Source organism: Myzus persicae, unplaced genomic scaffold (assembly GCF_001856785.1).
Source record: "Myzus persicae strain clone G006 unplaced genomic scaffold, MPER_G0061.0, whole genome shotgun sequence".
Taxonomy (NCBI): Eukaryota; Metazoa; Arthropoda; class Insecta; order Hemiptera; family Aphididae; genus Myzus; species Myzus persicae.
Genome location: NW_019103911.1, coordinates 639,105 through 748,922, shown reverse-complemented (window position 1 = coordinate 748,922; position 109,818 = coordinate 639,105). Strand labels below are relative to the sequence as shown.

The window sequence follows — 109,818 nt, the reverse complement described above, 5'->3', positions numbered from 1 at the left end:
TAATTATTTATTCGGGTGTTAAAATATTAATTACAGCGACTTTTAACACTTTTTCCCATTAAAAATATCATTATTATTATAATATTATCTATACATGGTGAAATTTTCAAAATATTTAGACTATTTTTAAGTATTTATGCAATAATACCATGATCCTTTAGACAAATAAACAATATGTAGACACAAACGCAATTCACTGTATAATATGAGATACATGGGCGGATAGGCCAATTTTGGCCTACCGGGAAATTTTACAGAGGAAATGCCCCACACATGAAAAAAAAATTTCAAATCATTTCTATCGTAGGTAATTGCATTTTATTAAAGGGCCCCATTACCAAAGTACAAAGGGGGGCCCACCGGGAAATGTCCGGTTTCCCGGTAGGCCTATCCGCCCATGATGAGATACTACAAGACTACAAACAAAACAACAATACGATTCTTAAATAATTGTAAATTAAATTTTGATTTGTAGGTATCTTAAATTTTCCATACAATTATGTATAAAAATATAAAAATATATTGTTTGAAAATAATTACAAACTACGATTTATCTTACCGCCTGGATAGGTATAATGGGTATGTTACTGAATACTTTTATAATAAATAATAATTAAAAACATATTTATAGATTATATAAACATTTTATAACTTTATGTATTATAGGAATAGTAATTTTCAATTACATAGCATCATGAAATATTCCTTTATTACCCTGGACGGCTGGACCTAGGTATATAATTATTTATGTTCAATTATTAACAATATGCATGCATACAGTATACAGGCTGATTCACCAAGAATGCTCACCCTCACTTTTTCCTTTGATGACACATTTTTGAAATTTTTAAGTACTTATACTTATCTACTAATTTTTAAATACTTTATTATATTATTATACCATTAAAGGAGTGTCCTGGGCAATAAACATCCTTTTCCCCGTAAATTGTTACGTATGAAGGTAAATGATTTTTTTGAAAATGTTTATGCATCCAAATTCGAACGAGTAATTTTATTAAACTTAGTGTACTAAGGATAGGTTTGGGTGATATGGAGGCTACGATGATTAAAATGATTTGAAAATTATAGTTGTTTATAATTTTATAAATACATCAACATTTATATCTTGGAAAATAAAATAACTTTTAATAACTTTTAAGTAGGTACTAGATTATAAAGGTACCTGCTATATCTATTTTATAGTTTTATAAAACCATTATCCTTATTCCTTAGTATATACATTTTCATGACTCAGAAACTACTCGTTCAAATTTTGATTTAGATACATGAGAGTTAAAAAAAAAATGTACAGTAAAAAAGATTGGTTCTCAATTTCTCATAAAAAAACAAGTTTGTATCGCCTCGAGACCACTCCTTAATTAGTATAAAAACATTAAAAACTAAGTACCTACCTATTTCAAAATACAATAGTTCTTAAGTTTACTTAACAATTCGAAAAATCAGAACTGGTGTGAGAATGTATATTGTTAAAGAAAAGTGGGGGTGAGCCATGCTTGGCGAATCACCCTGTATATGTTCCTATAATAAATAAAATGCAAAATATGTATATTTTACACTGGTAATGAATAATGACTAATGACCATTAGGTACATTAATACATTATGTAGCATTATTAGGAGTCTGAATTAGTGGGGATTTCCTGATAAACCTGAATCCATTCCCTACCACGAATACATTTATAAATAATAACACAATAGACATAATATTATGTACCTACGCTGTACGCGTCAAAGAACATTAGTTACAAACACGATTTAACCCATCACACATCGTAATACATGGGTATTAACCATTAATATTTCTCCTTGATATAGAATATCAGTATGATGTTCAAATTGTTAAGTTTCAGTTTATTTGCAACAACAGGTACTCATTAAAATATTATTTTAATCCAACAATTCAACTTACTTATAATAACCAAAAGATGCTTACTATAAGTAAAATCATATTTTATCAGTTTTAGCAGCTCAGAACACAGATTATAAATTCTTAGGATGTTTTTTGGAAGAAAACTTATTAACTCTTGGAGAAGAGAGTCGTATTTTAAATCCAGTAACACCTCAATCTTGTTCAGATTTTTGTTCTGAAAAAAAATATACATTTTTTATTCTTAAACATGAGTATGTCTCTATTGTATAATTATTTATTTTATAATAATATTAATATAATTTTGAAAAATATTTAGTAAAAACATTAATTACATTTATTTAAAAACACAAATTTTCGTATAATTTATTGTTCATTTATTTAATTTTTTTAGCACCTGCTATTGTAGCAAAAATTACATATCAAGACTTATGCGACAACTAGATTTCGAGTGTTCAAAAAAATGTTCAGGAGATAGTTCAGCTTCATGTGGAGGATCTCCAAATTTAGTGTCTTCATACATAACTGATAGTTCAAGTACCTAAGTTAAAATAATTTATTTATAATTAATAATTAATAACCCTATCCCTACCTCTAATCATGGGAATATGGAATCGGCCATCAGTTGCGATTTTAAAGGGTGTGTAATGGTGTGCGATGGAGGAAATCACTTTTGACCAAGCTAGGTTTTTTTTTATAAGAGTTATAATAAATTATGCTTCACCAATCATTGATAAAATAACATTAAAAAATATAAGTAAAATGCCGTTGTCGGATACTTGGAACGTCATGGAAGAATTTAATTAAATTATATAATATGGGCATGGAGCTATTTTTAAATTGTTTTCTGACCGACGACCGTTCTTTCTCATTGACATCAATTATGATGATAATATTACTGAACTATTATGTTAATATATCTTTAAAAAATACAACAGGTTCTCGATTTTATCATAAAATCGTTCTTCTTAATTCGCGTAGTGCCTACCCGTTACTTATTACCTAAAGCCCGATTGAGACCAAGAAATATTTGTCGGAAACACATGTGTCTGACATAATTGTCATTAGTCGACAAATAGGTATTAATGTTACAGCATATGATGGGATATCAGAAACATTGTCGACGACACATTTTTCTTCGGTCTAGACTATGGACAGGACATAGATAACACATTAGATTTGATCGATTTCACTGATTTGGATACTAATAATATTTCCATAAGGCATACACTTAATAATATTATTCTTTATATTTTTGTAAGGTATCTAAAAAAAAAAATAATTTTACGCAAATGCGTTTTGTGGGTCGGAATGACATCCAAGATTTTCAAGAAGAAAAATTTGATACGTATCGATACGTATCACCTCGTATCGAAGTCCGAGTCCGATACGGGTCGGTACGTATCGCTTGTATACTGCACGTGTAACTTCTTGAACGCTCAAAATTGCCTCGATACGTATCGATACACTCCAAATTCTTCCTTGAAAATCTTGATCCTCTCAACCAGAAAAAGTATCTAAGGTAGAGATACTCACTACTCACTAAGGTCTAAGAGTATCTACTTAAGTTTCTTTGAGCATTTAATCATTGTTAAAAAGCAAACTTTTAGGTGGTTTATCTAAGTTTTAAGTATTGCATTTTTATCTTTGAAATGATTCTTTTTGTTGCTTTTCACTTTCATACCTTATTTTTGTTTACAAATATTTTTATTTATACTGTTAACTTTAATGTATTCCTTATTGTAACAACATATATTAAAATAACCAATTTTAAAGCTTATGATTTTTGTTGATTAATAATGTTTAATTCTAAAGATTTTTTTTTAATTTCAGAAGCAAGCAATTTTATGGGACATGGTGGTTACCCAATACCAATTTATCTGGGATGTTATGCTGAAACTCCAAACGATGATGGAAATCGTTTATTGAAAGGTCCAGCTGGGCCGTATACTTATAATACTCCTCAGAAATGCTCAGAAATATGTTTCAAGATGGGATATTTATTTTTTGGAGTTACATATGGGTATTTAAAAAATAACCATATTTTACTATAATTTTAAGTATGATAAATCACAAGGTTATTAAAAGCTTCATAACAATTCTATGCAGCCTATAATCTAAATGTACCAGCTTATGTTAATGTGTTTGTTATTGCCTTATTGGTATATTATAATTATATAGGTACCTACCTATAATATGTAATATGTTTTAAACTATTCCATAGTTTGTAAACACAATTATTTCTAAATAATTACCTACCTACTTATTTAGATAGTTGTATGTGATTGAAGATAAATATTATAATTTAAATTTAAAAAACGTACCTCTTTCCTTATAGATCGGAATGTTGGTGTGGAAATCAAAGACCAGCAAAGTCTGCAAAAGTAGAAGATATTAATTGTGATTCTCCATGTAGTGGTGATAGTAAACAGTTCTGTGGTGGAGGATGGAAAATGGGAATTTATTCAACAGGAATTACAGGTTGTTATTTAAATTTTAAAATCATAACACTTAAACGGTGAATAGTAAATGATATTCTTATTCTTTTTATTATACCTATCCAAGCTGTAAATATGCTTGTCTAACATTATAATTTATAATGTTAACTGTTAAGTTACATTGAAAACATAATGTTTACAGACTATGTACCAAAAAAATATATTGGATGCTTTGATGATGATGGTAAAAAAACAAAAGGAAAATATTTATCATTCTCAATGGATATCAATAATAGTCCTAAACGATGCATGAATCTTTGTAATACTCATAGATTTAAATATGCTGCTCTTAAAGGGTAGGTATATTAATCTTTAATTTCTAAATTAGGCATTTATAATATGTAGTTATTAATTATTTTTTATAGCAATATCTGTGAATGTAAAAATTATGAACCAAGTTTTAATTTAAAAAGAAGTTTTAGTGATTGTAATACTTTATGTACAGAAAACCCATCTGAATATTGTGGTGGTAGTGTTACATTTAGTGTTTACAAAACTTTATACTCAGGTATGACTGTATGAGTATGTAAATAATTGTATAAAAACTCAGAAGGTTATTTACTGAATATTTAAATAATTTAGATCCTCTAGCAAAAGTGTCAGTGACTCCTATTGGATGTTTTACCAATTTAAAGAGACATCCAGTTTTAAATGGGTGGAGAATATCACATGCTCGCCTTACACCCAAACATTGTGTATATAGTTGTCACACAAGAAGATTCCCATATGCTGCACTTATATCTTCGTAAGTAAAACTTTTAGATACCTACTGCAGTAATGGTGAAGAGTTATACATTTTAATTAAACATTTTTTCCATATATTATATTTTCCCTCGATATGATATTACCACAATAATTTTTTTCATGTCTCTTAGTGACTAAATTTCTATTTCGTGAAAGAATAAAACAAATGGGCAAGTGGGTAATCACTTACCCTCTGCTGTACATTATGGGTCTAGAGAACTAATTGGAATGAATGTGTTAAAATTAAATTCAATGATTTAAAATCCTTAAGTATGAAAAACAATCCTGAGAGTCAGCTTTTAATATTAACATGTATACTTTATGATATTATTGTGATTAAAGTAATTTATTTTTCTATTAGTCATTCTAACTACAGTTGGTTAAATCTTTTTCGCCGAAAAAATTGTATTTGAAAGTGTCATGATGTCTATAAGACTAAAAAATATAATAATATATTCCAAAAATTTCAAGTTCCTACCCAAAAATAGTATTTTTTAAATAACTGTGAAATAATTAAAATTGTTATTTTTCGTTTAACTATCTAATTTTATTCAAATTTAAATTAAAAATGTTTATAAAAAAAACTGCTTATACTTATATTTTTTCAAATTTTTTGGTTACAATATGAAATACTTACATGGAATCTTGTCTTAAATGTTCAATTCTTAGCTGTAAAAATGGAACATTTTATATATTTTTAACAGGAAAATAATTAGCAAACTTTTAATTTGATAAATTTTGTCGAAATATGAACTTTAAATGTTTATAAAAAAAAGTTGTGAATTTTATGGATGGCTTTTTGAATAATTAATATTATTAAAACTTCTATATCTTGTCAATTATCATAAGAGTAACTTGTACCTAAGTGCTTTGTGGTCTTACCTCCTATTAATTGTGTCTATCATATTATTTATTATTTCTGATGTCAACATCCTTTTTTCTCAATAAATACTGCACCATATTCAATAATCCTCATACCAAACTGTGCATTATTGCTTCTGCTTCTGACATAATGCTAATGCATTGGTACCCAATAACTAATAAGATAAATTTAAATATAATGCCTACTCGTTACGACGGCACCTTGGTTTAAGGTTTATAAAAAAAAATAAAAGTAGGTAGGTAGGTATTAAACACCTTAGTAAGAAATATAAAAAAAAAAATTAGTATACAATTTTTAGAATACCTATATTCTTTTTGCAGCAAAGAATGCTTATGCACATCTACAAAACCTTCTTATGAAGCTAAGACAGAGGATGCTATGTGTACGATTCCTTGTTCTGGTTCATCTCAACATACATGTGGTGGCAATAATGCTATAAATGTATACACCACTGGACTAGAGTGGAAAACAGATACAATTGGAAATAATTACCTGGGGTGTTACGAGGAAAGTCAAAATAACAGAATATTTAATGGTTATTCAAGATCCTTTACTGTAAATACCCCAGAATTTTGTTCAAATCTTTGTTACAAACTTGGGTACACTTACTCTGGAGTGACGTATAAAACTGAATGTTTTTGTGGAAGCCAATCACCAAATGAACCTAAGTTCCCTAGAGTGGAAGATAAACAATGCAACACTAAGTGTTCAGGTGATGCTAATCAATTCTGTGGCGGTGGTTGGAGAATGGGAGTATTTTCAACTGGATTAAATGGTAATTTTTAAAATAAAAATCAATATAATTTATTAATGTTTGATAGCAACTATTTTTATTTTTAGGTTAAAATACATTTTAATTAGGATAAACACAATTTTGATATACAACAATGAGTTGCATAATCATATTTTATTTATATTTCTACAGATTTTCAAGTTGAAGGTCGGCTTTTAGGTTGTTATGTAATGCAGGAAAACACATTAAACAATATAAAATTTGAACTTATTAATACTAATATGCCTAGTAAATGTTCTGCGATCTGTAATAATGGTGGATATCAATTTTCAGGAGTCTTAGGGTACTAAAATATTATTCATTTTATTTAAGATTTTATTTTAGTAGGTACCTACATTGGCTACATTATATTTATGAATTATTCTTATTTTTAATACATTTTATTGTTGTAGCATTAATTGCTACTGTGGTAATCGTGCTCCAGAAAATGATCAAAAAGTATTTGAATCTGATTGTGATACACCTTGTGCGGGTGATTCAAGTAAAACATGTGGTGGTGAAGACAGAATTCAAATATACGATCTCATGAGTAATATTTACATATTATTTACTAGTTTCGATAAGACGTATTATACATTTTGGTGTATATTTTATAGAAGTGATAAGTATCAATATTCCAAATACAAACAGTTCAAATGATTTGGTGGATGAATTTGATACTTTAAATTTGGAATCAATTTGGAGTCATGATATTTTTATCGCACAAGAACCAGTATGTAAAAAAATACAAAATGAGTAAATTTGAAAATTAAATTTTTGTTTCTACTCAGTTTTACAATACACCCTACACATAAGTATATAACATAGTACACAATTAATATTCCTCGTTAGTTGTTAGTCATTAGTCATTGCCAAATCATTACCTATCAACACAGCTTTGTGCCTTTGTTGTTATATTATTTTAGTTAATTTACCTTCTTATTGGCTATTATCAACCTTCAATAACATATTTTAAAATTGATTTAATTCATCTACTTAGGTGTAACTTATATTTTATTTAAAAGTTATTTAATTGAAAACCCCAACAAAGGAGCAAGCATAATATGATCGTCTTTAAGTTTGATAATGGGTAAACTTAGATAGTATTAAAAACAACAAAAATCTATTGAAAATGCAGAACATACATTTAATATATAATGTGTGTAAGAGATACAATATGTGAGTAGCATACTAGCATTTTATGTTTGAGACATTGTTTTTAAAAATTAAAACGTTTTCTTTTTATTAAGTGTTTTTTTTTTTTTTAATATACTGTTATTTAAACTAGTTCTATGACTCAGTTCATAATTTAATGGATGATGATAGTTGACAGTTGTTAATTTTTATAATAGATGGATGAAAAATATAAAGCAACTAGGTATATAAATACCTATTGGGAAAGTACCTACTGCCAGCATTTGTAAAAATCATAGTTCATAATTAAAATTTAGGTAGTATAATATTATATTCAAGCACAATATATTGAAAGCCGGAATGTATTAGATCAATGGATATATTATTTATAAAATTATATATAAAAATTTATAAAAATTAATGTTAATCATATTAACTATTGACTATAGGATTATGAATTTGTTGTTTACAATAACTCTGAAAAGAACACATTTATCAAAAATGGAGAGTTAGTTATCAAACCTACAATTCTATCAGATAATTACGTCAAGAATGGTTGCTTAGTACTAAAGGGGTAATTCCTATATTATAGTTATTTTAAATTTAAACAAAATGTATCTTTAAAAATACAAACTAATATTTGATGTTCTATATTTTTTGTTTTTCAGGTGTACTAAATATGAAGGATCTTCTGGGTGCTCTATGAATGCTTCATCTTATAATATAATACCTCCTATAGTTTCATCTAGACTTACCACAAAAAATAATATGTTTTTCCTTTACGGACAACTAGAAGTAATAGCTAAAATGCCAACAGGAGATTGGATGATGCCAGGTAAATAATTTTTGTTAACTTCTCCAAGGGAAAATACCTTGAAAATCAAGCCGCTGGACCGGGAATTGAACCCGAGACCCGAGAGTCTCTCACTTGCCGGGTGATTGCTCTACCACTAAGCTACCCAACCGCTCAAACCTTGACGCTATCTACCCCCAAGTTAACAGGAGTTTACAATATTATATGTATTATGCATATTATAATATTAGCTAAATTAACTATTCAAATAGTTTCTTGTCATATTGAAAATGTTTTATTGATTTTTTTTTTAAATTTAATTTTTATAGAAATAGCTTTGGTTAGTAAAACTAATGAACAAAACAAATTAGTATTGGCTACATCATTTGGAAACAATAATTTAAAATGTAATGGTGAAGATGAAAGTATTGCTGTTCTAAAATATGGATTAAAAATTGATGAACAATATCATGTAAAACCAATTATGATGAAATCGATATCAGCAAGTCGCTGGTCTGAAGACTATCATACATTTGGATTGTCTTGGACCCCTGAAAACATTGTATTTAAAATTGACGGAGAAAGTCACCAATTGGACACATCAACTTTACCATTGGATTTAATATTTGATTCTGAAGTATATTAATTAGTTGTTGTGTATTTTTTTTTATAATAATTTGAACTTTGAATTTTGAATTTTTAGTATTATATATCTATTGGTGTGTCAGTTGGTGGTATGACAAATTTCCGTGATGGATGTTTAAGCAATAACCACTTAAAACCATGGAAAAACTTTGATATTAAGGTTTATATTTTTCTTTATTTATTTAGTGTTTATATAATAGATATGTTAAATACATTTTTTTTAAAAAATATTTTAGGCTATGTTAAATTTCTGGAAGGACAGGAATAACTGGGTATCAACATGGAATGATGAAAAATCATCATTAAAAGTTAAAAGAGTAAAGTTCACATTGCTAGATAATGTTAAATATTTATGAACATGTAAAACAGTAAATAAGTATATTAATAAAAAATAGACTTAAACTGTGTTTTTTTTTTTAAATGTCTGAAATTAAACCATTTTTGTTAAATTGTATTTTCATAATCATTCATAATTAACTTCTAATATTTTTATTGAAGTAGGTACCTTATGAGTTATGCCATTGATTATAGATTGTTTTTATGATTAATGGTTATACCTGTTCTATTTCTTTTGTATTTAATAGACATCTTATACCTACTCTTGTGTAAAGATTTTTTTGTTTTCTCAATGTACCGTGCACCCCCGTCTAATACCAGTAAATTTTGTTTAAAAAAATTTGTAATGACTAATCAAATATTAATTTTTTATGAAACAACGTCAGGTAAATTGTATGCATATGATTTGTACCACAAACATACTGGTTATTTTGAAATTGATGCATATGTAAAATGTTTTATTAGAATTTCAAGAAATATCTATAAAATTATTATACTATACTACTTAATACATTATTTTTAAATTATGAACATTGTGTTTTATGAAATAAAAATGAAACAATTATTTACAGTCACTTCGGATTTTGACAAAATATTTTTTAATTTATACTATTATATATATAATGTATATTAAAAAAATAGTTAGAATTATTAGTTAGATGTTCAAAGAAAATTTTTAATCACACCTAGGATTTGAAAATGTAGTACAAAATTTCTCATACATTTTTCTACCTTTAACAAAAAAAATGTTAACCTGATGTTCAAATTAATTTTTTATGAGCGTTTGAACTTCAAATTTTTTTAATATCGAATATTTATGTACCTCGTAAATTAACGAATTTTCATAGAACGATTTTTTTATTTTATCTCATCTTATCTTATGTAATTCCAAAACGAATAACCGTTGATACATACTTGAAATGTATACCAAATGTTTATTTTATAATTGTTCATAATATTTTTATAATTTTTCAAAATATTTTAACTCGGTTACTTCAGCTGTTTACATTCATTTTAAATTAAAAATTTTAGATTCACCTGGCGATGAAAGGATTGAATTTTACAGTCTTGTAAAGAAAATTTTTATTTTGTATTTGGAATACGTTTTTGAAAATATTTTCTGAATACATACTCGAATACTCGAAAAAGTATTCAAATACTATAAGAATATATTTTTTTTATGATATTGTTAATATTGCTAATATTTGTCAGTTTTGGAATGGTCGGAAATTAACGTGCGTCAAACATATTTCATTCGAAGACAACAACTGTTGTTTATAAGTTATAAGTGTTATAACTTATAATATATCTAAGTTTTAGTAGAAAAATTTGTTTTGTCACTAATATAAACTATTTTTCAAATCCAAAAAAAGTATTTTTTAATGAATAAAAAAGTGTATTTGAATACATTTATTTATTTGAATACTCTACAAGACTTTTATTTTAGTAAGTATTTAGTATTTACAATGAAGTGTGTGTGAAATTTTCATTGTTGTCTTCTGTCTGATATCTACATTTGGGGTATTAAAAATGCTTCGATTTTCGACATCATATAGCATCTTTTCTGAAGGAAAAATGATAATTTTTAAGCAAAACCATTTTTGAAAAAATTGATTTTATTTATTTTTTGTGGAACTCCAAAACTAATAGTCAATTGAAATTTTCAGAAATATTTATATATTTTCATATCTGGTCCATGGAAATATTTTCGAAATATTTTGACTCTTTTTGAACTATTTATAGGTAGCTTAAAGACATTTTTCAAATTTAGTAACTTTTTTAAAAATTATTTTCGATAAAAGCTTTTTCAATTAGTAAAAAGCCTGAAAATGTGATGCAGGTTCCTCATAAGTTGCTTTAATATTAGTTAAAAAATATTGATACATTGGCACGATTATTTTTTATATGTATTAAAGTTCAAATGTTGACAAAATTCATCGAAATCTCGAATTATTGCAAACTATTTTTCAGTTACAAATGTATAAGTTTTCTTTTCATGGCTAACATTAGAAATTTTAATATAAGGTTCTCCACTAGTTTTTCTGACTTTAACAGAAAAAAATTACCGGAAAGTATCATTTATATTTTGTGACCTTTTAAAAAAAAAAATTTTAATTTACGATATTTGGTATTCAGTAGTAAATTAACTAATTCCCATTTATCGAATTTTGATATTTTTTCGTAATTTAAAAACTTATGACTGTAGACACTTGAAATTCGTACCAAATGTTTGTATTGACAAAACTATTTTGAAGTTTTTTGGAAAATTTACAGCCATGAGAAATTTTTGAAATTTTGTAAATTATTTTTCAGTTAAAAATTCATATTAGTTTTTCTTTTTATAGCCAACATTAGACATTTTAACAGAATATATCCCACATTGTTCTGCCTTTACAAAAAAAAGTTCATCGGAAAGTTAAGTTATTACCTATACCTAGCCATGAAATATTTTTGATTTTTATCGTTTTTTATTTAAAATTATTAAATTTGATGATTTGTACAATTTATAATTATAGGATGACACGATATAATGTCTCCGCTGAGAACCGAATTCAAATAAAATACATCCATTACATAATGATTAATGACATACTCTACAACTAATGTATAGCTGAGTGGTACCTACCTATTTGTCCATGTTTTAGATTTTACAATGATCTATGTTTTTTTTTTAAACTAATTAATTAAAATTATTATTTTTTTTTGTCTGTCATTACCTTTTGGGGCAGTAAAAATGCTTCCATTTTCTTCAACAGCATCTTTCCGGGTAGGAAAGCGAACCTAATATTGATACTTTGAATGGTCAAAGGTACAAATTTATAATAGTTTTCAAAAGCAACACAAAAAAAAAAAAAACAAAAAATTAAAGAAAAATGGAAATTTTTACACAAATTTTTTTTTCGATTTTGATTTTTTGTAGAACCCACCAAAACAATTTCCGTAGATATATGAAATTTTTACTGAAAATAACCGTGTTTTTTCGATATTATGAATGACATACCTACAGTATTAAATACATGAGATATATTGTTTTAAATTTTCTATCATTAGGTATGAATATGAAAATTGTATAGCTTTTTGACCAACTGATTTTTATTGATAAATGTATAGAACACTTTTTTTTAAAATAGGTAGTCGAAAATGTCTTATGTCTATAAATAACTTGTGAAGATTCAAATTATTTTAGAAACTTAATCATGTTTAGAAAATGTTAGTATAAACATTTGAAAAACATTTTAAGTATCTACTTATGGTTATTAGTTTTTTAGTTTCAGTGCTCCTGCAATAACACTGCAAAGTCGCCGCTTTTGAGGTCATGAAATATAATAGTATGCTAGTAAGTAGTATTATGCTTAAAAATCTGTTATGTATAGGGGTATATATTGTGCCTCCCGAGTTAGCCCTATTTACAACTGATTTATAATATATTTCCTATTACGGCTTACGTGTTATGACTTACACTTACACTAGTTGCAAGGACGCAATTTCAATAAAAAAAAACTGGGGATGCTGAAGCCCCTCTAATATTGTTCATACTATCTTATGGTTATGGATACCAGCATACCTAATGACTATTAATAGGCAAATTAACATGAACAATTTGAAGGTTGCTAAGCACATACCCAAGTCTCGCATAATATAAGCATAGTCCCATTATTAGAGAAACCAATGAAAATGCTGTCCTGCGATTGGCTCTAATCCCAATGAGATAACGACTTTGCTATCAATTATCTGTTATCAGTTATCACATTTTATTCTGAATTTTGAACGTTATATAGACGTTTTAACTTTTAATTGAAATTTTAAAACAAAAACCGAAATTGATGTTTTCAAAGATATATTTATATGTGAAATTAAGAATACTATTAACATCCGGTCAAACTTAACATGTATGGAAGATATTAATAATTGGGGAGTTGAATTTTACTCATTGGAACTATCTCCATTTACTAGACTCATTTACCCATTTATAAAGGTATCTTATTATATATATATATATATATATGTATTTACGAAATAAAGATATCAATTTTAAATTTAATATCAAATTTTTATTTCAGGATACAACATTGTTTCAAACAAAATAGGTATGTTGGTTATGGTAACTAAAAATAATAAATAAAAGAAATAATATAATTTATAATTTTGTATTACGACTGATCGGTCTGTAAAAATAATAAAATAAAAAATATAAATTATGAATTAAAAATTTAAGTTTTTTAGGTGCCTATAGAAAAAATGTATATTAATAATGTAAAATATGTTAATATTAAATATTAAAACTTTTAAAAGGTCCATGACTTTTAGCTTTTGTTTGGCTTAAGTTTTTTTTCTAATAATAGTTTCGGCATCTAAGGTCATTGACTGCAAAAATTTTACAGGTTTACATTATATTATCTTAAAATACGTTGATATTAGTGTAGTAGTTACAAATGATTAATTAAATTAGTCTAAATTATAAATGACATTGTGATATTTATGTTGTCTGGATGGAAGGTTTCAGAGAGAATGTCCGATGCTCTTGCTTCCCGATTATTCGTTTCATAGGAGAGACATTCAGTTATGATGTGTTTGATCGAGAAGGTTGTGCCACAACTGGCACATACAGGCGGGTCTTCCCTTTTCATCAGATACTAGTGGGTAAGGGATGTGCCATGTGCGTCCAATTCGCATTCTGTTGATAGACGTTTCTATTTTTCTTGATATGTCCGGTGGGAAGGGCCATGATAGGATGGAGTTTTTAATTTAATTTAGTTTGATAATCCTCGTGCGCGGTCCAAGCCCGAAACCATAAGTTGTTCGTAATTATATTTGTGTTATAGATTTAGTATCGTGTGAGGTAAAACAATTTAGTTTTCTAGCGTCCGAGGACGTCATTGCTTGGAGTGCTTTTCATTTATGTGTTTTTTTATTTTTATTTTTTTTGGAAATATCATTTTCGGTTCTTTATTTTAAAATTTCAATCAAAAGTTAAAACGTCTTTTGGAACATTCAAAATTCAGAACAGAATCTGTTAATTGATGAGTGATGACAGATAATTGATAGCAAAGTCGTTATTTCATTGAGATTAGAGCTAATCGTAGAATAGAATTTTGATAGGGTTCTCCAACTATGTACACTATGCTTATAATATGCACCTGGGAGCAAGGGCACTTGCCCCACCACCAAAAAAATAAATTGTTGGTATGTATGTGTGTATTATACGGAGAATCCTATATAGTAGCTGGTTAAGTTATATATTTATATAATTAATTGTTATATTGTAAATTTTATATTGCATGATTAATTCATAAAACTGGTGGGTGGGTGCCGGCTGGTAAATTTCTACGTTTGTCTCCCTTTCCCGCTTAAGAAAATATTTGGGCCATTATAACCACGAATGTATTTAAAAACCTAAGCATTTGAATTTTTAAAGATCAGTACAAAATGTACTTAAAAAATAACATATTGGAAACATTTTAATATGTATATAATAACATATTAACATGTAATTTGAACCACCAAGTTCACCTTCAAAATAGCACTATAGGTAATAATTATAAAAGGTTACAATAGCATTAAGTATTTTGGTATTTTTTATCATTAATCATATAATATGTGCAGTGGAAGATATTTCAATAGAGATCTTAGAAAAATATAATTGGTGATAAAATCGAGCCTGTGATCTTCAGGAAATTGTCACTCGGATAAGGCTTAGTTAAGAAGTTAATGGAAAACATAGTGGGTACATCATTTTAAAATCATACATGCCAGTAGTTGCCATGAACTAAGTTACTTAAAAGTTAAAATGTATAGAATTAATAAAAAATTAAACTTAGAATCCGGGTAGATTATGAAAGATAACATTAAACATTATGCTGGTTTTGAATTATTCTTATAACAGTTTTAAATAGGAATAATAAGATTATAAAAAATAAAAACTTATAAACTATATAATAACTGTCTCAAAGACTCGAAAAGTTACCAGTTTTGTTTTAGGAATAGAATAGATTGATTTTTTGGACATCATTTTACATATTTTATCAAACACGATAATTATTAACTATCATTTGGTAGGTACTTAAATAAAATATGTAAGTAGGTGCACACTCTTATTTATTAACAACGGATGTTTATTTAAATATGGATTTATATTTGAGTGATGAGCATCATAAAAAATCAATGTTTAAATATTGCGCCACATAATACATATTACGTAAAATAAAAAACAGCACAAGTGTAAGCATTAGTTTTGGCTGGTAAACTAATCTTAACGTTATCTTACTAGTAAAATATAGTATATATATTATTGTTTGAGTGGTGATCAATTTAACGTAAACACTCTTATTTCAGAAGACACTGATGTTTTTGAAAATATTCATCTAAATCATTTTAAGGAAAAAATTATAACTTACTATTTTGTAATCGTTATAATTTGTTAAGTTGATTACTCTTTTGAACGACAACATACCTATATTTTTAATTTCATATTTCAAAGCAGAATATTATTCGGAGTATTTCGATCTATATAAATTAAATTCGAGGACAGTAATTTATTAGTTATAAGTATTTAAAATTTAGATGAGTATAGTGTAAGAATAAACATTTTTTGGGTTACCCCTATATCTACCATTCTACTCCGTTCATTTAAACTTTAAATAATTAAATACATACCAGTTGACTTATAAACTACTCGTACAAAATTCGAGTTTTATAATATATCGATGTATTGCAAAAAATATTTTACTTTAAAATATGGAATATCAAATGCATTTTGTCATTTAATAAAGTATAACAGTTTAAAAATGACAACGACAAAAAGTATTAAAAATATAATTTTTAGAAAAATGTTGTTTTTAATGACTAAAAATTATGTTAAAGAGATATTTTCAAAAGTGTCTAAAATGGATCTACTGATATATTATTTTATATCAATTTACTTAAGTTTAAAAAAATATGTTATAGTATACCCAATAATGGTATTTTATTTTTTTGGCATTTTTAAATGGTATTCATTCGATAAATTAGAAGGTGGCCAAACAGTTTTTGAAGTCTTTGAACAGTATGAACTGACCAACAAAATCCCATTTAAAAATAAGTACCTACTTTTATTATATAAATATTTATTAATATGTATAAACTATAAATTTAAAGTATATTTAAATTAAACATAAATCATCAATATAATAATGAAGTTCATTGTACTACAAGAACGTTATATTAATATAATAATGTACATAAAATAAAGGTAGGTATAAAATAATATATGGACTTCCTGCTTTCGTGATATTATTAAGATTGTAAATTTAAACCTAAATTGAGGTACCTGTGGTAGGTGATTACATTTGCTTTTCAAATGACCAACTATATTAATTATTATTAGGTACTATTATAAGTAGTAGAAAAATTTAGAAAAAACCTAATCTTAAAATGAAATACATATACTTATGAACCCAATCACAATTGTTACTTTTATGATTTACTTTCTTAATTCTGTAAATAGTTTTAACATAAACACATAAAGATGAATACCGCGATGATAAGGATATTGGATCTACGTTAGCTTTTAAGCGTTTGTTGAATCTGTTATTTTATATTCAGTTATGAGTATATACATCAAACATATTATGGCCAAAATAAATTAAGAAATAGAAAATCATAAAATTAGTCATTGTAATATTTATATAAACTGAAACCAAACGTAAAACAATAGAAAATAAATAAATTTTAATTTGGGCGAAGTCTGGTATATTATCTTTCAGCTATAAAATATACCTACCATATTAAATCAATGACTTAAAATATATGATCCTCGAGATCAATTCATGTGTTGAAAAGTAAAAAGTAGTTGATGACACTCTATGAATTTTTCTGAATCTAATGTTAAATGAAAATTTTATGAAAATTAGTCAAAAACTTTGGATTTGCTTCAGAGGATGCCACACCCGGATGTGTTGTCTCCGTCTTACAAACGTACAGCATAGCAAAAACTGTTATGAAACACAATCACTCAAACTGTAGTCTAAGCTAAGAAACCAAATTTGCACACCATAAACAAGAGAAAAATATGTTCTATGCAACTGTGTTTTTATTTGTTCTCTTAATAGTATGAAAATTTGGTTGCATAGCTTGGACTACAGCTCGAGTGGTTCTTTTTCGCCCAAAATAGTTTTTACTATGTTGCACGTTTGTAAGAAGGAGACAACACATACGGCTGTAGCATCCGCTTAAGGAAATCCAGAGTTTTCGACCAATTTTCTTAAAATTGTCGTCATTAGATTCAGAAAGATCCGTAGGGTGTTGTTTACTACTTTTTACTTTTCATCAAATAAACGTTAAATTTGGATGATTCGTGAAGGACCATCATACCATTTATTTTTATTTATTGTTTACGTAGCATGGTTATAGAAAATAAAAAAGTTATCATGATTGGATATAATTTTAAATCTATATTTTATATTTGGTCAAAATAACTGTGTGCAGCTTACAATTTGCAGCTTACATTTAAAGGAATTCAAAATGGTTAAATCCTCATCCTATAGTATTCCATGAGCATTTAATTTGTCAGTTTGTCACGGAAAACGCTGTGCACGATCAGTTGACAAGGTATATAATAATATAATAGAATATAGACATATAGTTTCTATGAATTGTATTAATCTACTAAACATTATAATTTATTAAATAAAACTGTTTTTTTATTACCTATATAACTATATAAGTAGCAAATATAGATTGTCATATTTTTCAAACTGTAACTTTTAATTCTAAATAAGACGTAGGTAGGTATTTACTAAAGTTAAGTAAGTAGTTGAATTTATATGAAGTTCCTGGTACTTTTCAGTGATCGTCTAAATTATAATATTATATTCAACGCAATCATTAACGGATCTAGAATTCAAACAAGGGAAAGGGGTGCATTTTCAAAATTATATTACCTTTTCTTCGGACCAAAATAAAAATGTAAATACAACTTAAAAACACAGCCCAAGGGAGGGGGGGCGACCGCCGACAGCCCTCTTGACCCTCTTCATCCACCAATGAACGAAGTTAAGAAAAGTTATTTTCATTGGTGGCCGGTGGGGAGGGCTAAAAGTACCGAAGTATAATTAAAATTACATTTTTAAAATTACCTACATAAATTCATAATATTCTGGATTCTGTAATTAATTATGATAGTTTTCCATTTTCAATGAACACAAGTATTCTGTTTGTCAATAATGATAAGCGTCAGCACGTGTACGGCAATCAACCCTGTGATAAGTTTTGACTTATAAATATGACGAAAAAAACTTTTATTGGTGTATTAATTATATAATTATTTGTAGATGGACATCACGAGTTGTGTGCCAACTGGTCTCGGCCACCGGGAGCGGTCACGTCGTCGCCGACCGGATACACGTTTATAATAATATTATTAGCACGACCGTCTGGCGGCGGCCGCAACAGCTGAGTTCCCTCAACCCGACTGTGCTGCACCGCTGCGACTCCGATCGCCGTTCAACCTAAACCGCCGCCACCACCAGCCTGTTCGTGAAACCATCGTTGCCGTCGCTGGCGTCGCACAGTGCGTATCGCTCAGTGCTAAACGTTTATCTCGTCCGGTGGATTCGACAGCCGCCGTCACACCCGTGTCCCTCGCTCCCGTCCCGCCACAATTTAGTTACTGCTCTCCCCCCTGCTCCACGTTAAGACCAAGCCCCACCGACGGAACGCGGGCACCCCGAGCACGAACCGGCGGCGGTGTTAGTGGGGGCCCGCTCCGCTCGTCGCAGACGGCTATTGTGCGAGTTGGCGGGTGGCGGGAGGGCGGCGGCGGGCGAGCGCTCCGCGTGTGTGCGCGTACGTACGAACACGTAGTCGGCACGCACACACAGATACGCACACGTTCGGCAGGACGGCAGCGCCGCCGGTAGTATTGTGCAAGTGTTACACGCACACACACATACGTTAATACGTATTATACACGCACGCACATACGTCCGTGCTCAGATCGCGAGCTGAGCTGACGTCTCCCGAACGAGTGTGATTTTATTTTACATCGTCTCCCTCATCCCGTCGTTCTGTAGAAGCTTTTCGTAGGTATTTTAATTTTTTTTCTCAAAATCCAATAGATTCAAATTCGTTTAAAATCTTTTAAAATCGCACTTGGGCACTTCGTCGTCGGCTGCCATCAGCACGTACGACAAGTGCGGTCCACGACGTCCGCCGCGGGCCCGACATTGAGCTACCACCGTCCACTGGCCGTCGTCTTTTCTGCGAGTACTCGTTCCCCTTTTCGTGCGCTCTCGTCCGCACTCGGGCAACTAAAACCTGCCCGGCGGTCATTTGCGTGGAGAACAGAGTTATCGAACACACTCTGAAAAAAAAATAAAATCAGAAATATAAATAAAAGTAATAGATCGCCACCGTCCGCCGCGCGACCGTAGACGTGAGAGCGGGCGTGCGCGCGCGCGCGCTGGCGCGTGTGCGACACTGACTCACACGGCCGCTCGGTGAGAGCCGAGAAGTGTAGTCGTTGCTCCCACAGCGACGACGGTGGCCGCCGCGGACGTAGTCGGTGACGGAGAGGAAAACGCATTCACCCACGGCGATGGCGGGCATTCAACAGGTCAGACCCGGCGCGGACGATGGTGTACGTTGGACGCCGCCCCCCAGCACCACCACTGCCGCCGTCACACCCGGCATCAAAAGCAAGACACATCCGCCGCCTATACGTACAAGTAAGTCAAAGTTTGATGTTTTTTACGCACTTATCGCGATTACCATTTACAGTTACGTGGTTCCATAAAATATTAAAATAATATTATGTTTCAAATTTCAACTTCGTACACACACGACCGCGTTGATAAGCCGCCACCGATACCACTGATACTATGTTAACCCTGTCCATACGCAACAGGTCGCGGGCGGTGGTGTAACCGGTCGCCGCCGCCGCCGTTGTCGTAACAGTTATTAATATTATTTATTAGTAGTTAGTACAATATTGTATTATGCGTGTTGTCGGTCAACATAACATCGTATAATATTATTTTTTTCGCACCGACATTGGTTTATTAATTATTATTATTTATTGTTGTTATCGTCATTACAATATTATTTGCTACGAATCGACCAAGTATCAACAGTCGACGTCAATAAAAATATTATGTGCACTACGTGTACTTATATACGCATCACGTAGTACATACATATCTTGTAAACCGTCGTTGTCGTATCTCGTTCTCCGCGTTCTCGCATGATGCCACCGTATTAATTATTTACGTAATCGGTTGTTTTTTACTACTTGTCTTGTTTTTCACGCGAATGCACGCCGTCGGTAAGTAGGTACTCGAAACGTGCGAACCGGTAATATATTATTTCGCGGTATAACTTAAAAAAATATTTCAGATTATCTTAAATCCTTACCGAGCTGTCTGTTATCTGGAGCCACTTCGATATCTCCGAATTACAACGCGCCTACCTTCGTATAGAATATAGATATCGGCGTACAGGAATAGGTATAGGTACTTTGTAGAGCGAAAAAGAAAATCGGCTAGTAGAGTGGATAGGTATTTACATTATAGTTATACGTATTACAAAAACAAAACTATCAAAACCATGACCGACCATCCGACTTATCGTGACGATTCACCTTCGAATTTCGAGTGACTCGACCGTATTCTGACATTCTGTGCGGACGTGAGGTTGTGATTCGGATGAAATCTTAAACATCAACCTCTGCAGTTATTTGTATCGTAAACCGTTTCTTCCCTGCCGTTCCCGCCCATTATTTGATATATAGATACCTCACAATCAAGCGGTTGTTGTAACTTGAAATAACGTTACAATCTGCATTATTTAAATATTTAATTCAAGACATGGTACACACATGGCTTGTGCGCCTGCATCGACCTGCATTGACCATTACACGCTCCTGCCTCGTACTCGAGTAAACAAAATGCAACAATCTTCAGGAATCAGGATCGTGTCTGCGACCCCTGACCAATGTGAGTTTACGGTGGTCAATGTGGCTTATTATGTAGCGGTGGCTACAAAATATAATATGTATGTGTAATCTATGATGTTGAGTCAATATGAAGCTTACTATTGTCCGTGTTATCCCGAGTCTATACAGATATCTTGGAAAATATAATCGTTATTCATATTATGCGTCTTATTACATGTACTTATTTGCTTTTGGCATTCAGAGTGTTCAGACGGCAATGTGGCATGTACTGTAGGTACTAGGTAGGTACAGATATAGCCGAAGCACATACGCGATTTGTTGTTATTTTATAATAATACATTTATCGTACCACACTGAGCACCGCATGACATACCTGGCCTCCCATGTGTATAAAATAGGTGCAATACTGCAATATTATTATAAATTATAATATGTCTATGGTGTGCAAACAGTAATTCGGATGTATTCAATTTCTACCAATACTAAACTGTGTGATAATAATTTCTGGGTATTTTTTAGTGTCAGTGTCTATATTAAACAATATAACGTGTCACATTGCGCTCACAATAGGACAATTCATTTTAAAACAATCGACATTCCATGGTGTGTAATGCGGTTGTTTTATACAAGCGAAAACCGTTTTAAAAAGACCATTAGATTCCACCGTAATCGCTAAAGATACGACGCGTGATAATATTATGTAATCTCGTAATTATATTGATCCAAACGAATTATTAACCTTCGACGCCGGACACTGCAGTCATCATTACTCATTTGTCACGGGATGTCTGAACTCGGCAGTCGTCTCGTACCTGCCGTCGACGGACCAAAAATACAAAATATTTGTTTCATTCGGCAATGTTCCGAACGAAAACAACAAATAAAACCTGTGTGAGTGTGGCTGTGTGCAGTATGAGACCGAGAGCTGTTCAACAATGAATACAATACAATAATTGTCTATTATACTATAGCCGTGAGCGCCTTCACCGTGCAGCGTGCAGCTACCTTTACCTATACGCAGAGGAGTTTACAAAATTGGATAGAACCGTATAGGTCGAGCAGACCCTTGCGCCCTTCCGTTTGACTAATTATGCGCTTTCAAGTGACAAAGAATAGATTAATAATTATTTTATACTTTTATAGTATTTTTTTTATACTACTTGCGATAATTAATATGGGCTTAGGGTATATTATTATTTATTTGTTATGTAGTTCTTGTACTCATCTGTTTTTGGCATCAATCTCAAAACCGACTAACTATAAACAATTTAACTTCGGATTTTTTTGATTACGTCGAGAATCAAGAATTGCTTTTAAAAAAAACCATTGAATAATACAATTTTTTTTTTAAATTGATATATAATTATTAATTTAAAAAATATTTTCAATATTTATATCTATTTGAACGAAATAATTAGTTTAAACTTTTATTAAATGCGTTGTTTCCTTATATTCCACTTTCTTTTATAGATCAAGACATATTTTTTTAAGGATTAGTATAAAGATTCTTTATGAAGACTTTTTTGTCTTTTTGGGTAACACTGTGTAATATATTTTATATATAGAGAGATAGAACCGTGGCACATTATCGTAATTCGTAACGTGTTAAGATAATATGTAATATAATGAAGATAGGAAATTATATTTCGTTCATCGCTATATCGTCACCATATAACATATTATTATCATTCAAACGCGTGGTTATGATAGTTAATATAATACCATGCTGGTTTATAAATTTATAAATTTCATTGCGTGTCCTTGAAATGGCCATACTAAGTGGCAGAATTCGTTTGGCTAAATAAAAAAATACAACCTTTTTTGTTAATACGATCTGGAATCATATTTCATATTTTGAAAAAAGTTTTTATTAATTAATAATTATTAATTTAAATATACTAGCTGTATAAACTGACTTCGCCCGTGAAAAAAATGAACTAATTTAAAATACGGCAGTATATAAAAAGGTATCTTAGTTTTAGTGTACCTCAGTACACGGAAAAACCGTTGTCGGTGACTCTTGTAGTATCTCGTTTTGTAAACTAATTCGACCAAGATTGGTTATTATACTTAGTATTTGGTATATTTCGAACGTGGTTCATACTACTCACTGAATCTTGCTGATGTATCTAAGAACATTTTTAATCTTTGTTAAAGTTGGTTCTAGTAGTTTTTGTATGTACGTATTATAAACTACAAACTTTTTTAAAATTTGTTTTTGTGATCAGCAACTATGGTCATTGGCATTTTGCGAGGGGTTACGGTTTTGTTGTGGGTCTGGGGTGTTACAGTTTATTTTGAGCAACATGTGAATATGATGTGGAGCTAGGATTCGTCACTAAAAACCCAGGTAGTCATCCATACGGGAGCTACCAACGCCGAATGATGCTTTACCACACATTAGTGACTTGCAGCCAATCACCGCCCTACACCAGGGCCCAACATTCATATATTCATAAAAAGTCTCTTTTAATTCTGAACCCAATGGCAATAACCCTAGGTATAAACCTAAATACAAATTCAATTTTTGTAAGCCAAAATGAAATGCATGTGTGGCTCACCTTATGGGTACCCTTCAACCTAACCTATAGGGGCTGAAAAACGAAGGTATAGATCTTCCATGATTCTTAGGAATAGGTAGGTACATGTGCAATATCTTGTGCTAATTGGTTCAGTAGTTTTTAAGTCTAGTTGTATAGATTATATTGTACTTATTTATAGCCAATGATATTAGGTAGGTATTTTATCATTAAATATGTGTGGTTGAAATTGGCTGCATTTATTAAAAAGCTTATTTTTCTAATTCACTATTCTCAAATGCCACAATAAAGATCTACAACTCACTTTTGTATATTCCGTTCTTATATTGCTATCCCTTAATTGTGCCATAATTGTTCAGATCAAAGTTATTCATTAAAAAATAGTATATAATGCTTTACTCAAATTGCTAGATTATTAAGTTAAATCCCATTATTTATTGTTTATATGTGATAGATTTTTGTATTTTGGGCCTTGCTTGATAAGCAAAAAAAATAAAAATAAATAGGTACATGCTGGCTGGTAGAATGAACTATTTTTTTAAATTAATTAATGATCAATCATATATTTGTCTAAGTGCGTTGTGGGATTAATCGGCGCGTGCCTGTGTAATGATACTGGTGTAACAATCATATCCTAACATCTTTTCATGTTCATGTTTGACAGAATATCGACAACATTCGGTTTGGTGGCACCGTGATTCAAATGAATAATTATACTAGGTAGAAACATCAACACTTTTGTGCATTACTACAGTTACATTATGTCAAAATACCCAAGAGCCCAACGATAATGCTCGATATTTATATGTTATACATTTTTATGTTATGGCCTCATAGTTACTAGATCTAAAAAGCATCATGCATCTCTCTTTACTTGATTATTTTATCAAGATTTTCATCGGATTTTCTAAACTTATCCACACAGACCATATTTTAACTAAAAGTCGTAACATGCGTGGGAAACCATGTGCAAAAATGTATTTCTACCTAAAAAAACCTGTGAATAATAAGTATATTTAGTGGTCGGAGCTTAAGAGGTGATCATTACTAGCTTCGCTATTGTGCCATAACATTATGATATAATACGGAGATGCGAAAACTGTTGGTTATAGATAATATAGATCAAGATTTGCAGCCGGAGTTTCGTCACACTATAGGTAGCATGTATAATAAAATATACATACAAACTCGTGGACGTACAACACGAAAAAACCCAAAACTATAAAGATATGGCGTAAAAAAAAGTACAGAGAAACAACTTTTTCTTAAGACTAATCAACGGAATATGGAAAACAATGAATATACCAATTCAAAACATATCCATTCATCGCGGTCCTCGAATACCGTAGACGATATTCGTGCTTACTTCGGTCTGAAGTTTTCCTGGATTTTGTGAAGAAATATTTCTGCGGAAACTTTCTGAAACCGTTCTTGAATTCCGCAATGAGGTTCTACATGAATGGTATACACTACTTGACCGCCAACCATATTGTTTACGTCAGCGGTTTCCAAACTGTGAGCGAGAACTTTCCGAGTTCACCATGGCTCATGAAAAATGATTTATGATTTATTTAAATTTTTTGTTAATTTCAAATTAAATCTTGTAAAAAAATGTTCCTATATTTAGTCCGATTCGGACTGCTCGAATCGTAACTTTGTTTCAATGATAACAAGTGTTTTTTGTATATTTGTTTGAGATATTTACAACAGGCCACAGTGGCTAAATTTAGTCCAAAAAAGGGTATCATCGAAAAAAAAGTTTGGGAACCGCTGGTTTTCGTTATTATGTCGCCGACCGGGTAACTGCAGTATTTTGTGTTGGTCATCTGTCTTCTATTCTCTACTTCCGCCCTTCTCTCCTTTTCTCCGCCCTTCAATTCACTCTAAACGACGGTTCCCATCGAAAAAGGTCTTACGAATAAGTAAATTACCAAACAGCTCGAGTATGCAACAAATATTTTTAAGGTTATTGTATTTTGATCGAAGTACAATCTGAGCTCGCACTGCTCGCAGTCATTTTAATACACCTAGCACCAAATCAAAAAAAATAACAGTAGTTCTTTGGAGCCATCATTGATGAATTTTTATCTAATAAAATAAGAATAGATTATATAAACAAACTGTGCCTCAAAAATTTACTTAACGTAAGTTTTTTATATATTTTGATGCTCATTTTTATAGTTTACCTACCATACAAAATTAGAAAATAATACCAATGCATTTAATATTAAATTTTAAACTTATGATTTATAATACGTGCCTATGATTTTGTATACTTACAACTCTAATTTATATAATTTACTAATTAATATAAGTAATATGAAATTTCAAAAAACACCAACACATGTTAACCTTCGACACAGATATAAGTCTGTATAATCTCTGAAGTGGTGAGGAATTTGTGTTGTTAAAAATGGAGCCATTTGGGAATTTACCTTTTTTGTGTGACTGTAGCCGATTGGGCGAAACCAACTATTTAGTAGCTTACTTATAGTATGTATCATTATTTGCCTTCCTTATTTTATTCCTAGTAAATAAGAATGGCTTACTTTAGTTCTAACCAAACCCGGATTAAAGATCAATTGGGCCCCGGGACACCATACACTAGGTGAGTCCCATTTTTAACTTTAATTTAAAAAAAATTGTATCACTACATTTTTACTACTCTATGTAAATGTATGATTTGTACTATATTAGCACTTATAATCAAAAATAATGAAGACTATCATCAATGCGTTCAATGTAGTGCAAATTGCCACATTATAATGTTATCAATTTAATATTTATTATAATTTAGTAATTTTTGTGATATAAAATGAAGAATATTTTCATTTTATAATTACTAACTACTACCTACTAAAATTATTTTATTTTTTAGTAAGTACATTGTTTTGAACGTATTAAAAAAAAAAATGTTGGGGATAAAAATCTGTCCAAAATTAATGGGCCACGGGGCCGTATCCCTTCTACCACGGTCAATCTGGGTTTGGTTCTAACCAGTGGCACTATCATTGATCAGTGATCGCTCATGGCTAAGCACAAAAGTGAAAATAGTTTTTTCACGTAATACGAAAGTAACCGAAATGTTTTTGTATTGTTTTCTATGTGATTTATTAATGATTCTTTATTTTACGACTTTAGCAATCTACCTATAATACATAATAAATTGAATGTGGGGCGATTATGAATATTTGTTTAAAAACTCATGATATTTTTATGAAAAGTTTTCAATACATATAAGTATATTCGTTATTAGTATCGTTCGCCTTGCTTAGTGTGACAGAATGCATAAAACCGTTGTACATCAACGAGTCAACATACAACATAAATGTGGACATAATTTCACATGTATGGTGTTATGCATACGGTTTTGGACGACCTCAGAAAACGTTGAACGTCTGTCATATATATATTACGAGAGTATATAATAAATTAAAATATATAACAATTTCATTATTATTATTATTTTTTAAACGCCCAACGAGCTCTAGGCGAGACCGCATGGCTGGTTAAACTTGGTCATAGACAACCGTGTTACCGTATGCCAACTTTCCTACTGTATAAAGTGGGCGCCACGAGGGCGCCAGCTATTTGTACGTGAAAATATGGCTTATACGATAGTCGTTTTTTATTATTATTATTTTTTTGTTATTTGCTTGAGTACAATTATGTGTAGACCAAGAATTTGGGTTACGCTCTGTGTATACGATCCTTTCACTCATTGATGAATTCGTTATTTACATAATGATTCATAGGTTATACAATATATATATATATATAAGCTTTTTTCTTAGTATTTACCTAAGTACCTCTGCAGTTTTCAGTTGCTATTCAATAACATAATTGTTTTTCCACTTTGTGCTCATCAAATGTGTGTTTTTTCATAATGTGTGTCTTTTTTGTATAATGTGCATATCTTCTTATTATTACTACTTATTGCGTACCTAGTCAGCAGGTTATCAGTCAAGACTTGAGATTAATATATATATATGTAGTATAATGTAGGTACTGTTACATTGTGATTTGTGAATTATATGGTATGTATGCACAATAATAATTATTATTAAAATATTACAATTTGATAATTGCTTTTAAGAGTCCTTAGCCGCTTTATAAAAAATATAAAATTTTTAAAAAAAAAATACTACTAGATAAATTACATTTGAAAAATAATTGGTTTTGTAACAATTATCACAAATAAAAATAGATAGTGGGTAAATATAATTTGAACCTATTTTTTATTTACTATAAATTCAAATTACATGTTGTCCTTAAATGTGTATGGATTCTTTGCTTTAATTTTGAACGATTAAAATACGCTTATTTTGTTAATATTGAAAATAATCAAAACGAAACTAAATGTTTTTATTCTGCTCATTTCGAAGTACAGCTAAGGTAGGTAAATCTCATTAATTGTAATTTTGTAAAATTGGTTATAATATGAAAGATATTTTTTTCAATGTTAGAAATAATCTTGAACTGAAATATCTGTATGCAAATAATATATTATCAATATAAATTTGAGTTTTTTATTTATTGACCTTTTACTACTATTACCTATACTTTTACCTATTTACAATTTATTTTAATAAGGTTAAACTAGTTTAAAAATACTAGACAATGAAAAATTAAAATTTACCTTGTTTAAATATTTTATTTTAAAATTAATTTTGTTTAATAAATTATTTTATCTGAAAACGTTTGTAATTAAATAGTTTTTTTGAGATTTGGTACAAGTAATTTCTCGGACAAAGTGTAATTGATGAATCATTTATAAATATTTTAGTTAATTTTTCAATTTTTCTCGTTAAATTTTTTATCTTAATTCTTAATGTATAGGTAGTCGCCAATGACGTTTGAAACTGTGTTCACCATTAAACATATTTTACTATCGTACTCTGAATTTATTATCCCGGGATGACGTTCTGTACTACGTTATCGAATATGAAGTCGTACAAATGAGTGACACATTCCGTCAACGGTTACTAATTATTATATTGTTAACTCTAGCAGCTATACTCATATGTATATGATTCAATACAACAGCGCATTGTACTGTAACAGTTATCACAATATGACTGCACATTATATACGAATTAAAACAGATATATATTTTTTTTTACTCAATAAATAATAACGAACTTTTCAGAACTCTTATCATTTTTATGACAGGCTATACATGCAGTCATGCAGATTGTTTAACAATACTACTATAGTAAAAATATATTATGATCTAGGCCGTCAGCCATCGCGGGGGTTGTCCACTTTCGTTTTCGCGACGGTCTGTGCAGCAACAACCGGCAGGTATACTTATACACAGGTGACATAATATTATATGTGCTATAATACATAGTAGGTATATTGTTCGTCTAAAACCTTATTTGGATGATAAATTCTAGGAACTTCGTACGTGATGTGATTTTTTAATGTCGTATGTGACGTATACATCGGATGAACGAAATATATTGTATAGTATAACCACACTAAAAATATGCGTGGGTGTGTAGAGACCTTACTGCAGCCGACGACGAGTGTAACAGGGGGTGGTTTTGTGTATTGGTGTATACCTACAGTCTTGTAACATTTATAATTTATAATATGCAATATTATGATGTAGGTATAATGTACAAAATATTTATTGGATGTTCCGTTTATCGTCTAATACAATCTTCGGGGACTTGTTTAGGGGTGGGCCTGATGCCCATATGGCCATGTATGTTATATAAATAGTAAGAGAAAAAGAGACGTGTAAGAAAAATCAGATGGTCTGGGGGCAGGGCAGTCTATTACAATAGCCATATATAATTTATTATATCGTAGTATAGTATATGGGTTGTGGGTCGTAAAATGAAAAAGACTGCGGCCGCGTGGTGGTTTCGGGTAACCATGACCCGCGTGATATGAGGTCGTAGACGGTGTCTATATATATACTTAAATTTATGACGTATAAACGTCACCGCCACGTTATATACCCTGGTCTACGCGCACGACGTAGTTAAACCTTTAAACAATAATGTGCCGATTTTCTGTAGAGAAATTAAACACAATTATTATAATAGTATAATAAATATAAGTACTTATTATATAAGAGGGTCTTCACTTTTTTGTAACACAAGACACCCTTTTCTGTGGTTAATTTATGAAACATATACATTTATACTATTCGGTAGAATTCTTAGTATCTTGTCTATCTTTTTAAATGGCTACATTAAAATTTCATTTCATAGGTAGCCTAAATATTTTGATTTGTACAATTTAACTAGGAACCTATGTATCTATATAGTAATCGAGATAATAATTGTATAACTTAATACTAGTTTGCAGTTTATAAGCATCTAACGTTTGACAAGTGACGTAACCCTGTTACTAAAAATATGGGTGGCCTTTAAAAACATTTGATTATAAAATACATAATTGTAAAATTATTAATTAGTGTAGGTACAATACTGTTTCCCAAAGGGTGCGATAAAGCCACCTTGAGGGTGCTAGAGCTATCCAGGTTGGTAATGGAAGTTACAAGCTTAATTAAGAGGCATTGGCTTACAAAAAAGGAGGCGTGTCAGTTTCAATTTTTTTAAACAACATTATGTATTGTACATACTGTGTATTTTGTATTTTTAGAATAATCGTTTGTCGTCTTTCGACAAATAACCTGTCGTTATGGCAGTATAATATTTTATAATATTTATAATATTTTTGAGTGATCTATATAATAAATAATAATTAAAGTTCAAGAAAGGATACCATGCAAGCTTTATGGCTGCAAAAGCAGATACCTATACTTATCCTGGATTGTGGATTGTTGTACCAACACTTTTTTAATAAATTTACATTAAATAATTTTAATTCAGCATATTATACTTATTTATAAACAATAAATTAATTTTTCATTGCATACTTTTGTACCAATCCTTTTTTCTTTGGGGAGGGAGATATTTTTTTTTTAAATGGGTGTTTAAGTTTAAAAGTTTGGAAACCACTGGTTTACAAGAACGAATCATAAATAATGGTCACAACTCTTAGTGGGTATTCTGAATTCTCTGAAATAATATTGGCTGAGAAAATTAGTAAAAAATATTTAAAAATATCACCCTGTATAATGTATATATAATATTCTGCTGTATGACGTCAATCTGACGGCGAGGACAAAATATATCAATGCCCTTTGTATAAGTTATAATACTATTGAGACGATTTATATCATCATCATCGCCTGTTGTTCTGTCATACACTGCACGAGATAAAATTCGTCGGCACATACATAAATGCATAATACTACTGCGTTCAAATATTATACAAGATCTAACTCATTATATAAGTTTGGCTTTGGATACGTATTTTAAATTTACATAATAATATGTGTACCTATGTATGGCTATATACATATTATGTGCTAATGTACTATGTATATACTTTATAATATAGAGCGTAATTGGATTGTCGACTGACGTAGACATATCGACAAAATACGTGTGACTGGGCAAACAAATTGAAATATTCGCGAAATAGGTATGACAATTAAATATTACATTTATACATCTTATCCTAGACACGTGTTTTCTAGTTATACCATTACCCGTTCGCAATGGGGTTGAGTAAAGTACCAAACGGATACGAACAACAAATGGGCTGCACGCGAATATTATGGTATATTATAAGCTGTGGCTATAAATTAATAAACAGATCATCATAATAATGATAACAACGACAACGATGATGGTAATGATGATGAACGATGATGTACTAATCGCACTAATTCCGTAAAAGCGTATTATAATTGGTTATCACTTATCAGCGCATTAGACATTTGCACTCCATTCGTAAAACGTAGGAATAAACGTCGTAATATAATATTATAATAATATACCTAATTGTGTTTCGAACAATCGTAGGTATAGTTGCTACGTATTTTACATGTGCACACATGCACTACATTATTGTTGGAAAAATAAAATACATCTTAACATCTCAACTGGTTACGTATTTGCACACTAACTTGTGCAGTACCTATCTGAAATATACAAAACAAATTATCACCAACGCGACGGCATCGTGATCTGCATCGCACACGTCATATTATAGTAGGTACGATATTATGTGTTTTCTTTGGATTGTATACACACTCCACCGCGCTGTGTTGATTATTAATACTATTCAAATATTCAATATTTAGTGCGTAAAACCGTGATACTATAATATTCTATGGTTTGATGTGTGAATTAATTTTGTATTATACTTATTATCGTTAGATTTCGTCGATTTTGCTGTAACCATAATAAAATATAAGCTTTACCTATACAAACAATTAATGTACTACTACTACAAAACTACTGCTACTACTATTACAAGTTTACAACTACTAACTAACCGAATCGAATGACACGTCGCAGTAAAGAGCACATGGGGGACCCACATTTTATCCACTATAGTCTAAATTACACGTCTATTATACGATATAGGTAGTATATACTTGTATTAGGCGGGTATTATTATAATATTACGACAATGAAAATTTCGATACTATTTTTTTTTCCACTTCGCACGTTAGACGAATCCATGATGTTATTATACTATTATTATTATTGTTCATGAAACATGACCTAATTAACATAAAGCCAACCAATAGTAGTTGTGATGATGGTGGTTGTGGTGGTGGTGGTGGTGGTAGTGGTGGTGGTGGTGGTCTGGTCGCCGTCGTCGCCGTTGTCGTATATGCGCGTATACAATCGATATACATTTAAATATATACGGATTGCGGACGCGAATTCGAAACATCATAAGGCGACGGATTATTTCAAGGGGAAATATAATCGAGGAATTAACTGAAATGTATGTAAAACCACACAGAATGGTTTGAAATAATTTTTAATTGTAATGCATATCCTTACTGTAGTGCACACGCTAAAATCCGGTTGTAGAATGTGTGTAGATTACGAAATGTAGGAGTAAAGAAAAAAACAGATGCTATGTGGAACAAATACATTTTTAGCCTTGATATCCGCATAATAATATGTCAGTGAAAAAATTAAATAACACGTGATGTTTGATCAAATTCATTACATGGCGCTTTCCATAAAAAAAATAAAATAAAAAAGGAATAAAAACGTTGGCATCGTTCCAAGTTCCTCCGATAGAGGGCACTAAAGTCGAACGCTATATATATTATTATTATGTAAAGTGAACGAAAGCATAGATTAAAATATGTACCTACATAGTACATACTATATATTTAACTTATGACGAAAGGGTCTTAAGAGGATGTCAGCGCACTATTAGTTTTCTCTCTCTGACCAACGCACAACATAGCAAGTTTATGTTCAGTTGAACCAACCTTGTGTAGTTAGCTTTAGTATTAGTGTGAATTGACCTATTATCAAACTTAAAGTTCATAACATTATCTGTGTTTTTACTTGGCTTTTTTACGGTATTTCAATTTAAAAGCAAGATATGAGTAAGTAATATTTTGCAATTTAAAAAGGCTCATATCTCTTAAAACTGAAATACCATAAAAAAAAGTCGAGTAAGAACACAGAAAATGTTCTGAACATTAAATTTGATAATAGGTCAATGTACCTACTCTAATACTAATTTAACTTAACAAGGTTAGTCAGAGAGAGAAAACAAATAGTGCGCTGACATCCTTAAAAGAATTTACGTAAATGCTAAATTTATTATTATGTAAAATAAATGAAAGCTTTGATTTAAATATGATCTTACGTCTTACATACTATATTTAACATATCATGACGAAGGGACTTGAGAATTTCATAGTTCGCTGGTAATCACTAAATTTAAAACAAATCTTAAATCCGTGTCAATTATTGCTGAGATGATTATGACGGGGAGCAAACCAAATTGACTTTGGATTGAGGTCATTCAGGTCCCCTCCTATGTTTTTTCAAATTAATTTAAAATTCATACAATTGTATGCAAATAAGAAAATCAAATAATTTAGCATAGCATACAATTTGTACTTTTTTTTAAACTTTTGTTATAAATTTAAAATGTATTTAATAATAATATGTGTTTAGTATACGAGTAGGTCATTATGTATATTTTATTTTAAGGTTAATTAAATGTATACTATTTTACGATAACGAAAAGAGACTGTACAATTTTCATCTACAATACTTCATTCAAAGTGTTGATAGTTTGTCGAACCTGTTTTGCGTTAATGTAACTTGACTCATGATTCATGACACATGTTATTATACACGTGTTTTGATATCTTTAAAATTCGTAGTTGCTTTTATCTTTGAACTGATGCTTTTGCTATACCTAAAACTGTTTCACTGTGCAGAAACAATTTTCAATAATCTATTACCATTTATATAATATACACAGGTATATACACTATATAGTATACATGTATTACGTAATAATATTTTTATTTTCATTAATTATCGATTTATGCTAAGTTTTTATTTTGCTCTTAAATTTTAAATCCTATCCGGGTCTAGATTTCTTATGGAAAATAATACTTGGTACATTAAGAAATATAGCATTACTTAAGTATAGAGTGGTATATGCAGATCTTAAAAGATTCGAAGATTAATTCTTAGTGCTTAGACAACTATATATATGTGTGTATTACGTATCGTGTCGCTACTATATAATCGTTTTGTGTACTATGTACAACAATATACATCATTTTTATAAATATATTAAAAAAACATTCATTCTAATACTATTATTAATATTTTCCTTTTAAAAAAAGTAACAAACACACACATACCAGTAGATTTGGTTGTATCCGACGAAAATAGTTAGGAACTGTGTGCTGTCGCTGTATTATTATAAATTATTATCATCTGTGTTGCCAGAACGCATTTCAGGGGCATGAAACATATTATTATCACGTTGAGGCTGTCCTTAACGGCAATCAAAATTATAATTTATAATAGCTTGTTTAGGATTTTTGTGAGTTTAGGATTAATGAAATGCAGGGGAACCAATTATTGATCACTGATAGTAGTTAATATTATGCTTTGAGGGTAGTGAATTCGTGTGGAGGAACCGAGGCGATACTTTTGGGCTGGGATGTGGTGCCTAAAATATTTTTGGTAACCGTGTCGTTATCGATCTACTACAATTTTCGTAATCTACATGTTGTTTAACTTTGTGTCGTAGCGATCACCTAAAAATACATACAAATAGTTAATACAAATTATCAAAGTAAACTTTATTAAATATTATTACTAAAAACAAAACCAAAAAAACGGGTAAGTGGATGTCACTCTGCTGTACAGCAGATTACATGTGCAGGGTTACTGTAATGGCTGGTGTGAAATTTGAATTCAATGATAAAAAATGATTGTATACGAAAAACTATTCTGAGCGAAGACTGTCTATCAGCCTATAATATTACTTAGTAATTTAGTATATTTGGTGATGTTATTGTGTTTAAAGTACTTTATTTTACTATTAAGCATTAGTAATAGGTATAACTACAGTAGGTTAAATTCATTTTTGTCAAACTAATGATTTTTTATCGTCATTTGTTTCAAAAAAAAAAAAATTGATAACAATCGAAAATGTCATATGTTTATGTGCCTACATGCCAATATATAGTTCAACAACAGTTGAACATTTTATGGTGTATAGAAAATGCGGATATAAGCATTCAGTGAAAATTTCATGTATCTATTTTTTTAGAGTTACATAAAAAACCAAAATCAATTTTGTTGATAACCAGTTTTCCGTAAAAATACCCCCTTTTCCTGCCACCTTTGAAAACTATTTTGAATTTTTTACGTTTGACCCTCCAAAGTATCAACTAGATTCCCTTTCATACCAGAAAAGATGCTGTTGAAGAAAATCGAAGCACTTTAACTGCCCCATAGGTGACGATGGACACGAACAAAATATCAGATTCTTAAAATAACTCTTTTCTTATTAATGATATTCAAAAAAATAAAATTGGTCGACTGCACAGAAACTATTACCTTCTATATTGTGTGAACTTTTGGTCTCTATTAAGACCACAGAATAACATGGGTACACCGGTTTTCCAACAAATTAAACAGATTTTTGAGTACACAGAGAGCGTCTCTTCTGGTTATTCCGTGCTTGGACTACAGACCGAGTGGTTCTATCCCGCTCAAAACAGTTTTTGCTATGTTGTACGTTTGTAAAACAGATACGACACATGCGGGTGTAGAGTCCTCTTTTAAGTAAAATATTTAATTACTCCCGGTAGGTATTATACCATGAGGTCGTACAATCATACTACACAACATTTTAATTAAAATGCAACTTGAACTGATTGTAATACACTAATTAAATACTGCATGCGTACGGTGTTGGTATTTTTAATAATGGCCTAGTGGGTACAGTGGGTACAGTGTGTCTTGTATTAAACTCATTTACTTAGTACCTAATAGGTATAATGTGCGTAGTGCTTGAATTCTGACTTCATTACACTATTCTGATCGACCGGGTACACGATGCGTATTTCTGCGCTTCTGTGGCCCTATCATTACTACTATAATACTATGGATAATGGATATTCTGTAAATATATTTTATAGACCCAATCCAAGAATATCCCAATGCCCAATTCGCTCTGATTGCTTCCCAAATGTTATAGGTAACGAGATGTTGTTTTACAGTGTTTTTCGTTATTTTAACGTAGTATACATTTTTTTTAAATTATAGATTATAATAATAGATAATACTTAATAGTACATGTTTTTATAAATTATAATGATTTTGAAATCATAGTCAATGACACCATATCCGATAAGCCTATGACGTATTACCTAAATCGTACAGCAAAATACAAATTATACAAAACTTGTAATCTATTTATCTATAATATACAATACTTTAAAATGTATAGACAGTTATAAGAATAACTTTATTACAACGTAAGCCATGTCTTTAAATTTGAACTACACCAAGTCGTTGTTGAAAAATGCTTATGCAGGTAAATTTGGCGCAAATAACAAATGAGCTGTTGGAAAAAAAATAATCTTTTAATTTGCATCGCAAATGGGCTGTACCCAAAACGTATTAATTTTTTTTGGCGTAAATGGGTTATTTCCTATTTTACCATGTACTTTTATACAAAGAAATTCATTGTCATTGCACCGCAGTATTATCTCAGAATTTTTTAGTATTTGGCTGTCACCAAGCTCACGTAGAACCTATACAGTTGTCTGAGATAACGATTTCCGTTTTGTGTCGCATTTTATAGATTTAATTCCATAATTTGAACTGGCGTGTCACGTGCGTGATGTACTTTTGTTATATAACTACTATTATAGTTTATTACGATGAAACATAAAATCAATAACAATAATATACGAGTGATACTCTGAAATTATATTAAATCTATTATATTATTATAAACATATTGTAATTTACGTATATTAAATCTATTAAATTATACTTATTATTATTTATGCCTTATTAGTCATTAGTTATTACTTATTACCATAATGGCATAATATCATGTACGATGTACCACATTTTATTCGAATGCGCTGTGCTAATGTACTGTTATATTGTCACCGCCCACCGGTGTGAATAATAATAATAATAATTCATTAATTAATAAATAATAATATGTACACGGGGCTCAAGACCGAGTGGTGTAAAGTTCGTTGTTCATCACTCATTATTTACTATATAATAAACTTTATTAGTTTTTTATCTATCGTGTTACCTCGTTGGCTGGTAATCGAACAACGCGCGTCATCGTCTACACGGACACACGGCGACAGTCGGCCAACAGCGTGCTTATGTAAATATAGGTAACCATGTGCGAGGGTGTCGATGTTTACAGGTGACTTTTTTTTATTACTCGATTTATTGTTATTATTTTTATTGCCACTGTCGTGTTGTTATTTCATTACACATCAATATAATGGTGTGACATTCGGTCTGTGTGAGCCTCGCGGGGGTGTCTGCATCAGTGTGCGTGCAATAATATAATATGTAGTAGCCAATGGGTACATACCAATATATTATACAGTGATGACGATCGTAGCATAGTGTCAATGTGTACTGTTCATGGTACAATCGTGGCAATTCGATTGTAAAAATACTGTCGGCGCCACCGAGGCTAATATATATTATTATCGTAAATTCGTAAAGCGCCTTGTCTCGGTTATTGACAACCTGTTACAAGGGTCCCAGGGGTGTCGTCATGGCGACCGTGCAGGCGCGGCGGTCAAATGATTCCATTACACCAAGAGCGAAGAGGTCCAATATTATTATTATTATTATTATTTATTGTTATTATGTAATAAATGCCACTGTATTAAACACTGTAGAATTGTGACTGTGCTGCTGTTTCTGCTGCCGTCGGCAATCAGTATACTTTACTTGCTAGTTTGGCTGTTGAATATTTGTATATGCATTTACAATTCATGAAACTATAATAATAACGGTTTTAAAGACCTTGCTTAGTTACAAGTACTTTAAAGTTTAAACTCGTAGAACTGCAACTTCATAAGGTCTGCAATTATGAGACTTTTAATCGGTCGCAAAAATAAATTGTCGAATCTAAAAAATAAAAGTTTGTTGTCCACTGCTCGTGAAAATGTTCAGATTCTCTGCAATTTTTTTCGTCTATGTGTTTAGTTTTCTATCTAAAATGCTGAACGAACTGTTTTAATTTATAAGCTTTTTTTACTCCCCAAAGAATAGTGATTATAAATTACTAATGAGTGAGTGAATCGTGCGATGATCGATTACAGAATATAGTGGTGGAGAGGAGGCAGAAGTGTACCGCAGCCGCGGTATTCGTCATGTAAGTAGATTTATTGTACGACATTTTATTGCTAATATGAAATGTCTGTAATCGATATTGATGGAAATATTTTATTTTAATTGCTATTGTTAAATGTATATATATGCTATATAGTTCAAATAATTATTGATCGTAAAATTATCATTAGTCATATTAAATTATACATATAATTGTACACATACCTTTATGAATTGTTTTCAATATTTGTTGTTTACCGACAAACCTAATGAATCTCACTCGGCTGTTTTAATTTCATTGAAGTAACAAATAAAACCTAATCGTCCTTTCGTTCACATTTCACATTATTATTTATTATTTATCACTTATTACACATTTACATTTAATATTTGGACAGTGAATAATGGCATAAATATAAGTACTTATATGTATACAAAAGTATAATACTTACACATTCATACTTCTTTGTTCCTGCTAACTCCAAGTGACTAATTTTTCGTACTATTTGTAAAACGTACGTAGTAGGTATAAAACTATAGGTAGGTATATACGTTAATTTTACGTTAAAATTACTATACGAAGTGCTTTCAAACACTTTCTATATAGTTGTACAACGTACTTACCTATTCAGAAAACCAATATTTGGGTATTCCAACCTACTACTTTTAATTTCCGGTCGGCATGACTAGATTTCGGTTGAGAAATGAGCTACACAAAAAACACATTATTAAACGAACTTCAAGACTCAAACACGCCGTATGTCGGCGTATGACATATGTTTAAAATGTACTTTATGACACATTTACATTTTTATAGCAGGCGATTTCGTATAGTTGGTATGTACTATGTATCTATTAATATTTTAAACATGACAATTTACTATTAGATTCAATTTGATTATGTTATGTCTTAATTCCATGGAGTTAATACATTAGAAGCTATTCGGAAACACAATTAAGGGGTCCAAATAATTAATTGTCAACGTAATAATAATAATAGGTATTATTGCTTAATCTTACTTATTGCTTCTAAGACCTAATTAATTAGTATTATAATGGAAAATACAAAATAATACCTACTTACCTACCTATATACATTTTATTTATCTATATCTCACTGTTATTGTATTTTTTACTAATTTAACATTTATTATAAATTATAAATAACAACAATAATTTCCACTCCTCATCACTCCCACTCCTTAATTAACACACTATCTTCCGATCATCCATACCATATTCCAATTAAATTCTAAATTTTAAATTTTATTAATTGAAATAACATACTTGTATAACATGTAATATGTTGAAACATTTTAATTATAATAAATAAAAAAAAATAAATAACACTTTTGAGAAAAAAATCCATATTGTATTTGTGTATACTAATATAGGTATGAAGAAACTATATTTTTCTTATTTTGAATACCTAACCTTTTTTGCTATTCGTACATAACTTTCGAACTAATAATTGTATTATTAGTACGTATTTAATAGTGAAAAGCTTTTCTATAAGTAAAAAAGACACAAACTTTGAAACTTAAATTATTGATAGTTTTTCATTTTATTTCGTAACTATAATAAAAAATATAATGCACGGTCTATGATATTATGACTCATTCAGCAATTATTAATTCGTTTTTTTAAGTTCTCAATTCTAAACGGTTTCGGTCGGTGTCAATTCACGTTAATCAATGACTTCCGGTGGACGTTAACTGTAAAGCCCACATACGCACAAATGCAGTTTGAACGTTAACGTCTGTTTAAGACGAAAGGACTTACTAAGTGTACATAGTTAGAAACATTATTATTATACAATCGCTGAATCGCTGATCGAATATGATAATTAAAGCCTATTATTAAATTGTATTGAGAAATCTCAGTTTTTAGAAATTAATTTTCTGATAGATATGTACAGAGGTCTATAGTTGTTATCTTAGTAATAATTATCTTATATAATATATTTTATTAAACGTATCCATGTAAAATTTAATTTAGAAAATCTCTTTAATTATACAAGTAGGTATAAAATATCCGTTCATAAAGTTATTAATTTATCCATATCCCATACGGCCATGCATATTGTGAATAGAGGTTTATATAAATGTATATTATATTTATTATACAGTTGAGTCTATTGATTTTTAAATCTATGAAGAAAAAAAGGTCATTATTTTTGTGATATATTTATATGAATGGATGCCATACAAACATTTTAATGACATAAAATAAACAAATAAGTTATCATACATAATATTTAAAATATGGGTCACGGGTTCGCATTTAATTCTTAATGGTTTGTTAAACTATTAAATGCGTGTTTGCATCTATTCATCAGTGTTATAATAAAAATAAACAGTAATATTTGAACTTAATAATATTATAATGTAGTATTATATTGAATTGGCTAGTTTCAAAAAAAAATATTAAAAAAACCGGGGAATTTGCCATGCTGCAATATACATCATGTATACTCGTATTCTAGGTTTGAGTGTATATCTCGTCAATAAGTAGGTCATTGTAATGGATATGTTCAATTTAAATTCAATGATAAGTCTTTGCATACAAAAAACTGAAAGACAGAAATACTTAAGCAACACCAGTTTTTTTAATAATGAATAACTGTGGTGATTTAAAATTTTCACCAAATATTTATATATTATCACTATACGGCCAAGAAGTTGTAAAACTCCTCCCAATAATAGTACCCGATTTCCGATTATGAGTTGGAGTTGCATATTTTTCTATAATGCGTGCTATATATACCAGACCAATCTATAGAAATACATTTTATACAATGACGAGTTCAAAATTTAAAATATAGAATGTGTGTTTTACACAATATTTCTCCAATTTAAAAAAAAAGTTCATGGTGGTGTTTCTTAATTATTATGCATATTTAATGTTTCCAAAAAAACTTATGTATTTATTCTATGAAATATTATAGTGAGTATATGAATTATTGATATGTCATATGTACCTACTATTAAGATACCTAGCTAATGATAATATTTTTTCAGTTAAATAATTAACATTGCCAACTTTTAACCAAGTTCTCCGCACATAATCAGATCTTCCTTTAAAATGTAATAACATTGTTTTGAATGAAGTTCTATCGAATAATATATATATATATATAACAATGTTTATGAATAATAATAAACACATTCATTTTTTTAAAAGATTTCGTTAAAATAGATTGCATATTTTTTCCATTGTAGGTCCTATAGCTTCCGGGCAACCAAGCCCTAATTATTACTATAATTGTTTATTACGGTGACACATACATCCATTATGTATTGTATCTATTGTATTAAAATGTTATCATTTCTTGAAAAAAATATAGTATAAATAATTAAAATTGTATAATCTATTATTATAGTAAATTATAAAATAAATTATTTGAAAAGTGACTTTTATGTATTTTGTTTATAGGATAAATTTTTAAATACATTTCACATTCTAAAGTGCTTTAACTAGATCCAATTTACTATCAGAAATCACCGGTAGTTAATATTGAAGCATTTTTTCAACTTTAAAATGACAGACTTCAAAACAAAAAGTAAAATTAGTAATATTAATTAAGACGAATTGCTCAGAGAAGTGGAATGGCGTCTTTCTACTGACGTTAATAGAATGGGTCGACTATGCGGTGTACATATACAGGGTGTTTACGGTAAATACAAAAAAATAATAATAAAATAGAATGATATTTATTATTATTTCTTACCAATGATCAAAGAGACATCATAAATAATAACGCAGAATGAACATTAATTATAAGTATATATTGTACTCTGCAAGACATGTCTATAGAATATTTTACGGTTTGTAGTTTTGGACATTTTCCGTCTCCTTTTGGTTGCAACTCGATTGCGCATAATCTAAGATTTTTACCTGAAACATCGGAACTCGTTTGGACACAAGATGAAATGAAATGTATCTGGTTTGCGCACACCATTATACTTGTAGAAGGATTGTAAGTCTCGTACTTCAATTAAATCATGATTATACCACATTGATATATTATACTAAATCTTCCCCCTCTTTGTGAAATTGTGACTTGTATTTTTCACTTGGTGCTTTTAAACTATTAAACAATTATTAATTGAGTACAATGACAACAATTACAATATTGGTAATTGACTTAAATGTTTTGTATACAATTGATATAAGTTTCTCTTAAGTTTGCCCAATGAAGCATTTCGTAGGCATTTTAATGAAAAATTGTACACTCCTCATCTGTAGACAATGATCGAAGTTCTTAATATACCTACCTAAATAAGCATTTTATTAATTAATAAAAACAGTATCAACTACCAAAAATATAAATAATTAGCGTTGTTTATATGGCCTGTGTAATCAGTTAAACATTGTATTAAAAATTGTAATTGTGCGCAAGCCATGTATTTTAGTTAAGGTACAACTTGCTGTTCCCAAACTAGTGGTACGAGTCTTGTACGCAAACAAGTTGTCTTTTTGGTATCTGTGAGCAAACCAGCACCGCCACTCCTCTTACAGTCTTGGTATGTGAGTATGCGACTACTCTATTCAAAATGAGATCTATACCGGGTGCCTAACTTGTACTGATTTCGTTTTGAATTGAGTTTGGGTACTTGTTTCAAGCAAGAGCAAAATTGTACATTTGAATTGTTCATTATTTCAAAAATTAAAAATAATTATAATTATAATTTTTTTATTTTATAATTTAAATTATGTTCCATTTGTTACCTATAGTACTTGTAGTTACTTATAGTAACTACTTATATTTAGGCTGTATTGCCATATAGTTTAACAGTATTATAGTCGACCTAGTTCAAATAGCGTCACCCTATATATAATATATTGTGAATGGAATTTATACAAAACATAATGTTGTGGTCGATTATTGTGATTTCATTTTTGGTTCCTTTCATACTTCAAAAATTCTATGTATCTACTACCTACCTACCGAGCTAATAATATAGGGGTTTTTTATTCCACAAATGTATTGTACCTACTATAAAATCAATTAAGATTTTATTCTTTATTATTATGTATATTCATGTGGGCAGTTGGTACTAAAATAAACAAAGTACTAATTATGATAATAACGCGCAATTGATTTCAATAACTAAATAAATAAATTGCTAATTAGTAATTACTAACTGATATTAAACTAATTTATTCATACATTGTTTTTCCAACAATTAATAATATATTTACTATGTACTGCAGTATATTATTATGCTGACTGTGTTACTTTCTAGTTTCTTATCAAACAATAGTTTCGTATAATAGTTTCTTTCTAATTCAAGACTCCGGAATACATGCAGTGATACACCATTGTTAAATGTTATAATATTTTAACTCATGTATTATTATTACTACTCTTGATAAAATAATACGTATAGTTATATATTTACTTGATTTTAAAAACAACATAGTGTTTCTATTGACGCAGTATAATGTGGATATTCTTATGATTAATACATACACATCATGTAACTTGCGAGTAATTAATCATGCAGAGAAATCAATGAGACCATATTATATTGATATTCATTTAGATAGCACTGGTTGTTGGTATTAAAAAAAATTTATATATATTTAATATTTAAACAGAGATGAGTTGTTAAATTGAATATTGTATAATAATATCATATAATCATTTATAGTTTATAAACTATGTGATTGGCTCAAATCTTAAATGTATATAAACTGGATAAACATATATGTATAGGTATACATTAAAACATAATAACGTGCACATAATTTTTTCTCAAATCACAACCGTATAATAATTCATAGGTACCACGATAGTTATGCTGTATTTAACACTATAGCGCCTTTTTTATGCTATTATAAAAATAATTACTGACTTCTGTGGTTTCCCCAGAATTTTGCAAATTGTTCATAATAATTTACCAAAAATCTTGAATTTGAAACAAATTTCATATATAAAAACTAAAATGGGTTGAAAAACGAAGTTTCAAGCCCTCCCCGAGTCTCATTATATTTATTGATATAACTTCTATTGAGTCTATAAAAGACGAACAAACAAACAAACAAACACAAGTATTCGCTTTTATATAATATATTTTTATTATTTATAATATTATATAGCTGTATTACCCGACTTTGTCTGATATCTATCTTTTTCCGTTTTGTTTTGGTTTATTGAAATATATAATAAAAACACAACTACAATGACTAATTTTATAATTTTCCATTAATTGATTTATTTCGGGCATATTTTTGATGTTAACACAAACAACTGGATACAGATTATAGGATATAAAGGATCAATAAATTACTTATTAACTTTACAGCTTTCAATAGTTGTATGTTAAAAAATACTCTAGTAAATATTTCTTACTCATTGCTCAATATATTCACTAAGGGGACCCACATGTGTTGTCTCCGTCTTACAAGAGCTTAACATATCAAATGTTACGTTCAGCAGATCACGTTTAGCTCAGTTAGCTTAAAAATTAGAGAGAATTGAGCTCTTATTCTAGGTAAGATTATTATGGAGGGCTTCTCGTGGGCTATTTATAATAATTTAATTTTAAAGAGAGTTATGAATATTTTAAAATTGTAAATTGGTTATACAACTTAAAATACTCATAACTCTCTTTAAAATTAAAATATAATAAAACGCCTATGAGAAGCCCTCCATAATAATCGTACATAGAATAAGAGCTCAATTCACTCTAATTTTTAAGCTAACTGAGCTAAACGTGATCGGCTGAACGTAAAGTTTGATATGTTACGCGCTTGTAAGACGGAGACAACACATGCGGGTATAACGTCCTCTTAACATCAAATTAATAATAAGCTACGTGATAAACTATTGAGTCGTCTTTAATTTATAATATTTCGAAGCTGGGAACTTAGAATATTGTTTTTTGATTTTGTTTTTCATATAAATGAATATATTTAATGAAATGTCAATACTTTTTCTACTAATGTATTGTTTTATGTATAGTAAATAGTAGTATTTACATTTTTTTGGAAATATCTGTTCATTATAGACTTCACTTTACGTTTTTAAGAATTAGAAAATTGTTTTACTGATTCCAAAATTTTTTTCTAATAGACTCGATCTAAGTTAATTTTTTTGTGTGTTATTGAATCAAGTATGGTGTTCAGCCAGAGATATTTAAATCCCTAAATACGTCTGTAGTGTGAATTAATACAACTGTATGTTTGTTGATTGACAGGGTTTCTTTACTCCTCGAGGGAATAGTATTTCATGGTTAATCTATAGTGCAGGGATTAGAGCCATTTCTGTTCTAGTCTATAAAAAAAGATTTTTTTCAGTCTATAATTAATAACTTGTTTAAAGAACAGGAAATATAACGCGTCATTTCTGACATCCATTACAATTTTACAAAGAGTATTTTTTAATTTTATTTTTCCACTTCATAAATACATTTATGTACATTAATGTATTAAATCATCTTTTATTATTCAAGTTTTACTTAGTGTATTAATGAATTTTTTTTATATTTATATAGTATTATATTATTAATTGAATGTCTAAAGATTCATTATACTATTAAGAATTATAAGTATACAAACAATGACCAACGTGCTTTGAATAAGAGTTTGTATTTACTAATTATATAACTTAATAATTATGCAACTCTTGAGTTTTAGTAATGATTTAGTCCGTACGAGGCATTCTTACTATACGTACACCTATCTAATTAAATTATTTTTCAAATGGTCATAAATCATGTATGTAATTAAGTTTAAGGCTATAAACATTTAATGGTACAAGAATATAACTTTCAATAATTAAATAGTCGAGCGTAATATTCGTGTGAGGTGAAAACTATACACAGAGTATAGATCCTATTTAGCTATTATTCAGTAGGTATATATTATTATAAGCTTTTATTAGTTTTATTATTAGATAGGTAGCTGTTATTTAATATATTTGATTATTTGATACCGATTAAAGGTGAACTGTGAACATTCTACACCAATCCATTCATGTAAGTTGTATTTATCTGCAGTCTTGTTGATTTAATAATTTTTGTTTTAATTTAAATCCTCAATCCAAGTTTCAAGTTATAGTAGACAATATTTAAATGTTTCTATTTGTCTTATAACATACATTATAATATTGTATAATACCTACATAGTAATCAAGTTATAATAGCCTTTTCTCTTTTCTTCGCTTACAATCTAAATTTTAGTATTTTGTTTTTGTCAACTCGTCTTCATTTTATAATATTTGTCGTGTAATTTTTTTTTTAATCTACATGAATGCTTTCTGTATACATCAATATCATTCCATACTTAGTATGTACCTTGCCTTATCGTTACTACTTTATTTATTTTATATATTATAATATATAACCGCATAAATACACTGTAGGCAGTAGTTCAATACTTTGAAATTATATAATTTGTTTAAATTGTGTTCACATCTAAATATTATCTTATACCTATTATCTACCATTGAAATTAACGAGTCTTAGAATTTTATACTCGAAAACTTACATTTTAATATAGTATTGGTTTTGTGATGTATGTATAATATATATACAATACAGACATACGACAGTAATACACATACAATCAAATTCTTTGTTATTAAAAAGTAAAGTTGTTTTATTTGCCTTAATAACATGAAAAACTCTAGTTCTTTTCAACGGCATGTTTAGTATTTATGAATGCTCGAGTTTTATCGAAAATCTAATTTTAATAAAATTTGATTATTCGATTTTCATCAAGCGTGAAAACCAATTTTCTGTGAGTAAAATATACATTATAATAGGTTACCACAGCATTGGCACAAATGCTTTGGGGGGGGGGGGGTCTAGGAAAAATTTCGTTCTTATGCGTTATGACATATATTTTTATATCATATTTCAAACGATTTTTTGGGGGTAATTAAACGATTTTTAGAATGGCTTAGCCCTAATAGCTCCTCTATTTGTGCCCAAACGCGACAGGTGTTTGACTTTTTAATGACGTATATTATAATACATTGTACAGACTACAGAGTGACATAATATGTTACCGATACAGGCAATACCCATCTTTGAACAACTAAGTCGATCGACGAGCTTATAATTTTGCATTGTGCTCTATAGTGCAACCGCTTGTCTTCCCCTGCAGCGAAAACCCGTAACCACGAAAAGGGCAAGTAAGGGGAAACCATTGCTTATAAGTTATAATATATGATATATAATATAGGTTCGCTCTACAACTTGTCCCCCGTCAAACATGAATGCTTGCAACGCTCGCGCGTGGATGTATTATATTATAGCTCTCTTGAAATTAGCAATGGAATGCATAGGTCAACAATCTCGGAGCAACCTTGACGCGGTCACCTGGTGTTTATTCGATAGCAATAATAATTATTATTTGAACCGTTGTTGCACTTGGGAACGTTTAAAGAGAAGGTATAGAGATGGCGCCAACACATATATATATATATATTATATATATATTATAATAATATGCGTCCAACACACGTACTCGAGTATGTAGGTATACATATTATGTCCACACATGCAAAGATATCGGAACTCGCCTTGAGCCCGCTTCATTATAATCACGCGCGTAAACGGACGGACCACATTAATTATGTTATACATAATGTCTAATCTGTACGACATAATATAATGCGACAAGGGTGTCTCCTTAATTATTATTATTATAAATATATTTTTTTTTTTTGGAAATTAATATCCGTAATATATAAATATGTTATTTATATCTATTTTATTGATTTTTTTCTTTTACTTTTTTTTTCTCATGTATTGTGTGTTTTTAAATCATTACATTTAGTAAAAAAAGTAATAGGTACTTACCTACCAATAGTTTATGGTGTATAGTGATTTTTTATTGTAATTTAGTACACATATCAAATTTAATCCAATTGATACGAGAAAAACGTTTGACCCTATATTTCAGATTAGGAAGTGAATATATTAAAAACTAACGAGTAACGACTATACCTATGCATAGTCGTTTTTCTTTACGAAAACAATATTATAGTGACGTCATTTTGTGTTTAATTATACTTATACATTTACATTTTGGCAGTGTATTACAGCATATGTCAAATATATATATATACACTATAGTAGTAGGTACCTTGTAAAAATGAGTGCACTACATTCCATAATCCATATGCAGTTAAACGTAGCCACGTAGGTATATTATATAAGCTGTAATCCTTTGTACTTGCTGCATATCGATAAAAATCAATATGAATTAATTTATGCGCAAAATAAAAGTTTTGTTAAACTAATTCTCAGTATTTTCATATGACGAGTACAAATATTCGAAAGTTATATTACTCATATTATTATAACTACGACGATGAGGTGCTGTTTGTGAATAATGAATAATCTATATAAGTTTGTTTATTTGATGGTTTTATGCCAGTAGATGGCAGATTACACATCAACAAAAACTATTTTAAATATTACAACTGAAATTGACGTCACTGTTGCATTTTGTATGCATTATTGTAATTTATCACATTGATCTCGTTGAGTTTTATATACATCTTGTACGTGCACGATATCTTATCCATTGCCAATATATTTATACAATATGATATACTACTAGGTATAACTTTAAAATCATAACAAAAAAGTAGGTTATCCAACTATCGTTGCTAATTTTATTTTGGTCGTCAAATAATGTAAACACATTATTACTTCAGAAATCTTTTCAAAATATACCTAACGTTCATTAAAATATTGCATACGAGTATTCATCGAACTCGCATCACGGAATGGTGTTTCAACGTTTTTTACACTTTAATAATATAATATTATGACGTATAATTCGTATTTCGTATAAACAATATACGAATTACAGAACTACATGACTCGTCGCAGTTTTAGTCGGTCCCCAGTGTGTGATGTCATTTTTAATTGTTGTTTTTATTTTTTATTTTCCTCGATAGTGTCCGGATGTCCGGAACGAACGCGTCTGCCGTTCGATTGCCAGTCGACTAACGGACGTCATCGATAGCCTCCCGGCCAATGAGGGATACGTATAGCATTACCGTCTGTGACGAATGACGTTTTTGCTTTTGTGTTCCTTGTTGCCTCAGAGCACATCGCGCGTTTATAATACAATATTATTACATTTCCGTCGAAATCATCAATCGTCGATATTGGGCGCACGTCCGTTACGCATCTAGGTCCATTATTGTTTTACAAAACCGTCAGTGTCGTATTATAAATGTGTGGATGTATCCAATACCAAGAAAGTCGTTGGTGTCAAATCCTCTCTCGTTTGCCTTTAAAAATGCGGAATGTCTAATCAATTGCAGATGATTGATATTTCACTCATTATAGACTAAAAAATAATGTGATTAACGCGAATATCATACAATATATCATACGCCGTTAACATTGCTAAAAGCTGAGTTTCTTGGAGCTTTGTCAAACGAACTCATCTGCTATACTACGTTACGCCGTCTAGGTTTTTGTCCATACAGTTTATGGTGCAGAGACGTTGGGACTCTCTTGATCATTCGCCATGTACGTGCACACTGCACATTACACACGTCACAACTCACGAGTGATGTAGGTACATGCGTTTATTATGATATCATTGCAGACAAAGCTATATACTGTCCGATTTTCTCGACAAACTCGGACGATTAATGTATAATGAATAATGATTTCTCCCGCCATTGTGTATCTCGTATTATAACTGCGACAACAATACGCTGCACAATACTGTAAAGACCATGATAATACATACTAGATATACTTAATACCCATCATGGCGTCATACACAAGTATAAAACTTTTGATGGCGTACTTGTGTGTCGTTTTTACTATGTCGAAATTGTATAATACCTACGTTATTTATGATGGTGACCTGATGAATTTCTGTGAATTGAATTTATTTAAATAAAGAAATCCAAATACTATGGTGCTGTCAAGCATTCTGAATAATTGATTACCATTCACTATTTATGAAAAATGACGTATGGTTTTTATGAGTTGTTAGGATCTAGTGATTCATATTTTTAGTAGAAAGCATACCAGACCTTTCAAACAATTTATTTGATTAAGGTTTTTTCAATTATTTAAATTGTTATTGAGAAAAACTATAACAATTCTAAACGTATTAGGTGGGTACTTATATATGTATGATTATATTAAAATGTAATACCCAAAGTCTTCACAAATTTCCCATACGATTATACTTATAAAAATTTCCCAGGAAAAGAATAAATTCCCTTAGTTTTTATTACAGTATGTGCATATTTTTTGATTCATTGAGATTATTATAAACACTTATATACAAAAATAAAATTTACAATATAAAGTAAAATAATAGACCGTTTATAATTGTATACATTAAAATTTTGTTTAGTACGGAAAAGTTGCCGAATATATAATGCCAGTATGTGTCTTCCAAACTCCCATCAACTGAACTTTGCAGAGTTGTGTTAAATCACGTAGTTTTTCGTACTCAATTTCAGCAGGAATTATTACTTTTTGAAGGTTTGTTCGAAATTACCGGATTTTCAAAAACTAATATGAACGAGAAACTCTTATGTGTTTATCATTTATCATTTATAATGGTTTTAACATTGTTTCTTTGAACAAAAAAAAAAATACACGAAACTATACACTGTATAAGCTCGGAACGATTATGCGATTACGATATAGCAATATTGCGTTTTAATCATAACATGTTTATTCTATAGTTATAATAGTTACTAAAATTGATTATGTTTGTACATTGCATGCGTGTTGTATACACCGGAAAGCATCGTGTCTTCCGGTTGCTGTATACCGGACCGTTGAAATTGGGGGGGGGGGGGAGGAGATGAAATGTTTGACTGATCTTAGGCTCGTTATCCAAAATTTACAAGCATATACAAACTTACATTAATATTATACTATGGCATTGTATAATACATACATTATAGTATTATACATACATTGGGTAGGGTACCTATACCTATATTAACGATTAATTTGATGATGATATTGACAAATGACGAATGACAAAAAACACTCGAAAGTGTATAGTATTATAGCTGCTCAAAATGTTTAGAATATTATATGCGTATCAATGTACAACACATATTATTAGTATATAATTTTTGTTTATCCCGGTTTCGCCAAAGTGTGCTCAACCTCTTCTATATTTTTCGACTGTTTGTCTGTTTTTGTGTCTTTAAACGCGATTTTTGTTGTGTAAGCGCCAAGAGCTGTATACATAGCGCGTATATATACTAAAACATTATAATGATATATAATATAGGATCGCACACGTTTTTATTATTATTATGATTATTGTTATTATTATTAATGTTACATAGAAGGGCAGAGAATCGTATTTGGATCAATTAAATATGAATCTGGTCGCGACCTCGGGCAATTGGAGTCAATTGACATATTATAACAATACAGCAGAGTCCATGTTGTATAAGTGCATGTACTAGATATTATAGACACCGCGGCGTGTATAACTACAGCGTACAATATTATATTATTATGTATAATGTATTAATATTATCATAATATACACAGTACTGTTGTACACACATATTATACATGGTATGACAGCACTCTGTAGCTATAGATATTCCTTATTTTGTTTGGTAATGTTGTGCCCGTGTTTTAAAGTTTCCTTTACGACAATTTATAGACGGCAGCAAAGCGACGTGGCTAACTGACCGAAACGGACAATGAACGATTTGACGAACAATGTAGAATTTAACTTTATTAGTTTTTAAATGTACATTAAAATGCACATACCTATATGTGGGCAGTGGGCATGAAAACAGGGAAGTGGTATGCCGGTACCTCTATAATATGGGTACTTACTACCTATTCTTAAATATAGGTATAAGTAATAATACAATTATTCAAATTTCAAATGTGAAAAAAAACAATAGCAATCGACCACATCAACGGTTGTTATTGAGTCTTTTGCGATGAACGATGAAATGTCGATTGATATGTACATTATTTTATGTTGTATATAAATTATTATACATAGTATATAGTATATAGTATATACACATATCATATTTTGGTGCGCAATGGTGTTGTGATTTTAACAGGTTAAAAGGGATCGGGGCGCAATCGTGTTCCAAATTTTTTGCGCAATCGTGGTATAATTAACCGGGTCAAAAAAGGAAAAATTGCGCAATCGTGTTGCAGCGGAAATGTCAATGAACGATTGCATGGTTTCAAACAATAAACTTTTCATACGGTCTTCTTGGGATAAATAAGGTTCTACTGTCTAGACTTCTAGTTAGAGTAATTAATAAGTTACCCATATCCTCCTTGACGTATAATGTGAGCTCGTCCCGTATCTGAGGCCTAGTCATTTTAAAAACAAACCAAAACGTTAAAATAAAGTATACTGGGTATTAGGGTACGTCGTAATAATGTAATAGTATATAATAATATAATATATTATACTCTGTATCGACGTCATCGGTGTAATAATTGCGGAATCGATGCTGTGAGCTACAGGGGTCGTATATTTTGAGCGCGTTTAGATGAAACCACGATGATATATTGTATAATACATTTATAGAATACAATATATTATATAGGTCATGATAAAATATGGACGCTATTAAAACTGTCCACTTGTGTAATGACTGCGGTTGAGGTATATACGTGTGTAGTTATTTTATTCGGGTATAGCCGTATATCTTATGTATGTATATGTATAGTAATAATTGTGACAATAAAGTTCATTAAATATTATTGTGTTTGAAAAAGTATACAACTATAGCTTATGAATATTATTGTATTGCTATTATTCATTATTTTTTTTACTTGTACATTACCCAATGAGTATTTAAAATATTATAGATGAGCGGAGTGAAGTGGCACTCGGAAAGATTAAGACAGATTGAACACAATTATTGACTTAATAGTCCGCTCATCGAAACTTATAATTTTGTTGCTAAATATATACACTTTGTGTGTGAAAACATGAAAAAAATTATGCCTGGTCCAAAATTGTTTTTGTATTTTAAACTGTGATTCTTTATTATGCGTATCCCAATTAATATGTATTTTAATAAATAATAATTATATGTAACTGTAACTTCCTATAACTACTGATACCAGAGTTTTAAAAACAATTGGGTTGCGATGCATATTTCGAATGGTTCGTTAAGTTTATGTCTACAAATCTGGGTCCAGTCGGAGGCAACATTTACTATGTAACATGATAGCGCTGCGAAATATGTCATTCAAATAAAGCGATAGTAAACAGTAAAAATATTATATATTTTTTTATATTTATTACGGATCGTTTGATTTGAATCGTCGACGTTTTTTTTTTATTGTTAGGAGTGGGACCTAGTGACCGATATAATGATGTGAAGAATTTAAGCGTCATCACTCATCATAATGTACTTAGTATACACTATATTGTTGATTATACATATTAAATATCAATGCTTATAAATTATAATCAATCACTATACAGATTACAGTATAAATTATACTTCAATACCTTTGAAAACACTTTGAAATTCGCAATGGATTCTATGCATATTTTTAGATTCTTACTGTAGCGGTAAATGTATTTATTTTATAATAATGTGTGCTTTTTTTGGTGAGTGTTTAATGTGTACACGATTTATAGAAGAAAAATACTTTGATTTTCAACTTCAGGGTTGATAGGTCATAATTAAAATTTTCCAGTACTTTTTAAAATAATGGAAAAACCCCCCAAAAAATTAGAAAAAACGGCAATTTTTATGCAAAAGCATTTTTGACAAAACTGATTGTCTTATTTTGTTGTAACTCAAAAACGAATCGTACATACTTAAAAATTTCTATTCACGGAGTAATTTTCAAAATATTCTGACTCTTTTTGAGCTATTTATAGACATTTTACATACATTTGACATTTGAAGTTAAAATGTTTAATTAATTTGTTGTATTTCAAAATTATGTTTCGTGAAATTTTAACATAAAATTATATTATAATATTTTATATACTCAATGTCAAGTTTCTCTACATTTTTAGATTAATTATATTCTATTGCCTATTTATACCACAAACCTATTCACACCGTTATATGATAAATCGGTATTGTCTCAAAAATTAAATAAGAATAATTTAATATACCATTATAATAATTAAATATGAAAAATAAAATAAACTCAATGTTTCCGGTAAAAATTAATTAGGTATCAACCTACCATGTATTGCTAATAGTAAAATAAATTACTCTGGAAATATAAATATAGCCGTCGTTCAGAATTGTTTTTTGTATTCTATGATATAATATCATTTAACAGATACATTGTTCAATATTTCATTGACTTACTTAATGAAGAGGTTATTGGCCAATACAGTTATATTGTTTTCATTATTTATAGTTATATTGAATTAGCTTTTATCATCTTTGAGTATTGTTATTTATTATATTATGTAGAACTTTCTCACTCCTGCCCAGCGATTACTCAAACGGGCTAAGGAAAACGAAATATTAAAAAAAAACCCAACATCGTGAATTGTATTATGTTGTATAATTATTGATGTACAACGCAGTACTATTATACAACATTACAATTAAAGGTGTAATAATAAAATGGTTATCGCTATCGAACATTTCTGCGGGCCGCGTGTCGCGTTTTTCAGCGGGTGGAAAATAGGACGACCCACGTTCAGCAAACTGTGCGACGACGCCCCCGTTACGAATATTATATTATTATGATGACGAGTGACAACTGTGTGCACTAGATTATATTTTAGAAACATAATACAAGCACGCAGGATGACAGGATGGCAGGATGACGGGGCGCCTGAGAACTCGTACACGTGCACGATGATTATTTCGTTATTGGGTACAGGGCATTGGGTAATATATCTGCTGCAGAGAAGACGTTGGTTGTACCTATTTCGCGGACTCTGCAGTGTCGGCGGGTTTGCTCTGTCGTATATTTTATTTATAGCTGCGGCCTGCAATAAGAACGACGAAGGAAAGTGATGAGGATGAGTATTAATATTATAATAATAATAATAATAATAATAATAATAGAGTATATCTAAAAAATGTTTTCGGTGTCAACGCTTGTGATGAATGCTGGTGCCTGTAATCGATCGGCGGTGGCGGCGGCGCCGCATCGCTGTAACATGAATAATGATATTATTACAATATTTATTATTATCTACTATATTATGATAGAGCGTAATACTAATAACACTCGTATTGTGCGTTATTCGCTGTATTACATATTATATTGTACGATTTAATGTTATTATTTACTCGTCCGGGAGTGGCGTAGTGAAATAATATTAGTTGCCACTTCCTGTTGTAAACGATGTCATATTATATAATATAGGTATAATTCCACTGCATTATTCCAGTCCACGTTTAATATTATTATTTATTAGATATATTTTAATAATATTATGTAGGTATATTGCACCATATTGCACCACGTGTATAATTATTTGACACGTGTTGAGTGTACACATTTATAGGTGAATACTGTATACATGCGGATGGAGATAACAAATTGATGCGATGGCTTCCGAGTATAATTGTTATTTAGATTCAAACAATCGAAAACCCGCGAGTTTCTGATGAAATTAGTGTTTGAATGTAAAATGTTTGTATGTGTAGTAAATAGTAATAAATAATAATAAAAGATTATAATGTACGTGATTGACAAGAAACAAGTTTAGTTTTCGGTTTGCAGTATATACTAGTATACTACTATACTACATATAATATGCAGAGCTTGAATTGGGGTGTATCGCGGGGGTAGGAGTACCTTTTCTTTTTTAAAAATATTTTAGCTTGCCCCTTCTAATTATATCCTAATCAATAAAAAAATTTAACATTTGTATACTCATATTTTTTATATTCTTGAACCCCCCTTCTACTTTTGTTCCAATACAAACATTGACTATGTATGAATATTTTTAATGGGTATGTCTTAACATAGCTACCTCGCTGAAAAATATTCGATGAATTTTGGATACAGATTGATGTCCAAGAGATCATTCAAACTATAATTTGATTCAATTATTATAAGTAACAACGACAAAAAGTGTTACATGTAATAACAAAAACCAACCCAAATAAAGATATTTTTAATTCGAGTTTCAGTATAACATCATATTTTATACATCTTTTTCAAAAAACTATAGCTGCAATTGAGGCAGAGCAGATTGCCTCATCAGTTCTGTCTCACCCATCCTTGATCGTTTTTATTTAGAACCTCGTTTGTCGTAAAAAAATGGGTTTAATTTAAAATTCAATGTGAGGATACTGAAAAGTATACACATATAGGTACTGAATACCGATCAAATACAGTACTATAATCTTCGTAGTATGGATATAATATGTGTTTAATATAAAAATGCTGCAAAAGTTTTAATTAATTTTTTGTTTGTTTTGTAAATGGATTAAACATTGTGTTCTGTAGGAGTATCAGTGAATTGCATATATATATTATATAGGTATGTACATTTTTAATCGAGCTAAAGCTTCAGGTATTACGTGTAAGTAAATTTCACAAAGCTGTTTGAACGCATTTCGTGCGTGAAATAACAAATTTGAAAATGTTCTAAATAAAAATAAATATCGTCTGCAATCCATGGATTATCTTTATATATTGTTTAATAAAGCGTTGTTAGAAATGACCTCATTGCGTTTCTGAATAACAGCTGTAAATTTATGACGATGAGTGTATAAGAAAAAATAATTATTACACTTAAAGGTGATGTATCGTGAATTAAATATTGTATAATATACCCGTTCAAGTGTCTGATAATATACAGAAAGCTCTTATATTATATTTTTCTATGAATGCACGAGATGTGCTATGTACGAGACACGAGTTCATTCTAAAACACATGTCTATTGCTACCTACTGACCTATTCATAAAATCGGTGCTATGGTGTGTTACACATTTATAAATACAAAACTGTAAAAATAATTTATGATATGTTATACTATATTGTATATTTCTAGCAAAAACAAAATGTGTTTATCCGTTTTTGAGTTTAAACAAAACAAATAATTTAATATTAAGTTTTGTTATTTTTATTTAAAATAACATAAAAGCTATTTAGAATTTAATAATGACATTTGTTTTAAATTAAAATATGTTATAACGTAGTTAAAGATTACATTTTTTTGAAATTTGTTATCTAAATACAATAACTGATTTCAGTTTATTGACAATATTGTGTAAAGACCTGCGAGTGTAATTCACCTACTTACCTACTTAATTCTTAATAGTATAGACTATAGGATATAATATATTATTATGATGGATTTTATAAAACATGTATTATATTTGATTATGCTTTTGAGTGTGTCGAGTACAAATTAGTCTCTCGAGATCATTGTCTTACTGTAGATTTGTATAGTACCATATATTGCGTTGTATTTAATTACCAAATACTATATTATTTCATACAATTTATCTTTATTTAATCCTGTACAACTTATATGAATTATGATTGCGTATTTTAGTTGGATTAATAAAATGCTATTGTTATGTTTTCTTCCTTCTATATTTCTTATGACATAATAATACAATATTGACCATAGTTAGTCGTATTCATGTATATTCATTTTATGGAATTACATTAATTACCTATTTACCTACATTATAAAATAATGAGTTATTAATAATTGTCCAACTAACAACAATATTTAATTTGAATTTGAATTGCTAAATATATATATTTAAATTGGTCGTCTTAGTATAATACTTGGACACGAAAAAAATCAAGAATTTTTACTCAAAACCAGATTTTTAATTCAAAAATGACAAATTTACGAAATTATTTATGTTTTTATAAATAAATTATATTTTATTTAATAAAAACTATAAATGAAAATTTATCTGTTCATAGATATTGGATTCTTTAACACGGATATATTTCCAGGCTCTATCGTGGAGCCTTCGCCGGGCAGAAGCCGCTCGTTGCCATCTCCCCCAATCCAATGGATATCATCATCCACCAGGAGGAAACATGGTAAGTGACAAATGTTGGTATTTTTATATCTATAAAGTCAATGATACATTCACTACTACAACAGGTAGTAATATTGGAGGTATTACGGTATAGGTATAAATGTATAATTATTAAATATATGTTTAATATATATTATTGGACTCGGAGCATCCTCCTGGCTCGTCAAGTGAGATCGTTTATATTTCTCCATATTCAGTATTAACCGATGCCAAATACGCCAATAAATGATAATAATAATTATGAAATCCAAAAATAGAAAAATAAGTTTAATACCTGAGGAAATAATGAATGCCAATGGGTATTAAACATAAATAAATACGAAAATACAGCTGACGGTGTGAACAAATGTTTAAAAAATAAATTAAAATATGTGACCTTTGCAATGTATTATAATTACAGCTATGCAGTATCCACTAACCTAACCTATACACAATATTATACAGAATACACACACATAATATATCATAATATAGTCATATACTCATATAGCTAATAATACCTAACAATATAATATTGTTATCGTGTGCACTGCTGTGTCCTACCTAGTGTGTATTATATTCGTGTGCATGTGTGTTTTTTTTCGTGCCGGCCAGATGATGCCAATGTCCGGAAAATGTACCAAAGCGCAGCAGCAGTCGGATAATAAAAAAAAGTTTTTAAAAAAACAACGCACAACACGATGCGATCGAACGCGCGCGTTTTGTAGCGGATCATTAATTAAATTCTATATATTGTTATTATTATTATTATAACTGCTCGCACGCACATCGCAGGCCAGTCACCACTACCTCCTCGCCCTAACCCATCCCATCATCGTGGTCTTTAATAATAGTATAATAATATAATAATGTAGTGCGGTCGGTGGTGGGGGGCACTTTGCCGTTCGTTCATTCATAAAAACGACAAGTGAAATGTATACGGTTTTTAGTGAATAATACAATACTGTTTTCCCGTTATCGTTTTTATTGTTTTCGGTGATGATCACCGTCATTGTTATTGATGACGATGACGAAGATTATGATTATTATTATATTGATAATGATGATGATGACTGCTGATTTGTGTGTCAGTGTGTGTTGTTATGGGGGAAAAATATGGAGAAATAATGGAAAACATTTGTTATCTATATAGTCCTTGGTCACGCCCGTAAATTTTTATTATCTACAATTAATGTAATAATAATATGTAGGTACAATAGTATTATAATATTTAGGTGTGCATTTGAAGCGCAATATTGTGGATCTGATTTCCGTGCCCGATGTTGTGATGATTCGTTAATATAATGCTGTACCTATAATATCATTAAACCGTTGCACAATACTCGCGGGATGAAATCAGAAAAAAAAAATAAAATGTATTTGGGTGTGTGTGTGTGTGTGTGTGTGTGTGTGTGTGTGTGTGTGTGTGTGTGTGTGTGTGTGAATATTGCATAGGTATTTTATATGGCATTTACGGTTTTTTAAAATTATGTATTCATCTATTTTTCTACATAACTATATAAATTTACAATTTTTTTATCTATTATCTTTATAAGGCACAAGGTTTTTTAATGCACGCATTTATATACACACGTTTATAGATATTGGTATATTGATTTGTTTTTGCGAAACATGTTGTTTCCGCATAATATATAGAAAATGTCAAGTTTATAGAAAGAAATAATTAGATTCGTACATTAATAATTTAATTATTTTATTGTTTAGAATTTATATTTAGCATTTGTGAATTGTACATGACCAAATTATTTTGTCTCATTGGTAATACTATAAATTATCATTTCATTTCGTCATTTCTGCCTAAAATGCGTATAAATTCAAAATATAATCGTAAGCTCATTGTGATCAAGTCATGATTTATCATACATTTATCGTTTGTGTGTATAAAAACATATCAAAAATAAATATAATATTAGCTTGACTAAAGTTTTTAGCTTTTCAAAAACAAAGTATTGTAGAAATTATAATACTATTATCCTATTCATTAAGAATTATACTGTACAATTTACAACAGCTTAATTCTCTTTATGTGTAATGAATAAACGATAAGCTCCGATAACTTATTAGTTATTAGTTATTAATTTTTTTATGTATATACCTACGACCTATCTAGTTGTGTAAAATCATCGTAAAAGACAATACTCAACTATACAAACAACTATTAGAAAATCAAACAAGGTTTTTTACATTAATAAAAACTCAATGAATAGTTCATATTATGAAAATCACATATTTCATGAAATCGATTTGAATAAACACATTTTAAACAGTTTTTTACTGGTGAAATAAGAAAATCACAAATTACAATTAATGTTTCAATGTCGTATTTTTTCCGTCTGGGTATTAAAATATATAATAAAAATGACAATACTATAGTAATACTATTATAATATGAACACCGATGACCGAATGAACAATATTCTTGTTTAGCCTTGTTAGCTGTTCATCGAATAAAATTATTAATAAAATATTTACATCCAAATCTTGATATTAACTACGTCTTTGAAAAATGTTTCTCACAATTGCTGGTAGTATATTAATTTAATTCGAATAATGTTTTATTTGTTCCTAAGTACGTTATAAATATTAAGGAAATTAAAAAAATATAACAGTTATTTTTTATTATTAAGTTTAAGTACAGTTATCGTATAATTTGTGAATTCATTTCGTGCTAGTAGTTAGTTACTGAATTCTAGGAACCACCAACACCAAGTTTATCTTGTTAATGTACTTCTCAGATGTAATAATGACTTCAGAATTAAAATCAAACACACTGGCTGGAAGAATGGTATATTCTATAGAATATTAGTACCATAGATTATATAAGATCATATTTTAATCACTAACCTGGACACTAGATGTTTACCTTCATTTTTTATGCTATCGGAATATAAACATATTATTATACACATACAAAGGGCAGAAAATTATTGTAGCAACTAGCGAAAAAACTGATTTTACCTAAACTATGATAATATTAAGACCAGAGTTATAGGTACTAAATGTTAAATGTACTATAGTATTATGATTTTGGCACTGTGAACACGAAGGCTACCATAGTACCATTTGGCGCTTTCTCCCTCTTATAAATAAAAATATTACATTTTTGTTTCTAATAAAAGAGCATTGGAAATATTACATTATAAGATTATTAAGAATTATAATATCAACCTCTAAAGATATTTCGGATTTAGCACTCGGAATAATCGCCAACAGCAGTGTTTCTATTTTCTATACCTACGGATTTTTATTGTCAAATCATGAGTCATAATGTCGTCTAAGATATTTTGAGCTATAGAACATGAGTAAAAATATTGACAGTGATTTATCAAAAAAAAAAACTTAGATTCTTTTCAGCATATTATAATCTTTAAAACTCAATTGAGGTCGAAATGTCGATTTATGCCTAAAAAATGGATACAGTAGGTACCTATTTGATTGGACAACCATTTAATCGTTTTGTCATTATACGTCATTGTATGTGTACTTAAATATTATATAAAGTTGTGAGTTGTATTTGTCGGTATAATAATTACGAAACGCAATAAATATCTCTCAATAGATAAATATATAATTAATGTACACGATATTTGAATATTTTGTATACATTGATGTACCTATGGGCATATTATATCTTATACCCATACAGTTATAACTTACACTGCCTATCATGTTGAGCTAACGTCGAGTAGATTTTTATTATTAATTTTTTAACTCGTATTTGATGCCTACAATCGCCGAGTGCGGACTGGTTAGAAATTTTTTTAGGAAAATAAATTATAATAGTGGTAAGCGCGGTATGCCGGTATAGTGTAGAAGATTGATAAAACGTGTGATAGTCAGCGGCGGGTTTTTTTAGCATATGTACCGTCCACGAGGTATAAGCAGCAGACACAGACGCCAAAGCGCGCGTGCGAAGATCTTGCGGAGTATTCGTTGCGGGTAACCCTTTTCCGTCCGACCATCCGGCCGCATACGTTCTCGTGTTTTAACGTGTGTTACAAAAACACATACGCGTCCGCCCGCCGCCACCGCGCGCCACTACCGCCGCCGCCGCCGTTCACTGCCTAGCTAGTTCGACTTCGGAATCGGTTCAGTTTGTTACCGACGGTTAGACGCTGAACACTGATTCTGGTGTTATGTACTTAAACACGCAGCTCTCTCTGAATCTTTTTCTCTATTCTTTAATCTCTTTTACATCGCCATTTCCGACGGTCGTTAATATTATTTATTTTTTTAAAATCTACATTTTACAGTGTTGTTTATCGTTTCGTATTCAATACCGCGGTTGTCTCCTATGTGCGACGACGTTAAACGCGATCCAAGACCGTCCGTTTCGAACCGTTCTAACGACACCGGGCTCTTATTAGATTATAATTTGTAAATATAATATTATATAATAGGATATTAATATCGAAAAAATAAATAATTAGACATAACACAACAGAGATATTCACAAAAAAAAAAAAACAATCGTTTAAGTCACGGACATTTTATGATTGGTTTTATAGAACCATGCACACATTCCGGTTGCCGGAGTTCCTGAAATGCGTCAAGAATTATTTGAACAAAAAAGGTAAATACCGTATAATGTCCGTCCACTAAGCTATACGGGTCCCAGCTCGGTAAAATGCCAAAACGACGCGCTTACAATAAATTATTACATAGTATGTGGGTACTTCGTGCCCACTGCCCTCACATGATAGTGATAATAGTGTTGTGTATTGTTATATACCTATTATTTCATCGATAGTAGGTTCGTCGGTAGCAAGTTTATACACGAATTACGAATAGGTGGTAAATGGTAATTACTAATTATTATTGTCATCATCGATATCCGTCGCATCGATGCGTTCGTTTCGAAGATTTGTAAGCATACGTCCCCTTATATGGCCACTCGAAAAATCTCTCTTCATATTATTGTTACGAAGCCCAGGCGGCGTCCGTCCGTCCGTCGGTCGGTAAATTATTTTCGTCGTCGTATTATGGACTCGTATTGTATACAATATAAGCGTGCACGGCAATAATTAAAACAACGACATTATTATACACTACTTTGCTCGTATGTGTATCTAATATCTATACATATATAAACGTTTTTGATGCTTAATAAGTAGGTAATTAGCGGCGCACAACACGCGAGTATAGGTAATTTAATAAATTCTAGCGGCGCACTTATAGTGACTAGTCACAAGTCGCCTGCAGTGAAACAATCGTACGTAATCGGACACAAGCTCTGCGCCGATGCGGTCGTACAGTCCACGGTTTGCACACATACGGTCGTACGGATAAAACAACGCAGTCGGTGCTATACCGCAATATTATTGCTCGGCGCGCAGTATCCTCCATGTGAACATGCGAACATGTCCCGTCGAAATCGGTCGGAAAAACGAAGAAAAACAGAGAAAAATAAAAGCCCAGTGGCGTGTAGGTATATTATAATCATGACATTACACGTTCCAAACGTATTTTCGGGATCTATGCCGATCACAGATCTAAAATGTCTTGTCTAAATTAGTAAATTACAGCAGAACCCAGACAAATGCAGTGTAAGGCGTCACACTATACATGCGTTGGACAATGTGTAATTGTGTAATGTCCTTTATGTTATATTATTTAAACCTAATGCATCATTACTGTTACCACTATATATAATATGTGGTAAATCTGTCGGGGACGCCGCCGCAAATTTATTTTAACTATTTTATAAAATATGGTGTACTTCATGTATAGTATTTTATTTAAAATCCAAGTGTTGTTTTTGGAAATTTTCAAAACCGTCGCGGACGCGCCGCGCCCTTGGCCTGCGGCCGTTATACTTCGTACACGGCGCAAATACCGGAGTCTGGATACAGGTGGAAAATTGCCGTGTTGATATTCCGTCCGTTGGCGGCGTGTGCTCGCATAAATAACACTATTTACGTTTGTGTATAGTTTCAAGGACAAATACGCGTATATATATATATATGTATATATATATATATATATGTATATTATATTTCACTATAAGTTTCTTTTTTTTTTTTTGAGGTCGACTTTACTGCGCGACAAAGTGTTTATACCGACCCTATTTTCTTTTGCGTCGTGTTGTTATTATTGAAGGTACGACGTTTTTGTCCACACCAGTTATTTGTTTACAGACGATTATTATTATTTTGAATACTCTCCCCATTTTCCAGGCCAATATGGTGTTTGCTTCCGGCCAACGGCTGTAGAATATAATGTAACATAGAATCATACGAATAGGTATTTTCAGACCTAATGGCTGAACCAAAACATTGCATTCGCCTTCGAATCCGTCAATAGTATTATAATAATATTATTACTTGACGGTAACGACGACGTCGACGAGATAATGTAAAGACTAATATCATTTTTTTATGATATATTATGCTATGTTAGAGATGCTTTATAATATTCAAATTTTGTCTCGGGAGGAATAAGAAAATAGCTACTCAAGTTGTTTTCAAAAGCAATAATTGCAGTATACCTAGAATCGTTATCATTTTCTTACTTTGTTGTCAAAAATATTCAATATACAACCAATGTAGGTAGGTATCAGCAATACTTATATTATAATATGTACATCACCTGTTCACCTTTTAACCGTGTTAATAATATCGCCCGCGAGATTGTCTGCAGTTTAAAGATAAAGTATAATATGTTCAATGTACTTTAAAAATATTCTTTAACTGCCACGTTTAAACAAACATGAAATAGTATAGGTTTAAATAAAATCTCATATTTACCTATTTTCATAAAATATACGATACATCCCTTTTATTATGTAACAACCTTTTAAATGCTTGTATGGACTATTGGAATACTACATTTTAAGTTGATACAATATTAAACTATAAAAAACATAAATTAATGTTGTATATTTCATTGAATAATTCAAATTCATCTTGTACTAGTAACAATTCTCTATAAACTGTTATAACTACGCTGTATTTAAAAATATTGTATGTTGAATATCCATTGGAAATATTTTCACATAACTCTTTCAAGGTTTACATGCTATAGGTAGACTTTTAAAAATATTCGAGCGTTGGCCTATTACGGGATTTCTGTATTACGTAAATTAATGTATAATTTGTATGTTTCGTAATTTGCATCCTTCTATAGTTCTATTGGCTATTGTCTTGGAACTATTTACTGTATCTATTTACTGTTAACTTCAAAAAATATAATGTCAACCCCAAATTTGTAAATAACGATATAATTTAGACTTAAATAAACAATAAGAAATAACATGTTTTATAAATAACTATTATGCGCAGTATTGTAATATACAATGACGTCTTAACCTATACGTATATTTTAATTTATATTTTATACTAACAATATATTTTTGAAAACGTTACATTACTTGGTTTAAAAATTGAATCACTGTTATTTACGATTTTACTGTATCTGAACTATAAAATATATTGAATATATTGTCATTGTTATTCATTTCTGATTTCAATTATTTGCAAATTAACTTTTTGAGAGAGAACTTTTTATTTGTTAGGTAGTTATACATAAATAGTAAATACAATATAAATCTTTAATGAACCTACACACGTTTTCCTTAAAGTTAATTTTATTATAGGTACCAACTGTTGAGGTATAATTTGTATAATTATACGTCATACTATAACGTGTGTATTATAGTTTATAGTTTATTTTATTTTATTATAGTTTTACCTTAATAAAATGTAAATCGCTTGTTACTTTCCACTAAATGTTAACAATTAAAATAATGCGCAATATTATAATATTATTATTAGTAGCTACCTGTATATATAATAATTAACAATATAAATCTAGGTATAGTATTTTTCTTTACATTTTAACATATTTCAACAAGGATTATTAAATATTTTTATGTTATAATTTATTGTTTCGTGTCCACCATGCCACTATGGTATAATTTACTAATTTTGAATGGCTCATGTATTAATGTAATCATTGGGTTCATTAAAACAGCTTTGAATGAGTAATATAATTACATCGAGATTTAATTTAGCTTCATTGATTTGTTGTAATTATTTAGTACTGTAGTTATCTACTGCAGTTTCAATTAATTTTAATAAACCGATTTTTTTTATTTTGTATTCTGATCGATATTTATTATTTACTAATTACATGCTGATATATCAGATTAGTGGTCGACAATAAGAAATGTGGATACAATTAGGCTTATATTGTCTTAAAATTAATTTTTGAATATAAACCAAAACACAAAATGATCACACTATTATAGATTAAGCATGTTTAATGTTCACTACAGCTTGTTTATATTTATAATTTTAATAGGATGATTGAATTAATTAATTGTCATATCCGAGTACCTATCTATTACAAACTATTGGATAAAAAGTGCTTATACTTATCTAGATTATTTTGTAGAATAGGATTCCTTATCAATGTGAACTTGATATAAATGCTGTATTTACCTCAATAAATTGTAAATCACGTCTTGTAACCGGTCACTACATGTTAATATTATAAACTGAATATGTCGATAAACTCTATAAACATAACTGATAATGAATTATGAAAGTAAAGTCATTATTTTGTGTTGCATTAAAAAAATACCTAGTTATTCTAATCACAATAATATTTAAATATTATGCAGATAAAGCTGGTTATAAATTTCAACGGTTTTCAAACACGAAAAAATACAAAATGTTTATTATACGAACATATACATTATACATCTATTCCAATAGACCCAAATGCATATTATACATGTACTATGCATAAATGCATTAAGTCTTTAAATATCGAGTTGGATGAAAAAAATAAAAAAAAAATTTTTATATGAAATAACAGTTTAAATAACAGACATATAAAATGTAATGTTCCATTATACTTGAAAATTATTTAAATTCCAACAGTTTATGTATAATAAAAACAAATGCGTTATAAACATAATATCGTATTTCAAAATTAACGGACTAAATAAACTGTTTTATGTATTAGCTACGGCATTTGAATTTATATTTGATATAATCAGTCTTAAAGAAACCATAATATATCAATGCGTTACAATAACAACACTCTTTGAATTATTATTATCTCTTTTCGTTTGATGTATTATATTTTGTATATTATTTAGATTATACTGGATTCTCACTAGTCACTATACTATTATATTATAAATTATAATGTAAACTATAGAAATTAGCCTTAGATTTTTTTATACCATTTAATAATTATTCAGCGTTTGTAGAATACAATTATATCGTTCACGTTTAACACTGACATTGTGTACAATTTAAATTTAACTATTATAAATTATAATATATACATTTTTTTATTACGATTTACGTCACACAGTACACAAGCAACCATGCTGGTTACTAACAACTTTGAAGTAGGTATAGTACCTATTAAATAATTATTGTATTAATATTATATAAATTATGACTTATAAGTTATAATACATTAATTTTGCTAGACCTATTACCGCATGCAATATTCGAATGCGGTTTGATTGAATCTATATAACAATATATATCGCAAATTATAATAAACGTTTGTTCAATTTTCCAAATATCTGAAAGAATTGTTCTCTTGTGTAGAAATTATAATTTTCTTAAATTGTATATTGTGTAATCGTATTAGAATAATTTTTCATTATTCAAATATAATCGCCAAGCATATTATAATATACCAAGCACATTTTCCGTCTGATAAAATTATATTATGTAGCATTTTAAAGTACAAAGTCTTTAAAGAAATGGTGAAACGTGTATAAATAAGGTTTAATAACTTTAAATGATTGAATTTATAATTTACATAAATTATACACATCTACTGCGCGTCTACGCACTTCAATTTCCATATTACTATAGGGCATATTTTACCGAAAACGCATACCATAATATTACTTTAATTTGTCCACTAATAATAATGTTTATAGTATATAAGTTTGACTATCTGTATTATTCAAAAACAAGATATACATTAATATTATTGAGGCTGTTTTTCCTTAATTCTCTCGGCGTAAAATAAACATGCCTACAACTTCTAATATTATAAGTTTATAAGCAAAGATCGTCATTAGTGTTGAAACGAAAGAAAACAGTTTTGCAGTTCGCAGTCGAAAATCTTATCTATATAAAGGCGTTCATTATTGTAAAATAATGTGGTTTCATTTTCTATTATATCCATCTATTAGTCACTTTTCAATAATTATTGCTATGCTCTAAAATAGGTAGTGTGTTAATGATTGAGTTATACACACACACTGACACACACCTAACTTCAGCATAGGAATATAGTACATATATATGTATGCACGTGTCATGAATTTTGTTACAACTCGATCAATATGTATATACAAGAAAATATAAGATCGAAGTATTTCATTTTATATTATGATATACTTAATATTATACCTAACATACCTATCTGGTGGTAAGTAAATATTCTTTTCGGACTTAAATACTGTTTTTTATTTTTTTTTTTTATTTGTTCTGACACGGCGGTGGTTTAGTATGTCGATATCGTCGACCGGCCACTGCGTAGAATAATATAATATTATATAGCATGGACGAAAACCGATATTATGATGATGATAGTTCAGCGACTACGCTGCTGCCAATGGATGGAAATAATAAAAAAAAAAAACATAAAATAATAATAATAGTATATACAAGAGCCTTCTCCACCGGAGTGTATAGAGTGTTAACTGAATCGAGTCACGGAGCGAAATTATATTTTACGACATTACTGCCCATTACTGCATCCCATCATGAACGCCTATAACATTTGCATTATACAACGCGGTAGGTCAACTTGAAAATTTTTTCAAACCCATTTCGGAAGTCCCGTGTCTTCCATACAAATCGCGTGTGGCATATTGTTTTTTCTTTTTCTGCCTTATAACAGTACCGTGTTTAGTATTTACGTATGTGCATAATGTAATGCCTGCGCACGCGCGCGCGTGTGTCGAAAGCTGTGCAGCCAGTTCGCGATTTTTTAACTGCAGTGCGGCGTGTGTGTGCTTATTAGGTTTACCTATTTATATATTATTTATAAAATATAATAAGTATTCTCGCGTGTCTTCATTAAATGGAGTGAACGATCTCAATAATTATTATATTATTATTATTATTATTATTATTATTATTATTATTATTATTGTTGTTGTATAATATGAAGACGTAAAGATAGTAGTACGAACGTTGTACAGACCCATACACGCCGTTTCGCAGTCCATTCACGCGCACAATTTATTAATGTTATCCCATAGTGAGCTCGATTGGTGGTAATTTATTGAAATAATCGATATTTTTCATACTATTATTATTATTGTATTATCATTTATCTCTGTCTCTGTTGTCTTCTATTGTCCAGAGACATATTAAAACTATTTCGTTGAATCCGTGTACAATAATAATATTATGATTTATTCATTAATCAATTCGATTTCCCGATAATTCTATACGTATTCGAATGCGTACCTATCATAATATTGTACACACATATAAATTATTTCAAATTTAATTTTAAAAACAATGAATATTCTCGCAACATATAAATATGTAATGAATAACCTTTTAACAATCATAAAAACAAAATTATGTTCATTAAATATTAATGGTTCGTTTATAAGAAATCGTTATCAATATATTTTAGTTTCAATATTGCTTGAATTTTAATTTAAAATGATAAATAAATGTTATAATATTACTATACTGTAATTTTAATTTAAGTAGGTTTTTAGAAACATATTATGCTACGTAATTTAATTTTGCATTTTGTCTATATTATCTAAGAACTGGATACAAATTGTTAGTTGCGTTTTCTCCATGTACAAATAGTTTTGTTTTAATAGTGATAAGGGGACAAAAATTGGCACTAGCGACGCCCAGACGGACTTGTGTATTGTACTGACCACACCACATTTTATGCATAATATGTTATTTAGATTTTGAAATCCTTAGGTCTTCAACCCATCGGTCGGCTGTAGCGAATTATAATACAAAACGTTGTTTCTCCGTGGGACGTCAAACTAATAATGGCAGTATAGGGAGGGGAGGGCCAAGCACCAAAAATAGATCAGCATCTTGTGCCAACGGGATGAAAAAAATTCTCATACCATTTTACATTTACACTTGTGAAAAATACCTCAAGGCAGTGGTTCCTAAATAAAAATGAAAATGATATACATTTAATAATGTAGGTATTATGAATTATAATTATAATAAATAAAACAAATGCTTATACCCACAGCATCGTGCATAATTGTAATATTAAAATATCTAACATTCTACGTAGAAATTTGTTTTTGTTACGTCAATAAATTGTGGTTGAAAATGTGTACATTTATAAAACAGTTGTGTCCTATAATACTATCGCGTAGTAGGACTCCCATTCATGAAGGATTTAGTTGTATTCATTAATAATGAAATACAATTAAAAATTAAAAAACCTTTAGTATTTTCTGTTATAATCCAATATTTTATTTGTTCGTCACATTGTCAGTACAAGGTTATATGATCTATATAGATAACTATACACATATACATGTACATCGGTGTTTATTTTGATAAATAGATGATATAGTACTAGAAGGGAGTAAGAGTGAGAGAGACATACAATGGCGTAGGTCATTATTGTTAGTTATAAATTAATTATAATTGGGTTCAAAAGATTCTTTTCCCCGAACTAGATTTCTTTTATTCGTTTTTTTTGTTAATTTGTCGTCATATATTATGCAATTATGTCATAAGTTATGAATTTGTGATTCTATACCGTTATGACTTTATGAGCAATATTAATTTACAATATTAATTTACCTTCGTCAATTTTTCACAACCACAATAATTTATAATCACTTACGACTTCAATATAGGCTAAGGCTCCTATACACATATATAAATATAACAGTTATATTTCATCGTATGGGTAAATATTATGTAGTACAATGTTTATAATATGGTTTGTACAATAACAAGCGATAGCATCTGAAACTATATCAATGCGAGTAGTTGTTTTGTGATATAGTAGGCGTTTAAAAAAAATGTCGGTCCATTTTGTATGCCATAAGCTATTATCGTTAGGAGTGAGAATTTTCATCTATTGTCAGATACGGTTTTTTTTTTTTTGCAAGCATTGTCATTTGTTATATATTCAGATTCGGACCAAGATAAAACATGAGACGGCTTAGGAACATTGTTCTTACATTTCGTCGTCGTCAGCCCTCCTGATACTTTTATTCTGCGGAGGCTTTTGAATTTCATACTCTATAGAAGCAGCTATATTATATAAATATATGGTACTATACCATAATACACATTACACACTATGCCATTAAATAGGCAAGATATTTTTTTTTTGGTATCGGTCTAGTTTTTGGAAAGGTTGCACCAATTTGTATTGTACACCGATCGATTGTTCGCTATTCTACGTAGGTAATTAGCCGCTATTCGCTAAAATGAAATCCATTTTTTCTCTCTTTTTTTTGTTTTTACGTCAGCACAAAACTGTGCTTGTATTGGTTTCGTGCACAATGAATACACACTAAATAAGCTGATAAGCTCTTTGGGTACAAGAAGATAACGTAACCCACGCACACGTAGGTTGTGTTATGACCCCAACAGCTTCGTATTCCATATGCATGTGTATGAGTGTGTGTGTGTTGTGTACACGCGTGTGCGTGCGTGGTGTTATCGTGTTTTTTTCGTTTTGGGTGTTCTTTTGGCCTTGATACAAACTACAATTGGCTCATTCATACTAAACATCGCTGTTGTTCCTCGCCACACAATATATATTTGTATTTTATTAAGAGGACGTCGTAATACAACAATCCGTCGTATTTATTTATCATATTATTATTATGATTATACGCACAACGTATCAAATTTACATTTCGCACTATCGATACAGTTTTGTTCTAGTTAGTAATTTTTTACACGTAAACTGACCTTCTACATCATCGAACTATTCGAACTTATAAAAGAAGATATTACCATTTATAAATCGCCAAGTGTTATATCATGTTTTTCATATGATTTCTTCGATTTAAAATAATAATATTAGACCTAGTTTGAAACGTGACGGTGAAACAAGGTTAATGTTGTGATCTCGTCTAAAAATTTGATTATGCGACTTAACAACTTCGAACAAACCTAGCTGTGTCGGTGTTACAGAATGGGTGTAGTATGTCATAGTAATATATGCTCCATGCTCTATGCGCATTCGAAGTACAAATAAGTGTAACAATATTTCAATAGTGTCTCTTATATTGTATCTCTACTTAAACCGTGTATAATATTTAGGTATATATTTTACAGCCAATTGTCTATATTCTATAATATTTATATGTTAAGATTATAGAAGACAGTAACATGTATTCGGTTTTGACCGAAGAAAATGAGACTTAATATTTTTTTAATTTCTAAACGAGAATGGGTCCGTAGTTACAAACATCCGTTAAAGTATTACTGTATCTATAACTATGACATTAGTTTCTAAATCCAGATAATACCACAATAACGTTGACGGATTTAAGCATGGGGATATTCCTATTTAATTAAATTATTATTATTATTATTTTTATTTTTTGCTTATATTTAATATATAAAAAATTGTCAAATTGTAATGCCCTCTATCTATTTTCGATTTACAATATTATTATGTTTTATGATAGCCGAGAAAATGTGTTATTAAATTTTATATTTTGTATACGATTAAATCATTGTTCAAAAGTCAGTAAACTTGATTGAGTTATCGTTTTGTTTTTTTATTATTTATTATTTATACACTAACGTCAACCACGTATAAGTAAGTTTATGCAAATAAAACCACATGGATGTAGTCGTAATTAGGTTTATTATAATACTATGTTCTGTATAGATATCGATTATGCACACTGAGACTGCAATAATTCAAAGACTATAATAATTTACATTATTTGTGATACTGAAATTCTTTCAGTGATTTTCTTAACTTAAATGTTATCAACTAACTGTGTTTTAAAGTAATTTCATTATCTACCACATAGTATTGTTTTATTTTTTATTAAATGTAGATGCGTTTCAGTCTAATAATTGTGAGTTAAAAATAAAAAAAATTGAATGAAATAAAAAAAATAACAATACTACCTATCTATATGAGTCTATATATTATATTATATTATATTATACTATAATATATTATCTTTACTGTCTATATGAACTATAGTTATTAAATAGTTACACTTACACATGTAAATTAAAGTGTTTGAACTGCATTTCGCATAAAGCATAGTGCATATATATTTAATATAGTAGGTAATTATTATAATATTGTTTCGTTTAAATTGTTTTATCAAAAAAACTCTTACATTTTTAATGCCTGTGAAGAGCTCAAAAAGAGTCAAAATATTTTAAAAATTATATCGGTTATAAAGAAATTTTTTAAAGTATCGTGGGTTATTCGTTTTTGAAATAGCTAAGGTTATATATATACCAAGCACAGGTCCATTTCGTATTTATTACCAGAAACGATATTAAAGTTAAAAGTTGAAGCATTATTGCTCAAGAAAATACAAATCATTCAATCATTGTATTACCCGGTGTACTAACAAAAATTTCAGGGTAAAAAAGTTCTAGGAAAAAAAGTCTGAGTAAAAAAGTCCGTGGTGAGAAAGTCCGGTACATATAATTAGGTAAAAGACAAAATATGATGATGTGAGGCACAATCAAACATTCAAATTAGTTTAATATTAATATATAAATTAATATATAATAAATACTATATAAATTGTAACTAAATGATCTACCTGACGAAATTAATAAATAATCTTGCAGGTACCAATATTGGCAAAATATTCGCAAAATATTATCGGTTAAATATATTTTTTTTAATACATACATATATACCTGAATTCTTTTTAAATAGGTATATTATTTTTTTGATGAAAGTTAATTAAATTGATAAGTCATAATGTTAGATAAATATTATAATTATTGATTTTTTTTTTAAATTGTTTTGCATATATATCATATAGGTATACTAGTATTTTTTTTGTTAAGATAGTGAACTAGGTAGTTGATACTTAATTAAACTGAGAAATCATTATAATATTATATTATGTATAATATATGATGGCAATAATACTAAGTACCTAATTATAATCATTGCATTTTTTTTTAAATTAATTATTTTTAATATTGTTACATATATATACCGGACTTTCTTACCTCAAAATTTTTTTACCCGGATTTTTTTACTCTGGACTACCGCGATTCGTATTACATTCATCACTATAGGTACGCTTAGACATTTTGTAAATTTTGTTATTTTCCCAAGTACAAATCAAAATTAAATTTGTATAACTAATTAGGTAGCAATATAATACGAGATTCTTGTATAATCTTGATTAAAATAGTTGTTTTTAAACGTTGCCCAAATTTCTGGAGTTAATTTCAAATGCTATATTGGTGATCTTATATTGATTTTGATTTCACTTGTTGTTCACTAGATGTATGAACCATTGATGTCGTATCTTGAGTGATCTTTGGACGAATTTTAACAATATTAATTTTGTTAAATATGTACAGTTATAGTTATTTAGTCATTGGATTGAACTGAACTAAACTAAACTAAAGCCCTGAACTAAACGGTCCAATGTATACGTTTAGACATAAAAATATCTACCACCTGTAAAAAATATTTCATATCTATTTTGAATTTGCCAAGCTAGCAGGGTAAAAGTCCTATAGTTACAGAAAATACATTGTCTAAACTCCAAGATAAAACATCGATGTTAGAACTATTAGGTTATAGTCATAGACGTTTGTAGGCTCTATTATTGATTGGGATGCAAAACAAAAATTGGGCCATTCCCACAAAAAAAGTATCATCATAAAAATCAACAATTTTTATTATTAATATATATCATATTTTTTTAATGACTTTGAATTAAACAGTATCTATGGCATTTTGAATTTGGCTATAACATTTTAATATCTATAGGTATTTTCTCTTCCATTCCGTGTTTTTAAAACAAAATTTTCAAATTTTAAATATTCTTTAAGAATATTAAAATGGCCTCAAAGGGATGTAAATGGTCTCTTTTGAGTATTCGCTGCATATACCGTGTCACGTCTATGGTCTCACCGTAATTTGTGCTTTCACCATTATACTACATATTATCGACTTATTATTGCATAATATTATATTTATATAAATAATATATATATTAATTTTTTTCTCCACAAAATACCGTTACAAATATGTAAGGTTAGGTTAATATTAAACTTCAATTTATCATGTAGGAACCTAGCATTCCATTCAATATTGTTAAAATATTTATGTTACATTGAAACAATTATTATAAACAATAAAAAAAGTACAATTTTCAATCTCGACAATATAGAAAAACTCGAACAATAAATCAATTGAGTTCTATTTTTTACTTATCTGGGACGATTTGGATTTAATAATATATTTCCATCGACTTTTCACTTCTATACGCTGTGTATACATTCATAAATTTACATTCAACATTTTACGAACAACGCTCCCGCAGTTGCCTATGTATCAATTTTACACTTTTTATAATAGCAGTTTAATACACTTCCGTATTATTTATAGGATGTGTCTGTATAATAATATAATACAACGGTTTTGCGCATAATATATTTCGAGCCATTGGCGTTGACCGATGGTCAAATAATGTTTCTCCATCGGTCACGGGTGACGTCTGTGGGGGTACTCGGCAAACTGTACTTTATATAATATATATATATATCTACACATAATCTATGTACGCTTATTTTCGTTCAGGTGTATAAATGTATAATATTATTATTGTGGCGTCCGAATTCCGACGGCAATCTCCTGATATACAGACCTTCCAGAATGATTCATCAGATGTTATACTATTATATATAATCGATTTTACCCACCGACAGCTTTTGTATTCCAATCAGGTTAGGTTATGAGGGTGATGAAAAGGAGGGATGAACCATACCGGCCGTCGTATATATGTATTGAATGTCTCGAGATCGATAGCCACTTGATATATTTGTCGATTTACCCCGTACCGTATGGAATATGGATACTTTGCGTACAGATTGTAAAATACCAAAATATTATATATTGTGTAAAGTACCTATACAAAAAATGATAAATAAATAAAAATGCAATTTTCTGTGATCAATAACACTCTTGTCGAATTTACGTAATCGTCGATATGTCTGTCTATTCGGGAGTACATATGATTATATTATTATGTAGTTTTATTATCGTCTGCAATGATGGATGGCGTCTAAATTCTTAACCTATACATTATTATAATATTATACAATAAGTGTTGTTGACAAAAGAAAATATTCCACTTAAACTTGCGTTCTTCTTTCTAATGCGTGAGTCTACACTCTTCACGTCATAAAAAAAATTAATTTGATAACAATACATTTCGATTACGAAATAATAAATATTAATATTTATCGATGTAAGAAGTCGGCATACGACGTTCAGATTTTAAATATTCGAGAAGATACATTTTGTTTAACGATTTTTAAATGAACAGATTTTATTTTGTTATAATATGATCGGCGTGGGTTAAGCCTTTTAGTGACGTAGACGAAAACAAATATAATATAAATATCATGTTTGGTTTAAAGGTCGTTTCAAAATGAAATTGGATAATATCAAATGTATAATCTTTTGTAGGTTTTTTTAATGTAATAATTTATTATATAATTTCATTCACTATAATATATTCACATCAGTTTACTTGGCTGACGATGCATCGCTTACTCCTTATATTTCACTTTCAGTTCGAATATTACAAACGATTTAACCCGTGTATTTTACATAAACATAAATCTTCATAGAAAATCAATAATCTGGTACATTAACCGCCGTTTATTTCGTAATTACCGTAACAATAATGATAGCGCGCGTGTAAATTAACTGTGGTTTTGCATAGATTGGATGTCAATCAAAGCTTATTGAAACCAGAAAAAACACCCAAACCACGCAATGATGATCGAAAACGAAATCCACCAACTCAGCTACGTAGCGGAAACTCGATAATGTCATATCATTATTTTGTGATATAATTTAATTATCCATATTATAAGGTATAAAGATTATGGGTATACACCTACTATATTGTGGTGTACATTTAAATTTGCCCATTAATATTACGTTTATAAAAAGCTATAGCTTATATATTATTTTATTGAAAATCACTCATATTTTTCAGTAAGTGTACCTATAAGCAAGGAAAAAAAAACAAATTAATTTCGGTTTCAAGTTTCAACATCGCCCCTATAAAATAATATATGACAACTGATAACCGGATTAGATAGTGAAATATCACGTAAATTTAATAAACAATTTCATTGACAAACTGTAAAATAATGTCATTGCATACTGTTTATGATGAGAAGGTAAACAGAACACCAGACATCATAAAAAATCGAACTATATCTACAATCCTTGAGCCGATAATATATGAAAAAGATAATGATTTACAATCCTCATTTATTTTGTTCAAACCCACTCTAGAATTGTGTCAAATTTGTATTGTTGAATTTACACGCATTAACAATGCATAGCGTAATAACTGATAATGCGCTCCGAAGAAGATTAGTATTATTTTTTTATTAGTGAAGTGTGTAAAATAACGACAGCAGTGGTACTATGGTAATATATTATGCATTGCAATGGCGTCAAACCACGGGGTAGTGATTACGCCCAAGGCCCAATAGGGGTGGGGCCAAAAACGTCAATTGAGGAGGCTAAGTTCGCCTTAGCCCCCTATAGTTACGTCGATCGCGTTTTATTATGCGTAGGATAATAACTATGATAGGATAACGATTTATTTGAGTTTGACAGTAATAATTGTTGTATATCCTATAGCTTAATATTATGATATATTACCTATTTTATTATGTATATTATATTTATATCGCGAGTACAGAACACGCTCATATTATATTATATATTCACATGCACAACTGACACGACAAATAAAAATTAACAATCAAACTATAGAGCATTATGAAAGTGATATAACAAATTAGTTACTATCTATATACTCTGTATTGTGATGTTAACGCTATGTTTAATACGTTTATGCGATTACGGTATTGCACCGTGGTCCTATAGTATTAGGCGAATTATAATAAACACATTATGCGCAATTCGACCAAATAGCTGAAAACTAAATTCTAAAATGTTGCACCTGAAACTAATAAAATCGAACGAAGATCTGCGCATTTATCGTCAGCTAAAATGGAATGTTTCAAAGTTCAATTATATTTTCTGGTTGATTGTTGATTAATTTATTAGTAAAAAAAATTATAAATGGTGAGTGCGTTTCATTTTTTTCTGCACACATATTTTATTTTATACGATTAACTCAGAAACACCAATAATTCGTATCGTCACTGTTAATCGTATAAATGCAGGTTATTTAAATTCCAAATAAATTTTAAATCCGTTTCACATTAAACACTTAATATATTTCAGTTTTTTTTTCGAACTTGTTCGACGTGACATACAGTAGGTATATATACCTACCTAACCCGTGCACGCAAACGGTCTCGTTGATAACTCGTAAGTTGCGATAATAACGCACGCTATATGCTCGCACCTCATATTATATGTGTCCTTATATAATATTATAATTTTAATACTCACACACAAATCATTTTAATATCATATGTGCGTACTATCATACTATATTCGTAAATTGCAATAATTTACGCGGTATACAAATACAGCAATAGTGCGGTGTATTTACGGACGGACTTGTGCTTCACTTCGCAACTCGATAACCGACTGCAATCTCGATTTATCAATCACACAATTTATTATACACACGGCGTATCTCCATTTCTCCCCTCCCAACCCCTTTCACAAACATTAACGCTACTACGGCCTACGTGCTGGTCGACATGCGTAGCGTTTCACAGCAATTATACAGTTGTAGGCACTTACGCGCATATTGTATTGACATTAATAACATTACCGTCGTTTTTGTGTATCGTTCTGGCCCTCACGGCGTTTACCTGATTGATGCCTACCTGATTTGTTGTAAACCTGCGAACAAAAATTATTGACTTTACAAGTTTATATTACACGCTAGTATCTGACAGCAGTGCATCTGAAGGTAGATCGAAAGACCGATTTTTTTAATACAAATGTTGATGCGGAAGGCTATCTTTGCATTTCCCTCGCTATGTATTCATTTTATAATTTGACTATTTGATAGTTACAGAAACAATTATAAACAAATAAACGAAATCCAAGTTTCTACTCTCATGGACGATCAGGTCAGGGGGGGGGGATGTGGGCACACCATGGACATCAAACATTAGTGGTCCCTTAGCGGTTAGTATATACGTTTCCAACAATACAATAAAATAAAAAATAAGTTAGGAACAAGCAGAAAAATTAAACTAATTTAATGGTTTTGTGTCCTGAAGTAATATTTTGGTATGTAATAAACACCAATGAAATAATTGAAAGGTTTGCTTCCCAAAAAGCAAGAATATTTTATATTCAAAAAAGTATCTACCTAAATATAATTTTTTCTTTGAATAATTTTTATCTGTGGGTTAGGTACCAATATTTCAAATAAGCATATGGGCCTCGGGCCTAAAATGATCTTAATCCGGGCTTGCATTTTGTATTGTATTCGTTTCGTATGGTTTGAGGTTTAAGGTTTCTTGTATTATAAGCTCTCAATATTAGAGTATATTATAAATGTATAAATTATAATAGTTAATTTATTATTTTAACATAAGTAACATACGTGAAATATTAGCCGTGATATTATTAAAGTCTATAAATTATAATGGTGTACACTGCATATCAAATATCAATGATTGTCATGTGCATCGAATATTTTGCATGTGCACTATTTAGCAGTAAAATATGATAACTATATACTGGATAACGACTGCAGCGCATCGTAGGTGTGGTAAGTGTCAGAGACTACTGGACAAGACGAGTTTCGGAATTGATGGTCGATTAACGCGAACAAACTATTGACTCGACAGTAGTAGCCAGGTACATTGTGTGCTTATTATGTATTTTACTCGTGTACGCAGACGAAACGCTTATACGTAATGTTATGAATGACGTAAAATGATTTTTTTAAAGTGAAACAGTGACTATATTATGATGTATCTTCAATAGATTTAATTTCGGCTTTATTGTTCGATCATAATGGAATACCTATATATCATTACTTACTAGATAAATCATTTTGCGTCATTCATATTATTATGCGTTTCGTCTGAGTACATAATATGCGTACAATGTACTACTGTCGAATCAATATTTTCTTCGCGTTAATCGACTAAGTATCAATTCCGAAACCAGTAGTTCCCGGTACACGCACCATACACCCACGATGTATATATAGACTACAGTCATTAATTTTGAGTGCACATACAATATTCGATGAGCATTGATCATAACATCATTGCCATTATTATGGAATAAAACCGAAATTATTATAGAATTATCGTTTTGAAGTGTTTTTTTAAGAACTATTATGTATCATTACGTATTTTCATCCATTATTCATATTATATTCTAAAGTAATTCAACTACAATATTTTAGTTTACAATAAACTAGGTATATTGGTTCAGTATTTATGCATCAAGATTGTAAGAAAAATGTTTTACCTATTAACAAATTTAATCAATAATAAATGTAGTATACCAATCATACAAAACTTAAAAAGATATTTATTTTTTTATTTTTTCAAATATGTAGGGTTGGGTGACCAGTTACCACATACGTAACTATACGCGTATCGCATGTTTATCGTAAGCGCCGCGCCCGTTCGAAAGATGCGCATTTCGTTTGGTAATATTTTGCACTTTAGTATTTCCGGTCGGAAAAGTGATAACCTAACCCCCATCAGAAATCTCTTCATTCACGAGATTAGAACTTTAACATTTATTACTGTTTATGTCTCTTCGAACTCGGTATCATCTAATATGCGTGTTCGACGTGCTGTTGTTATAATATAATCGTTACTGACAGTTAATACGTAATATATATATATATATATTATATATATGTCTACATGTATGTTTGTATACCTATAATACATAAATGTACATTGTCCGACTAGCTCTCGTCGGGTGTAGTTTGTAAGGTCCAGGTCCTTCGTAGTATTGGTTAACAACTAAGTGAATTTTATTTTATGTTTGTTGCGTCCTATGTATTCTATCCAGTCGACAGAAGTCTTTAAAAGGGTAGTTCGTCGAAGTCATTATTCACATGCATTGATGACCACACATGTATGCATATTGTACATACCATGTATACTTGCGTTATATACGTACCAACCGTACACATATTGCGGGACCGGGATAATTGGTGAAAGAGTTTTTGCACGTGAAAGCTGATAAAATGGAGAAAGGAGGAATAAGGATCATTGAACCCCAAAAGATTATAGGAAATGAGAAAAAATTATTCGTAAGTCTTCGAGTTTATTTATTAGTTCTTGAGATAACTTTACCAGAATCAAATAAAGCTGCAAATGGGGTTTTTATTTAGCCGTTTTCGGAACTGATTTTTACTAAAAATTGGTTTTTTCCCTTTTATATATATATATATATATATATATAATTTAATAAATGTATATATCTATGGCTCAAATGTTTGTCCAATATTTAATTTCCATTGTATACTTAGAACTTTATCCTCTACTTGGACGCAATCGAGTGGTAACGTGGTTGGATCAAATCTCCAAATTGTATTTAGGAATTGTTAGAACTAAAGTAATTTCAGTGATAGGTGCATTTTTGTCAACGTTAGTCACGGAATAAGCTTTAATTATTATCCAATTGTTACTCCAATAGACCGATTGTGACAATTGACATTCATTTCTCTCGTATTGTCTTGCCTGACAAGGAATGTAGTAGGTACATAAATATTTTATTTTTTGTGTTTATTGGGAAATTATTGTTAAAATATTTTATTTCAAACAACAGAGTATTAAATACGTATAGGAACTTGAAACAATGTAGACTTATTGAGTACATTACATTTCTGGATAATATGATGGTGTTTAAAAAAAAGTCTTATAAATGTGTTTTTCACGAAGGTTTTTTTTTACAATAAGTAAATTTGTTAAAATAATAAAATGGCATTGATCACAGTTAAAACATCGCTTATTCAATTAACTTAATTTTACGTGGACCTATTATTCCGGTTTAGATGTCCTTCCATATTGTCCAGGAATTAAGTATGTAGTCTTGAGTGCATGAGGGGGACTTGAGTGATTATTGAAAGCACTGTAATTATTATTTATTAATCCATGTCCAATCCATCGAAATCGACATACCTACTATAAATTCATTTCTGTGCAAAAAACAAACAAAAAATATTTTAAAATACTGGTATAAAAGAGTATTTTCATGAAAAAATATTTAAATAGATAGTTGATAAATATTTAATTGATATTATAAACCTAAAGGATTATTATTATTTTTTTATTTATATCAAAATAAATAATGTTGATTTCGTTAAAAACTTGTATTATGGACTCTATGCATTCAATTTCGTAATTATACTGTTTTTTCCTCAGGGTGGCTATTTCACTAATTATAAAAAAAACAACACGTGATTGTAAAATAAAACCAATTCATCTCTCTATTTGCTCAAAATCAAAAATAATTATTTTCTATAATATAATACTTTGGCGAATTGAAGTCAAATGGGTGAAGACTAAACTAGGTTGACGGTGAATTTGTTATTGGCAGAGCAGGAAGACACGTTATTATTCCACGAATATTATAATTTATAATATAATATACATATACGAGTTTTGAACAATATTACGAAAGAAGTACCTAATTGGGTTTTTCAACTGAGTTGCCGTACAAGATTCTCGACCTCCACGTCATATTGTCTGCGTGTGTGGCTATATACAGTCATTTATTATCATTTCGTATTTACCATGTTATTTGTTTGCCTATCACCGGAGTCTAGAGAATATTTAAGGAGTCATTATATGTTGGGAATCTTTGTATAAATAAATAGTATAGGTGTACGCATATGCCCAACCGAGTAAAAGTTACATAATTTGAGTTCAATGGCTAACTACAGGTGCGGCCAATTCTATTATAATCTGTTTAGATGTATTTGCGTCGTGTACGTAGCCTGATGTTACTAAAAATAGGTCAGACCTATGGAAATAAAAAAATTGTATAAATTATTGTGTATGCCTTGATTTTGATCGTTCAGTTTTGTTAGGCTATTAAAAGTTTAACGATGGTAATTTATTAAAACGCACATTTTCCTATAGCAATGTATTGGTCTGATTTTGTTAAGAATGGGTTGGTAAATCTACAAATTGTATAAATGGGCGGAGACTTGGTGACATTTAACTTTTAATTTCTGAACTCGTCATAATATTATAAGTTACGTTTATTTTCCGAGCTGGCATTCTGTTAGTTACGACCCGAGTGTTGATTTTTTTTTTTTAAAGAAATAACGAATTCCCCTTACATTTTGTTGTGCCATTGCGTGTGCAGAGGACGTGGCGTCTGGCTTTAACTCGCCGACAATATACGTGTACAACAATGACAAGGTCACCTTGTAACGTCCTGCGGAACGGTCGAAATTTAATGGCTGTGCAGCAATAAGCACACCGCGTGATGGTGCATTGTTCAATGGGCCAAACTTTTGGTATGGGTCACCATCGGTACCGTCGAACCAAATATCGCCACAACAACAACAACAAAAACACCAACAACAACAACGACGATGCAGGTACCTGAACACGTTTCAAAAAAAAAAAAAAATATTCATAATATCATTTACAATTATTAATTTAAGATGCGTCTCATTTATATAATATATTGCATGGCCTAAGCAACCGACGCTACGGCCACGTGTTCGTCCGTGCTCGAGTGGTTGGTTTTTTCGCCTGAATTCCGCTGTTCACGTTGACAATCGACGAAAGTCATTAATATAAACGTTATTATTTGCATACAAGTATAGCGTTATTATTATAAGTTTTTTATGATGTTTTCACAAAATATACTCCGTACAATCGTAATATGGCTGTCACAACTTTTTATAACGAATCGACTCGATGGAAATCAGCGAAATCGAGAATAGGTCTACCGCTACACATATTCTCTCCGTCTCTCTCTCTCTCTCTTTGTCTCTCACTTGTATATATATATATGTATAAAATCATCGTGCTTTGTATTGGTTTTGCATAATTATTGGGAAAATGTGTATTATGTTATATAGATATAGGTATGTGAACATCAATGCGGTGTACTCGCCGGCGGTACACTTTAATCACGAGGGTATTGATAAAGAAAACAATATTTTAATGACACAAATGATAATAAATAAATATCCATGTCTGTCGGGCTGCTGCACACAAATTAATTCGGACCCGATCAGACGATGGTACATATTTTATACGTATACGTTTATGTATAATTTATGTGGATTCTGATCGAAGGTTATTAATCATCGTATAATGTTTTTTTTTTCGCGCATACCTTCTTTTTACCGGCTTGCTATTAAATTTTGTTTTCACCGCTGCACTATGCTCAGAACTCAAACTGGTGTGTGTTTTATTTAATATTATGTATATGGATTTGTATATGTTACCAGTGGTTTTAGTATTATATATACACTATACACACGATCTTTGTATGGACACAATTTATTCAAACATTTTACGTGTGATGGTGCGAGTCTGTCCCGTGTGGCTGTGTTTGTTATTACGATGACATTGGTTCGAGAATATAACATACTCGCTCAGTTGTATAATATAATATTTAATAAATTAGTTTTGGTGGGTAATTCAGTGTTAAAAAAATAATACGAAAACGTATACACGTTTAATATTATGTTTGTATGCTATTTGGCATTTTGGCATCGGTTGAATCATAATCACCCTCGTTGTAATATTATAAGTCCATTAATATTTTTACCCATATAAATTCTAAACGTACCCATAACACGTGCACTGTGCTTAATGCATTATATATATACAGATACAAATACCGTGCTCGAAATACACAGTTCTAATTTCGCCGCTTTTCGGCCATATAAAACTTACGTGCACATCATTCGTATATTATTATACCTACGTTGTTGTGTCCTTTCATTACAGGATTGCAATCCAGAGGAAGTGGTGGGGAGGACTTGCGTATGACTGCAGAGCAATGCGCTGGTGGTGGAGAACTGCAGATTCGGATCACTACCCTGCCGTCCCCGGGACCGCAAAGTCCGTCGGCCAGGAGTCAGCACTATGATCCGGAATATGCGAAAATCGAAGCGTGGCTTGACGAGCACAGGGAATTCGCTTACGATTATTTTCTCAGGTAAACAATCGATTTTGCAATGTGTAATATACGAATACCTATTTTAGTACCAGGTGTAAAAGACATTTTTAGACCATGTTATACATCCATCACCGATCGGACCGGCATTTGAATAAAATATTATTAAAAAATGATTATAATTTTTAGAAATGTATGTTTTTTTATCATATAAAAACCACATAGGGCGTCCATTATGGCAAAATTCACTTCGTATAATGTGTACAGTTAGAGTCGTCTATTATAATGATAACCGTTGTAGTAAAAAAAACACAACGGATTAATGACCCTATATAGGATCTCAACGTCCCTGCAGCAAGACTTCCTATCTGCAACTTGTTTTTTTATGACTATCGTTTATTTATGACCTGTTTTTCTGGTCCCTTGAATGGTAATTATTACTCATCTGTCATCATGAACTATATGTCTAGTGTCTACTGCTGTATACAGCCGCAGCATGTTTGAAAGATTTTAAAAAAGAGAAAATATGTATCCCATCGCTATATTCGAGTACGTCTGACTGAGAATTTAAAATGACTTGCTATAAGAAAGCATTTTAAAGTAGATTTCTTAGAATAAACGTTTCAGTGGGTAATCCAGTGCATTACCTGACCATACGATGTATTTTTTTTTACAAGTGAAATATAAGTACCTAATTGCTATAGAATTTTTGAATTGCAATTGTTCTTATAGTTACATCAGATTTCATTACTGTTATACAGTTACTACCTTCTTACTACTTACTGCTTATTACATATTAAATATTTTGCTTGGTGGTTACTATAAATATATTTAGTCAACATACCGGCCTGCACTTAACCAATTTAAAGTAAAACCAACTTAAATATTATCATAAACTATATAACACTATACATTTATTCAATTTTAGATTTTCAAACCCTCGTTATAAATGCAATCAAATACTGTCCACTAACAGCAGTAAACGCTTAAGAATTGATAAATTGTCCGTCTCTATACCTATATATTATACCTATTGATTAGGTTCTATGTTACGAGTAATTAATTTTGACCATAATATTGGTTTTGTGTGTTTAGAAAAGCTACCAGAAATATCGTGGACGCCTGGCTCGTTTCACACGCTTCAGCCAGCAGCTGCGGTGCTAGTGGCGGCGCCGGTGGTGGCTGCGGAAGTGGTGGAGGAAGTAGCGGCGGAAACGCGACGATGACGCCCACGGGCATCGAACGACAGCAATCCGTAGGCACGTCAGGTTGTAGTGGTGGAGGTGGTGGCAATAGTGGCACCACCACACCGGTGCGAAAGATATCAGCACACGAATTCGAACGAGGCGGCCTCAAGCCCATGGTGACCACTGTGGACGGTACACCCACATTCCTCGCGTCTTACGAACACCCGGACGAGACGACCACAGCACCGGTGGCAAGGAGACGGTCCAGACACGAGCTCCGGCAACTAGACGAAAAGCAGCTCATTTTCGAATTGGTAAGACTTTACATTGACACCCCACCCCCGTGCTGACGTATATACTTGTTGTGTAGGGTTTGGGACTTATTGTGCTAAGAATTCTTAAAATATGCAAAAAACAAAATGATGATTTGTATTTTTTTTAAATAATAATAGGTACAGTAAATAAAACTCGGACACTCAGCACTTTAACTTACTGTAACTGTCATTTATTGCATCGTATAATTTTGACGGCGACTTTAAGTTTCTAATTATTATTTCCATTGTTGAAACCCTACTCAATAATAAACTCATGTAGGTATAGTATACACATATGTACTATATAGGTTACCAACATTTAAAGTTTTGATCAGTCTAATCCACATTATTGACGGGAGGTGCGAATCAAAGCAGTTTGAGAATCGCTAATGTATATGATATTATTTAGGCATAGATTTTTAACTAAAAGTGGGTGCAGCTATGCGAATAATCTGCTATATTATATGCGCCCGGACGTATTGATAATATGATTATAAAAGAAAAATTACATTTTTGCTAAAAAAAAATGAACATGGAAAAAACAAAAATAATTATTAAATAAGTATACACAATGTATGCTCCTTCTCAAGTTTGTAGATGCTTTAAGTTGAGTTCAATCTCACTTTCTCGCATGACAACAGTCAACAGTCCAAGGGACGTGTGGCAAATGCGTACTCAAAGTATGTTTGTTATGTATGTAATAACGTTACGCTATGTAGGGATAAAGCGAAAGTTGACATAAAATAAGCATTCTGCAGAATTAGCGACGATCGAGGTAGCGTCGGTGACGAAAAACCACAAACAATATAACCGATGTCACGTGAAACTACAAAGTAGTGTCATACGGAAAAGTCATCTCTTCGCTATAGCCTGCATCACCGAAAACACATATATCATAATATTATATTACACATAATACGTACAAATACAAACAACTATTAATTGGATATATTTAAACCTTGGACAAGCGGGGCTCATTAATGCCCCGCCGCTATTGGAATTTATACAAATCAATTGGTGTTTGCGGGAACGCAACACGAGATCTGCATTTTAATGAACTGTGATGTATGCACACGTACATGAAATTGTAATTAACTTTGTACAGGGTATTCCTTTTCGTCAGTGTGTGTGTGTGTTTGTGTCACCCACGTACATGATAATATACTTCGCTGCCGTCGCTCATTTGTTGAATTTTTTTATGTGAACGGAAATATTTATATATTTGTAATAAATTTGAGTAATTATGAATTCTTGTTATAAGGAAATTTCAATTTCCTGTCAGAATGAGATACTTTGAATCCTATAAGGTATCTGCGTGATAACGATTTTATACACTCCAAGTTTAAAATTACAATAAACATTGATTATTCATATAAAAGGTATTAGATTTAGTAGATTTTCATGCAAGATTTAAAAAAAATATATTATTAATTATTATTTATAAAAACAAACTTGCCCTCCTTCCCAAGACAAATTTCTGCTCTTGTCTATGAGTTATGGAAATAATAATCTGTACGTTTTTGTAATTTTTTTGAGCACTGTCTATAGGTACCTACTATTCTTAACTGTGTGCTTAATATACTTATATAATTATTTTCTACATATAAATGCAGTCATCCTTCCCGGAAAACACTACCACAATGCGTATTGCTACAGCTATCGAATTCGATCGGCTCGATGATTATAATTATTAATTACCATAACTTCATATTGTACTGTTTGTTCTACAGGTGAAAGACATATGCAATGAACTGGACGTGCGGTCGCTGTGCCACAAGATCCTGCAGAACGTCAGCACGCTGTTGAACGCCGACCGTGGTTCTCTGTTCCTGGTCCAGGGCGGTGGCCTGTCGGCGTGCCAACACGACCACCACCACCGGCCCGCGAAGCGCGTGTGCAGCCCGCGGAGACCGCACGCTAGCATAACCGTCGGCTGCCTGAGCAAAGACGACCATTCCGCCACCACAGCCGCCACTGCCACCTCCATCGCCTCCGGCACGTCTTCTACTATATCCGCCACGACTGCATCCAGCGTGGCCGTGAATGACGAACCGCACCTCCCAGAAGACCGCCCCGCAGTCCTCCACCCCCAACAGAACCATCTGCACCACATCCCCACGAACAGCAGCCATCACCTCCATCACCATCACCATCATCAAAACAACAACAACAATAACTACAGCCACCGCAACCTGCACCGTCAGTTGTCGTCTCCGTCGTCGTCGTCGTCGTTGTGCAACGAACGTGTTCCTATTGCGTCACTCAACGCGCCGGCCCCGCAAGTGGCGGTTCCAGTCGAAGAAGCGGCCGTCGGGGGGCTGACTGTTGGGTCGCCGATAGGGTCCACCAACGTCGGTTCGCTGCAGACGTCGATGAACGCGGCTACCTCTCACCACTTCCAGGGCTGCCAGTCCAAGTGTTTGGTGTCCAAGCTGTTTGACGTGTGCTCGCGGTCCACGTTGCAGGAGATGGAAAAGAAAAAAGAAATACACATACCGTGGGGCACTGGTATCGTCGGATACGTGGCCGAAAGCGGCGAACCCGTCAACATACCAGACGCGTACAAGGTAAATGGGCGACATTTTATGCTTAACATAATTTAAGTACTCAATAATAAATAATAATGCAGGACCTACCTCATTGTCGAACAATGATAAATCATTCAGATCAATCACAGCTGTTATTACGAGATTATACACTTTATTTTGGCCCTAATTTTATATTTAAAATTATTATTTAACCCTTCCAAAGTGTATTTTTGTTTGTTATAAATAGAAAGTAATGTGCTTTACCAATCTAAAATACAGTTTTTGGCTCTCTAGTACCTACGTTACTATATTATTGTATAAGTAGGTATATGATTGCTTACAGTTTACAATAATGCAGTTGAGGTACCAATTATATTGAAGTGTTATTTCACATAGTGTGCATCATGAAATGTTTCGACAAAAAATACAAATATCTTATTATCTTTAGTCTCTTTGATTATTTAACGATACATGTTTTTAATTTTTATCCACCCAACCTTTTATGTTTTTACTGATAGGTACATCATGCAAAACGGATGTTACCCAAATTATTGAAAAATAAAAAACTGAATACTAAATTATGACCCCGTTAGTGTTATTGTAGTTATGTAATTTTTTATCGGAGATCAGTTTTTAACCTCTCGTACATTGTCAACAAGAAGAACCGGTTTTACAAACAAATGCCCTTATTCTATATTTAAAGTTTAAACCAAAATAGCTCAATAGCTGTTTTTCTTAAAATTAAAACAATAAAAATCTTCTTTTTATTCTGAACATAAAAATAACTACCTTATTTAAATATTATTTAGATACTCGGGAAACTGAAATCTACGAACAAAATAGTAATATGATTTCTAAGACAACAATCATCGCATTTATAATATTAATATAACAATATAAGTCGTATACCTACATATTAGTATCACAGAAAAATAGTGTACCTACTATGCGTCTATACGTTATTTCAATATTAATGTTAACCTCATAATAATAAAAAAAAAAAATAGTGTAGGTGATGCTTTAGAAGATGAATCAAATTTTAATCGTATTTCATTTAGCCTTTAAATCTTGAATTTTTTGTTAGTTGTTGGTTTTTTTTACAAAGTATGATTTAATAATTTATTACACGTAATACTAGTGCACCTATCGGCTAGCACTGTTTTAGATGTTTCCGTTTGCTGATTACTTATAAATTGTCAAAAAAAAATAAACTACTTTTCCATTGATAAACCCGATGCCCCGATGTTGGGTCAAGGTGTAGTGTTCTCTTGAGATTGTGGTGTTTTCAAGGCTCCTGTATCACAATAGAAATAATAAATAATAATAAATTTTTTAAATAGTCTATTGTTGTTTTTAGGATACACGTTTTAACCACGATATCGATGCCCGTACTGGTTATAAAACTCACAGTTTACTGTGCATGCCGATCAAAGACTTCAATGGGGAAGTAATGGGTGTAGCACAAGTAAGTTTTGAAAGACGTTCGTCGTTGTAACATCATTTTACTAATGTTATTTAATAATTTTCAGGTAATTAATAAAAAAAATGCACCATGCTTCACTCAAAACGACGAGAAAGTTTTCTCAGACTATTTACAATTCTGTGGCATTGGTCTCAGAAACGCACAGCTTTACGAAAAAAGCCAGTTGGAAGTGAAAAGGAATCAGGTGTGTAATCTAATTAGGTCAAATTATGATAAATAGGTCACCTTGATATGATATAATATTTTATATCTATAAATTATTATTATGTTTGTTAATCAGGTACTATTGGATCTCGCGCGTATGATTTTCGAAGAACAGAGCACAATAGAGCATATGGTTTTTAGAATCCTCACCCATACTCAATCGCTTATACAATGTCAGAGGGTCCAGGTACTTGTATATATTAATACTGTGATGATAAAATTATCATTCATGTAAATCAGAGTCGTGTCATCCGCCCCTGGTGAAGAACACTTCCCCAAAACTCTATATTTTGTATTTCAACTTAAAGAAAATGATAATTTTAAAGTTTATGCTTATTTTTCGTGAATTTTGTTGATTTTTATATATTTTATGAAATAATTATTTTCAAAGCAAGTAAAAGTGTAGGACAGCCTATTTCGGTCAATTTTTTATTTAATCCTGTAGGAAGTGTTTAATTGTTTCAACATTGAAATATACTCGATTTTCTTAAAATTTTAATTTTATCAATCGTTCAGGTAGTTTTTGTTCTGAATTAAATGGTTATAATAATATTTAACCAACATATTATAAGATAACTCAGAAATGAATAAGATCATAAACCATTCATTAATTTTCACATTTAAATTGTGTACATTATATGCATTATAAATTATTATATTATATTATGTACATCGAAGCCTATTTATTTTAATGAACAAAACATACAAATATACAATTAATACATAGGATGGTTGTTTGCATGACTCTGATCGTCCGATTTCAAATTATCAACGAATGAAAATTATTTGGTATTTTAATAATTGGAATACAATAAGCTAAGCTAACTAATGAGTAATATTAAATTCAACAGGTATTACTGTTACATGAGGCGTCGAAAGCGAGCTTTTCTCGAGTGTTCGACTTGGAAGCGAACGACTTGCAGGGGAAGGACAACGAGAGGACTAGGTAAAGTCTCCTTCTATTTCTCCTTCTTTGCGGAGAAGGAGAAAATAAAAAAATTCTCAACACTAGTAAGAGATTAAACGATTTATTCCTAGCCTCCTTTTTATGACCTAGGTAACTATTAACAGTGCCGTCATTTTTTAGCCCTTTCGAGAGCAGATTTCCCGTCAACATCGGTATAACCGGTTACGTGGCCACTACCGGAGAGGTAAGCGTAACAAACATACACTGCAACGGTGTGAATAATAAGCCTAGGGTTAGGAATTTAATGCACTTAAAAACGTTAATTAATGCATTTATAATAAACATCCTATAAAATATATTTTATATTTTAAGTTTCTTCGTGTTTTTATCTCCAAATAAAATACAAACATTAAACGCATACGATTTTTATTTTATTTATATTTCTAAAGAATATAAATAAACTGGTTATGTCACGATTACCCTGTTAAAATATTACACATTTAAAAAATGTATTTATTTGTTTACTCCTTATTTACACCGTACCTATATCCCGTTAATGCGGTTAAACAAAATTAGAATAATATTTTTTTTTTTAGAGTGTTTTTCTATTTTTGTCGACTGTTATACCGGATTACAGCGATGATTAGTTTCTTTCTCGAATTATTTTTAGACCGAAACGTCCCCAGATTGTTCAACAACAACAACAAAAAATAAAAAACTAATCATCATTACTCCAATACCTACGTATATTATGCAACACGATCGTATAATCGTAAAGCCGTTTTCTTCAAACTCGTTAACGTCCATAATATTATAATACCCTATGTCGGACCGTATACTATACTGTATTATATTCAGGCCCATCGTTCAGATATTTTCCACCCTAAATCGACAAATTTAATGCCGCTCTTCTCAATCGATATTTATTTAATATCGCCTCCTTCAATTTCTTTAAAATTGCATGCCAACCTAGAGGAACGCATGGCTCGCTTGTGCCCTAGCGACGGGCCTGATTATATTATAGTGTCGTCCTGCCGGGGATGAGAAAAAAATCGTCACTAAAATATTATTACGACGCAAATAAAACGTGAATAATCCAATTGAAACTTGAGCAGCGGTCACGGTTGTACATAATCTTTAACCAAACTCATCACGAACTGCTATCGTTTTCAGACTGTAAACATTGCCAACGCTTACGAAGACAGCCGTTTCGACCAGTCTGTGGACGAAGACGCTGGATTCAAACACTCCACCGTGCTGTGCATGCCGATCAAGAATTCGTCCGGTCAAATAATCGGAGTGATACAAGTAAGCAAAAAAAAACAAAAATATATATAATAATAAATAAAAATAGTGTTACGTTACCGTAATATATCGTCCGTTCCGAAATCGGCCCGGTTACTTGTTTACGCGTAGATAGCGATTTATGAAATAACGAACGATTTATACTAAACCCCAAAATTGTTTGTGTTGCAGTTAGTTAACAAGTTTGATGATCTCTTATTTACCAAAAACGATGAGAACTTCGTGGAAGCGTTTGCCATATTTTGTGGCATGGGAATACATAATACACACATGTAAGTAAGTAAAAGTGCACTAGTCCAAATGCACTTGGCATAATTTCACCGTGCCCACGATTAGGATTTTACGTTTGTTACTCGGTAGTTTAATTCGTAGGTTCGAGAAAGCCATTATTGCCAATGCAAAACAAAATGTTACGTTGGATGTGCTTAGTTACCACGCTTCAGCATCACTGGAAGACGCACAAAAATTGAGAGTAAATCAATCTATTTTATCTAATGAAAATTGTTTCGAGGGTTTAATGTTGTTCATTTTTTAGGCTTTGCAAGTTCCATCAGCTGTTACGTACAATTTGTATGATTTTTCTTTTGATGATATTTATATGAGTGATGATGATACATTACTAGTAAGTATACAAAGTATAAAAGTATAATATTTTTCCTCTGTAGATAATATTAAAATTCAAAATTATTTTCATTTTCAGGCAAGCATACGAATGTTTATGGATATGGATTTAGTTGAACCTTTTCATATTGACTATCAGGTCTTGTGCCGATGGCTATTAAGCGTCAAAAAAAATTACCGATCAGTAACATACCACAACTGGAGGCATGCATTCAATGTTGCTCAGATGATGTTTTCCATTATTACTGTACGTTTACACTATTAAGACTCAAATAAAGTATTTTATATTATTTTATTAAATATTTGTTCTAGGCAACACGGTGGTGGCAAGTTTTTGGTGACTTGGAATGTCTTGCCCTCATTATTGCTTGTCTTTGCCATGATTTGGACCATCGTGGAACCAACAACTCCTTTCAAATAAAGTAAGATGCCCATGTTGCCTATAAAATATTCTTTTCTGTCTATTGTAAATTCTATTGTATGATTTTATTTTTATTTTTATGTTTATTATCTACTTTTAGGGTTTCCTCTCCACTTGCACAACTCTACTCAACATCTACCATGGAACATCATCATTTTGACCAGTGTTTAATGATATTAAACAGTCAAGTATGTGATTAATTTATATATTTTTTAAATTGTTTTTATTAACATGAAAATTTTTTTTTTTAGGGTAATCAAATTTTAGGTAACCTATCACCAAATGAGTATTCTCGCGTTATAAAAGTATTAGAAGATGCTATATTAGCCACTGATTTAGCTGTATACTTCAGGTTAGATATTATTAAATTATTTTTATAAAACTGTTAGTCAAACCCATATTTATTATTTATTATATTCATATTTTAACTTAAAACTTGAAATCTTGTGTAGTTTTTGAAACAATGTAATTTATATCAAGTGCGTATCTCAATATCTTATAATTTAAATAGTTTATTTTAGTATTATAAGATATACTTATATTTGTCAGATTAAAATATAACGTTTTTAATTAAATATTTATAGAAAACGAGGGAAGTTCCTAGAACTAGTCCGTACGGGTATGTACGACTGGACCAGAGAAGAAGATAGAGAACTTTTTAGAGCCATGTTAATGACTGTGTGTGATTTGGCCGCCATAACCAAACCATGGGAGATTGAAAAACGAGTATGTGCTACACTATTATACACTAGTATTTATAACCAATGGTTATTCACTTACCTATACGCTATACTAATGGTATACGTATTGATTATCCTACTACGTGTTAGTAATACATTTTTAAATGTGTTAATTATTTATTATGTTTAGGTGGCTGAATTGGTGACTAATGAATTTTTTGAACAGGGTGACATAGAAAGAAGAAAATTTAATATCACACCTATTGTAAGTATGGTTGATAGTTTGATACATACATTTCACGTAAAACTTATTTTGTCACACACACAATTAATTTTTTTATTTTAGGACATAATGAATCGAGAAAAGGAAGATCAGCTTCCAATGATGCAAGTTGGATTCATTGACTCAATTTGTTTACCCATATATCAGGTGAGTTTAAATTAATAACTTTTATTTACTTTTGAATTCCAATTTTTAGTTTCTAAATTATATTAATTCTTCTTTATATTTGTCATCTCTACACCACTACATGTTGCCTAAAAGTCTAACCAACAAAATTATATATTATTCTTGTTATTATTCTTAATTATTATCGAGTTAAAATAGTTAATAAAATTACCTTTCTGTTAGTATTTGCAGATGTAAATAACCTATGTAGGTTAAGAATGTATTATTATAAGAAAAAATAAAAAGTTTCAAAATTAAAAAATCCATATACCTAATTTTGATACATCAAATAAAAAAAAATCTATTCAGTAAATGTCCTATGGTATTAGATAAATAAATAATTAAAATTGATGATACATTTTTAATTGAGTATAACCTTATTCTTCATTGACAGGCAATTGCTGATCTGTCAGAGAAACTTGAGCCATTAATTGAAGGGGTACGACAGAACAAAACACATTGGCTAGAAGAATCCCAACAGACGTATCATCCACAAAGTCACAATTAGATGTGTAATACAATAATGTATGATACTTTGGTATTTCTATGTGTTAGTGTGTGTCTATGTTTGATTGTGTGTGAGTGTGTGTGTGTGTGCCCCGTATTTCCAAACTAGACAATGTCCACACTATTGATAAAACCAATCTACCTAACTTCCTTCTCATTAGAATATAAGACTTAAAAAGAACATAAATATTATTTTACCTTGTATGTTTTTAGTTATAAACAAAATAGTATTTTCTGTGCTATAGACTTGTAAAAATTAAGATTATTTTATTGTTAAGAGTGACATCAATGTTTTTTCTTGTATTTTGTACCACCTACCTTTTATTAAATAAATAAATAGATATTAGAATATACACTAAATATGTATTATTATACAATATATTTTAAGTATATACCAATGCAATGTATTCTTGAAAGACCATGAGTTGATAAAAAAAAATATGCTTTATTAATTTTTATTTATTGAACACATGTACACCCATTGCAACTTTATGTGACAAGTTTGTACATCTGTTACTTAAGTTGTGAGTTATTATTATTATTCTTATTATTTTTTTTTTTTTATTAAATTATTATTTTATTAAAGAATAAAGTTATTACCTGAACAACTAAATCTATGCATACAAATGATATTTGAATCTGCACAGTAATTGTATGTTTTTAAAGGGAATTTCTTAATAATTCCTTCAGTTGAAATCATACTATTTAAATTATTAATTTTTATTTTGTAAAATTCTGCCATGTATAATTTTATCCACTCAGTATATACTATATCGTATTATGTATTCAGTAATTGTCTTCTTTTTGGTTAGTTTGATCTAATATTGATGTTTCATTTTGTCAATTTAGATGTTAGAAATAATAAGATAAATTCAACACTTAAAAATATTATGAGTATTTAAAATGGTGAACTTAATTATATTTACAATGATGGTGTGAAACTGCAATAGTTGGTACTGAGAAAGTATTGGGTATTTTTGTATTTTGTATTTATATACAATATGCTATAATTATATTATTTATTTTTGTCACTTATTGAAGGTGGTTACTCTACCTCATACTATAGCATAGTTAATAGTTACTAGGAATTACACTTATCAGTGTACAATAATAATAGTGTAAAGTGTTCTGACCTTTACTATTATAAATATACAAATTTTATTTATGATATTTTAAGTGCATACTTACACTATTTAGTGTGATAAAATTGATTTTACAGATATATTTTAGTACATATATAATTAACATAATTATTTTAAGTACCTAAATGTTTGTGATTTTAACAAATTTTGTAGAAATTGTGACCACATATTTTCGATATTTTTTAATTTCCTTAAAAACTACTTAGGTAGGAGGAACGTTGTATTAAATTTTCAAGCTTGCATACACTAAGTTCTTGAAAAAGCCAGTTATTATTAATTTTTTCATTATGAAATTAAATATTTACAATCTGTATAATAGAAAATACAATAATTAATAATTATAAAAAAATTAACGGTTTGGCGAATTAAATTAAGTAGCTCTATCTTCTGCTAAAAACCAATTTAAAATCGTATTTAATAAACGTCTGTAATAGTATTGTTTTATTTTTTGACTTGTCGTAAATATACTACAATTATAAACAGATGGGGTCAATTTAATCTCAAAAATTATAAGATTTTATGGACTTTTAAGTTGTAGACTGTGTTTACTTGTAGTTTTTAGGTTGTAGGTACTTGCCTATGACATATTGTGTTACCATATATAAGTATATTTAAATTTAAAAAGAATTTGGTTCAAAAAAGGATATTTGGATTTCATGCTCAGCACCAAAGGAGATATAAATTAGGTAGGTAGATACTTTTAGTAATATAAATTATGATTTATAAATTCCTATTAAATTAACACATCGGAACTCACTAATTTCTTAATCCTCAGTGACTATTTAAGTGCCATAAACAGTATTAAAATAATATAAAACATAACATTACATAACATTCCTCATACAAAACAAACTAGATGAACCCAAAACCAATATAAAACCAAATCACACTCATTTGGATCCCAGGACACACCGGCATTATAGGCAATGAAACTGCGAACTAATTCGCCAAAATTGATGAATCTGACACAGACATAAACGCACTAGACCTCCTCTCTTACGATGACTTAAAAAACTCCACAAAAACCAATATTAAAAAAAATGGCGAATCCTATGGAAAAGCCAAACCACTAAATTAAACCAGATCAAGAGCACAATATTCAGATGGGAAAACCCTAACCTAAATCGAAAAAACGAAACAACTATAAATCGCCTAAGAATTGGACACACCAGAAACAATTTAAATCTAAATGTATAATACTGGCAAATGCCGTTAGCGGCCGCGGCGTTAGGTTAGATTAAACCTCACTAAAACCAACTAAACCTAACTAAATCCAACTATAAACAAGGCCGTGGAAACGCACTTGATGAGTAACGCGGCGCGTCTCACACTATACCAATTATCAACATATCCAAGGCCCCAAGGGAGCCCTAAAAAATATAAGCTAACTGTGGGGGGAGGGAAGTCAAATATCTATGATAACACAGCACATACTATTGTTTTTTGTTTTTTACAAGACGTGATAAACAATTAATATATACCAAAATAGCGGGGGGTGGGGCATGTAACCCTGCACCCACTGCGGGCAACCATGACCACACCCAGTATTACCCACAGCACGTATGTAATAATTTAAAAGGCGCACATACGAGAGCATATTATTCGTAAACAAATGAAACGATCATGGATAATAATAATTTTAATGAACATTATTATTGCAACAATAAGATAAATGATGCAAAGAATATATACATCAAATACCATAGGTACTGCAGTACACCCAAAAGCAAAGTTTGTGCTGGGGGAGCGAGTTCTTATCGCTTTAAGAATACAAATAATTAATAAATTGAAAAACAATCTACTGATTATACTAATACTACCATCATGAATACTATACATACTTAGTACAAAGATAATAAATTATTATTATAATTATTATTAACTATGCTGGAGAGCCGCCGATTACTGTCGGTACTTCAGTCATGCTCAGAGCATTCGAGTCATCGTATGGACGCTTATTTTGGTTTTGTGTTGGAGCAAATGGTAAATATTGTTCAATGCATGGTATGCATTGTATATTCCGTACACTCGAACAAACGAAATGCATTTGATTGCTCACATACTTGCGATGTGAGAATAAAATATCTAAACAAATATCAAATATATTTTTTTTTTGCTCTTGTGTGTACTCGCCTTGAGACATTAACAAACTTGAGTCACTGTCCACGAGCCATGAGCCGAGCCAAGCTTCTTGGAAATTCAGCTTAATATAGGCTTGAATTTCCATATTTTGAGCATAAATATGAAATTATCAGGGGCAGTAATTGTTCAAAATTACATTGTGATGAGAATGAAGCAATATGACACTTAAATACTTAATAGAAAATTGAAGAAATTAAAAAATTAAAGAAAATTTTTATCAGAAAATATGTTGAAGTAAATAATTGGGGCAATTTTACTACCCAAAAAGCTGATGACAGACAGAAAAAAACACACATCAATGTAAAACCAATACATTCGTCGCTACGTTCATAATCTAAAATGAAAAAGTTAAAAAATAACAAGGATAATAATTTGTCAGGACATGTAAGTTAAAAAAAACAACATATGTCTAATGACCATTGACCATTATAAATTAATGTTGCCAATGACTTAAAACAACTATCATTAAGTTGCTTCAAGTTCTACCAAAGAATAAATATATGTAAATAGATATACTATGAGCTACGAGATACCTATCTGATCAAGTAATTAATTATTCCTTAAATTATTATAAACCCAGCTCCTTTAATTAAAAAATCCATCAATCTATTACATTTACGTATGTTCTAAATTTTACATGTACAATGTACAATCTGTATTTAATAACACAATAAATAATAAAGTTGACTGACATAGACGCATAAATAATATAAAAACAACACATGAAACACAAGATATGGCACTCTTCGGTAATTGTAATCTTAAATCATAATGGATATGATTTAAAATGCAATATAAATAACAAGCAACTAATATTACTTCATATAAATTAAAATTCTAAACACATTGATCACCTATTAATAGTGGTGAGTTGTGAGGAACGAAAAGTCAGAAATTTAGTTCTAAAAGTTAAGGTTGTAATAGTATAGTGCCGATTTTTTTTCACAAAAGCTGTTAAATTTTTGGTTCGTAATATTCTTTCGTACAAATTTAATATCACCTTTTCACTCTATATTATAAATAATACATTTAATTTAATTGTGTACTTTTTTATCTTCGAAAACCATTCACCTCATTTAATTTATAATAATAAATTAATATAATATTATGATCTATGAAATTTAACAAACAAGGAGGAATGTGGGAACATAGCACCGAGCACACCACTGTTACGATTATAAAAACTTATAGGTATCCAACCACATAACCAATTCCTAGGTTATTTTACTTACCTATTTTCACCGTTCTACTGTACCTATCTACGTCAGTATTGACTTAAAAAGTTAAAACCTACCTGACCTATAATAATATTGGACGAGTATAATATTATTTAATATCATACTCATAAAACTATTAGTTTTGGAAAAAAATAATTTTAAAACAATTATAGAGTTTTAATATTATAAACAATAACTATCAATTAAATAATCAACTTAAGGAATATCAAGTAATCGAATACCTAGGCACTTATTTTGATGCAAATTAAATTCACTATTTTCGACTATCTGCAGTGGTGCAAATTATATATCATTATTTTAGTGCAAATTAGAAACGCGCCTGGTTATGTACTTAGTACAAAGTTATTTTAATATTACATTCTATTCATCATATGAATGTATATAATTATTTCATTTGAGGTTTTATTTTTAATTATATCAATTCTACAAATGATCCCAACACAATATTTTTTTTTTTTACCTAAGATTTTACAAATGTTTTTTTATAACGGTGATGTAATTTAGCTCTCAATAAAAAAAATACTTTAAGTACCTAGGGGTAACAATAAATTGCTAAAATGTAATTATAGTAAATGATGCAATTAAAATGTCGCCTATTTAAAAAAAAGGATTATTGGTTTGTCATCAGAGCTACTCGTTTAAAGTAAAAGAACCGAATCTACCCATGATATATATACGCCGTGGAACCGTTTATAATCATACCGGAACGTTACGGTTTGTTAACCATGGCGATTGGAGAGGTTTCTGATCGGACAAAGAACTATAGAAACCTTGGCCTTTAAAAAATAAGGGTCACGGTTTTTTTAAGAATACCGGTTTCAGCGATTTTGTCAGATTTTTACAAAATAGTTTAATTTAAATAATGTCGTGTTTCCCGTTCTGCACACAAAACTAAATTTTATAGGTAGGTACAAGGAAGACAGAACACAGACGACTACAGTTTATACTTTGTGAATCACAATAAACGTTTTTATAAACAACATTCTGTACTGACGAAATAGGAATTGCAATATATATTTTGTAGTGGTGATGACCTAGGGATATATGAAAATACACATAATGAAGAGCTGTATGGTCTATATGAAAAACCCAATGTATTCACATTTATAAGATTCTGACTTATAGAGTATGGCTGGGACATGTGTGAAGAGCTGATGGAGATGCGTTAAAGAATGTTCCGATAGGAAAAATATGTATAAAAAGTACACTTGGAAGACTAAGAACAAGATGGAAAGATACCGTGGAAAAAGATATGAGACTGATAGATGAAAATGCAATGTTATACTGAACTTTGAACTGAGAAAAATGGAGAAGCTTGCTGATGGCAGTTGGGTCTTGAATGGACCGTATAGTAAAGCTGCTGAAGAAGATGAAAAAATAATGGTGTAACTAAGATTTTTTTTATAAACACGTTCATTAAAATGTCATAATACATAATAGTTATTATTTATTAGGTACATATAGTAGTATCGTATTAATGGGTGAAGGAGGACTCCCCTCCACGATATTTTTAGGAAGAACTATTTTCTATAGATGTATAAGTGTGGTCAATAATAACGGAAAACAAAAATGTATTAAACCCTTACCCAACCCAAAAAATACATAGTAATACCTATGCTACTAACCTATATATATTATATAGCCATAGGTTGTTAAAATGAAACAATATTTAATTACAGTACAATTTTATTTATTTATTTTAGTTATTTACGCCATATGGTATTTTACAATATAGCATAACAATTATTAATAAGAAATTATAACAAATTTAGATTAACAGGTTAAAATGCATACTATATATTTTATTATATTCTGCAAAGTGGATTCCTAGTCAACCTTGTTTGGTGCGCTACTGATATATGGTGTAATATGGTGCACTGAAATGTGAAAATTAAATTAAATCCTAGCTGGGGTTTTCATATTAATATATTATTGTCTATTTAAAATGTATTAATATTTTTTAAATTGGTATTTACCCTCACACTTGTTAGTTGTTTGTATGTGTAGCAAGGATTTGTCGCCAAGAATTCAGGTGGTCACCCATCCAGGAGCCAGCGACGCCGAACTGCGCTTGACCGCAGCACACATTAGGGACTGCGGCCAAACACCGCGTTACACCAAGGCACAAAGCTGGATATTATTAATGTTGTATAATTCTAGATTCATAACTCATAATAGTTATATAATATCCTCTATTTTATATTATACCCTAAGCAAAACGAGTGTACACACATCAACATGTTCAGCGGGACCCATCGTCTTCTTGAAGAATAAATTAAAATTTAATAAAATATTTAAAATTTAAATACCTAACTAGTGTCCGCGCGTATGCACCCATGCACATTTTTTAAACGCTTTGTTAAGTCAATATTATTTACTAGCAATACCAATATAAATTGTTCAAAACTTGGTGACCAGACGTAACTGACGGACAACTTACAGACTTATAATAATATAGTTGACCGTTGGTAGTCAAGCATCATGCCCGGAGAACGAGAGCCTTGTGATCGGTTCCCGGTCCAGAGATAGGGATATTTCTGAGCTTTTATTCAAGGATTTGTTATTTTTTTTTTAAACATTACGCTTAAATTTACGGTATTGATGGTAATAATAAATATAAAGTATATTATTTAGGTATTTATTTAATCACACCTAACATATAATATAACCTACCTACGTTTCCCGGCCACATGACCGTATCCCACGTCCAGATAAGATACTAATGAGTAGTGAGCAATGAGCTCATATTTTGCCGCTTATACTTACATAGATAACATGTAATTGTATAAGATATGATAATTAAAACTAGTGAGTTAAATTCATAGTGAAATGAGAACGGTGTCATAAATAATATAATATGTTATAAGAGTTGACACATAGGTAGTCAACCCAGTTTCACTTGGTTTGTTACTTGTTAGTGATGAAATATTTTTGAAAATAGGTGAAATAATATTTGTATTGTTCTATCGTAATTATAATATTTTATGTAAACATGTCTTGAAACAATGCTATAATAAATATTAAATTAACATAATTTTATCTGCGCCAATAGTGTTAAAGAAAAATATTGTAATGTAACTTAGGTAAAAACAAAAAATAGATACAATTTCATTTTAATTAGGTGATATTTCTTTGGTAAACATATTACATAAAAAGTATTACCTTTTTGGGAACAGCAAAAATTGAAGCATCAAGATCAGTATTAAAAGAGAAAATAAGGTTTGATTGCTTGGTTCTACATATCATACATACGTAGTGAAACATCTATTGATACCGTGTTCTCAGAAATTAATAAATTACCTATAAGAAAGTAGACCTAAAATTGATCATAAGTTGTATACTTTTACATTAAACACATGTTGTTACCAGTAATACATATACCTACATACAGTATTGTAAAATATCGCAGTGCCAGCAGAATAATAATGTATATTATATACCATTGAATGTCGGACGAATAACATTATTAAAACAAGCATTTAAGAAATTATTATTTATTGATAATATAGGTAATACATTTAGACACAATTAGGATATAATATCAGCTAACTATGGCGACGGCCTGTAATTGCGTGAGTGGATGTATTTATCCACGATTGTATTAATCGTAGGGCGAACGCTGATAATGTAATATCACACATTTTGTAGGTAGGTGTAGGTACAAAAAGATTAGAGTTTCATAAAATAATCTTGTGACATAAAAGAAACCACTATAGCAATCTTGTAGCAAATTATACAACAATACACTTAGTTAAGAGGAAGTAGGAAGCATAATTAATATGATATAAAACACAGTCGGTTAAATTATTATATTACGTACGTGAAAACGTAGAATAGTTTTTATAGTACCGAGTTGGTATTTCAGTATACTCCGCGGCGTAGGTAGTGCAGTTTCGAATAAACGACGATAACGTTTCGAAACCGATAACCGTTGATTTCCTACGACGACAAAAGATTCCCGGTGGTATTCGGTGTCGTCATCACATGATATTCACGTGTGATATTCGGTTCGAACAAACAATACGATGCATAAAGATGAATATTCCACCAAAGTCCTTTTCCCTACAAGCAAACCGACTGCAGCTGTTGACGACCTTGCACCGTGTCTATAACGTTATAATAATAGTATTATTTAATCAGACCTGCTCGTCACGTCATCAACATCGTCGTAGTCGTCGCTATTAATTGTTAACACATCGAATTAATTAACTTTATTACACTGCGCGTATATAATATTATATTGTCCGAAATGCTGTAGATATTTATATAGTAGGTACTACACGTACCTGCCTATATTCAATACGTAAATATGACGTAAGGTACTCTATTGTGTTGTTAAGGATGTTATTATTTATTGTTTCTCGTAAATTTAAGTTTGTCCCTTGTCATGTGCGTATTATATACGTACCTAATATTATAATTTTAAATATAAGTTTATTATTTAATCGACACAGATCAAGATTGTTTTTTACTTCTTACAGGTACCTATTTATTGTTATGTTAATTTATTCGATTGTTGTTTTCGAAAATAATTTTACTGGTACCTATTTAAATAGTTGTTTGACTATAAAAATGTGTATATTTACCACTAAAATATTTTATTTGTACAAGATTTTTAAGCTATATTTCACAACTAAAACAATGGTTATCAATTGTAATTTGATATTAAATACTCTGCAATACACACTATGTAATGACTAATGAGTAATGACTGATTACATTTTAGATTAAAATAACTTTTTACTTATTTGTGCATAGATATTTAATTAATCATTCGTTTTAAATTTAATACAACTAATATGCACTAGGTATAGATATCAACATGCACATTTTTGGGTTTAATAAAAATGTTTATTTAATTTTAATTTTTTAAGTAAGATTGTAATAATGACTATTATGTCTTAATAGTAAAAAACATACCTTAGTTAAGTAGGTGTATCAGAAATAGTGTTCAGATAATTTTATGAAAACCTCAACGCACAAAATATATTGAAATATTAAAGTAATCATCCTGTAAGGTTGCCGACCCCTGCTGTAAGCAATACAATGATGATAGAGCGCATTTTTTAAAAACCATATCCGTGTTTGCTCGTAAATTTATACTCTAAAAGTTCAAACACGCCCATTATTACACTCTTATAAATCATGAGCAACTCAATATACTCACTTCCCGCAAGACTTAATTCCAGCTGAAGTATCGTGATATTTGCTGTTCTAATTTTGCTTGTAAAAATCAAAACTATAATCATTATTTTTTATAACATCGACATAATAAACAGAATTTTTTTTAATCCTATGTTGTTATAGTAAAATTAAGTATCGTAAATGGTACTTCGAATGAATGGTGAAATGATAAATCTATTATAAATACTAATACTAATACTTATATTAATACTTATAAGTTATTAAATTCTAACTAATTACACTTCCTATATGGCTATATAGATATTTGATTTTTTAGGTAGGTACCTAAGTATAATAGTCATAATGATTAATATGTATTTTTCTATAGCTTATGATTCTAATCAACTCTCGAGCACAGACCGTTGTAATCAATCACTCGTGTGTACACCAAGGTAGATTAATAGAGGTTTTATTCTGCGTTTTATCTTATTATTCAACTATAAAACAAAGAATTTTGAAAATATTGATAATATGTTATTATAATTTTAGTTAATTAAATTAACTTTGGTGATGTCATCGATAATAATTATTGTATAATTATTAATTGTTAATAATATATTGTACCTATGGTGTGTCTATATCTAGTTTCAAAAATACATACTCGTCCTAACTCGTAAGTAGTAATAGTGGCTTGTATTGATGTACCTATATCATCAGCGAGTGTCAGTATGGTCATGACCGGTAGGCCGCTGGGGTCCCTTCGTTTTATTTAAGGTCCAGTAATTTTTTATTTTTTAGGCGTGTTTTTGGTCTATATAGGAATTAAGAACCCCGTAAAGTATTTATCAAAATATTTAACCACACTTAATTTTTAGGAGCAATTTTTCTTTACAGGGCCCAAGGCCGTTCATTATGAGGCCCCTTAAAAAACTGATCCATGGACCTTTGGTGTGCAAGGCCAAAACTACCTATCGGCCATCGTGTAAATATATATTAATCCTGGCTTAATAACATGGCTAATAATGTTTAGCCATAGTATTACACTGCTACCTGTGAGACTATAATTATTGGCGATATGTAATATATACACATCAGTACATCACATGTGTATATTAATTATAATCAGTAAAACTAAAAGTTAAAATGTGCAAATATTGTGTTCACAGTTCTCTGAATAATCATCTATATTAAAATGTGTTTATAATATGTATTTATGTTTTAAAATGTGTGTCAACTATTGTTACCGTTACTTCTACAGAATATCAAAATTAAACATGATGGCAAGAATGGTAAAACAAATGTACAGAATTTTCAATTTAATAGACGTATATAACATTTAAACAATAACAAATAAATATACAATAATCAATAGGTAGTTATATTTTCTCAATACAAATAATAACTTTACTATATCTGGTTCATTTTATGCACAAATTTAGCGTTGACAGTATCTTTCATAATAATTTAATACTATTCATAATTTATTTTGCCTGTATTAATAAAAAACAAATTTAATACAACCATTTTAAATACCTATTGTTTATTTTTGTTTAATTTCTTATTAATTATAAATCAATATTTTAATATTTATTTTACATTTCAGATTACCACAAGCACATAATATCTAAAAACCATGTTATTAATCATATTTGTAGATTTGTAGTTTTGTAGACACTTAATTATTATATTTCTATACATTGAATGTTTGAGTAAAACTGTTGATAAATGATAATAATATAACGTGGATAGGTATCATAGTTATACGTATAACTATTTATATATACCTACCGTTGGCAAGTATTTACAGAAAATATCAAATGAAAATACGTAGTTAGGTTTTATTGTGTGAATATAATTTTTTTTAGAATATCATATATATATTACCACCTAGTTATCTCCAACTTACCGACTATTACTACAATAATATGCGTTCTGGCACTTGTATAAACTATAAACCAATATACAACGAAACACGTTTGTCTAAGATAAGTATTGAGATCATTACTGAGTAGTTAGTGAAGATAACTGAAGAGATAAAATAATGGAAACATAGGCTTCAATATTTTAAAAATAGGAGCACATAATTATTATCACCACATAATTATTTTTATAATAATAGTAAAATACCTGAGTTAATTAATAATATAGTAACAAAACAACATCACAACAAAAAATATTCTTGTTATTTGAATTTGCATGATTCAGCGTTATTTCAAATTTCTTTATGTATATTTTTTTAAAACAATACATATTATATTAATATATACATATTTTTAATTTTGCTGATATAAAATTATTCAATCTATTCATAAAAAATAAAAATATATTATGTTTTATGTACCTACCTATAATAAATTATATTTAATAATAATGTTTTCTCCTTTACTTCTAAATGTTTCGATACAAGTGATGAACAACCATACATTTATACTAATAATTAATAATCCAATCTTTGCAGACTGGAAAATAAAATATGATCTGTTTAAAACATACTTAAATATACTTTTTTTTGAAAATAAGAAGAAAGTGTGTACGCTATCGGACCAGCAGGATGTCAGACTTCAGTTCAATTATATTACAAATATTGAAATAATTTTTGTGTAATGCTTATACTCTTAAAATATATTTATTAAACAATTTGTATCAATGTATTCTATATTTTCTAAGTAGGTAGTTCGTAGTTATTAATTGTTTTATAATTTATAGCATTCGTTACTATCATTACAAATTACAATTACACGTTGATAACGTTTTTTGCCCTCGTTTTTAAATGTTCACATTTAAAAGAAATTTCTGTAGGTTCCTATCATTAGTTATTTTGTTGTTTTCTACTAAAATTACCTTTGTTCCATATTTTTTACTTCAAATCTGTAGACATAGAGATCGTTTAATGGACCAATAAGTAGCACACAATGTTTAAGTATTAATATAGGTACTAGTTCCAAAATATTGCTACACGGTTTAAAAACAATTACTATTTCTAATACTTATGAGTTATGATGGTTAAAAGTTCGAAATTTCAAGCAATAGTGGTTTTTTAGAATAACTAAAATGTATTAAAATATGTACCTAAAACGGTGTTTAATTTAATATAAGTCATTTTAGGCTTAGTATATCAAAATATAATTCTGTATTACCTATATACTATTTTATATAGTACTTATTAAAAAGGTAAACATTAAAAATACATTATATTGGTATTGTTTAGTAATAATTATATATGCTGCTGTCTAGTTATAAAGTACGAAAACATTTTTAATTATATTTCAATATAATATAATATATTATACCGAATAAGTAAAAATAATTACACAGGCATTACGTCTGGTTCTAAACTTATAATTAATGCCAGATGTTTAACGTTAAACTAAACATTTTGAGATAGCCGATCATCTAGTTAATGACGCATAATGCCGAGTTAGAAACAATTTAAAAT

At 30.1% G+C, this 109,818-nt stretch overlaps 2 protein-coding genes and 1 long non-coding RNA gene across 7 annotated transcripts; 2 read left to right on the top strand and 1 right to left on the bottom strand.

Annotated features, from left to right (window-relative positions):
* The first annotated feature begins 1,748 nt into the window (after nt 1-1,748).
* LOC111036217 lies at nt 1,749-10,181 on the top strand. Its single transcript, XM_022318165.1, has 17 exons — nt 1,749-1,887; nt 1,979-2,141; nt 2,282-2,424; nt 3,721-3,910; nt 4,226-4,368; nt 4,528-4,681; nt 4,751-4,893; nt 4,968-5,130; nt 6,333-6,787; nt 6,938-7,088; nt 7,198-7,334; nt 7,402-7,517; nt 8,368-8,492; nt 8,587-8,753; nt 9,041-9,348; nt 9,415-9,516; nt 9,593-10,181. The coding sequence occupies exons 1-17, from the start codon at nt 1,845-1,847 to the stop codon at nt 9,710-9,712; spliced, it is 2,823 nt and encodes a 940-aa protein (XP_022173857.1). The 5' UTR covers nt 1,749-1,844; the 3' UTR covers nt 9,713-10,181.
* A 9,345-nt stretch (nt 10,182-19,526) lies between these two features.
* Nucleotides 19,527-96,889, top strand: LOC111036226 (dual 3',5'-cyclic-AMP and -GMP phosphodiesterase 11-like). Of its 5 annotated transcripts, none has more exons than XM_022318183.1 (22): nt 19,527-20,395; nt 58,728-58,850; nt 85,963-86,173; nt 87,227-87,632; nt 89,363-90,199; nt 91,518-91,625; nt 91,690-91,827; nt 91,924-92,034; nt 92,699-92,793; nt 92,935-92,998; nt 93,928-94,062; nt 94,231-94,331; nt 94,420-94,531; nt 94,595-94,681; nt 94,760-94,927; nt 94,993-95,102; nt 95,202-95,289; nt 95,353-95,453; nt 95,686-95,827; nt 95,972-96,046; nt 96,128-96,211; nt 96,624-96,889. In XM_022318183.1, the coding sequence occupies exons 1-22, from the start codon at nt 20,266-20,268 to the stop codon at nt 96,735-96,737; spliced, it is 3,540 nt and encodes a 1,179-aa protein (XP_022173875.1). In that variant the 5' UTR covers nt 19,527-20,265; the 3' UTR covers nt 96,738-96,889. The 5 variants fall into 5 exon arrangements, with proteins under 5 accessions (XP_022173875.1, XP_022173876.1, XP_022173877.1 ...); XM_022318184.1 differs by having other exon boundaries at nt 20,266-20,395; nt 94,432-94,531; nt 96,624-96,737; XM_022318185.1 differs by lacking the exons at nt 19,527-20,395; nt 58,728-58,850 and adding exons at nt 62,941-63,422; nt 84,356-84,593.
* A 7,840-nt stretch (nt 96,890-104,729) lies between these two features.
* On the bottom strand, nt 104,730-106,533 carry LOC111036219. The gene is made up of 3 exons (XR_002604742.1): nt 106,426-106,533; nt 106,179-106,362; nt 104,730-105,364 (listed from the first exon to the last, which is right to left on the bottom strand). It is a non-coding gene; the product is annotated as an uncharacterized LOC111036219 (long non-coding RNA).
* Between the last annotated feature and the right edge of the window lie 3,285 nt (nt 106,534-109,818).

Excerpts from the sequence above, each read along its gene's own strand:
- LOC111036217 (XM_022318165.1), top strand. The coding sequence starts at position 1,845 with ATGATGTTCAAATTGTTAAGTTTCAGTTTATTTGCAACAACAG. Across the intron at positions 4,894-4,967 it reads TTACAAAACTTTATACTCAG|ATCCTCTAGCAAAAGTGTCA; the intron begins GTATGACTGTAT and ends TAAATAATTTAG. Across the intron at positions 9,517-9,592 it reads GGAAAAACTTTGATATTAAG|GCTATGTTAAATTTCTGGAA; the intron begins GTTTATATTTTT and ends AAAATATTTTAG.
- LOC111036226 (XM_022318183.1), top strand. The coding sequence starts at position 20,266 with ATGGCGGGCATTCAACAGGTCAGACCCGGCGCGGACGATGGTGTACGT. Across the intron at positions 92,999-93,927 it reads ACGTGGCCACTACCGGAGAG|ACTGTAAACATTGCCAACGC; the intron begins GTAAGCGTAACA and ends TATCGTTTTCAG. Across the intron at positions 95,828-95,971 it reads CATGGGAGATTGAAAAACGA|GTGGCTGAATTGGTGACTAA; the intron begins GTATGTGCTACA and ends TATTATGTTTAG.